Source organism: Macaca thibetana, chromosome 20 (assembly GCF_024542745.1).
Source record: "Macaca thibetana thibetana isolate TM-01 chromosome 20, ASM2454274v1, whole genome shotgun sequence".
In the NCBI taxonomy this organism is placed as follows: domain Eukaryota; kingdom Metazoa; phylum Chordata; class Mammalia; order Primates; family Cercopithecidae; genus Macaca; species Macaca thibetana.
Genome location: NC_065597.1, coordinates 59,514,772 through 59,658,950, shown reverse-complemented (window position 1 = coordinate 59,658,950; position 144,179 = coordinate 59,514,772).

The window sequence follows — 144,179 nt, the reverse complement described above, 5'->3', positions numbered from 1 at the left end:
CTGCCTCAGCCTCCTGAGTAGCTGGGACTACAGGTGCCCGCCACCATGCCCAGCTAATTTTTTTGTATTTTTTAGTAGAGATGAGGTTCCACCGTGTTAGCCAAGATGGTCTTGATCTCCTGACCTCGTGATCCACCCGCCTCGGCCTCCCAAAGTGCTGGGATTACAGGCGTGAGACACCACACCCGACCGCACCTACTGTTTACACTGAAAAAAAATACTAGGCTCTCGTGTTGCAACAGGCCCTGCTTTATGGAGCTTTCAGAGAGGGAAGACAAGTCAACACATGAATAAATGTTAAGAGGTAGTGAGCATTAAGGAGATAAAGTAAAGTATAGAGAATGGAGAGAGGTGGGAGGGGTGACCCTGTTTTGATAGGGTGGTGAGTGAAGGCCTCTCTGAAAAGGTGGCTTTGAGCAAACCCTCAATTAAATGGAGGGGCTGAGCCGTGCAGATATCTGGAAGCAAATGGGGCAGGGGAAGGAGCTGTTTCAAAGGATCCAAGATGGGCAAATACCTGCAGGGCTTAGAAATGGTGGCTATAATCAGAAAATATGTAGCAATAGAAGTCTTGTGGCTAAATACAAAGGTCATGCATTTGAGGCAGCAATGACTTCTTTGTAGGGGATTTATGTGAGGAGGAATTTTTCTTTTTGGGAAAAACCCTGAGGTACATGTACTCAAAGGAAATATTTGTTGACTTGGATGGAAAGGGCCTGTCTTCAGCTTTCGTTCTGCTCTGCCCGGATGCCTCTCAGTGTTAGGCTCAATGCTTGAGGCTTTGCCAAGTTGATTTCCCTGTGAGAGCAGACGCCTAATAGAAGGGCACGGTGCCAGTCTTGTTGATAATGAAATCTTTGCATCCCTGTTGACTCTTCTATAAAGGACAGAAGAGGAACTGCAAGTTCCCATTCTGATCTTTTATTTCTGTTTTGTCACCCTCAAGAAGATCTGTCAGAAAGCTTTTGGGATCTGGACTCAGGTGGACCTGAATTTGAAGCCCACTGTGAATTTTACTGCGGTAGGATTTTGGTGAGAGCTGCTCAAACCTGAACTTGAGGCCAGGCATGGTTGTTCATGACTGTAATCTCAGCACTTTGGGAGGCCGAGACAGAAGGATCATTTGAGCTTAGGAGTTCAAGGCTAGGCTGGGCAATATAGCGAGACCCTGTCTCTAATACAGAATAAACAACTAAAACCCTGAATTTGAGAGGAACACATGGTGACGGTGCTCAGCTTTGGGTTATACATGCCCAGTATTGTGGCTCTTTCTTTTTTTGTTTTCAAATTTTGTGTTATATTTGTCTTTACAGAACATTTACATTGTTCCAAACTAAGGACTAAATTAAAAAGCTATCCTCAGAGAAGGTACAGAGTGAGTAGTTGCCCTGGTTGGAGTAGTGGGAGAGTTGTATCACTAATATTGTTTAGAATTGCCAGTAATAATAAAAATGGATGACCTTTAATTGCTTTTTGTTCATGTCCTAATAGTTACTTATGCATATAAAATTCATATATTTTTAGAAATAACCATGTTGTTTTGGAATAAGTTTAGATTTGCAGAAAAGTTGCAAAAATAGCACAGATAATTCTTGTTGTTACCCTTCATCCAGTTCCCCCTAACGTTAGCATCTTACATCACCATGGTACATTTGTCAAAATAAATTAGTATTATTATAATGCTGTTAACTATAGACTTTACTCAAATTTCATCAGTTTTTCCACCAATGTCCTTTTTTTCCTGGATCCAAAATTTGATTTAGATAACAAATTGCATTTAATAGTTGATTGTATTACTGCTTTTTAAATTCTTTACAGACAAGGCACCTATTGACTGTACCTGGCAGAACAAAGCACTCCCGCACTTCCTCTTTCTTGGTTCTCCCCTCTTCTCGGCCTTAGAGAAGTCCCATTTTCATTCCTATTACCCTTATTCTTCTCTCTCCACCCAAGGAAACTATTTTTTTGTGTGTGTGATTTTAGCTTTCTATTATTTTATTTTGCTAGTATAAGCAAATATATGCTCTAATCCCTTTCGCTTCCTTATAAAAAACAGCATACTCTTTTCTGAAACTTTGCTAATTTCATTTGAATGAACTGGAAACTCCTCCATACTAGGGATGTAGAGCTCCTTCTCCTTCTAGTATGTTTCATAGTACTCTGCTGGGCAGCTATATCATGCTTTATTCAACCATTCCCCTATTGATGGACATTTGGGTTATTTCTACTCATTGGGTGTTATAATACTGTAGCAAATCAGTCGTGGTTTTCTTAGGGAGGAAGATGAGGGTGGGAGGGAGAAAAGTGACATTAATCTGTAAATTATGAATAGTTCTATAAATAATAGAATGGAACTGGAGTGCCTTTTCTCCCTCCCTCCCTCCCTCCCTCCCTCCCTCCCTCCCTCCCTCCCTCCCTTCCTCCCTTCCTCCCTTCCTCCCTTCCTCCCTTCCTCCCTTCCTCCCTTCCTCCCTTCCTCCCTTCCTCCCTTCCTCCCTTCCTTCCTTCCTTCCTTCCTTCCTTCCTTCCTTCCTTCCTTCCTTCCTTCCTTCCTTCCTTCCTTCCTTCCTTCGATAGGGTCTCACTCTGCTCAGGCTGGAGTGCCATGGTGTGATCTCAGTTCACTGCAGCCTCAACTTTCTTGGCTCAAGTTATCCTCCTACCTCAGTCTCCGGAATGCTGGGATTACAGGTGTGTGCCACTATGCTTACAAATTTTCTTTTGTATTATTTGTGGAGATGGGATCTCACCATATTGCCCAGGCTGGTCTTGAACTCCTGGGCTCAAACCGTCCTCCTGCCTCAGCCTCCCAAAGTGCTGGGACTATAAGTGTGAGCCATGGCACCTGGCCTGGAGTGCCTTTTCTATGGAAACTGGGACATCTTTCTTTCTGCCTGAGGGATTATCCCTTTGTGATGACCTTGACTTTGAAGGTAGGTAGGCTTGGAAGCCCCTATTCTTGATGATAATCAAGGGATTCTACAGTTGAGGCTTCAAGACTTGCACTTGCACTTGCTTTATAACAACTGCTGGAGAAAAAATTATGCCAACTCAGGAAATGGACTCCAGTCAATAAGGCCTTCAGTGCAAATATTCTCTTGGAATAATTTATTAACTCCCTGCAGACCTTGTGGTCAGGCACAATTAGCGTCTTCTCCCACAGAGGCTGCGTGCCATTTAGCAGCCTGGGGCTACAGCCTGCAACATGGTATTGAGGAGGCCCAGGGGACATCTGAGAATTGGGGCAGGTGAAGATGAAACTGAACAGACAGCTCAATAAAGTGAACGAGCAAGGGATGTGCAGGTGGACAGGACTGGGTTCAAATCCCTACTGTGCTGAATTTTTTAGCAGGGGTTCTTTGGGGGAGTTTCTTTACCTCTTTAAGTCTCCATTTCTACCTCTGTTAGATGAGGATAAGGATTGTTGTGAGGTTTAAATGAGCTACATTTCTGCCTTTAGAGGGAATACAAGTTGGAAAAGCCTCAAGCATTGAACTTAACACTGACAGGCAGCAGGACAGGGCAAAACAAAAGCTGAGGGCAGGCCTTTTCCATCCAAGTCAACAAATATTTCCCCTGAGCCCGTGTATCTCAGAGTTTTCCCCAAAAGGAAAATATGTAAAGCACTCAGCACCAAGTATCTATTAAACGACAGTAATTAGTTTGGGGAGAAGTTTCAACTCCGTAGGGTACAAGCATGAACCAGTTTTTTTTTTTTTTTTTTTTTTTTTTTCAGTCTTGTTATCAGTTGTGTGTTCAGTCTCTCTACCCCAGTGGGTACCAGGTCCCTTAGCTTTCTGACCACTTTCAGCTGTTAAAAAATTTAGTTTAGTCTGACTTAAATCTCCAATTTCAGATCCAATTAACAGTTCTCTTCCGGCCAGGTGCAGTGGCTCATGCTTGTAATCCCAGCATTTTAGGAGGCTGAGGCAGGTAGATCATCTGAGGTCAGGAGTTTGAGACCAGCCTGGCCAACATAGTGAAACCCTGTCTCTACTAAAAATACAAAATTAGCTGGGCGTGGTGGCAGGCACCTGTAATCCCAGCTACTTGGGAGGCCAAGGCAGGAGAATCACTTGAACCCGGGAGGTGGAGGTTGCAGTGAGCCAAGATCAGGCCATTGCACTCCAGCCTGGGCAAAAAGAACGAAACTCTGTCTCAAAAACAAACAATCAATCAAACAAACAAACAAACGTTATGTCCCTTCCCCATGGCAGGGACCTGAAGAGGCACATGAGAGGGCCATGTTTAGCTCTTTATGCATCTCCCATCCCTCTCTTTGTGTGTAGAGAAGGGAAGGAAAGTGGGCCGGGGAGTTTAGGCTTATTTCTACTTAACTTGGCAAGGTCATAGCTATGGGTGGCATTTCTGACCTTGCTCTGTGTAACACTGGTTTTGCTGCTCAAAACCTTTGCAAATGAGATGGTTCTGGTGTAGGTGGCATGCTTGGTTTCAGTGTCATCTATGCCCCATCTGTCATTTGAGACCCTTAGGGGAAGGCCAGCCCTGCCTCCCTTTGGCCCCTTTCAATCATCTGTGGCCCTAAACCCCTCACTTAGTGGCTCCATTCTACCATGAAATCACAGGCACCTGTGACACACTCTTAGGGCACAGGGAATGAGAGGGGGTTGCCTGCTCCCATCCTTTCCCTACATTAAGCTTTGCTTAGAGTCAACTTTTCCAAGAATGTTCTCGCTCCACCTGAATCAGATGATAGCACTAGAGGGGCTCACGGTTCTGCAGCTCAGGGATAGAGACACTAGCCCTTCCTCCTTGCAATCAGTCCCCATGGTTCCATGGCAGGTGACTATATAATTGACTGGTGACCATGACAGGTGACCATGTAATTTGTTGCTCAAATTTGGACTATTCTGAGTATGAAAGGGAATGGGAAGTTATTAATAGATATGTTAAGACAACAAGTATAAATTGGGATCATGCAGGGCAAAGTGGGGATGTGTGATCACCTCTTTTGGAGCAATTTCTCTTGGGGATCTCTCACCCTAAGCTAGGTACCAACTGTCTGCTGAAGTCATTGATCCAGAACAACGGAAAATTCCTATTTGATGTCCTGTTATAGGAGCAATGGTGACAAAGTAGGTGGTGGTGAGGATTAAATGAGAAAGTATAGTTAAAGTGCTTAGCACATCTGCTAGCACACAGTAGGCGCTCATAGTACAGTAGGTGCTCCTAGGGTCCTGTTACCTCCGTTACCTCCCCTTTCCACCCCACTGAAGCTCTGCTGTGACGGGTCTACTCTCTGAATTCAAAATCAAACGATAAGAGAATTAATTAAGCACCAACTATGTGCCAGGAGCCGTGCTAAGTACTTTATAGGCCTTACCTTTCTCAGTCCTAACAACAATCTTAAAGTAAGTAAATATTATTATGTCCATTGCATAGTTAGAACAACCGAGGCTCAGAGAGGCTAAGCGCTTTCCCAAGGTCACACAGCATATACGTGGCAGAGCTGTGATAGAAACCAGGACTGCTTGACTCCATGGTTCACACCTGACGTGGTTTGGATTTGTGTCCTCGCCTAAATCTCATGTCAAATTGTAATTCCCAATGTTGAAAGAGGGGTCAGGTGGGAGGTGACTGGATCATAGGGGCAGATTTCTCCCTTGCTGTTCTTTGTGATAGTGAGTGAGTTCTCATGAGATCTGGTTGTTTAAAAGTGTGTAGCACTTTCCCCTTCTCTCTCTTCCTCCTGCTCTGGTGATGTGAGACATGCCTGCTTCTCCTTTGCCTTCTGCCATGATTGTGAGTTTCCTGAGGCCTCCCCAGCCATGCTTCCTGTACAGGCTGCAGAATCGTGAGCCAATTAAACCTCTTTTCTTTGTAAATTTTCCAGCTTCAGATATTTCTTCATAGCAGTGCAAGAACTAATACAACCCCTTTAGCAACTCAGCCACATGAGGAGTTGAGAGTATGCAACTCTCACCTCTAACATGAGTGTAGATGGGGCTGAGTCTTTTTTATTTCTGAGCAGACCAGGTAGGGATCCCAGGCTTGTAATTTCACAGAAGGAAGTATGGGAAGGGTCTCTTCAAATTGGAAGTTGAGCCTTGTGCAAGCATGAGACATAAAAAAATCCATTCTGAAGGGGTCTAAGATGACCAGAAAGAACTCAACCATCTCAGGGAGAGTGGATGCCGTGTGGGAGATAAGACCAGGAAATCTGCCACTGCATCATCGGTTTTTGGACCTCTGGCGGATCTGACATAAAGGAAGGCATTTAGAACATCTGAATCTATCAGCTGTCCAATTCAATCGATTGATTGTTCAGTGTTGCCAACATTTTGACTTTAGTTCACAGCATTTCTCTTGAAATGGGTTGGCTATATTCCCAATCAAATATTGATTGACACATTGGCGTGAAGCATCTTTGTGTGCCCAGCTCAGTGGTAGTCACTTGGTGGAAGAATATGATCTGTCATCAAGGAGTTACTACTTAGTTAGGGAGGAATCTTAAGTAACATGGAATAATTTGGTCTATCTTAGCCCCCCAAAAGATTGCTTTCATTTATTTATTTAGCCATGCTTTGGTGTAATTCTTTAATTTCGTTTTGGGAGATGTTTTGGTTACCCATTGTCAATAATGGGGCATAGCAAATCTTCCCCAAACTCTGTGGCATGCAACAATGAACATATATTTAGCTCATGCATCTGCGATTAGGGGGTGGCTGAACCCAGCTGGGCTTGCTTATGCAACTGCAGGTCAGCGGGGGATGTGCTGAGCTAGATTGGGCTCAGCCGTGTGGTTCTGCTGTAGGCTACAGGTCTGTGGGTTAAGTTGAATGAGCTTGACTCCAGATATTTTTTTTTACCCTCTTTGAACCAGAGGGCTAGCCAGGGCATGCTCTTTTCATGGTGATGGGAGAGATTCAGGAATTCACATCCAGCTGCACAAACACATGTAAAGCTCCTACTTGTATCATGCCTATCATCATTTCATTCACCAAAACAAGTCATGTGGCCAAGCTCAAACTTAAGAGGTAGAGAGAAACCATCAAGTTACATGGGAAAGAGAGAGAGAATGAGTTACGGGAGGGGAAAAGAACTCAGAGGAAGTAATAACAACTAGTTGTGAAAGACTGCTGGTGTATTGATGCTGTTGAAAGGGTTGTCCGGCCGGGTGCGGTGGTTCACGCCTATAATCCCGTCACTTTGGGAAGCCGAGGCGGGTGGATCATTTGAGGTCAGGAGTTCAAGACCAGCCTGACCAACATGGTGAAAACCCATCTCTACTAAAAATATAAAAATTAGCCAGGTGTGGTGGCACATGCCTGTGGTCCCAGGTACTTGGGAGGCTGAAGCAGGAGAATTACTTGAACCAGGGAGGCGGAGGTGGCAGTGAGTCGAGATTGCACCACTGCACTCCAGCCTGGGCAACAGAGTAAGACTCTATCTCAAAAAAAAAAGGAAGAAAGGGTTGTCCCCTTCACTCTCACCATGGCCCAGTACCCCACACCTCTCAACTTTAGAGTAGAGAAAGCTGTGCTTCTCTTAAGCAACTGGGACATTTTTTTTATTGCATGGATACCACAAGTCTCATGTTTTTCTCCTTGCTATGGCCAATCAGAAGCCCAGAATCAAATTTCAGCTTATGTCTACCTTATGGCTATAAAAATCATCCTAATAGCTGCTCTCAACCCACCTATAGCTTCATCGTAGCTGCTTCTTCTATGATACCTTCACTGATTTTATCCTGTTGCATTGCATACGTTTTTTTTAGTATCTACACATCTTTTCTGGAATAAAATAGGGTAGAAATGAACACACTTAAATGTCAGATGCAAGCTACAGATAATTCATTCCACTAATATTTACCAAATACTGTGTGTCAGGCTCTGTATGTGGTATCTGGGGTTATGCAGGTGAGTCTTACACATTCCCTGCCTTCGAGGAACTCACATGATAATAGACTATAGCAGAGATTTTCAAGTTCAGCTACATTGATATTTTGGGCCAGATAATTCTTGTTGGGGGCGGTGGGGGCTGTCCTGCGCATTGTAGGATGTTTAGCAGCATTCCTAGCCTCCACCCAGTAGGTGGCAGTAGTGACCCCTCAATGTCATAAAATCTCCAGAATTGCCACATGTCCCCTGAAAAGCACAATCATCCCTGGTTAAATGCAACTGTAGGAGGCTTGGGAGCTCAGAATAGATACGGAACCCAGAAAAGCTTGCCACTTTGATACCTGAGTAGAGGCTGGGAGGTGCGTTGCAGGAGCCAAGAGAAGGAATAGGGAAAGGCCATTTCCGTTACGTGGAGTAGCCAGGGTTGGTGGACCTGCACAGGGTGGGGGCATGAATGTTGAGAGATGAAGCCAGAGATGCAGGCAGAGCCAGGCCTTGTGCCACAGACCTTGCATAAATCTGACTCTGTAGATCAGTATTTCCCTACCTTCAGCATGTCTGAGAAAGGACATTTGTTCAACACGTGAATTCTTGGGAGTCCTTCCAGGGGATTAAATCTAGGAATCTGAATTTAATTTCCTGGAGGGAGTCCCGAGAATTTGCATGTGGAATGAACCTGAATTCATTAATTCCCTGGAAGGGGTCTGCAAGAATCTGAATGTCTCCAACGGGGTCCAGGAATCTGATTTGTTGAGGCCTCTTTGATGATTCTGATACAGAAAGTCCCAGCCTCACCTGAGTCCCTCATCTGGGTTATTTAACTTGAATTTAGAATGTCTCTAGAGGTAATGGCGAGCTACTGAAGCTTCATCTGCAGGGATGACACGGGGTTAGGTTTATAGATGACACCCACCGTGGGTCAGGGCTCTCAGTCTTGGTTTGTACAATGGCATCACCTGAGGAGTCTTGAGCCATGACCTATGTCAGGCTCTCCCTCAGATCAACTGCATCTGAATCTCTGGGGATGGGGCCCTGGAAACAGTATTTTATTTTTGCTGATTCTTACAGGTACTCATATATTCACACACTGGCAGCTTATTCAGTAGCATTTTGTGCCAGGCTCAAAGCACTGGGGAGATAGAAGTGAATGAGCCACAGACTCTGCTCTCATTGAAATTACCTTTACTGTTGTGGTAGACAATAAGCGAATATACATGTATTAAATCAATATATTTATTTATGAAGAAATATATGAAGCCATATTGAACAGTGATGAAGTGATACGAATGGGAGGTTTATTTTTTTAAAAAGGTAACAGTTTTATTCAGATACATAATTCACATTCCATACAATTCACCCATTTGAAGTACACTTTTTTTATGTGTTTAGCGACAGGGTCTCACATTGTCACCCAGGCTGGAGTGCAGTGATGAGATCATGGCTCACTGCCACCTTGAATTCCTAGGCTCAAAGGATCCTCCTCCCTCAGCCTCCCAAGTACCTGATTAAATTTTTTTTTTTTTTAAGAGATGGGATCTAGCTACATTGCCCAGGCTGGTCTTGAACTCCTGGGCTCAAGTGATCCTTCCACCTAAGCCTCCCAAAGTGCTGGGATTACAGGCATGAGCCACCTTACTCAGCCTACAGTCTGAACATTTTCATCACCTCAAAAAGAAACCCCGTAGTCACTACCAGAAACTTCCCATTTCCTCCCATTTCCCCTCCCCCAACCCCTGGCAACCATGAATCTACTTTATGTGTCTATGGATTTGCCTAGTCTTGACATTTCATATAAATGGAATGAAATAACACATGGTTCTTTGTGACTGGCTTCTTCACTTACATGGTTTTAAAGACCCGTCTGTGTATCAACACGTCATTCCTAGACCACATTCTGTTCATCCATTCATCAGTTGATGGACACTTGGGTGGTTTCCACTTTTTGGATATCTGTGAATACTGTTATTATGAACATTTGTATATAAGTTTTTTTTGTGTGGATACAGAAACTGTCAATTCTTTTACATATATTTACCTAGGAGTGGAGTTGCTGGGTCATATGATAACTATGTTTAACCCTTTGAGGAACTAACTGCCAGCCTTGTTTCCCAAGTGGCTGCACCATTTTACATTTCTATGAGCAGTATTATAAGGGTTCCAATTTCTCCATATTTTCATCAACACTTGTTGTTGTTCATCTTTTTAATTATAGCTATCCTTGTGGGTGTGAAGTAGTCTCTCATTGTGGATTGAATTTGCATTTCCCTGATGGCTAATGACATCGAGCATCTTTTTGTGTGCTTGTTGGTGAAAAGTGTGGTATGAAGCTTCTTCAGGTTATTCTAACATGTAGGCAGAGTTGCGAATTCTACTTGTGTTTGGGGAAAGCAGAGATTCTTGTGGGTCAGTAGTTGTTGGGAGAAGCTTCTCGAAGGAAGGTATGTCACCTAGAGGGGTTATACTTGTAGGTGGACCTGCTGAAAGGGTGAGATCCCTCAGGGGCTTATGCAGGGTGGATTGGAGGGAGCAGAGCTGGACAGTTAGAAGGCTTCTTCAGGCATCCAGCTGTGTGAAGTGGAGGGGTCATAAGTGGAGAGAGGAGAGTGGAATTGAAGAGGGCTGGATGGGGCAGACATGAAATTGGGATCAAGCCAACTTCAGGAGGATGAAGTACTGGGGGAAGGGGTGGGCAGAGGGGAGACAGGGAAAGGAAAAATCAGATTTTGAATTTGTTTGACTTCAGTGGCAGAAATGAGAAAGCCACTTTGGGGGAAAAAAAAAAAAAGATGAGGATGGGTCTCCTCATGAGACCTCAAGATGAGGATGAAATGAGGACTAGGATCCGAGAAGAAGCAGGGTCACAAACAGCGTGAGCCCAAGGCACATTCCCTGCTGTTTCTGAACCCGCCTTGGCTGGCCCATAAATTGGGCAGGGGTGACAATCCTGTGTTGTAAAGGGTGTAGAGGGCTTACGCGAGGTAATTAATATAGCCTGGAAGCTATACGATTTGAACTTTGTTCATACATCTAATTAATTATCTGATATTATTATTTACATTTGGCTCTCTTGTCTTACTTATCTTTATAACTGTCTCTCTATTTGCTTAACCTCAGTCCTATAACAGAGCCAGATTTACAGTTTCTTTTCCTTCCCTTTATTAACAGCTGAGCACTCACACTGTGTGCCAGTTGTCGTGTATATGGGTTATGCGATGTTAGATTCCAGCAGCCATGTTTTACAGATGAGCCAAACAAGGTCCCCTCCCCGAGGTTACTCGTCTGTAAACTGAGTCAACTTACGGCGCTGTGGGGGAAGGGGATACATTTACTGACTGCATGCTATAAGCCCGTTTACGTCATTTTCCTTTTTTAATCTTCCAGTCTCCCAGTAAGGTGGGTGTGATTGTCCTCATGTTGCAGAAAGGAAATGAATTGCCCAAGACCCCACAGCTAGTGAAGTGTCAGGGTCCGGTTGCATAACCCATAACTCCCCATTATAGCACATCCCCTCTTCTGAGACCTTCGGGCAACAGGAGAAGAGATGGATCGTGAAGGGAAAGTCTGCAAGGACCTGGAGGCGAATCTCCAGGGCGGGAGTCTGCAGTGCCGCCCTCTGCTCCCAGATGGCGCTCGAGGCTCGGCTTCCAGGACACACCTAGGGCTCCAGGCTGCCTTTGGTAAACAGGCTACTGGTTTTCCGCAAAATGTATTTTAAGGAAAGGAAGAGGTGTTTTGTTTTATTTTGTTGGTTTTGCGGGGTTTGTTTGGTCATTGTTTTGCTTTTGTTTCTGCTTGCAAAGCCAGTCATTACCTCTAAGCTTGCAGTTCGTCCCTGTAGCTTACATCAGTCTAACATCCTAGCAAAACCCTACGGAGGAAAGGGGTAGGTAAGGGGTGAGGGAGGGGACCAGTCGGGTAAGCATTTCAAGAAAAAAAATAAAGTGAAATGGCCCCATTATGGACACCCCGTCTTTCTTGACTGTTTAAGCAAAGTTGGCATGGTTTGTAGATATCAGCAAAATCCCCTACCCTGGGGAGTGGGACCTCCGTCGATGAAAAGAAAGAACATTGTCAGAGGTGCAAAGAATAGTCATTCAATGTCTGACCCCTCATTTGGTGGATTCAGAAAATGGACGGCCAGGTCATGGGTCCAAATTCAGGTCTTTTGGTGCCATTTTACTCACCTCATTCATGTTTTCTCTCCGTTAAAAAAAAAAAAAAAAACAACTGAAAAGTTAGGCCAGGGGTGGTGGCTCACGCCTGTCATCCCAGCACTTTTGGAAGCCGAGGTGGGAGGAGGCCTTGAGGCGAGGAGTTCGAGATCAGCCTGGCTAACATGGCGAAACCCCGTTTCTACTAAAATAAAATAAAGTAAAATAAAATAAAATAAAATAAAAATGTTTCAGTATTTGTTGCCTAGCTGGGGTTTGCATGGGCATGAGTCAGGAAAGCGGGCTGGGTGCACCAAATGGGAGGTACTTTTCCCGCTCCAAGGAGGCCCCAGCACCAGTTGTGGGGAGATGTTATGTGGGGTATTTTTCTTTTCCATCTGTTTTTTTTTAAAAGTGAGAGATCAGGATTTTTCATGTGCAATTTCCTAATGTTTAACAGTTGCCAACTAAGTTTTTATGTTTTTGTATTTTTTTAAAGAACTAAACAGAAAGAAGGTCACTAGGAGCTGTAGAGAGTCCTGTGGGAGCCTCTTGGCGCCTGCTTTTTGTCTGGTTTGGGCAGCACCCTGAGGAGGGGGAAGGGGGTAGGGTGCCAAGATTGGGTATGGCGGGGTGTCAGGTCAGTTTGCAAGGGTCTTAGCCTGCTGGTTGGAGAGGGGGCCTGGCTGGATATTATACTGTTCAAATGAGAAACAGACCTATTCTGAGAAATTGAAAGTGGTGCCATCTTTATTTCCTATCTTCCACTCTGTGATTTTTTTTTTTTTTAAGACAGAGTCTCACTCTGTTGCCCAGGCTGGAGTGCAGTGGCACAATCTCAGCTCATTGCAACCTCTGCTTCCCAGGTTCAAGCGATTCTCCTGCCATAGCCTCCCAAGTAGCTGGAATTACAGGCATGCATGCACCACCACGCCTGGCTAATTTTTTTTTTTTTTTTTTTTTTTTTGAGACGGAGTCTCGCTCTGTCACCCAGGCTGGAGTGCAGTGGCCCGATCTCAGCTCACTGCAAGCTCCGCCTCCTGGGTTTACGCCATTCTCCTGCCTCAGCCTCCCGAGTAGCTGGGACTACTGGCGCCTGCCATGTCGCCCGGCTAGTTTTTTGTATTTTTTTAGTAGAGACGGGGTTTCACCGTGTTAGCCAGGATGGTCTTGATCTCCTGACCTTGTGATCCGCCCGTCTCGGCCTCCCAAAGTGCTGGGATTACAGGCTTGAGCCACTGCGCCCGGCATGGTTTTTTTTTTTTTTTTTTTTTTTTTTTTTTTTAAGTAGAGACAGAGTTTCATCATATTGGTCAGGCTGGTCTCGAACTCTCGAACTCCTGACCTCAGGTGATCTACCCGCCTCGGCCTCCCAAAGCGTTGGGATTACAGGCATGAGCCACCACGCCCAGGCTCTGTGATTATTCTTAAAGTCAAAATGTGGGAATTCTTTTCATGCACATTGTAGATGTGGACACTAAATGTAGTTCCACCTCCCTAAGCTTCTACCCCGCCTTTGTTGTTGTTGTTTGGTTTTGACCACAGAGAGCTTAGGACCCAGTTGGAGTCCAAATGCCTAAAAATTGTGCAGAACTTAACGCCTCACACAGGTTTCTTTCTCCTCGGTCTTTCTTCTTCTTCTTCTTTTTTTAACTTTTATTTCTAGTTCAGGGGTATATGTGCAGGTTTGTTGCACAGGTAAACTTGTGTCATGGGGGTTTGTTGTACAGATTATTTCATCACCCAGGTATTAAACCTAGTACCCATTAGTTATTTTTCCTGATCCTCTTCCTCCTCCCACCCTCCACCCTCTGATAGGTCCCAGTGTGTGTTGTTCCCCTATATATATTCTCATCATGTAGCTTCCACTTCTAAGTGAGAGTATGCAGTATTTGCTTTTCTGTTCCTGTGTTAGTTTGCTAAGGATAATGGTCTCCAGCTCCATCTATGTCCCTGCAAAGGATGTGAGCTTGTTCTTTCTTATGACTGCACAGTATTCCATGGTGTATATATAACACTTTTTTTTTTTTTTTTTAATCCAGTCTATTATTGGTGGGCATTTAGGTTGGGTCTTTATATCTTGTCTCATATATATTTTTCATTTTTCTGACTTTGTCTGTTAATTACACTTTCCAATTTTATTGTGTCGTGTACATTTTTGGAAGCTGCCTCAAGAACATCCAGGAATGAATAAAAATGCTTATGTAGCAGGACATTCTGGCTGACTGATCTGGGGTGGAGATGCTTTGACTATGGACAATACTTCCCTCTCCTCTGCCTGCTTCCATGCTCTGAGGCTTTTATTTTTAACGGAAACAGGGAGATAAAGGAAATGGAAGAGCATCTGCTTTCTATTTGGCTGTCTGTGCCGCGTTTGAGGTCCTATGATTCGAGGGACAGACTGCCAGCTGTTTTTCATGGGACGCTTGGTGACATCCTAAGCAAGGCATGATGACCAGGAGTTCACATTGCCCTAGAGACCAGCACAGTGGCTTCAGGATCTGGGTAGCAATTGATGACCAAACTCTGACTCCAGGACTCTGCAGGGGAAGTTGCTGTTTGCCATTCTCAGGTAGCTCAACAGACTGGAAGCTTTGCGGAGATCTGGAATAATCTGCCTTTTGGAAACAGCAGTGAAGCTTCCCTCAGCTTCTTTGTGAGCAAACGTGTGCCAAGCAGGCTGGAAAGAGCTCTGTGAACTCTGATTGCTAAATGCAGATGGGCACATCACAGAGACCCGTCGTGTTGACCAGAGACCACTTTGAGGGAGCTCATTTCTGCAGACCATCCAGATAAATGGGGGCACACATCACCATCATTTTTGTATGAGAGAAAGTATGAATAGTTTGTCAAGATCTGCCAACATTTAAAACACACAACAATTCCACTTCTTGGAATCTATCCTGTGGAAATATTCACATATGTGCAGAATAATATATGTTCGAGGTGTTCATTGCAGCATGTTTTGTGATAGAGAAAATGTGGGATAATCTAAATGTTCATCAGTTAGAGCGTGGCTAAATTACGATATATCCATACTACTGGGCGCCATGCAGCTGTTAAAAAGATCAGATAAATTTGTACGTGGTAACGTGGAAACATCTCCCAAACACACCAAGTTTACATAAACTATGTGTGTGCATCTATATACGTGTGTGTGTGTCTATCTATCTATCTATCTATCTGTCTCTGACTCTTGAACAATACAGGTTTGAACTGCTTCAAAACCCCTGTGTATACGAAGGGTGACTTTTCCTATCCTCGAGTTCTGCAAGGTTGACTGCAGGTCTCGGGTAGGCACAGATTTTGGTACACTTGGGGGCCCTGGAACCAGTACCCTATGTATACCAAGGGATGATCGTGTATAGTTTATATATATATTGCTATAGCTTATATTCTATATATACTCTATATAACTACATGTATAGTATGTACTATATGCAACTATATATTTACATATTTAATATATATATTTATATATTTAGATGTATTTACACATAGTACATGTTCATTTATATATTTACTAAATATATAAATATAGTATATATTTAGTACTAAATAGGTACTATATGTAACTTTAAATATTTATATATACCAAATATACTAAATTTACTAAATATATATTTGTTACTAATATTTATATTTAGTAAATTTAGTATATACTAAATATAGTATATATAGTATTATATATAGTATATATTATATATACACATATCTATACATATATAGTATATTTCGTGCTAAATATATGTAACTATATATTTATATATATAACATATAATATTGTATATAATATATAATATTTATATAATATATATAATATAATTTATATATAATATATAATATATAATATAATTTTTATTATATAATATATAATATATATTATATATATATAATATATAATAATATATAATATATATTATATATATAATAATATATAATATTATATAATAATATTATATATATATATACTTTTATATATTATATAATATATAATATATTTATATATTATATAATATATGCTATTTATATATAATATTTATATATAATAAAATATATAATATATATTATATATTTTAGTACCTATAAATACTATATATGCCATATATAGTATACATGGTATATTTGGTATATATAGTACCATATATACTATATATACCAAATATACCATGTATAGTTAATGGAATATATATGGTATATATACCAAATATATCATGTATATATAGTTAATATATAGTTAATGGAATGTAATATAAAATATAAATATTTCCGTATTCTATATGGTCATATATAACTACATACACATACATGCAGTTGTGTATTTATACAGCGTGTGTATATGTGTGTGACATTGTGTATGTGAAATAAACATCCCCCTCCCCACAGGAAGGCATCTGCGTTTGTAGACTGGCTGGTGACTAACGGATTATGGAAAGTTACCGCCTGTCGTCAGGGTCGTACTGAAAATGTTTGAGCACTGGGAGGGCATGAACACAGACTCACCAGAGTGGATGCCGGAGCGAGCCCCGCATGCCCTTGCTCAGCCAGGTGTGAAGCCTGGATGATGAGAGGGAGGGGCATGGGAAGTAGCGGGGAAGGTTGCTGTGCTGCTGGCGTGGAAGAGTGTCCCTGTTTTGAACAACGGGTGTGGCCGTACTGAAAGCCCTAGTGAAATATCCATCTTGCCGTTGGCAGTCATATTTCAAAATTCCAGTAAAAATGTGGTGGGCTTTCTATACCCTGATTTGCAAGTGGCAAACTGGGAAGTGGGCTCTACAAATAAAAGGTCTTTGGGAGTTTATCCTGAACCTCGGACTTCCTGCTCTGGGGGGTTGGATCCCAGAACTGGGTCCGACAATGCCAAGCAGTTCTGCTGTTTCGTAATCTTTAAGGGAACTAACCCAATTCGGCAGAAAACGTGGTATAATTAGCCGTTAATAAGCAGGGCCCAGGTTCCCCACGGCCCAAATTGTTTCTGTATTGATCTCTGCCTGTGCACTGTCAGCACTCTGGAAGGATTGAACTTTAAGTGCTTAATTCAGCCCCATTCAACCGATAATTTTGGTTTTGTCCTTCAGACAAAAGCACCCTTGTTTATTCTTCTTTTTTTTCCACCCACAAATAATAAAGTCAATCCATTTCTCCCCATTCTCCTGCCCAAAGCTAGTCTGCCCCTGTAATCAATACATCTGGAAATCTCAATGTATTCCTGAGTGAGGAGCTGGGGGTGCCAGAGGACGGGAAAGGGGGGCTTAATGGAGAAGGTGCCTCCAGAATCTGCCAGCAAACAGATGGCTGCTTCAATCCTATCACGGCCAATTCCCACCTACGTCAAGTCTCTGAGCTTCCGCACCTGGGCAGGTGGTGTTGCACATGGCCTTTCAGGTGTGGTTGACAGAAATACACGTCGAACACTTTCACATTTGCGTTACAGCCTCAAAACCAAACTGCTAAGCTTTCAGCTTTTTAAAGGTTATCAAGCAAACTGCATGGCAGTCATGCTCATTGTAACCTCGTCGCAGGTCACACTCCCTGAGCCTCACCTTATTCATGAGGCTAGAGTTGTGTGAGTGGGAGACATGGATGGAGAGAGACTCAGAGCTGGTCTATTAGGTAAGCTGGTACTAAGTGATATTGACATGCCCGAATCTCAGCCAATCTGCGGACTAGTTACCCGGTTGAAGACGTTAATACTATTCCTGAAGCATACAGATCTGGGTAAGTGTTTGGAGAAAGAGACAATATCATTGAGTACCTACTAGGCGTCAATTTAATTTTATTTTTTAAAATTTTATTTTTTATGAGACAGTGTCATTATGTTGCTCAGGCAGGATTCAAACTGCTGGGCTCAGGCGATCCTCATGCTTTAGCCTCCAGAGTGGCTGGGACTACAAGTACATGCCACAGATCCTGGTTCAATACTTTTTGTAAATAGTCTTTTAAAATTACCACAAGTCTTTTCTTATTCCAGAGATGAGGGAACAAATGGAGATTAAGTGAATTGCCTTCAGGTCACACAGATGATAAATGACAGAGCCACTTTAGGAACTGTGCCTTTCTGAATCCCAAACCCACTGTGTGTGTGTGTGTGTGTGTGTGTGTGTGTGTGTGTGTGTGTGAGAGAGAGAGAGAGAGAGAGAGAGAGAGAGAGAGAGAGAGATCTGTGCTTCATTTATCCCATCCAAAAAACAAGAGAGCAAAAATAATACTTCTTCCTAGGGTGGTTAAAAGGATTAAATGAGCTATGCCTATAAAATGTTTAGTCATATTTAGCACTTAAAATAGTTGATATTGTTATCGTTGTAATTATCCCCGTGGTATGCATTAAACAGTCGTTTTCAGAAATTTCTGGCTTTAGCACAGTTGCCATAACTTTATTTTTTCTTGATTTTTATCCTTAAAACCTGCATGGCATTGAAAATAAATAAGACAGGATCTCTCTGTCCTCAAAGGAATGACCATCTGGTTATGTGGAGGAGGGACAGAGAAAGAGAGAAAGAACAAGTTACAATAGACTGTGTCATATTTATTATAGTGGGAATATATTGGAACAGAGAGGAAAGTAGTAGCCTTATACAGCCTGGGAAGGGAGCTCAGTAATGGCCCATGGGGGGATTTGAACCTATGAAAGATGAGGATAAAGTGTAGCTCGGCAGTCAAGGAAGGGAGAGGGGATTGGAGCAGAAGTAACAGCACCTGCAAAGGTGGGGAGGTTTGAAAGCACCTGGCCCATTTGGGGATGTTGCAAGTAGGTTGATTAAAGTGAAGGGGGCTTGTTGAGAAACCCCTGGGCAGGGGCGGGGGCTCACAGTGGGATTTCCCAGCTGAGGAGCAGAGACTCTATCCTGGAGGTTTTGTGAGTTCTTGAAGGTTTTTAAGCAGAAAAGGGGCAGATTCAGAATTGTGTTTCAGAAGATGGTTTTTGGGCAGGGACTCTACTGGGGAAGAGTGAAAGTAATAAGACCACCTTGAAGGCTGCTGGAGGATTTGGAGGAGACGCCATGAGCCCTGAGGATGAGTAGAAATCAGCTATGAATGGAGAAAAAGGTCTGTTTATAAAGATGGAAGAGCTTTTTTTTTTTTTTTTTCCCCCAAATCTAGAACCCACGATTAAGAATCGGGGACTGATTGGATATGAGAGTAAGGGAGGAAAAAATCTCAGATGATTTCAATTTGGGTTGGTCAGTGGAGCCGGTCGCCAAGACAGGAGACAGGGGAGAAGCATGTTTTAAGAGAAAGTTGGAAACCAAGTGTTTTAGTTCTGGCTGCTTTAACAAAATACTGTGGATCAAATGGCTTAAACAGCAAGCATTTATTTCTCACAGTTCTAGAGACTGGGAAGTCTGAGATCATGGTGCCAGCTGATTTGGTTCTTGGGGAGGGCGCTCTTCCTGAATTGCAGATGATGGTTTTCTCCTGTGTCCTCATGTGGTGAAGAGAGTGTGAGCAAGCTGTCTAGTGCTTTCTTATAAGGGCACTAATCCCATCACAAGGATCCCATCCTCATGGCCTCATCTAAACCTCCTTACCTCCCAAAAGCCCCATCTCCAAATACCATCACATTCTCAAATGTGTTAGTGCTTCAACATATGAATTTTTAGAGATACGGTTTAACCCACGGCATCAAGCTTTGGACATTTTGAGTTTCCAGGATCTTGGCCACCAAAGTGGGGCAGGAGAGCTGGGTATGCAGTGCCCAGCGCTGTGTATAGAGCACGGTAATTGGTGATCAATACATGATTAATGCATATTGATTGAGGGAATGATTTGATGGCTAAAACCATGATGTGGATGAGCTGTTCCAGGCTCATCCCAGTTATGTTTCTAGAAGGAACATGAGCAGGATGCAATGCAGATAGTTTTGGGGGAACATTAACTATCCCAAGGGACCCCCAAATAAGGACTTAAGAGAAGCTTAAAATTCAGAAATTGTAAGCACACAGATCAAGAGAAGATTCAGAGTATGGTGAAGTGTCATTTACTGATGTTGACCTATAAAATTTATAGGCTAGCTAACCTTTCTCCTTTTTAGGATACATAGCCAACATTCATTTAGTACTTGCTGTGTGCTGAGTCCTATGTCAAAGGCTTTACCTGTATTTCTTCACTTCACAGCTGCAACCTAAGGAAAGGGAGACACTATGTTTTTATTCCCTTTCTAGAGATGAAGAAACCGAGGCTTAGAGATATCACTAATTGCTCAAGGTTTTGCCGCTGTTGTGCTGTGGCTCTGGGACTCAAACCCGGGTCCAGCTGACTTTTGAGCTAAGACTATCGCTTTTCTGCCTCCTGAATTTCTAGTCATTTGAAAATCAAGGCTGAGGGTATCAAGCTGCGCGAAAGCTGTTTTGGCTTATAAGACAATCAGGTTGGGAGACTGAGACTACTTGGGAGGAAAAGTAGGGAATACAACTTGCAAGTGTGCAAGCTGCTCCACTGGCCCCGTGTATCTTTGAGTTTTTACAGGTACTCTGTTCGCCATCTGCCTCTCCCCATCTCTTGTGAAATTGAGTTGGTGGCCTTTAAAAAGCTGCCAGCTTTGAGAGAGGGGGGCTCAGTCTCCCCAGTCTTGGCCCAGAGGACTTCTCTCCATCTGGATGAGCATTCAGATCAAGGGTGAGCTAGTCCTAAGGTTAATTGGATGAACCGATCTTTTCTTTTGTTGGCTTGTGGAGGCCAATTAGTAACGTGGATGATTGGATTCAATTAAGTGCCTTCAGTGAACTAGGTTTATAGGGGACAGTGATTGGTTCCCAAATGGGGTGAGGGACCCATCTGGACTAAACATATCATCTTGCCCTGGCTTTGACGGCTCCAAAACCAAATAAATAGCTCCTTTAAGCCATTAAGCAGTCGCAAAGAAGCAGGTCTACCAGCACTCCTGTTCATTGGTTTGTTTTTATTTATATATTCATTTGAGCAGTTTATTTTCCCCAATTTCATCCCTTGTAGTGGAAAAACCACAGTCCGGAGTCAGGCAGACATAGCTGTGACTTCTAACTCTGTGTTTTGCTATATGCATAGAGTTAGGCAATGATCTTAGCGCTTCTGAGCCTTAATTTCCTTGTCTGAAAAATGGGGCCTCTGGGCACAGTGACTCACGCCTGTAATCTTAGCACTTTGGGAGGCTGAGGCGGGAGGACTGCTTGAGCCCAGGAGTTCGAGAGCAGACTGGGCAACATGGTGAAACCCTGTCTCTACAAAAAATAAAAAGATTAACCGGGTGTGGTGGCATGGACCTGTCATCCCAGCTACTTGGGAGGCTGAGAGGCGGGAGGATTGCTTGAGCCTGGGAGGTTGAGGCTGCAGTGAGTTGTGATTGCACTACTGCATTCCAGTCTGGGCAATTAAAAATAAAATGGAGCCAATAGAATTTATCTTGCCATAATGCTTATTGTGGATATGAAATGGAATAACATTAATATTTAAGGTGTTTATTGCTGGGCCTGGTACTGTGAATGTGAATCTCTTTTCCTGTAGAGAATGGAGGCTGTACCCTCTAGATAATTTGTAGCTGGTTTATAGCTGGTTATTTATTTCATTGCCCTAGTGATCTTGGTATTTTCTGACAGATAAGATCTGATATTGAAATGATGCCTATATTGTGTCTCTGTGTTGTAAAAGTAATCGGAAGTTGTCCCAGGAATTCAGGCATCATAACTACTTGCACACCATTGCATGTTAACTGAGTCCAAGCAAATTTTGCTGGAGCCCCATGCATGTACTTCCATATTCTTTATGATACGGAATCACATGAGCTGGATCCTGGTTTTGATCTCAACCTCATTTCCCTGAAGAAAAAAAAAATCATAAGCAGTACAAAATGAGTATTAACGATGAGAGTGACATTCACAGCCACATCTTGATCCTGCAGTTGAGGAAATAACAATCATTGCCGGAGCTTATGCTGCCTATTCTGTGAGTCTCAGATATTTTGGATGCTGGTGACTTCTCACAGGTTGGTGTCCAGGCCACTGCAAGGCTCAATAAGTGTGATGTGATGGGCAGCTCCAAGACTGAAGTAAGAACAAGTTTCAGTAAGATAGTATGAGAAGAGTAGGTTTGAGCATGAATTCTTCAGGATATTTTGCTAGGAACTTGCAATGCCAGAGTAAAAGGTGTAGAAGGAGTATATAGAAATAAGGAATGCCTTGGGCCTGGCACGGTGGCTCAAGCCTGTAATGCCAGCACTTTGGGAGGCCAAGGCAGGCAGATCATGAGGTCAGGAGATCGAGACCATCCTGGCTAACACAGTGAAACTCCATCTCTACTAAAAATACAAAAAATTAGCCAGGAGTGGTGGTGGGCACCTGTAGTCCCAGCTACTCGGGAGGCTGAGGCAGGAGAATGGCTGAACCCGGGAGGCGGAGCTTGCAATGAGCTGAGATTGTGCCACTGCACTCCAGCCTGGGTGACAGAGCGAGACTCCGTCTCAAAAAACAAACAAAGCAAAACAACAAAACCACAAAGAAATAAGGCATTCTCTGTTGCTGAAATATAAAATTAAAATGTAATGGATCAGAGTAGAGAAATGCAGAGTTGCTGTAATAACAGCAGCAAAAGCAACTTATAATGATAAATGTATGCTATGTGTCAGGTGTTTTTCTTGGCTGGAGAATTCGTCTAAGTTTCTGAATATATTCTAATGAAGGGGGGTTAGACAATAAAAAAGTGTATATTATTTTGCATATTAGGAAATGATAGTTGCCAGTGTGAAAATATAGGAAGGAAAGAGGATAGAGAGTGTGGGGAGCGGGGTGGATGTTATAATTTCAAGTAGGTAATTATGGAAGGTTTCAATGAGTTAATATAATAGCACTGGAACAAGACATGCTCTCCTGTTCTGAGAAGTGTTCTAGGAAGAGAGAACCCCAAAGTGACTAGGCACGAAGGCATGAGCATTCCTGGAATGATCAAATAAGAACAAAAAAGGTCAATGCAGCAAATTCAGGTAAGAATAGGGTTGTGAGAAATGAAGCCAGAGAGTTACAAGACAGATGGTTCCTGGGACAACCAGCTTGAATTTATCCAGTTGGAGGGTTTCTTATCATGTTCATCCTTCTCATTCTTATGACTGTTTTCCTTGCTCTAACATTTTCCTGGGCACTTTGACAAGTATAGTAACTGCAGGATCTTCTCAATCCTCACAACTACCTTTTGAGGCAAATGGTATATTATTCCCATTGCACATAGAAGCCATCCAAGGCTCAGAGAGGTTAAGTAACTTTATAAGGCCACACAGCATAGGGGCAAAGATCCAGTGCCTTTTCTGTCAGGCTATCTTGCTTCCATTTTCAAAGCAGTTTTTATTTGTGTCGCACCTTCTATCCTTTGCTCACAGCCTTGTCAATAAGGGCCTCCAGACAGCTCTTATTAGTCCTATTAATTGCTTCTTCCTAATTCCTGGGAATGGAATTGAATGGTAAAAATTGAATGGGTAGACACAATTTCTGAGCCTCTTTTCTGTGGAGCCATGTTTGTGTCCCCCACATAAATTCATATGTTGAAACCCTAACCTCCAATGGGATGATATCTCCTTGGGATGATATTAGGTGGGGCCTTTGGGAGATAATTAAATCACGAGGGTGGAGCCTTTATGAATGGGATTAGTGTTCCTATAAGAAGAGAAAGAGGCTGGTGCTGTCTCCCTCTCTGCCAAGTGAGGACACAGCAAGAAAGTCGCTGTCTACAAACCATAAAATGAACCCTCACTGGAACCTTCCATGTTGGCACCCTGATCTTGGACTTCCAGCTTCCAAAACTCCGAGAAAGAAACTTGTGTTGTTTAAGCCCCAGGCTATGGTATTTTGTTGTAGGAGCCTGAACTGATGAAGGCAGTTGTGCACTTTCTTTTGCACAGTATTTCCTTCTTGGGTTGTGTCCAGGGACCTTGTTCATGACACTGACCTTCCACATGTGCTTGGTGATTCTTGTGAAATCCTTTTCCATAACCCAGTTCTCCCATCAATATCACTCCCTCCCTCTCTCTCTTTTTGATCATTGCCATCTAGTTATTAATTTTTGTTTTCATGTTTCTCCTCTCTCCCCTGGTAGTATACAGAGACCAGGCTTGGCAAGTCTTTATTGCTGCATATGGAAGGTTTTTTCTCATCTTTAAAAAAGCTACTGTGGTTGGAATTTTCATTGCACAACCGTTTCTGGCTTGTTCTCCTTCTGGGTGGAGAATTGCACTTTTCTGCCCCTTTGCCTTGGGTTGTGCCATGCGAGCGGAAGTGGCACATGTGACTTCTGGGTGGCAGCATTTAGTTACTGGGGTGAGATCCTCTAGGGCTTTTTTTTCCCCCCACGAATGAGGCAAGGTCTGAAACATCTGTTGAGATGGAGGCTCATGAGCTGGAAGCAGACTGGAGAACTGAGCCAGCACACAAAGGAGGGTAGCTGCCTGTCCAGAAAGCTGCCAAGGCTGGAAGAAATAGCTTGATCATGTCACATGACCATGATTTTGATTTCTCTCTCTGTGTGTGTGTGTGTGTGTGTGTGTGTGTGTGTGTGTTTTGTTACTGTAGCATTACCTAGCCTATACAGACTGATGCTGCTTTATTCATCAACTCTAGGTTTGAAGTCGGGCAATGCCTTGCTTTTTTACTCAGCAGCCTAATGTGAAGTTAGAACTGGGGGTTTGCAGGCAGATAGACTTACCTTTTATGACCTTGGGCAAGTTACTTTCTCCATTTTCTGGCTTTGTTTTCTGTCATGGAAGTAACTGAAACCCACCTCCCAGGGTTGTTGTGACCATTAAATGTAGTAACACATGTAAAGTAGGCGGCACACTGTAGGTTTTTAATGGGTGCTTTTTTTCTTTCTTCCTTTCTTGCACCGTCATTAACTCTCGGATTATGTGCCCATTTTTTTTTTTTTCTTCTAAGGATTCCACTTTTCTCATTAAATAGTGTTTCCTCGTTGCCAGGATTTAGTGGCAAGTAACCATTTCCTCTTTCGCTCCCTCTGTCTTCTGAAAGATGAAATCGTCAGCAAGGCAAGGCGAGGATTTATCAGAAGAGACGCGCAACAGATGTCCAGAGAGCATAAATCCCCGCTGCTGCTCCGTGTCGCCTCTGTGCCAGCTTTGTAATCTGCATTAGGGAAACATGGTCTGGTTGATTGCTCTGTAATAGACTCTTACAACATTAACACTTGTTTCCCTATCTTCTAGTTCTCTAAGATATTTGTTTTCATTTTCAATTTTGATTCAATTCAGTTAGATGCTTGTTTTGACTTGGGCACAGGGCTGGGCATAGAGGATACAAAGGTGGATTCAGGTATAACCCCTGCCTGCAGGAAAGCCACTCGAGTGAGGGAGACTGATATATCAGCCAAACTAAACAACTAACCCAGAGATCCAAATCCCAGACATTGCAATAATTATAAAAATGTAAGCATGTACATGCTATGGACTAAGAGGAACATGTGAATTCCATTGGGTCCAGAAGTGGGAGAGGGATGAAGAAGACTTCTATTTAAAAGGTCGTATTTCATCAGGGTTTTGATGGATGAACAGGAGTTCACTCAGTGGTTTGTGGGGGAACAACATTTGGGAAAAAGGCACAGCATTGCAAAGGCATAGTTACATGGAACCAGAGACATAGTTCTGGGCAACAGAAGCGATTTGATGTTTAACAGCAGAAAATGCAAAGTGGGAAGCAGCAAGAGATAAAGAAGAAGGTTTTGTCCAGGCAGGCAAGGGGGAAAGGACATATTCTATTTTTTAAAAAATAATAGAGACGAGACCTCACTGTGCTGCCCAGGCTGGTCTTGAACTCCTGGGTTCAAGTGATCTTCCTGCCTTGGCCTCCCAAAGTGCTGGGATTACAGGCATGAGGCACTGCTCCCAGCCAGAAAAGGACATATTCTTGAGGTTGTGGGTATTTCTTAGACCTACTTCTCTTTGAGATTTACTCTATGTTGCTTTACACTGGCCACAAACTCCAGTTGACACGGGTATGTTTGTTGTCTTGCCTGATAATGTTGAGTATTCAGCACTCCTAGATCCGGATGGGGCGAAGAACTCCATGGAAAGAGCATGGAGTCAGGATAAAGACACTCAGGCTTCAATCCTGGCTTTCTGCTTTATTAACCCCATGTTTTTAAGCAAGTACCTGAGGGTCTCCATTACCTCCTCTACAGAATGAGGAATATCATTCCTGCCTCATTGAGCACTTATGAAGATTAATAATTAAATAAATATTTAAAATACTCAGCCCGGAACTTGGCATCCATTGGGTACGCTTCACATCTTCCAGTTGGAGAAATCAGTTATCAGTGTTTGGGGATTGCATTAAGCTCATAAAGTAATGGCTGGAAATTATTAAGATTGATTTTTGAAAATACAATCATGCTTTTATTTTCTTTTTGAAAACAGACCTTTACTGCTTCTCACAGCAAAACTTTCAGTGCCCTCCAAGGAGAAAAATAAACTTACAAAAGAAAAAAAAAAAAGAAACTTAAAAGCAATATGTCACTTCTGGGGTATCAAGCCTCAAAGGTCTTACCTCAAGATTATTTTGATAAATCCATTTACATTTTTTAGTCCCCCCTCCCCTCCAAATGTCACGTGTAAGAACACACAGATATTTTGACATCTCCACTGTGATATTTATTTTAAGCCATCAGTGGAGTTTTAAATATCTTGGAAGTGAACTCTGGCCTCTGTGGAAGGCAAGCTAATTATTTCCCAAACTGTTTCATAAAGCCAGAACCTGGCATTTATTTCCTGGCAGCTTAGAAAGGAAACATGAAGCTGCTGGCTTTTTAAGGAAGGGGATGTGCAGTGAAACAAGAGCCCAGAAATTTGGGAACCCAAAGCCATCTTGGCTGCTATATTTTAAAAGGAAGCCCTGGTGTCCCTGGAGAGCAACTGGGACCATAGTTTCACACAAGTGGTTTTGCAGATGACCCTAGCGAAACAAAAGCAGTGGCGATGAGTGGAACAAAGGTTTATTGTCACAGATGTCAAGGACGGACAAAGGTCTTGTGTGATTATGTCACCGTACAACATGTCTACAAAGTAGAGATTTTTTTTAGTCCCCTTTTATTAGGTGTGGAAAGTGAGTCTTGGAGACGTTAAGTCTCTTGTCCAAGGTCATACGGCCTGGTGGTTGAGAGCTGTTGTTTGCCTGACACCAGAGGGTCTGATCTTAACCACTTTGCTGCCTTAGTATCTTCATGCTGTGTGTCCTTGGGCAGCTCACCTAACCTCTCTGAACGTCTCAGTTTCTCCTTCCACTAAATGGGAATGACAATACCTACTACTGACCTCAAGTTATTTTGATCAGAAATTCTTCCAGAGGTGGAAGCACTTAGAAAAAATAAGTGAAAGCAGAACATCGTAATTAACTTGGTTTTGAGTAATGGTGTCTTCTATTTCTTACTGTGACAACCTCCCTAGCTCTATACAATCCCTTACCTGGCTGTCAGTTTTCTGTTGTAGATGGTACCACCTTGGGCCACATACGCATTCTTTCCTCTCTTTTGTCTTTAGCCATTTCCCCATCTCAGGCTTTTGTTTTCTCCCCAGTCATCTCACTTACAGAGTTGCCTAACTTCTGAAGCTCTCGCTGATTTTTCTCCAGAGAGTTTTATGGTGGAGAGGAGCACCAGGGTGTATGGAATTCATAGAAGAAAGTCCACTGAGTAGCGTGGGTTTAGAGGGGCTTTCTGGAGGATCTAACTCTTGCAAGATGAAGACGATGTAGGTTGAAGCAGAGAGGAGAGAGGAAAGGGCATTGCAGACTTGTGCAAAGGCTTGGTACGTTTTGGGATACATGAGTATTTGTGCAAGATAGGGTGAATGTGGGTGGAGGGTTGGTATGGTTTGTTAAATATTGAATGAATGCTTTTCCCCTTGTTTCCTTAGCTAACTTAGTCTCAGGAGAACAAAGACTGTACCTTAATTTCATACCCCTCACAGTGCCCAATCTAGGGATGGACACAGAGCCAGCCCCAGGAAGTACTCAGGTTATTGATTTATTAACACTCATGCTGATGAGTTGGATTTTATTGGGCGAAATAGGCAACACAACAATGCAGAAAGGCTATAGAATTTGGAGACAGATCTTATGCAAGCCACTTAGTCTCTCTGAGCCTCAGTTTCTTCATCTGTGAGATGGGGCTAATACATACATACCTCATAGAATTGTTGTGAAAATGAAACGAGACATGATATTTGTGAAGGGATGCATCAAGCAGACTCAATACGTGCTAGTTCTTGTTTTTGCCGACTGCCTGCTATCATCTGAATATTTGTCCCCCTAAAGCTCATGTTGAAGTTTGATCCCAATGTTGGAGGTGGGGGACTCATGGGAGGGGTTTGGGTCATGGAGGCAGATCCCTCATGAATGGCTTGGTGCCATCCTCATGTTTATAAGTGAGTTACTGCTGTATTACTTCCTATAAGAGCTGATGGTTAAAAAGGCTTGATACCTCCCCCTCTTTCTCTTGCTTTCCCTCTTGCCATGTGATCTTTGCACGTGCTGGCTCCCCTTCACCTTCCACCCTGAGTGGAAGCAGCCTGAGGCCTTCACCAGACGCAGATATTGGCACCATGTTTCATGGACAGCCTGAAGAACCGGGAGCTAAATAAACCTTTGTTTGTTTATAAATTACCCAACCTCAGGTATTTGTTTATAGTGATGCAAGACAGACTAAGACACTGCCCTCTGTGTTAATCCCAACTGCTTCTTGGAGGTTCCAACTTTGTTGATGGCAGCCAGGAATAGGTGAATAGGTGAGTTATCTAAGTAGACAATTGCCCAAATTGGCTTCAGCTCAAGCTAACTCACTACAGCTACCACACCAGAAGTTGCTCTACCCTCTCCTGTCCTGGAGATCGAAATTTGCTCCCATAACAAATGAAATAGAGGAGGACATAGGGGTGCAGGAAACATTTTGTTTATTTACACTCACCTCTGCCAAAGGCAGGAGGAGGCTTGTAGAACATGGGAAATGTCCAGGCTCAATGCAATCCGTTTCATCTGTAGTCATTGACCTTCCTCTGATATGTCACCCTTCACCAGTTACAGTGTATACCCCACAGCTGCAGGGATCTTTGTTTTGTTTGTATTCCAAGCCTAGAACAGTACCAGACAAAGAGTAAGGGTTCTGTAATTTTGTGGAAAGAACAAATGCACAAATCCCACCAAGCCTCTGTCCTTTATTTGCTTCTAGATGGAATTGGCTAGATCATGTGTCATCCTATCCTGTCACCACTTTCTTCCTTTGCATTTGCTTGTTTTTCTGATAAAATTATCAGTGTGGAGGGTGGAATGTAGCCTAGGCAACAAGAGTGGGGTTCCTACAGGGAGGTCTTATTTACTCTCTGCTTTGGTCAAACTTGAAGTGGGTTCTTGGCTCATCTTGGTCTTGTGGGCTCAAGACTGTTCATGCTGGTTGACGTTTGGTCAGCTTGTTCCCAATGTGCCTTTGATTCACTGACTTGGCACACTTTGAAGCTACTGTAAATAGATTTTACAGTGGTAAAATAAATAAATTTCTTTTTAAAATAGATTTAAAAAAGATTTTAGTAAATAGATTTCTCTCCCTCTAATAAAGGATCAATATAGCTTTACTGTTAATATTATTGATAGTCCCTTCCTCCTTTCCATGCCAAAAAACTGGGCCGAACTGAAACTGGCCCAATTGTCCCATAGAACTGATGTTTGTGATTTCTTTTGAATAAACATAGAAATTAGCCATCCCAGTCCTGAAACTTGCAAAAGCTACATTTCTCTTATCTGAGTTCCTTTCTCAGGTCTGCAACCATCAGGCTTCCCAGATAAAATCAAGGAACTGAAACTCACCAGATCCTGAATCTGGACAAAGAAAGCACCAGATCCTTCACCCATCATGACTGCCTAAGCAACCACCTGCTTCCTGTTGACCAACTCCTCTTCCTTTCCTTTCCCTAATTCCTGTTTTCCTACAAATGGTTACATTTCTTCCCTGATATAAAAATACCTAATTTTAGTCAGCTAGGGGAATGGATTTGAGACTGATCTCCCATCTTCTTGGCCGCAGGACCCAATTAAAGCCATCTTCCCTGGCAATACTCATTGTCTCAGTGATTGGCTTTCTGTGCAGCGAGCAGTAGAACCTACACTGAGCCTCTGGTGTTTCAGTAACAAGATCACCAGGTGTTATGAAGCACCTGTATGCATTGGGAAGTCATTGCCCATTTCCTTCCCTCTTAGGCATCATGGATGTCTTCAGATACCCAAGTGCAATCTACTGAACAGATCCACATATCTAACTGTGCCTGGGTCTTGAAAGTTCACCTGGCTGATGTTTCAAAAGGCATTTGAAAAGATGGTAGCTAGACTCCTCTTGAAGCTTCATTTCCATTTTGATTTTCTTATTCAACAAAATGTGACATTTTCTTGAAAGAGAGACTCCAATTTAGGGGCCAAGAGGTGGGTCAGCTTCACCAAGATAAGAGTAATTACTGGCAGAAAAAAAAGAAAAGAATTTCAGATAGAATTAGTAGATGCAGCCTGTCTGCTTGAGCTTTGCTACTAATTACCAGACTGCTATCCTTCATTCGGAGGGAAGAACTCTACTCCAGCTGATCTTCAATTTAAAATATGAGGTTGGTGGTCAAACACAAGCTTCACCCAAAACAATGACGTCAGAAGAAATGGCTCCGATGAACGAAGGTAGCTGTGATGGAGCTTAATAAAATGAGAGTTTCAAGGATGTGGTATTTCTGTTTTCATTTCACAATCAATAAAGTCATGAATGAGAGACAAATATGCTGGTTACATTACTTTAAAATACCTTGGCAAAAATATAATTTCTTATCGATTAGTTTCCCATCCAAGGCAGGGCCTGTAGATAAAAGAAAATTGACTGCTGAAAATTCTAAAATAAAGAAAGTAATTGAGGGAAGATGTTTAAATTTTTAAGAGGAAGAAAAAGTATAATCAATGTACCCAAATATGTCACTTGTACAAATACTGCTGGAACTGAGAGCTAAGCTATTCTTGATCTGATTGACTTACTTTCATTGACACTAATATTTAAAAAATGTAAAATCAACAGACTGGCTTTAGAAAGTAAAGCCCGTAGAAAGATGTTCCAGGTACCACGGAAAGTAAAAGCATGTAGGAGTGAGAATTATTCCTGGAAATTGGGTAGGGAATTATTTGAGAGGTTACTGTATGCTGGTGACTTTTGGTTGTAGGCAATAGAAACCTGAAAACTGGTTTAAACCAGTGGTTTTCAATAGGAGGCAATTTTGCCCCTTGGGACAGTTGGCAATGATTACAGCTGTGTTTGGTGGCCATGACTTGGGGGTGAGAATGGCTCTAGAGGCCAGGAACATTGCTAAACATCCTGCAATGCACAAGCCAGCCCCCGTCCAGTCAAACGCTATCAATAGTGCTGAGGTTCAGGAACTCTTGCTTAAACAGAAAAAGTGGAATTTATTGACTCACAACTGAAAAATCCAGGATGAATCCAGGTGTTCAAAGTGACAGCAGAAGTGGCTTTTTCTCTCAGACCTCCTCCTTTCCTTGTAAGCTTTATTTTTGGGGAGATTTTTTCCCCTTGTAGTCCCAACACAGGCTTCAGCAGCTCAAGGCTGCTGCCAGGTTAGGGGCTGTAGTGAAAGAAGAGCTTATCTTTCTCCTTGCTTCTCCCCAGGAATTCTGAGATATACTCTCATCTTTTTTTTCACCTTTTAAGTTCAGGGGTACACGTGCAGGATGTGCAGGTTTGTTACATAGGTGGTTTGCTGTACAGATCATCCCATCACCTAGGTATTAAGCCCAACATCCCTTAGCTATTCTTCTTGATTCTCTCTGTTCCCCACCACTCTGACTGACAGGCCCCAGTGGGCGTTGTTCCCCCCAGGTATCCATGTGTTCTCATTGTTCAGCTCCTGCTTATAAGTGAGAAAATGCAGTGTCTGGTATTCTGTTCCTACATTAGTTTGCTGAGGATGGTGGCTTTCAGCTCCATTCATGTCCCTGCAAAGAATGTGATCTCATCCCTTTTTATGGCTGCCTAGTATTTCATGGTGTATATGTACCACATTTTCTTTATCCAGTCTATCATTGATGGGCATTTAGGTGGATTCCATGTCTTTGCTATTGTGAATAGTGCTGCAGTGAACATACGAGTGCATGTATCTTTATAATATAATGATTTATATTCCTTTGGGTATATACCCAGTAATGGGATTGCTGGGTCTAATGGTATTTCTGCCTCTAGGTCTTTGAGGAATCACCACACTGTCTTCCACACTGGTGGAACTAATTTACACTCCCAGATTGAGTCTCACTTAACTAAATTGTCACATGATCGTCCCTGAACCACTCCTTGTGAGGATGGAATATTCTGATTGACTAGGCTTGGGACACACATCCATCCTTGACTCTGGGGGCAGAGGTGTTGAGTTGGTACCATTTACACCAGTGTGCTGGTGGACTGAGCGGGCAGGAAGGTGTTTCTCCAAAGGGAAAAATGAGGTGCTGTATTCAGAATTAGAGTAGATGCTGAGCAGTCAAAAATCAGATGTTCACTACATTTGTTTTCTGCAAAAATTCTGAGGAGTGGTGGTATGGGGGCCACTAGGACCCCTCTACTCCATCTCTCTCTCTTCCCCTGTCATCCAAGAAACCTTCAAAAATACACCTATTATAGTTTCTCTCTCTCCTAACACTCATGTTGTTACATTGTAATAAACATACTTATCTGCCTATCCACCTGTTCCCTTAGGCTTTTCAAGACCTAAACACAAGGATTATGTCTAATTCATCTTTGTGTTTCCAACGCCTTGCATAGAGTAGAGCACCTAGTAGATTAAAGTGAAACTCTTCTTTTTCAGTAGAATGCCAATTTGATCCCTTTAGACTATTGATCATGCATTAATCAAATGTTTATTGTGCAGCTACTAAGTGTCCCCCACTCAAACCCTGGGGGAATAAGCAAGAAACAGGGAGGCAAGTGTGGAGTGTCGTGTCACATATGGTGACATAGAAGTGATCCAAAGTGAGTTACACAATGCAAAGGGAAGTCCTGAGAGCTATGGAAATCACAGCAAGGATCCACCTTGGAGTGGGAGTCTTTAGAAGTGATGCTCAAAGGGAGCAGCCTGAAAGATAAGTGAGATTTAGTTTTACAAAAAGACTGGGTGGAAGAGCTTTCTATGCAAAGGGAACAGCCTGTGTGAAGGCCTTGAGATGGTGGTGGGGCCCTCGATCCTGGTGTTATGACCTGTTAGCTTGATAGGGTTACATTTTAGGTCTGATTTAAGGAAGGGTGGCCTCAGCTCTCCACTTCGATGGACCTCTGAGACAGTGATAATTCAATTGCAAGGAACAGAAACCCATTCAAAGAAATTAAAGTGAATAGGAAGTTTTACTGTCTGGACACAGAAGGCTCTCTAGAAATCCAATGTATGCAGCTGGACCTCATGGGACCTGGAATGTTTTTAATCAGCTGCTTTCTCCATTTCACTCTCTGGAGCTTACCTCTGCTCATCTGCTCCATTCTCCTCTCTGCAGCCTGGCGCCTGCCATTGTAATCTCAGGGTTTGCTGTTTCCCAGTTTCTACTTGCCCAGGGCCCTGGGACTTCTTCTTGACCTTACAGCTCCAACTTCTAATGCGCTCTGATCAATTGCGCCTCTATCTGAATGTAAGAGTTTCCCAAGTGTAGGAATATGATAGATCCAGGTAGTAGGAGGTGTACACTCTGGTCCAATCAGATGTGGCCAGGTGACGGTGTCCTGTGGGTGCTTCTGCTGTGTATGGGCTAGAGAGCATCTCAGAGAAGTTATGCAGGCAGGGAAGCGCCTCTCTTGTTCTTGGTGGAGCTCTCTGGAGTGGTATGGCTAAACACCGAAGAAGATGATGAGGATGTTGCTGCTGTGTTCAGAAGGGTCCAGCCTTCTTGTAATACTTGTATACTTGTTATCCTGTTTAGCACTCATGATCATCCAGTGAAGGGTTAACACTATTCTCTTCTACAGAGGAGACAACTGAGATACAGAAAGGCGGACAAACTTTGCTTCAACTGTTATTTTTATGAAATGTTAATTGTCTCACATATCTGGATTCCAACCTGAGGGAAAATGTCACCCCAGATAATAGCCTGGAGCTTCATAGCCAAGGTAATTATCACTCCTGTCTCCTTCTCACTTAACATACTCCAGCCACACAGGTATTCTTCTGGTTTCCTAAATACATAGCCTTTGCATGTGTTGTTTTCTCTGCCAGAAATGCTCTTCCCTCCCATTCTTTACTAGGTTAACTTTTCCTCATCCTTCAGGTTTTAGTGTAGACATGATTTCCTCAGGAAGATTTTTTCTGACTCCCTGAATAGAATCAGTTTCACCCTCTTTACTCTGGCTTATGGGACTCTGATCTTTTCTCTTAACAGTTTATCAGAATTTGTAATCTTACAAGTTTTGCACAATTATCCTGCCTAGACAGTTAACTCCTTGAAGGAGAGCAATCACATCTGCCAGGCAACTAGTATGTGCTCAATAAATAGTGATTAGATTGGCCAGGTGTGGTGGCTTACACCTGTAATTGCAGCATTTTGGGAGGCGGAGGTGCATGGATTGTTTGAGGTCAGGAGTTCAAGACCAACCTGGGCAGATGGACAAACCCTGTCTCTTCCAAAAATACAAAAAATTAACTGAACGTGGTGTTGTGTGCCTGTGGTCCCAGCTACTCAGGAGGCTGAGGCAGGAGGATTGCTTGAGCCAGGGAGGTGGAGGCTGCAGTGAGCTGATATCACACCACTTCACTCCAGCCTGGGCAATAGAACGAGACCCCATTTCAAAAAAAAAAAAAAATAGTGGTTAGATAAATACTGTAAATATAATTATCCAGGGAGAGGATCCTTTGCCAATTTTGTTTGGATACAGTAAAAGCTTAAACTACTGCTTAAAATGATTCATTCTTTCTGTGGAGGTAGGGGAATGCCTTAAATAGAGATAACTGATGTTTAATAAGGTTGCTAAATGAAAGATGCCCAAAAAGCCCTCACATTTAAGTTAGGAAGGTCATTTGGCTGCTTCCAGGTTTTTTCTTCTGTTCTTTTAGGATGATTCAGAGGGCCAATCTATAGCAAAATTTTAGGAAAGTGAAGGAAAACTAGTGTTTATTGAGAAGCTACTAATGATCAGGCAGCATATCAGGTGCTTTGTAAACACCATCTCATTTAATTCTCTTGACAGCCCTGCATCATGTGGGTGATGCCCTTTGTGCATGGGCTCCTTCAGTTTCCATTCCAGCCTCTGTCAACTGTGTCATTCTGTACTGCAGAGGCTGGGCTGCTAAAAGGTCAATGTACCGGACTCTCTTGCAGCTAGGATTCTGGCTATGACTCAGGTTCTGCAAATCAGATGCTCTTCTGTGAGTCTTGAATTTATAACTGAGTTAGGAGGGGAAAATGGCATAATGCCATTCACTTTGCTCCTGTGGATCTCTGCAGAGTCTGGGTAGTTCTGCAGCCATTAACTTCCTGATTTGGTGACTTCTCACTGTGCTGGTAGCAGTTTTTCCCCATCATAGCAGAGGCAGAGTGATTTGGGGGACCAGGGAATTGTTCTTGGAAGCTCCAACTCTTTGGGCCCTACCAGTGGTTTTCTAAGTCAGCTTACGTCTGGTAATCACTTCCCTTCTCTGTAAAGTAGCTGGAGTGGTTTCCATTGTCTGCAACTGAACACTCATTTAAAAAGTAGGCTTTCAGGTGTATTTTCCCCTCACTTTGAGAATCTGAGGTCAGAGGATCAGAGAGTTCAAATCAACTTGACACAGGCTTCACAGCAGGGAAGTGATAGAGAATTTGAAACCAGACTGACTTTTTCCATTTGTCTATCTTCAGCACTGCCACCAAGTTCTCTTTTCTGTGGCCCTTTTCTCTCTTTCTTTCCTTCAATATCCTTCCTCCATGACACATTTTGTTTCAAACAGATAGGATCTGACAGTCAAATTAATTCAAAGGGCTTAGGCTCTTGGTGTAACCCTACCTGGGCACATGTCTTTAAGAGGACTGTGGTGAAGGGAAGATGGTAAGCTCTAAGGCATGAGTTCCAGGCACCGTGACACCTGCTTGAAGAGGAGGTTAAGAGGTTCATGGAGAAAGCTGAGATGGGATAGAGTGGAAGGAAGGTCAGGAAAAATCACTTGGGTTCTCAATTTGTAATTGTCCTGGCCTGATTTCTTGTGCTAATCTTGCCAATTTGCTGAGAGAGGCTTGCTGCAGGTGGAAAGCTTCCTAAAGCCTTGGATCCAGGTTTTTAAGCTGGTTGGAGCTCACTCCTCTTCTGACCCATCCCCAAGAGCTCTCCTGTCAGATTTTAGACATGCCAGCTAATTCCTTTCTATAGATTCGCCTGGCTTTATTAGGAGTAATGGTATCAAGGGTATTTTTCTTTACGGACATTATAATTAGTAATTGTTTTGAAGGGCAATTGCTGTTAAACTACTTATTTTTTCTTTTCCTGGAGGACAGGACAATTTCCAAGACTGATTATTTCACAATTGAAATTCCATGTCTCCCAGAGGTACATTTTTATAGCAATTGGTGGAAGTCAAATCCTCTCTTTTTATTTTTTTCCCCATTGCACATTCATATGCAGACACACAAAAAAACATTTCTGGGAAAGGAAGCAGAAAGATGAAGCCTCCACTGAGTGTTCGACAGCTTTTATAGACGGTTCCCTGGCTCTCTGGCTAATGCGATAGATGATAAATGCTCCCGAGATACCATTTCAGTCAATTAATTAGTTAATGTTTAAAGATGGAAAGTGTCATGTAGATAGAGAACATTATGACTCTCTTAATAAAAATGACTTAAAGTAAGAAAAAATAGGGATGAAGAGAGAGTACAAGTTTTGCCTTTGAAGTATAATTTCTCTCTTTGATTCTTGTAGCCACCCATGGGGTTGTAAGCACCTCCATATTGTTGGGTCACCTCTATAAAGCTTTTTCTTCTGGTTGGACATTTTCAGCACAGTACATGTGGTGAGCTAATAGATTATTTTCTTTTAAATAGAACGGGGGTAGTGTCTTAGCCCATTTGGACTGCTACAACAAAATACCATAAACTGGGTAGCTTATAAACAACAGGAATTTATTTCTCATGTTTTGAGGTCTGGGAAGTTCAAGATCAAGGTGTCTGCAGATTCAGTGTCTGCTGAGGACCTGCTTCCTAGTTCATACATGGCTGACTTTTCACTATAATCTCACTTGATAGGAAGGATGAAGATCTCTCTGGGATCTCTTTTATAAAGTCACTAATCCCATTCATGAGGGCTCCTGTCTTATGACCAAATCACCTCCTAAAGGCCTCACCTCCTAATATCATCACCTTGGGGATTAGGATTTTAAAAGATGAATTTTGGGAAGGGACACAAACACTCAAACCATAGCAGGTAGGCATGTCCAGAGCTAGCTTGTTGTTTGGGGCTTTGAAATTGTGTTGAGCAATTCCCTAAATCAGCCATGCTCAGAGATGACTGGAAGGTGGGGAGTGGATATAGTAGATACAGACTTTTATAGGGGGTATCGCCAAGGATCAAGATCCAAAAAGTAAAACCCAGTACTTTATTGCGAGGCTTTTGAGCTTTGAACTGAAGACAAGAATTACAGCAACGAATGAGATGCCCAACGGAAATGAAGATGGGAGTACACGCAAAGGTATCAGTAAAAGAAGAGGGTTCTAGAAAAATGGCCACCAGCACAGTTGTAGGGCCCACTTCTCACAATGTTGCAACACTGGCTTCCATGCTGGCGGGAAGGTCACCTTGGTGAGAAGGTTTGGGGTGAGGACAGACATCCCTCACCAAATATAGGGCTTATCAAATTCCTGCATTCCAACCATCCTAGATAGACAGATGCCTGTCTCACCCATTCTATTGCTGGGACCTTCTCTGCCCATTGAGAGGATCCCAAAGAAACAGGTGCATCAGAAATAGTGGCTTCCTAAAGTTCCATTCTATTCTGATATTTGACAAACTGGCAAGGTTTGATGCAGAAGATGCATCCCTGCTATGTCATACGCACAACTGTGGGCTGACAAAAGACTTTTTTTCCTTGTCACAGCTGCCCAGACATTTTTCATTAACAGAAGTTAGAAAACAATTGATTAAGGTGTAATCTCCCGTCTTCCCACACAGTGTCTAGGAGTGATGGAGAATGCACGCACTGGAGTTAGACAGTTCCATGGTTGTAAGCTTTGCTCTAGCACCTTCTAGCTGTGCTAACTTGTGAAATTTCCTAATCTGCTTGGAACCTCAACTTCCTTATCTGCTAACGGGGATAATAACAATATTTATCTTGGCAGGATTCAGAGAGAAAGTTATTTATTCATCCACTCCAGAAATGTTTTGAGCTTCTATTACACAGCAGGCATGTGCATGCTGGCATGTTGGTTTCACAATAGTGAGTAAGACAGGAACACCCTTTGCTTTCCTGAAGCTTATATATTCATGGAGAGGCAGGCAATAACCGAGTTAATTTAAAATGGTGATATGTTATGGAGAAAATACAATAAAGGAACAAGATAAAAAAATTGCTCAGCATGGGAGGTGGACAGCTTAGTTTGGGATTACCTTTTGGAGGTGACCTTGAATTAAAGAATGAGGAATGACAAGGAGTGAGCCATGCACATATCTGGGGAACAGCATTCTCAGTAGAGAGACCAGCAAGTGCAAAGGCCCTGGGGTAGGAAGAGCTTGGCATGCTCTAGAAAATAAAAAGGGCCAGTGTGGGTATAGCATATTAAGTGATGTGGGGGCATGGTCAGAGGTGTAATGAAAAAGGCAGGCAGGGTCCAGATCATGCAGGGCCTCAGGCTATGATTAGGTGTAAAAAATGCATTCTCAATTTAGTGCCTGGCATAGTCAGTGCTCAATAATTGAATATTTCCTGTCTTTGCAATTCCTTTCCCTTCAAACAGAGTTGAAACTTGGCTAGGTTATTGAGTTACCATTCTGGCGGCTCCTTCCTCCCCTGGAACTGAAAGGATCTGTTAGTTGCATAACAAGGAAGGTTTTTCTTTTTGCACAATGCCATAGACCTTGAAAAGCTTCCAAGTAGGAGTTTCATGTCTCAGAGGGAGAAAAGGATGAGCTGCCTAGGAGACTATGAGTACTCATTGAGTAGACAGGAGACTTCAGTTTAATAAGCTTGAGCTTAGATGTCTGTGAGAGTCTCTGTCATATAAATAAGAATATGCTACAATTTATATGAGCTGGACTTTAGGATCTGGAACACTTGAAAAACCAGAACACACATTTTTTATACTTTGCTTCTGGGAGAAGGGCAAAGACAGGAATACAAGTGATAGCAGATAGTGTTTTAAATAAAAATTCCACATGCCAAAGATCTCTGCTGATTCAGTCTAATTTCTAACACTCTCTTTAGTCCCAGAATATACAATTCTTAGGTCTGCAAGAATGCTTATCTTTCCAAGAGAGACTCAATTTCTTTGGGGGAATTTATTGACAGTGGGTAGCAATGTGGGCTAACCTATTGATTCTTTTTTTCAGTTAACAAGGGAGGAAATAAATGGGATTTTCAGTCTCATTCCTCTGCTAACCAGGGGGAAAAGAACCTTCCGCCCATGTGCACTGAGTCCTGGTTAATCAAGTTTTTGCTGTGGTTGGCAGACAAAAGCTGAGCAGATTTTTTTCCAAGTGTGGTGCAAAGTAGGGCTGGATTTTGCTGTAATTTTGTCATTAGGCCCCAAAGAAGAAATGACATTAATCAGAGATAATTTTCCTGGGCCTCCCAGAGGGGTATGAAAGGCAGAGTGAACTCTCTGTTGCTCTGAAGTGGCAGAGAGTGACCGTCCGACAGATGAATTGAACAGATGGGAGGAAGTGTCAATGTACAATTGATAAGCACCCTGGTGATGGAAAAGAAGAAACTGCTTAGAAAATGATGTGGGGGATGCATGAAGTAGAGATTTTGCTGAATATTGAAGTCCTCCCTTACCCTTGATTTGGCATCTGGAGAATAATGGTGTATAGGGAGGCACTTGGCCAAAATCTTATGTGGAAAACAATTAACAAATCAATTACTTTAATAGACATTTATTAAGCATCTACTATATGATACTATGCTTAGATGATGAATAAAGAAATATATCAGATCTTTTCTCTCTGAAAACTCTGCCTTCAAGGTGATCAGTAGGGGAGAAAAAGACAGGGAGGCTGGGTTTATTAATTATTAAATTCAAGGTGATAAAGACCATGACAGAGGTGACAAACACGCTCTGGTCTGGGAGCTCAGGAATAGCTTTCAGGAGGAGATATCTAGGATGTAATATTTTCTAATTATAGAAATAGTACACATTGTCTTATGTTGGGATCTCGTATTAGTTATATATTGCTACATACCAGGTGACCCCATCACTTAGCAGGTTGACCCACATTTATTATCTTACAGTTGTGGGCCAGGAATCTGGATGTGAGTTAGCTAGGTCCTCTGCTTCATGGTTTTGCACAAGGCTGTAATCAAATGTTGGTGCAAGGTTGTGGTCTCACATGAAAGTCTGACTGGAGAAGTATCCATTTCCAAGCTCACTCAGTAGTTATTGGCAGCATTGAGCTCTTCATTGGCTGTTGACTAGAAATGACCTTCATTTCTTTGCCATGTAGGTCTCTTCAATGTGGCAGCTTGCATTATCAAAGCATGCAAGGAGAGAAGACAATCTGGAGAGTCTGGTAGCAAGATGGAAGTCAGTCTCTTCTATCCCAATCATGGAAGTGACACTCATCACCTTTGAATTTAGAAACATGTCACACTCATGGTGAGGGGATTGTATAAGGACATTAATACAAGGTGCTGGAGATCATTGGAGACCACACCAAAAGCTGTCTATCAAAGGTCCTAGAAGCAGATCCTGAAATGAGGGGTCATTTTAAACCAATTTAATAGGAAGTGTTTCCAAGAAAAACCCAAGCAAGTATGTGATAGCAAACAAAGTCTAGCAGAAGGTAACGTTGGCTCAATCTGCATGGGAGATCTGGAGGCAGCATATTTTGAAATAATTCCCATTAAGAAGCAAGGGAGGTGAAGTATTTAAGCTAGTCCACCTGTCAATCATTGGCTAAGGGCTGCTCTTAGGCAACATAAATTCCCAGTGCATTCAGAGAAAGTGGATTCCAATATTTTGAGGCTGTGGGGAGTGAAAGCACATGGGAAACTGGTGTGCACAAAATCATCAAGGGATCTGAGGGGATGTGGGAGGGCACTGATAGCATCTGCTGCTCAGGTTCATTGTGAAACATTGTGATGATATGGACAAGTATAAAGAAATAGGTAATTCTGCAGGAATGACTGCAACTAGAAGCTAGTCTTAAAGGTTGGGCAGGAATACATCCAGGAAAGGAGATGGAGAGTAACCTAGACAGAGGAGAACATCAGGGAGGGATATTTGAAGGGGTGTGAGCATAGCACCTTTCAGTAAATCTAAGTAATTAAAAATAGAGTCTAAGTAAAGCATAGAGATCTATGAGCCACAGATGAGCATTTTTCACACAGTGTTTAAGCATTTTTAAGCTAACATTGAAAAATGGCAAGTTCTACAAAAAAAAAATTTGAATTTCGTGATTCTTTTGAAAACTCAGAAGAACTTGCAATGCTGAGTCTGCATTTCTGCTGGGAAGAGGGGCTGGACCTGTGAAGTTGCTCATTTGTTGAGTTGGGTCATGTCCTTGTGGTTTTGTCCTGGCCCAGCACACTCCACTGAGTCCCTATATGGCTTTGAGATTGAAACCTTGGGTCTGAGTGTGTCTGGGGTTCTGTAAGTTGCAGCTGGCAAGAGCTATATTATTAAAGACCTCAAACATCAAGCTGAGGACTAGGAATGTGTTGTAGGGAGATGGGGAGCCATTGAAGGTTTTAAGTATCTGTATGACATCATGAGATTTGTTCTCTAGAAAGTCCATGTCATTTGGCCCCACTGATGCCCCAAATCAGATCTGGGGATCAGCTATTGTTTAAATCAAACTTTATAAATAATTCTCAGCCAGACACCGTGGCTCACACATGTAATCCCAGCACTTCGGGAATCTGAGACAGGAGGATGGCCTGAGCCCAGGAGTTTGAGACCAGCATGGGCAACATGGTGAGACCCCCATCTCTACAAAAAAAAAGAAAAAAAAATCCTGGAATGTTTAGAATTAGGTTAGTTATAATCCTTGCTCATGACATACTGTCATTTTTTCTCTGAGAATGGATCTTTTAGTTTAATTGATTAAAAATTTAATAATATAATAAATACCCCGATCTCTTCATTCAGCCAGGAGCAATCACATTGACAATGACACACATCTATTCCTATCTCACTGTGTAGCGGGTTTCTGCTGTCTTAGCTTACTCATCAACCATTCTCCCTTGTAGTAACCTAGTGAAAATTAGAGGAGCTTAGATATCATCTAGGACAGCCATTTTAAAAAGACTCTCCCTTTTAAAGAATTTCTCTAACCAGTGATGGGAAATTCACAACTCCAGCAAGCAGCCAGTTCGATGATAGCTGTTAGAAAGTTGGGCCTGCCTGTGACGCCTGCCCACTGTTTCCAGCTGGGCTGTCTGTTAATTTCCTTCCATTTACCTGGAACCTGGTAAACATAATCTTCATTCAACCTGTATCAAGCACCTGCCTTGTATAAGGCACTGCAGGGAATACAAAGGTGGTTAAGACAAGTTTTTTCTGCCCCTGTGGAGTTCATAGTTTAGCAAGGAGATAAGACAAATACACAAATAATTATAATACAATGTCAAGAGTGCTGTGTACTATAAGAGAGGAACAAGCAAAGTGTTATTGAAATTTAGAGAGAGAGAGAAAGAGGCAGAGATTAATTCCAGGTAGAGGAAGTTGGAAAAGCTGCGTACAAGAGGTAGCATTTGAGCTGTGCCTTGCTGGGAGGTGAAGGTGATGGTTTTACAGACTGGGGAGAGGGAACAGGAGAGTGCCATCCGGACAGAAGAAAAAACATGGACAAAGACGTGGAGGTGGGAGAGTTCAGGGCTGGTGACCCCCAGGGATTGTGACCATAGATCCTCATTGACCAGGAGTCTCACTTTGGAAGTCAAAGGCTAAAGCAGATGCCAGGGTCCTGGGGCCACAGCCTCTCACAGTATGAATTGTTTACCTGCCAGTATTCAGCGTTGCTAATTCTTCCTCATCCTCCTCCTCCGGGAAGCCTTTGATACTTCCCCAGGTTGGTTTAGGCGCCTCCCTGTATACTCTTTAATTTCCCTGGGCTTACGTTTGTCATAGGCTTTAGCTCTGTCCTGTCTTGGTCATGGCTCTAATATGATTGTGCATTGGCCTCCCCCCCAAGACATGAGCAACTGAGGGCTGGGATCCCGACTTCTACACCACTGCCTCCCCAGTGCTTAGCGTGGTGCCCAGCATATGGTAGGTCTTCAGTATACAGTTACTAAGTGGATTGAATGCTATTTTGGTCCTATTGCTACCTACCTCTGTCCCTCATTATCCTGCCCATTAAACTTAAAATATGTATTTAGCTCTCTCTACTTTTTTCTCAGCTATCATTCAAGGTCTTGACTTTGCCTTTTTGTAGTATATATTTTCATTTTATGTATTACCTATGGAATCAGATTCAAGCTCTCATTCTGGCCCAACCTGCAAAGATACAATCTGGATAAAGCCCATTTCTTCAGCCAACCTGGTCTGCTTTGAGCCCCGATATACCACCCCTTAGGCATTTTTCAATTCGACAGTTATTTATGGAGTGCCTACCCCGTTCCAGGAACACACAATGAGGGCAGTGTTAGGATGCCCCTGGGTTAACTCACAATTGGCTGTATCCCTGAGTCTCACTAGAAAAACTCAGAGGCTGGAGAAAATGGCAAGTTCCCACGGAGGAGAGAGGTCTGATGTGTCAGCCAGATTAATTCCTCCAGTGCCACTATTAGATGAGTGCTTGGGTCCATCAAGCAAGTCCTATGGCGGCTACCTCTTCCGATACTCATCGGGAATCTATCTGGGCTCTTTCAGGGGGAACGGGAGATTGTAATTCTGAAGTGGAACAGAAAGAAATGTAATTGGATCAATGGGCTGTTAATGATGCTATTGAAGAGTGCTCTGCCAGAGCTGTGTTGTGAATGAGGCCGGCCATAGAGAGCCCGGCCACGGCCACGTGCGAGCTTGACTTTGACACAAAGCCTTCTGCAGACTGTGTTTTTTTTTTTTTTTTTTTTGTATGTGTGATCTCATATAATTCATTATAATTTTCCCTGGCTGGAGACAGTGTTTTAGTGGGGTCAGGTAAGGCCTGCCAGGCGTTTGGCTATGTGTCTGGGGATGGGAAGAAAGATTTGCATATATATTTGTGCTTTATAGGGTGGTTGCAAGCATCAGATGACCTCCCTGTTCGTAGCTGAGTTGTTTCTGATGGGCAGAAATGGGAAGCAAAGTGAGTGCTCATCCACAGGCGGATGGCTGACTAAGCAATGGCGTTTCCACCCATGGACTGGTATGTGCCCATTAAGGACAGTGAAGGCGAGTGATATCAGGTGAATTGGGGGCTTTCTTTCCTTTTACTTTTTTCTTTTAGTTTAATGGGATATACGTGCAGGTTTGTTACATGATGCTGAGGTTCGGGCTTCTGATGATCTCGTTGCCCAAGTAGCAAACTTGATACTCAATAGGTAATATTTCAGCCCTTGCCTCTTCCTTCACTTCCCCCTTTTGGAATCCTCAGTGTCTCTCATTCCCATCCTTCTGTCTGTGTGTACCTATAGCTCCCGCGTATCAGTGAGAACGTGCAGTATTTGGTTTTCTCTGTCTGCATTAATTTGCTTAGTATAACAGCCTCCAGCTGCATCCATAGTGCTGTAAAGAACATCATTTTATTCTTTTTTTTTGTGGCTGTCTAGGATTCTGTGGTATATATGTACCATATTTTCTTTATCCAGCGCACCACTGGTGGACAGCTGGGTTGATTCCGGGTCTTGGCTACTGTGAATAGCACTGCTATAAAGATATGAGTGCAGGTGTCTTTTTGGTAGAATGGCTTATTTTCCTTTGGGTACATGTCAGTGATGGGCTTGCTGGGTCCAGTGGAAGTTCCATTTTTAGTTCTTTGAGAAATCAACTTGGAGGGCTTGCAACAAGGAATTGTTGAATGAGGAAAGCTACATGGGAAGAGTGGGTAGAATAGGATCCGATGTCTATAAAACAATGACTGCCCACACTTATGTGTGTCTATATGTCGGTCTAGAATTAAACGAGGATGGACACTATATAGAAGACCACTGACTGGACAGTCAGTACAGGTTTTTCTGGTGGGGCGGGTGGTGGAGCAGGTGGGGAGACGGCAATGAGGGTGAGAATAGAGGGGGCGGGGCAACTGAGCCAAAATTGGTAGCAAAAAAAGTTGGCTCTCTCTCTCTCCCTGTCTCCTCCTCTCTCTCTGTTTCTGCCTCTTTCTCTCCCTGCTTGTCTGTCTCTTTTTCTCATACATACACACACACACACACAAAGGAATGCTCACTTTTTATGCATTTATGTAAAATTTATATATACATGGATATATATGTAAGGCTAAATAACTGGAAAAAGGAATAAACAAAAGAATCAAGGGACATCTTAACATTTCACTTATAATTGACATACATAATTGTATGTGTTTATAAGTATAGTGTAATATTTTGATATGTATAAACATTGTATAATGATCAAATAGAGTAGTCAGCATGTCCATCATTTCAAACCTTTACCGTTTCTTTGTGGTGATAATTGTCAAGCTCCTCTTCTCTGTCTTGAAATAAGCAATGTATGGTCATCAGCTCCAGTCACCCTACAGTGTAATAGAACACAGGAACTTATTCTTCCTGACTCATTTTGTACCCCTTGGCCGACCTCTCCCCATTGCTCCTTCTCTCTCCCTTCTCCTGCCTCTAGTAACCATCAAGTGACATTACTTATTTTTACTCACAAAACATGTATCAATGGCATACTCTGTGCCAGGCATTTTGCTTGGTGTGGGCAATACAGAGATAAGATCCAGGACCTATCCCTTAGAAAGTATTTTGTAATCTATATAAAAAAAAACTAGTGGGGTGCAGTGGCTCACGCCTCTAATCCCAGCACTTTGCGAGGCCGAGGTGGGTGGATCACTTGAGGCCAGGAGTTCGAGACCATCCTGGCCAACATGGCTAAACCCCATCTCTACTAAAAATGCAAAAAAATTAGCCAAGTATGGTGGCACGTGCCTGTAATCCTAGCTACTGGGGAGGCTGAGGCATGAGCATCACTTGAATCTGGGAGGCGGAGGCTGCAGTGAGCCAAGATCATGCCACTGTACTCTACCCTGGGTGAGAGAGTGAGACCCTGTTTCAAAAAACCAAAAAAAAAAAAAAAAAAGAAAGAAAACTACAAACTAGAGTTGTTTCCAATCCTGGCTGCACATCAGTCACCACTGAAGACTGGAGCTTTTAAAACAATGCTAATGGCCAGGGCCCTACCCTAGACTAATTAAATCAGAATCTGGAGTGTAGGGACCTGAAGTTTCAAAGATCTTACCGTAATGTAAAGATTGACAATGGTTGAGAGTGATTGTCTTAGAACCTGAATTCTAATAGTGTAAGAATACTAATTCTATTACTGTATTATCTCAGACTCAAATATCTGTTAACAACTTTAGGCTAGCCTTTGGCACAGATGGCTTTCTATTTAATAAAATGCAAAAGCAGTTTTGGCCATGTGGAAGCAGTACCTAAATGCCTGTGTGGTCCCGTCATTCCCAGGGTGCTGAGCTACAAGGGCGACCAGGGAGAATGCTAAAGGTTGATGGTTCAGGGTGGTTTGATCTCATGGCCCCTCCCTGTGTTCTCTCAAGGCTGCTCCCTGCCATCTGCTGAAGGTTGGCCGTTTGGTTTGGTGGCATTCAGGTAAAAGCAGCACCTCCCTGGACTGCTCTCTTATGTGGTTGAAGCAGTGTGGTTCTGAAATTAACTGGAGGATTTACCTCCTCTGAGATGTTGGCACTTCCTAATGAATTGTTTTCCCACTTTAAAATACACACTCATGTCATTTAAGGAAACTCAACAGGTGAAGCCCAGTAATTAAGGATCTCTGCAGGAAGGGGAAACGGAAAGCAGCAGCTGGATCTCTTCTTAACAGCACCATTAATCAGCACCACCTGTGCAAGGAAAGCCAGACACCAATTGCTATGCAAGCCCAGAGGGCCAGGCTAATGTCCCAGTCAGGATGGTCACTGTCCCGCTTTTCAGGGTTGTGGAAGAGAAGGTTCAGGTCCCCAGCTGTGGTCAGGCAATTGGTATCTGGCTTTCCCTGTGCAGGTGGTGAGGCAAGCGAGGTGCTTAGGACGCAAATTAAAGCTGCATTCACTCTGCACTTGCCTGAACTTGCATTCTAGGTACCCTGCTCTTAAGGAAGCACCCATTCTCAGGGTCATGCTTGTGCCGAGTCAGCCCCTGAGAGTGAGTGCCACCTTAAGTGTTGCACTTTCTTGCCTGGTCATAGTTCAAGCATGGGCAAGGCATGTTGGTTTGGGGACAGACTGTTTGAATCTTCACTTTCCCACTTTCTAGTTCAGTGATTTAAAGCTAGTGATAATGTTTCTCTCTGAGCCTCAATTTCTTCATCTGGAAGATGAAGAAATGAATGTAGCATATCATATGCTGAGGGGCAGGTTTAATAGTTGACATTACTATTATTTAATAGAAAAATTCTATTTTAAAAGTTGGCTGCTATTTGAATTAGTTGACCTAGGAGGATCATGAGGAATCCTTCTGAGACAACTGCATATTTTCTTTTCCCAGAAAAAAATACTTTAATTGGTGTGGTTTGCTTATTTGCAGGGAGATTTCCCCTGGGGTACAGTAGAGATGAGAAAAGCTTAGATTAAGAAAAGTTGCATTGGGAAGCATGACAGAAAATATAGTAATTTGAGGTCTTCTCCCAGCTCAGGGAAAGAGGGTCTTGGGTGTATTAACCATTGCAAAAAATTAAAAGGAAATAGAGAAGAGACTTGGTAGAGGACCCCCCACCCCTCCAAGAATGACAGCAGTTGGGCTTTAAGAAAAGGCTAGGGAATATAGGATTAAAGAGACTTAGCAGAGGATCCTCCCCAACATGACAGCAGTTGGGCTTTGAGGAAAGGATAGGGAATGCGGAATTCCCTACGACAGGGGTGAGTGAAGAACTTCAAGGCAGAGATGACTAAACTTTGTGGAAGTCATTGCTTATTGCATGCTGTAATCCCTGTCCATTTCTTGAGACCTTCGGTAAAGTCAGCTGCATGAAACAGCTCTGTCTTAGAGATCCTTGGGAGAAAGGAAGGAAGAGACAGGTTCCATCATGAGTTACAGCAGGATGGATAGGGGCCTTCGACAGAGCTTACTACAGAGAGGTAAGAAATTCTTCAGGAGTGGGAATTCAGGCTGAGGTGTGAGTTTGAGCAGGAAACCCTTGAAAACTGGGCCAAACCAAGTTGGAATGAGCAATTTCATATGTGTATCCCAAGCACTTAGGATAACGTCTGGTGTATAGTAGGTGCTTTGTAATTATCGGTGGAATTATTGATGTTAACAGTTGGCCAAGAGGGATTAGTGAGCAGGAATTTCAGGCAGGCAATTTTCAGCCTAATGTAATGTAAGCTGCTTGGAGAAGTAATGACCTCCCTGTCACTAAATAGGTGGAGTGCATGAAAGGCTAGACTAGCTGAATTCAAGCTTGTCTGGGCTAGACAGCTTCTAAACTCATCTGTCAGGTGGATGTACACTGGTTCAGTCCATGTTTTTAAGACTGGATGGGCCTGAGTTAAAAGACTGTCTCCTGCAACTAGCTGTGTGACATTGAGCAAGTCACCTAATTCCTCTGAGCGTCAGACTCCCATTTGTAAAATCAGGATGGTGGGAGTGCCTACCCCGTGGAGATGCCTGATGCCTGGAGGGTTAAAAGAGAAGATGTATGTAATGTATATAAATGGCTTAGAGCAGTTCCTGCCTGCCAGTAAGTGTACCCTTAAGAACACATAACAACTCTGAGATTGTACAGCTCTGTTACTCTCATTTCTAAGGCTGGGGCTGGTGAAGTATCTTCCCACAAGTCTGAGAATACATAAATGGAGCATAAGTTTTCTGACTCCCATCCTACTCCTCATCTGCTTAGCTGGAGTGAGTCTGCTACACACAGAGGAGTGGATTGGCCTGCTAGGGCTGGGTGAGGGGCAGGCATTTCTCAGAAGACCCAACCTCCTGAAGGCCTGATGACAACAGAGGTACTGTCCAGTGAAGTCATAAACAATCAATAGTCTAGATTTTGTGAGTTATTGGAAGGTCATCAGAGGAGAAACAGTGGTCACAAGGAGTTGGGTTTGTCCTCACTGGAAGGAGAATCTTTAGTGAGGGGACATTAGTTTGTTTCTTAAACAAGGATGGATACACAAGGGCAGACCATCACCTTATGCTATGGTGGAGGAATACTTTTGTCTGGAGATATTTCATCAAGCAGTGGCTGAAAAGCTTGCTTATTGTGAGCCACTAGGCTGTGTGTGCATATAGTAGAAGCTCCATAAGTACTTGTTTAATGAATGGATAATTTCCACTACTAATTGCTTCACCTATCTTCTTGACAACCATAAGGCGTAGGAAAAGACTTGTAGCTACCATCTGTATTAGTTATTTATTCCTGCATAACAAATTATCGAAAGTTTAGTGGCTTAACACAACCACATTGTTGGTTTACTTAACAATTCTGTGAGTCAACAATTTGGGCTGAGCTCAGGTGAGTGGTTCTTCTGTTAGTCTTTCCTGGGGCTATTCCTGTTCTGCACTCATCTGGGGACTCCATTAGAGACAGATTGTCTACGATGACTTCACTCCCAATTCTGGCATTTGGGGCTCTCTGTTGGCTAGAACTTACTCCACGTGGTTTCTCACCCTTGAGGAGCCTAGCCCAGACTCCCCATATGTCAGTCTCAGGGTAACATTTCAAGAGGGATAAGGTAGACGTTTCTGGCCTGTTGCAGTGTAGGCTATGAGTTACCATAACATCACTTCTTTGAGATTTTCTTGGTCAAGGCAAATCACATGACAAGGTAAGACTCAAGAGGGTAGAGAAATTGGTTCTACTTACTATTTAGTGGAAAGGACAGCAAAGTGACATCACAAAGAGGTATGCATATAGGGATGGAAGGAATATGTGACCAACTTTAGTAATCACTGTAATTCTGAATTGACTCACAAACACTATCAAGACAGATCATTGTCATACCCTAGTTCAAAAAGCAGTCCTTGCAGCAATACAGTACAGATAGAAGTACAGAGAATGTGATTCTACCAAAAATGACGTATTTACATGACCAGTGATGGGTGAGACCTATGAAAAATCCCCAGAGATTCTCAAGAACTCATAATTTACATTTCCATATTTAGGTAGAATACCAATCTCCTGCTGTCTTTGACTTCACCTATTATATTCCCAGGTATGTGTATCTAAACCCAAGTTGGTCTCACATTTTTGCCTACTTCAGAGTCAATATGCAACATGCCCTCCTACCTTTTTGTGTTACCACATTATTATAACATAAGGGGTAGTTTTGTCTCCTGGTTATCTTGAGCCCAAGCAGGTCCTTCTTGGTGGTAGCCTATTGGTTTCTTCCAAGTGTGCCCATGACATGCTATTTTTCTCCAATCTAAATCTTGCAAGGATCTAAGTATTCATATGTCATCATCTCCTTTACATACTTCTTGGTGTTAAATCAACTTTTATAATTTTCCCTTGTCCTAGTATTTTTGGGATATGCCTGTCTTTTCTCAAGTAGTTAGGTCTGTCTATTTAAAAAGTAGTATTGAACCCGAACACTCTCATCTCCTTTAGGTCTTCATTCAAAAGTCCCTTTTCTGGTGAGTCCTTTCCTGACCCTATTCTTTAAGAATTGGAACTTTTGCCAGCTGGTCCCAAGCCCCTTTACTTGATGTTTCTCTCCCCATAGCACTTAACACCATCTATAATTCTATATATTATTTTTATTTTTTATAGTCTCTGTCTCTCTCTCCCTCCCTCGCTCTCTGGAATGTAAGCTCTGGGAAGGTAGTGGATGTTTGTTTGTTTTGGTTACTGTTATACTCTCAACAGCTAGAATAGTGCCTGACCTAAAGTAGATAATAAATACTTGTAGCAAAAATAGATAATTACCTCTCTCTCTCTGATGATGTCTCTATTTGTCTGTATCTAGTTCTGTCTATATCTGTCTATCTCCATCAACACATCTATCCATCTGTTTTTCCATCCATCCATCCATCTGTCCATCCATCCATCCATCCGTCCATCTATCCATCCATCCATCCATCCATCCATCCATCCATCCATCTGTCCATCCATTAATCCATCGACCTACCCACCACTCACTCAACCATCCATCATGCTAGTGAACCTACCTGGTTAACACTGTTGCATGTTTTAAATAATAGAAGAACTGAAAACTAGGAGCATATCAATTAATATCAGAGAGTTTCTATGGATCCTCAGGCTCCTTGCTGTGACTGAGCATCCGTCTTTGAGGCAAGGGAAGTCTGTGGTGAAAATGAAGGCAATTCTTCAGTGAAACAGAGACCAGGTCTTGCTACATCTGAGGGACATCTTTAGGGAGCAAAAGCTCTTTCATGCCTGAAACTTTAAAAAATTGAAATTGCACATATTAAAGAATTTCTCTTTTTAATCTCAGAAGCTTTGGTGGCAGTGGGCTGGGAGGACCTTTGCAGTAGGGTGAGAATCATTCCATCTTTATTTTATTCTTGAGACTTGTGAGTTTTTCTCTGCCCCTGTGTACTTTGGGGGTCTTCTCTGTTTTTAAGCATTTGCTGAGAAATTTTTTTTTTTTTTTTTTTTTTTTGGGTGACTTTTGGTTGTTAAGTCAGGCCAAAGGTGAGAGAAAATATACATTCATGTCAGTTTTCTGGGACTAGTTTTGTTTTAATAACAAGGAAATTTGAGGAATCCACTTTGTCTCCCTGTCACTGGTGGCCAGTATCTGCCTCATGGGGTAGAGGTGAGAGCAAAGTTTCCCTGTGTCTGCATTCCTGAGAGAATCATTAGAAACAGAATGCTCAAACCATTGTTTTGTTCGGCTCATATAGTATTGATTTTATTTTGCTTCCATCCATCCACCTGTCCTTTCATCCATCCATACATTCGTCTATCCATCCATTCGTCCATCGGCCTACCCACCCACTCATTTATCCATCCATCTTGCTAGTGAGCCTGCTTGGTTAACGCTGTTGCATGACTTAAACAATAGAAGAATGGAAAACCAGAAGCAGATCCTGGTTTTTAAAAATGTACTTTATTTTATTTTTTTGAATCACAGACTCATGACACATCCACCTGGGTCTGTGCAAGGCCCCAGAGCAAGGGAGAATTAACATAGCTGGCATGAGATTGCCATCTTTAGAAAGGCTTGTTTTCAGGCTTGGCTCTTCACTGGCATCTGGGAACTCGGCTTTTGCATTGTTCTTTAACTATGTAAAACACTGTTTTGCCTGCTTAGTGCACGGAATACCTGCTTCCTTTCTGGGAGCCTGGAATTTCAATAGTTGTATCTAGTTTTTGTGCTTATGTGACTAGCTCTCAATAAAACAGCCAAACTTTGAGCCTAAATGTGGACTTCTCTAGGCAGAAACACTGCAAAGGTGTTGCTAAAAGAACATATTCACTGTGATCCCTAGGGCTAGAGAGAGGTGAGGAGAACACCGGGAGTCTGTGCATGGATTCTTCCAGACTCCACCTGCTGTGTGTCCCTTGCTGATCGTGTAATAAACCATAGCTGTGAGTACCATGGCTTCTCAGTCCTGTAAGTCTTCCTAGTTGCATTATCAAATGTGTCTCTCACTGATTTGTCTCTAGGTTCATTTCCTTTCATCCCCATCACCTCACTCCAGTTACTTACGTTTCCTACCCTTCATAGGCCACCGTGTGTACTTAATGTATATCTTTTGTTTGTGTGTATTTTTGAAGAATATATATTTTGTGTGCATATGTGTTTATTCCTAATATAGTTCTTTATTAATTGTGGAATATGACTCCAAATCAATATCTCATTTATTTTATACTTTAAATACATATAGTAAAGTTGACTCTTTTTTTGATGCATAGTTCTATGAATTTTAATACATATATAGATTCATGTAAGCACTATGACGACAATCAAGATACTGAACACTTTCATCATCCGAAAGAAGTCCTTCATATTATTCCTTATAGTTGCACGCTTCCCCCACCCATAGCCCCTGGCAAACACTGATCTGTCTCCATCATTATGCTTTTGTCTTTTCAAGAAAGTCATGTCGTGGACTGAATGTCCGTGTCCTCCTGCAAATTTCCATGCTGAAATATAATCCCCAATATGATGCTATTTAGAAGTGAGGCTTTTGGGAGATAATTAGATCATGAGGGTGAAGCCCTCATGAGTGGGATTAGTGCCCTTAGAAAAGGGACCCCAGAGAGGTCTCTCATGCTCTTTCTACCACTTGAAGATATAATGGGAAGTTGGCCCTTGGAGGAGGTCCCTCAATCTAGAGGAAGGCCCTCACCATACTGGCCCTGACCATGCTGGCACCCTGATCTTGAACTTCTAGCCTCCACAACTGTGTGAAATAAATTTCTGTTGCTTATAAGCCACCAAGTTTATGGTATTTTATTATATAGCAACCTGAATGGACTAAGATAATAACCTTTTGAGGCCGACTTATTTCACTCTGGATAATGCCTGTGAGATTCATTCTGGTTATTATGTATCCGGAGTTTGTTTGTTGTTTAATTGCCGAATAGTATTCTATGGTGTGGATGTTTGCTTATGTACTTCCTCTTTGGGGAATATTTGGATTTTCTCCAGTTTTTGGTAATTCTGAATAGAGCTTCTATACATTTGTATATCTGTATATAGGTTGATATACAGATATAAGTTTATAGGTTTGTTTCCTTCCTTCCTTCCTTCCTTCCTTCCTTCCTTCCTTCCTTCCTTCCTTCCTTCCTTCCCTCCCTCCCTCCCTCCCTCCCTCCCTCCCTCCCTCCCTCCTTCCTTCCTTCCTTCCTTCCTTCCTTCCTTCCTTCCTTCCTTCCTTCCTTCCTTCCTTCCTTCCTTATTTCCTTACCTCCCTCCCTCCCTCCCTCTTTTTGCTTTCCTTTCCCCTTTCCTTTCCTTTCCTTTCCTTTCCTTTCCTTTCCTTTCCTTTCCTTTCCTTTCCTTTCCCTTCCTTTCCTTTCCTTTCCTTTCCCCTTTCCTTTCCCCTTTCTTTTCCCTTTTCCTTTCCCCTTTCCTTTCCTTTCCTTTTCCTCCCTTCCTCCCTTCTCCTTTTCTTTTCTTTTTGATGGATTCAGCTCTGTCACCCAGGCTGGAGTGCAGTGGCACCATCTTGGCTCACTGCAACCTCCACCTCCCAAGTTCAAGCGATTCTCCTGCCTCAGGATCCTGAGTAGCTGGGATTACAGACACCCACCACCACGCTCGGCTAATTTTTGTAATTTTAGTAGAGACAAGGTTTCACCATGTTGGCCAGGCTGGTCTTGAGCTCCTGACCTCAGGTGATCTGGCTGCCTTAGCCTCCCAAAGTTCTAGGATTACAGGCATGAGCCACCCGCACCCGGCCCTGCATATGGGTTTTTGTACAAACATGTTTTTATTTCTTTAGGGTACTCAGGGGTGGGATTACAGGGTCACATTATAAGTGTATATTTAACTTTATAAAAAAACTGCCAAACTATTTTCTAGAGGGACTTTGTCATTTTGCTTTCCTACTGGCAGTATATGAAAATTCCTAATTACTCTGCATGCTTGCCAGTGCTTGGTATTGTCAATTGAATCCATATCTTTTGAAAGTCCTCCATCCTAAGTTTTATTCGCAGTTAAGGTATAATTAACATAAAGAACACAGACCTTACGTGGACTGCTTGATATTTTCTTACATACGTATAGATCCTGTGTAATCACCACCTAGATGAACATATAGAATGTTTCTAGCACTGCAGGAATCTCCCTGTCAGTCCTTAAAATCTATCCTTTTCAAAGGAAACCAGTGTAATGACCTCTAATGCTGTTGATTAGTTTTGCCTGGTTTCGAACTTCATGAAAGGAAGCATTCTGTGTCTATTCTTTGTGCCTGGCTTCTTTTGCCTAATGGAATGTCTATGAAATGCATCCATATTTTCATTGTTGTATTGTATTCCGTTGTATGGATATACCTTAATTTCTTTTTAACAACTGGCTGTTTCTGGTTTGGGGCTATTATGGATTAAATGTGTGCATGTCTTTTGGTGAACACAAACACTCATATCTCTTGAGTATAATTCCAGAAGTGGAATTGCTGGTTCAAAGTATTTGTATTGCCGGGCGTGGTGGCTCACGCCTGTAATCCCAGCAGTTTGGAAGGTGGAGGTGGGTGGATCATGAGGTCAGGAGATTGAGACCATCTTGGGTAACATGGTGAAACCCCGTCTCTACTAAAAAAAATACAAAAAATTAGCCGGGTGTGGTGGCGGGCGCCTGTAGTCCCAGCTACATGGGAGGCTGAGGCAGGAGAATGGTGTGAACCTGGGAGGCGGAGCTTGCAGTGAACCGAGATTGCGCCACTGCACTCCAGCCTGGGCGACAGAGTGAGACTCCATCTCAAAAAACAAAACAAAACAAAACAAAAAAACCAAAGTATTTATATTGAGCTTTAGTAAATACTATCAAATAAATTTCCAAAGTACATGTGCCAATTTATTCTCCCAACGTATACATTTTGGAAAAGACTGATGCATGTGGAATTGTACTAATCGTCTCATGCTGTTTTTTTTTTTTTTTTTTTTTTTTTTTTTTTTTTACTTCCCCTCCTAACTCTCATTAAAGCTATAATGTCCGTCTCTATTGCTATTTGTACATCTAAAACGTCACTTCTGGCCAGGCGCGGTGGCTTACTCCTGTAATCCCAGCACTTTGGGAGGTAGAGGTGGATGGATCACCTGAGGTCAGGAGTTCAAGACCAGCCTGGCCAACATGGTGAAACCCCCTCTCTACTAAAAATACAAAAAATTAGCTGGGCGTGGTGGCGGGCACCTATAATTCCAGCTATTCAGGAGACTGAGGCAGGAGAATCACTTGAACTCGGGAGGTAGAGGTTGCAGTGGGCTGAAATCATGCCACTGCACTCTAGCCTGGGCAACAAAAGTGAAACTCCGTCTCAAAAAAGAAAAAAAAAAAAGTCACTTCTAATGCCCCATGGTATTTGCTCATCCACTTTTATCTGCCTACTTTCCTGATGATAGAAAACCTCATTACCTCCACCTTCCACAAATAACCTTGCAATGATTATTTCTGTATGTGTCTTTCTAAGGAGCTTTGTAAGAGTTCCTTATAGAACTGCTGGTCCTCGCATCTGTGAATCTTCCTTTGACTAAATAGTAACAGGTCACACCAGCATACCCTCCACCAGCTGTGCCTGAGGGTTCCTATGTCCCCACTTTTTTTGCCAATATTTGTTCTTTTTGAACTTTGTCTGCGTGAGAGGTGTGAAATATCTCATTAATGTTTTAATTTGCATTTATCTGCATACAAATACATTTTAACATCTTTTATATATATGTTTAATGTTTATGCAGGGTGAGCTGCGTTTCTTAAAAGCAGCATTTTTCAACCTTGGCACTGTTGGCATTTTGGGCAGGAAAATTTGTTGTTGGGGGCAGGGGCAGGCTGTCCTGTGCACTGCAGTATGTTTAGCAGCATTCCTGGCCTCTACCCACTAAATGCCAGTAGCACCCTCCACCCCTAATTGTGGCAACCAAAAGTGTCTCCTGATATTGCCAAATGTTCTTAGGGAACAAAATTGCCCCTGCTTGAGAATCAGTACTGTAAAGGGACCAGATGAAGCAGACACTGATTGAGAATAAAATAGCATTGGTATAAGCCATTGAATTTAGCACTGGAGAGTGGAGTTAGAGGAGGATGGAAATTTGCGTTCCTAGGATGTCAAATTATTATCTTCTCTGACCTAACTAATACCAGTAGCATCAAGATCTGGAGTTCTAGTCTTTCACATTTTCTTATTCTCATTACCCATTGGCTTCTGTCTTAGAGATTTGCAGCTTGAAAGCCAGGCAAACCTGGCTGACAGTGTCACTTAAGGGGATAGTAGGGCACAGAAGTGGGGGATTGAGAAGGTCAGGCTAGGGGACAAACACAAGGGAGCCAATCAGAGAAAGATTCCAATTGCAGTTGAAGCAAAATGAGGCAGATGTGGCTGCAGAAGCTGTGCTGTTTTTCAGAGCTAGAGGTGGACCTTGGGGTCTGGAGTTGGGTAGATCAGGAACCGATTAGGTGCAGGGAAAGTGGCCCTGTGTACCTTCATGGTGTTGGGAGGCTTGCTTTTGGGGATGCCAGAGGCACCACTGGCCTTCTTTGTTTTTTTTCTTTTTTTTTTTTTTTTTTAACAGAGTTTTGCTCTTGTCCAGGCTGAAGTGCAATGGCACGATCTCAGCTCATCGCAATCTCTGCCTACTGGGTTCAAGCTATTCTCCTGCCTCAGCCTCCCAAGCAGCTGGGATTATAAGCATGTGCCACCACGCCCGGCTAATTTTGTATTTTTTAAAATATAGACAGTTTTTCTTTATATTCATCAGGCTGGTCTTGAACTCCCAACATCAGGCGATCTGCCTTCCTCAGCGTCCCAAAGTGCTGGGATTACAGGTGTGAGCCACCATGCCCAGCGACCTGGCCGCCTTTTATCTTTCCTGAACACTATGAGGTTGTTCCTGCCTCAGCACCTTCGGGCATGATATTCCCTCTGACTTGAAGGTTCTTCCTTTTAGGCTCAAGGTGGTGAAATCCTTCTCACCATTTGGGTTTTGGCTCGAATATCACTTTGGGCCAACCGATTGTTTACTGCCGTATTCCCGGCCCTGAGAACGGTGTTGAATGAATTATAAATTTACCATGCTCATCATTTTATAAATGAGAAAAAGATTTAGAGAGCTGAAATAACTTGTTTAAGGTCACATAGCCATTAAGTAGAAGAGTTGGGATTTGAACTCATGGTCTTCAAAGCTGTGGTCTTACCACTATAATATATTTAACCTCTGTGATAAAGGAAGAAGTATATATTTAGTCTTTGTCCTAGTTCCTGACACAGAACTTCTAAAACCCTTGGAATTTCCTGAATGATGGGTTTAGGAGAGCATCTTTTGTTATTCATAACAAGTCCCTTTCAACCATTCCTGAGTTTCTGCAAATGAGGGAACTCTTGCTGAGCTCTAGATAGCTGCAGGATGGGGCTGGCTATAGAGAAACCAACCCCATGATTAAAAGGTTAGAGCTTTTAGGCTCACAGCCCACCCCAACTCTTACTTCCCACCACAAGGAGAGGAGAGAGGCTGAAGTCAACAACTATTGGCCTAATCACTAAATAGCCAATGGTTTAATCACACCTATGTGGTAGAACCTCCATAATACTAAAGGATGGGGTTCAGAGAGCTTCTGAGTTGGTGAGTACATGGAGCTGGGAGGCTGTCGTGCTCGGGGCCCTTCTCCCATACCTTTCTCTGTGCTTCCCTTCCATTGGGCTGTTACTGACTTTCATCCTTATAATAAACTACTAGTAGTAATTAAAAGTTTTCTGAGTTCTGTGAGTCATTTTAACAAATTATCAAACCTGAGAGTGGGTTGCAGGAACCCCCGATTTATAGCTGGTTGCTCAGAAGTACAGGTAGCAACCTGGGATTTACAACTGGTCTCAGAAGTGGGGGGCAGTCTTGTGGGATGGAGCCCTTCACTCATGGGGTCTGATGCTAACTCCGGGTAGATAGTGCCAAATTTTAATTTAATTATAGAATACCCAGTTGGTATCCACAGAGAACTGGAGGATTGCTTAGTGTGAAAAATCCCATACATTAGGTGTGTAAAAAGTTCATAACTTCCATCTGTGAAATAATAACTCCTATCCAAATTAGTAAATATTCAAGCATGAGTCTGGCAATGCCCTAGACACTGGGATACCATGGGGAAGAAGAAGGCAGGGGCTCTGGCTTCGTGGAACCCACAGTCTCGTGATTGACTTGCAAGAAGAATGTGGTGAGTGCAGACAGGGGACACCTGGGGAGTAGGCGCTGGCCAGGGTTGAAGACTAAGGCATGATGGAAAGGACTGTTCTAGGAAGAGGCATCATATGTGACAAGAACCTGGTGACTTTGAGGAGCTGACAAAAGTTCTAGTTCACTGGAGGGTAGATGAGCAGTTCAGGGGTGGAAGATGGAGTTCCTCTAGATAAGAACCAAAGGGACAGAGAACTTGAACTTTATCCCAAGGGCACCAACCTATAACAGAGATTCAGGTCTCAGAATATTGAAGACATCTGGAGTTAGGGCATTTCTAGGTAGCTCTTACTTGCCTTTGTAACCGAAATACCCAGCCCCAGGTTTGATGCTGTTTCTTAGCTGGGTGGCCATACAGGGGGCCAGCCTCAGGAGGTGAATTAATTAACCATTTAATTAACCACCCAATCAATCAATCAATCAATCAGATAACTAGCCAGCAAATTAACTCAGCAATTAGGCACTGAATGCCTGATATACGCTACATACTGTTCTAGGTGATTGATGAGGAAACATTGAATGAAAAAGCACAAGTCCTGCTTTCATGGGGTTTCTCAGGGGAAGAAAGAGTAAATGGATAAGTACAACACGCAGTGTGTCAGGTGGGATAAGAGTGATGGGAAGGGATAAAGCAGGGAAGGGAATAGCAGGTGACAAGGAGGAGAGAGGCTTACAGAAATAGAGAGAGAGAGGTGACATTTGAGCAAAGTCCAAAGGGAGCTTGGGGAGAGAGCAGGTGTAAATGACCTTGAAGTGGAAGTGTTCTTGACGTGTTTGAGAAGCAGCAAGGAGGTTGGTGGGGCTGGAGTGCAGGGAGTCTGGGGGTCAGTAGATGACATCAGATGGAAAGAAGCAAAGCCCACTATCTCTGCAACTTGAGATCAAGCATCCCCAAAGCCCTCCTGAAAATTGTAACAAGGTTGTCCAGGCTGTGAACCTGTCAGCTGGAACAGTTGGTGCTGACTGGCGGGTGTTAATTACATGTCTGCAGCTCTAGTTCCTCATCCAGGGTGGCTTAACTTGGATTAAGTCTTTGATTTAATGCAAGGTTTGTGTCCTATGTGCTTAAGAATATGGTTTGATTTAACTGTGGAATCTATAAATTGACCTTCCTGCTGGGGATCTTCTTTTTAATCTTTCAATTACATCTCAAGATGCTCACTCTATTTGCAGAGGGTTAGATACCACTGCACATCAAGGACTTTCACATCTGTATAGAAGTCCCAAGGGTGATTCAGTTGACTTGGGCTAAGGAGAAGTCTTAGTTGTTCTGGGGATAGCCTTCTCCCTTGCAATATACCCTACATACCTATAGGGAGGCAAAATAAGAAACCCCCAAGTAAGAACTTTAGAGGAAGAAAAACACAAACACAGAGCCTCAGTTTTCTGGACATGAAACAATATCCTATAGTTTTTTACTTAAGAAAATAAGAGGAAGAGGAGGTTGGGAAGAGATACCCCCAGGTTTGGCCATTCACTCCTTCAGACTATTTATTGAATAACTTCCATGTGGCAGTCACTCTCCTGGATGTTGAGGATATAACAGAGAGCAAAACAGACAAAAGTTCTTGACCTCATAGATCTACATTCTAGTGGGATGGCGGGAAGGGAGAGACATTTTAGAAATAGGAATAATGCTACATGTTAGAGGGCAGAAAATGCTATAAAGGAAAAGCAGAGCCAGGGCCCAGGGCATGTTGAGAGGGGTGGAGTCCCAATTGTAAATAGGGTGGTGATATGGTTTGACTCTGTGTCCCCACGCAAATCTCATCTCTAACTGTAATCCCCACATGTCAAGGGAGGGACCGGGTAGAAGATGACTGGGTCATGGAGGCGCTTTCCTCCATGCTGTTCTTGTGATAGTGAGTTTTCATGAAAGCTGATGGTGTTATAAGCAGCTGTTTCCCCTGCTCTATTCTCTCGCCTGCCGCCATGTAAGACATACCTGTTTCCCCTTCTGCCGTGATTGTAAATTCCCTGAGACCTTCCCAGCCATGCAGAACTGTGGGCCAATTAAATCTCTTTTCTTTATAAATCACCCAGTCTCAGGCAGTTCTTTATAGCAGTGTGAAAATGGACTAATTCAAGTGGTCAACATTTTCTTTTTGTTACTATAAAATAAATTATTGGGAAAATTGGTGACATAGAAATAATGTTTGTGGATTAGATAATGGTATTAAGTCAATGTCAATTTCCTGACTTTATATAGTAGTTACCTAAGAAAATGACCATGGTCTTAGCAAATACACACTGAAGTGTTTAGGGGTAAGAGAATATCATGACCCCAACTCACTCTCAAATAATTCATAAAAAAATACAAATGCAATATGTATGTATCAAGAAAAGATGATAAAGCAAGTGTGGTAAAATATTGAATATTTTGGGAAGACTAGGTAAAATGGGTTTATGAGAATTTTTTTTTAAGACGGTGTCTCACTCTGTTGCCCAGATTGGAGTGCAGTGGCATAGTCACAGCTCACTGCAGCCTCGACCTCCTGGACTCAAGCCATCCTCCCACTTCAGCCTCCCAAGTTAGTGGGACTACAGATGAGCAACACCATGCTTGGGTAATTTTTAAATTATTATTATTATCTTTGTAGAGATGGGGTCTTGATATGTCGCCCAGGCTGGTTTCGATCTCCTGGCCTCAAGCAATGCTCTCACCTCAGCCTCCCAAAATGCTGGGACTACAGGCGTGAGCCACCACACCCAGCCTGTATATTAGAGCTCTTTATACCAAGCTTACAACTTTCCTGTTAGGATCAAATTATTTCAAAATCTTAAAAGAAATTACAAAAATTAGCAAGGTGGTCAGGGAACCATTGCAACTTCATATGCTCATCTCCCATCCCTCTGCTGTCCCATGTTCAACACCACCACTTTACTGAATTATGTGTCACCTGCTTCTTCCCTCTTTGCCGCTCCTGTCAAATATTCACTTTCAGAATTTTCTGTCTTCATTTGCCTCTGCAAATGACCTTTCCTCCTTTTCTCCCTGGAAAACTCCTATTCATCCTTTAAAGCCCTTCTTTGTAGAAATGTATCTTTGTTGTTTCCTACTCTCTCCAAAGAGAAGAAATAACCCCTTCCTCTGTGTCTTGCTTATTCTTATATTATTGAATGTAAAACATTATTATTTTTGGTTTGGTATAAGCCATCTGCTCTCTCCTCCTCACTGTGAGTATTCTCTGTCTCAAAAGGCATGGGTCTCATTTATCTTTCTGTCCCTAGCCTAGCCTGGTACCCAACCCAGAGTGGAAGCTCAGTAGAACATTGCTGAAATGAACAGAAAGGTCTGATTGGAGCTCAGGAGCTTGGGGGAGAGTTTGCATAGTGAAAGAATGGGTTCTGATAGAACAAGCTAGCATCAGTTCAGTCTGCAGAAAGACCTTTCTATGGTGGCAGACATTGACATATCTGTAGTCAATGTAAAACTGTCTGGGGAATCTTGCAGGGCAGAGACATCTGCAGAATGTTTGCATCGTAGGGCTGAGGACAGTAACTGGGTGTAGGGCAGAGGAGTCATAGGGGTGAGATCATGGATAGAAGTATGACTTAGCTTGGTCTAAAAATAAATTGCTGGTGGTACGTTGACGAGTTACCCTTTGTCATTAAATGACCGAGACTTCTTTTGACCAGGATTCTTGTTAAGTTTTCTTGCCCGGCTGAACTCTAAAAACGACATGAGTTCAGGACTGAACAGAGGCTCACAGATCATTAATCCAGACTCTGTGGAATGCTCACACTCCCTCATTACTTTGATACCCCTGGTTTTTAAGGCTCAAAAGAAGGGTGACCCCGAACGTTAACCCTCCAAGTAGAATGTAAAACACATGATTGTTAACGGACCTATTTCAGTCCCTCTGGGTACCTTGGGAACAGAAATTTTATGTGATATGTGATACAATTTTCAGTCATTGTAGCTATCAATATAGTTCAAGCGAAGCTTTTGTCCAAAGTGGGGAGACTCAGGCACAAATAAATTGGGGCATGAACAGTAGAGTCATGTGGGTTCTATAGGAATCTGCTAAAGAGGGAGCAAAAGAGAATACCATGAAATGGTGGTTTAAAGAAAAAGAGTCTTGGAGACAAACAGCTGTTGGCCCGAGTCACAGCCCATTCATTCACCAGCCGTGAGACCTCAGGCAAGGCACTTGTCTTCTTTGAGCTTTAGTGTCTGCATCTATGAGGTGGGAATAATCATAGTTACCTCAAACGGTCCTTACAAGGGTGAAATTACTTAATGTTTGTAAAGTGCTTAGTATAGTGGATGACATCTAGGAAGGGCTCAATACATTTTGTTAATAACAACAACATAATAAAAATTATTATTTTTTAATTTATCATCATTATCACTTAGAGACAGGGTCTCGCTCTGTCGCTCAGGCTGGAGTGCAGTGGCACAATCATAGGTTGCTGCAGCCTCAAACTCCTGGGCTCAAGTGATCCTCCTGTCTCAGCCCCGAGTAGCTGGGGCTACAGGTGTGCATCACTGTACCTGGCTATTTTTAAATTTAATTTTTTTTCTTAAATTTAACTTGCTGTGTTGCCCAGGCTGGCTTGAACTTCTGCCCTCATGCGGTCCTTCTGCCTTAGCTTACCAAAGTACTTAGGGATTACAGTGCAAAGGGATTAAAGATGTGAGTGAGCCATTGCACTTGGCCTGATTTTATTTTATTATTTATTTATTTATTTATAAAATTATACTTTAAATTCTGGGGTACATGTGCAGAATGTGCAGGTTTGTTACATAGGTATACACATGCCATGGTGGTTTGCTGCACCCATCAACCCGTCATCTACATTAGGTATTTCTCCTAATGCTATTCCTTCCTTAGCCCCCCAACTCCCGACAGGCCCTGGTGTATGATGTTCACGTCCCTGTGTCCATGTGTTCTCACTTCAACTCCCACTTATGAGTGACAACGTGCAGTGTCTAGTTTTCTGTCCTTGTGATAGTTTGCTGAGAATGATGGTTTCCAGCTTCATCTGTGTCCCTGCAAAGGACATGAACTCATCCTTTTTTATGGCTACATAGTATTCCATCATGTATGTGTGCCACATTTTCTTTATCCAGTCTGTCATTGATGGGTATTTGGGTTGGTTCCAAGTCTTTGCTATTGTGAACAATGCGCCTGGCCTAATTTTAAAACACAAATAATGGACCTCATTTTCTAGCCTATCTCTTCTATTATTCCATAAGCATTTCAGAGCAGTGTTGTATCTGATATATCTGTGACGTCTCCTCATCCCCTACAAAAGCTGGCACAGAGAAGGTGCTTGGTGAGTGCGTTTCTTGAAGTGAGTTAAAGCCACCATTCTTGCAGCCTAGATTTTGTTTCTAGGAAGAGCACCACATCCACCTGGTTCACAGCTGTGTTCTGAGCACGAAGCATGGCACCTGGCACATGGTGGGCAGTTAAACATCTGTGGACCAGTAGAGAAATAGATGATAGGAGCAGCAAACAAAGTTTCTGAGAGCCATGTGCAGTCATGCCACATGCGTGCCACATGTATGCACCAGAGACTATAGCCAAGGCTGCTGGGTTCTTAGGTGTACATTTCAGCACTTCTATATGACATGTAACATTGTATTAAGTCTGGTTTACTGATGTGTGCACAGTAAACATTGTGGAAGGATAGGTACCAAACTGTCCCCAGCAGTTTCCTGGAGATTGAACCTCTTGCTTTTTACTATACACTTGCCTATTGCTTGACGCTTTTATACTAAGCATGAATGACTTTGGCAATTAAAACACCAAATAAGATAAAGCAATAAAATACTGAAAAAGGAGAGAGGGAAGATGAAGAAGAAAGAAGAACAGAAATGGGCAGAGTTTTTTGAAAGAAAAATGTCAGGTACAGGTGAGAGGGAGTAACCCTTGGTCGTGAATTTTGTCCCTCCTAGACCTCAGATATTACCCTCCAGCCCTGCAGGGAGCGCTGTCTCCTCTGGGTGTGCCTTTAAATGTCAGGGTCCCACTGCAGAGAAGGGGTGAACTGAGGACACTTTCACACTTTTAGGGCAGTGTTTTGTTTGGAATAATGCTAACAACTCATGAGAGGAAAGATTTTTGCAGCTGGACAGATCTGGGTCAGGATGCCAGCTCCAGTATCTGCTAGCTGGACAAGTTATTTCACCTCTTGAGATCAGTGTTTTAATCTCTAAAAGGGGACTAATAAATATCTATCTTCTAGCACTGGAGCCTTAGAGGACTAAGTAAGGTAGTAAAAACCTTCAGATACCAATGATAGTGGTGATGATGATGATGATGGTAATGGCATTTAGTTGATATGGATAGCCAATCGGCTACTAATTCACACCCATGTTTCTTCTACCTGTCTTTATCCTGAGAACACAAACATGGATGTTTTCAAATTTTAAAATGTTTTTCAGAAAATAGCATGTGTTTTTGTATCTTGTTTTTTTTTTTTTTTTTTGAGACGGAGTCTGGCTCTGTCGCCCAGGCTGGAGTGCAGTGGCCGGATCTCAGCTCACTGCAAGCTCCGCCTCCCAGGTTCACGCCATTCTCCTGCCTCAGCCTCCCGAGTAGCTGGGACTACAGGCGCCCACCACCTCGCCCAGCTAGTTTTTTGTATTTTTTAGTAGAGACGGGGTTTCACTGTGTTAGCCAGGATGGTCCCGATCTCCTGACCTCGTGATCCACCCGTCTTGGCCTCCCAAGTGTCTTGTTTTTTTTTTAAGTGATAAACTCTCACTCTGTTGCTCAGGCTGGAGTGCAGTGGTGGGATCATGGCTCACTGCAGCCTTGACCTCCTGGGCTGAAATGATCCTCCTGCTTCAGCCTCCCAGGTAGCTGGGACTACAGGTATACACCACTGTATCTGGCTAATTTTTGTAGTTTTTGTAGAGACAGGGTCTCACTATATTGCCCAGGCTGGTATTGAATTCCTGGTCTCCAGCGATCTTTCCACCTCAGCCTTCCAAAGTGCTGAGATTATAGGCATGAGCCATTTCACCTTGCCGACAGATTGTTTAAGTATTTTTTTCCTTAAAAATATTTTTAGATTCAGGGGGTATTTGTGCAGATTTCTTACCTAGGTATATTCTCTGATGTTGAGGTTTGGGGCTCTACTGATTCCATCACCCAGACACTAAGCTTAGTACCCAATAGTTAGTTAGTTTTTGTGCTATTTTAAAATTGGGTTTTATTGGGCTTCCCTAGAGCTCCCAATCTGGTAATCCTATGGAGTGTGTTTTGGTACCATACAATCTTGGTAAGTTTACAGTAAGTTTTATTGATTGATCTTCTCTAAGCCTTCATATATCTGCTATTTTAGAATTTGTTTAGTAATTTCCTCAGATAATATGTTCAAGAGATCTATAGTTCAACGTGGTGACTACAGTTAACAATAATGTATTGTATTCTTGAAATTTGCTAAGAAAGTAATATGTGAGGTCATGCATGTTAATTAGCTAGATCTGCCATTTTACAATGTGTATGTATTTTCAAATACGTTGCACACAATGAATATACACAATTTTTATTTGTCAATTATAAAACTGATTAATAAAGAAGTTTCCTCAGAAGTCAATGCCTGTGTCTGGTTCTTGGACGTCAACTTCCAACCCATCCCCTTTGTGAAAAGGGAGACCCCAGTGGCCTCTATCGAGTTTGTCTGGTTTCTCTGAAAGGCGTCACAGTTCAGGTATTTGGAGGTAGCTCCATGGATGTGAACATGGGTTCTGAGACTTGTGCATGTGGCCTGGAAATTTGAACTCATTTAAAGCAATGTTCTCTTACTTGCTGTCCATCTATTTCAGATTTAAAGTTCTTCTTCATGGTCTATGTATATATATTTTTTCATTTTGCTTATTTATTCATTTTACTTGTAGAGATTGGCACACATGAATTTGCAATTTTCTCTGCTGCCTGTTGTTTTGCTCCCGAATGCTCAGTCTCTTTTCCTGGTACCTGCTTTCCTTTAGAATAGTGTGCTTCTGATGGTGGTGGTTCCACCCTGCCAGTCAGGGCATTGCATTCTCAGGTCTCTAGGGATTGTTTCAGAAATGAGCATGTGACTCAGTTGGTATGCAATGGATACTGTTGCCTCTGCTGGGGAAGAGGCACAGATTCTTTTCTTCTAGAACTGCATTGAAAAAAAATGCTACAGTGGACATGGCCTTCTAGGAGCCACTACCTAGGGTGTGATATTTAGAATGCCCCAGTATGGTGCCCCAGGTGGAGAGCTGAGTCAAGAGGGAAAAAGTCAAGATGTAAGCTACGATCATGTCTCTGAACTCTAGTCTGAGTGACAGAGCAAGACCCCACCTCTAAGAAAAAAAAAAAAAAGAAAAAATATGAGTGAACAGGACCAAGTTATGCTAAAGTCAGTCTTTTCTTTCCCCTGGCAATTTTTCAATTGCCAATAAATTCCTTCTTTTGCTTAACCCAGTTTGATTTGGGGTTCTTGTTAATTGCAGCAAAGTCCTAACCAATATACTTAAAATAGCAAATCTCTGAATGATGCTTTAAGACTCGATTTTGAAAGCCCATTGGCTTTTTGGGTTTTGGGAAATTATTCTAGGATTTATGCCTTCCTGACCACATCTTTGGTATTTTTGTCATTCTTTGATGTCCTCTTGTGATCACGAGTCCCTTTTTATATGTGTTCTGGGATTTTAAATATCTAAGCAAGCCCCTAGCCTGGATCCAGGATTTCTTTCATTTTAAATTGCCTTTTTTTAATGATAAAAGTATTTCATTGTACCACACATCTAAATTTAGAAATATAGAAAAATGTGAGGAAAGAATTACCCAGTGATCTTCTATCCAAACAAAACTAGTGAACATTTCCCAGAAATTCTTTCCCAAACTTTCTTATTCCCACATAGATCATTGGGTTCCACTCTATAAATAGTTTGACATACTGCTTTTAAAATTTTAAAAAGTTAATACATCCATATGCCATAAAATTTAAAAGATAGAACACATTCTTCTGTATCTTACATTTAAAAACATTTTCAATTGACAAATAATAAGTATATATATTTATGGGGTATAATGGGATGTTATGTTATGTGCATATATTGTGGAATAATCAAATCAGGTCAATTAACATACCCATCCCCTCACATACTTAACATTTCTTTGTGGTGAGAACATTTAAAATCTACTTTTAGCAGTGGTGGTGATCAGAGGGTGAGGACGTGGTAGATGGGGAAAGGGAGATGTTAGCCAAAGGGATAAGTTTTAGTGATCTATTGCACACAATGGTGACTATAGTTAATAATAATGTATATTTCAAGATTGTAGCTTGCTTTAGTCACTTAACGGTTAATCTTGGAAATGGTTCTATATCAGTAGAGAGTCTCCTCATTCTTCTTTTATATGTATGTACCAGAGATCATTTAAGCCAACTCGTACTATTGGAAACATAGTTTGCTTCCGGATTTAGGTCATTATAACCAATGCTTCACATCTTTTTGCATGAAGCCTTGGTGCTAGTTCCAAAGGATGGACTCTCTGAAAACAAAGAATATAGTCAAATGGCAGGGATGTTTTGGAGCCCATTGATACCGTTCTGAAATTATCTCTCCCTAGGGCTGCTGTTTTTACTATTTCCTCCAGGAGAAAATGAAAGGGCTCTTTTTGTTGGTTTATTCTTATTCAGCACTGAAATCAGGGCTCGGCACATCGTAAGTGTTGAATGTGTTAGATTTTACAACTGCCGCCATTATTATTTTTTCCTTTCGACTCTCCTCACTCTTTTCTATCTCAGTATCACTGGAGAGCATACCAAACTGTATCTCAGTTACGCAGACCCCTCTTCCAAGCCCCGGGACTGGAATCGTGGATGCATAATCTTCTGTGAACTTTCTTTCTTTCTTTTTTTTTTTTTTTGAGTCGGAGTCTCGCTCTGTCGCCCAGGCTGGAGTGCAGTGGCCGGATCTCAGCTCACTGAAAGCTCCGCCTCCCAGGTTCACGCCATTCTCCTGCCTCAGCCTCCCGAGTAGCTGAGACTACAGGCTCCTGCCACCTCGCCCGGCTAGTTTTTTTGTATTTTTAGTAGAGACGGAGTTTCACTGTGTTAGCCAGGATGGTCTCGATTTCCTGACCTCCTGATCCACCCGCCTCGGCCTCCCAAAATGCTGGGATTACAGGCGTGAGCCACCACACCCGGCCTTCTGTGAACTTTAGGGAACACCCTGTCTCCCATCAGGGAGTGATACAAGATGTAAGTCTGAAAAAGAAAAAAGAAGAAGGAAACCGGGATATCTCCCTTGGCAAGGCTGAAATCTAAGATAAGACCTTCTCCCTTTTCTTGTTGCTTCCCATTTCTAAAGGTCTAATCAGAATCCCATTTCCATGGCACAGAGCCTGGCATATAGGAGGCATTTAAGTTTTGAATGAATGAATGATTGGTTGTTGCACTCTTTGACTGATCTCTCGAGTAGCTAACTGGAAGCTTGATGAGGAACATGACCATCTTTTCTTCTTATTTCTTGCTCACCAAAAATGTCATAAACACATAACAGATACTTGTTAAACAAATGAATACATGTATCCAGGTATCTGAATTGCTACAAAACTCATTATAAAATAATCTTCAAACAGTCCAAAACTTGGCTGCTTCTTCAGCAACATCATCTAACATTTAAAAAAAATAATAATAAGGCTGGGCACGGTGGCTCACGCCTGTAATCCCAGCACTTTGGCAGGCCAAGGCAGGCGGATCACAAGTTCAGGAGATTGAGACCATCCTGGCTAACACGGTGAAACCCCTTCTCTACTAAAAATGCAAAAAATTAGTTGGGTGAGGTGACAGGTGCCTGTAGTCCCAGCTACTTGAGAAGCTGAGGCAGGAGAATGGCGTGAACCCGGAAGGTGGAGCTTATAGTGAGCCAAGATCGCGCCACTGCACTCCAACCTGGGCGACAGAGCGAGACTCCGTCTCAAATAACAATAATAATAATAATAAAGCTTATGGGCTGGATGTGGTGGTTCATGCCAGTGATCCCAGCATTTTGGGAGGCCAAGGTGAGAGGATTGCTTGAGCCCAGGAGTTTGAGACCAGTCTGGACCACATAGCAAGACCTTATCTTTACTTTGAAAAAAAATTAGCCAGTCGTGGTGGCATGCCTGTAGTCCCAGCTACATGGGGGACTAAAGCAGGAGGTTGGCTTGAGCCCGGGAGGTCAAGGCTGCAGTGAGCTGTGATTGTACCATTGCACTGTAGCCTGGGCGACAGAGCAAGATGCTGTCTTAAAAAAAAAATTGCTGATGGATTCCCAGGCACCACCTTAGACTTACTGGACTATAAACTCCAGGGATGGGTTCCAGATTCTCTATTTTAACCCCCAATCCTTCACCCCTGGCCAGTGATTCTGGTGTAACCACCCTTACAGATGATTATGGTACAGAACTTGAGGACCACCGGTTTTCCTATCCTATCTCAGGATCCCATTGTAACTTTTTTTTTTTTTTTTTTTTTTTTTTTTTTTTTTTTTAATTTCTGAAGTGGCCTCTTGGCTGCTCTGTGGGTGATCTTATCTGTGAGTGCACACTATTTCACACTGATAAGCCACCCTGACTCTCCAGCAGCTCCCCTGGCTTTAATCCTATTAATAAACCTGTCCCCTGTCCTCCGAAGATGTGCCCTTTATCTTGCCCATTAAGGCTGCAGCAAGCAACTTTTCCTTGCTTTCCACCACAACTCAGTTTTATTACAAAGTTCTGCTCTCTTTTAGAGAAATAGACTTGCTGCTCATACTTTCAATCACCAGGTCCTTGCTGGCCAAATGGCTCATCCCGTGTTTTTATGGGGCTCTAGAGAGTCCACCATACACCATATTGTAGAAGTAGCAGCTGGAGAAGGAATTAGCATTGGATCACCCCCTTTTATGGAAGACTCTTGTGGTAGGCATGCTACAGGCATTTAATTTTTATGCAAATGAGTGGGTATTGTTATCCTACTTTTCAGGTGAAAAAACTGAGGTCAGAGAGATTAAGCAAACACCCTGAATATCAGGATTTAAAGCCAGGTTTGTAAAATTCCAGAGTCCCAGTGTGGAGCCTGAGAGAGCTTGGGATGTAGAGGTGTTTGCACCCAGACCATGGGAGACTGGGGAGCATCAGGATCAGGATTCTAGGCAGGCCCAGTCAGTAGGGTGGGCTGACCAGCAGCTATCAAATGCCAAAGAAAGAAAAATTCAGTTTCAGAAGGTAGAAGCAGGCATTGTAGGAATGGCTCAAAGCATCAAGTTCAAAGGGAGCTGGACAAGATGCTAGAACTAGATCTGACGTGGGAGGATGGACTCTTGGCCAGGAGGGACTGAGCTGATGAGCTGGGAGGGTCTGGCTGAGGATTGAAAGAAACTTATAAAAGGGTTCCTGAGGCCGGACGGGGTGGCTCACTCCTATAATCCCAGCACTTTGGGAGGCCGAGGCAGGCGGATCATGAGGTCAGGAGATCAAGACCATCCTGACTAACGCTATGAAACCCCGTCTCTACTAAAAATACAAAAACGAAGTTAGCCGGGCGCGGTGGCGGGCGCCTATAGTCCCAGCTACTCAGGAGGCTGAGGCAGGGGAATGGTGTGAACCCGGGAGGTGGAGCTGGCAGTGAGCAGAGATCGCACCACTGCACTCCAGCCTGGGTGACAGAGCGAGACTCTTTCTCAAAGAAAAAAAAAAAAAAAAAAAAAAAAAAAGGCTCCTGAACCTCTGCCTGTGGGAAGGAAAGAGCAGCCTACGTCACTTGGGCAGCGGGTCTGCAAGCTGATCCGGGTCATAATTTGTCACCAGCTAAGCTTGCCATTTAATGCAATCATTCAACAAGCATTGATTGAGTCCCTCCTGTGTGCTGGAGATGCCGGGTGCTGAGAAAACAAGGCAGCAAAAGTCCCTGCTATTTTGGAGCATATGTAATACTCTATTAATAATCATTATCATAGCAACCAACAGTCATTCAGCACTTAAGTGCTAGGCACTGTTTTAATTACTTTACATATATTAATACATTCAATCTTAACAACTACCCTATGAGGCGAGTACTGTTATCATCTCTACTTCACAATAGAGAATGCTTTTGTTTGGAGAAGTTGTGCCTCATGCACGTTGGAGAGAGGCTGGGTGTAGGGGCTGGTGGCTGTTGGCTTCTGATCCCACTGGGCTCTGTAGCCTCCCATATGGAGGTCACTTGCCATTTCTCTCAAGTTCCTTCAATAGCTTTTGATAACTTCCAGTTTCATTTTCCACGTTTTGTACTCTTAATTGTTCTCACAGGCATTTCTCAAACAGTCTGTTTTTTAAAATGTAGAGCACTTAATTGGCCTCTGTGGTGAAAAGGCAGGCACCTGCATTTTCTAGAATGTCATCCGTATGCAAATTTCCAAATAGCCGAGTAGTCATTCTGCTGCATGGAAATCAGGGGTCCAGGGAGACCCACTCCTAGCTTCATCACTGACCCGCCCCTGCTCCTGTGACCTGAGATATTGATTTGGCATCTGTTCAATGGTTCGATTCAATATGACATGCTTTTCTTTTCTTTCTTCCTAAGTGCCCAACACAGTGTGGTTGCCGAAAGAATAAGGAGCAAGGAATCTGCCTTCGAGAAGTCTGCAGTCTAGCCATGGAGACAAGACGTACCCAGGTGAAATACTGGTGAAATACAGCAATGCATAATTAAGTACTAAATCTATAGCGAGCTATGGGATTGCCAGACGCTGTGCAGGTTCAAAGAGGGGAAATGACAGCATGGATTTCTGGAAGGAGAGAGGTGAGCTAGGTTTTGAAAGATGGATAGGTGGAAGTAAAAAGGGAGGACATTTCAGGCAAGAGTCCTGCAAAGGCAAAAGCACAGTGGTCAGGGAATGGCTTGACTTCTAAAAATCAAGAAGGAGATTGGATTTCCTGGAGTGAAGGCTTTTAGTGGTGTATAGATGGTAAAAAGCCTTCAGGACTACTCCGACAATAACAGTAGCTCATATTCAAGGGCTTGAAATGTGCAAAGCACCATTTCAACTCTTTATTTTGATCCTCAAGACACCTAATAAAGTTTGTGGTATCTTCATTGTACTTTGTGAAAACCGAGTCTTAGAAAGCCGATGTAACTTGCCTCAAGCAGCAGTGTAATGACAGAGGTGGAATTTGAACCTGGGAAGTCCAATGTCATCCTCCAAGCTCTGTTATATTCCTAATATTGCCTCACATTTTCCAGATGAGAAAAAAAAGCACAGGGATGAAGTTAGCTCTTCTTGATTGCAGACCACAGAACCCACTCAAGCTAGTTGAAACAGAAAGAAATGTATTCAATGCTACAAGGGAACACACAGACTCTCTCAAAGGGCTGAACGTTGGCCTTGCCAGAAACCCCACTGCAGGACTGGTTCTTTGCAGATCCCACTCTTGCCACCTCTGGGCATGGGCACCAAGCTCTTCTTACTGACTCTAAGCACAGTTCTGATGCCCTGAGAGCCACCTGCCTCCATTGCCAGCATTGTCAGACAGATGGGCACTACCTGGTGCCATCTTCCTCACATGTTGGGCTTCTGAATTGATATTTCACATAAGCACACCTGATTCTCAGAGAATTAGACAAGCAAGTTTTGGGTCTGCCCTAGTGGGGAGGCAGGACTCGTCAGTGGGAAACGCCCCTGACATAGGAAACTTATTGTCTAAGATGTGCCATGCAACTGGGAAACATGACATTTTTTCCATAATGTTAATAAATACTCGAGCTGGCCTCCAGGCCTGAGCCAGTCTGGTTCCAGGGACCATGCTTATAATGACTATACCATGGCTTGCAAATGATAGTCCCTGGTCTGAGGTTGGGCTGGCTGAAAGAGAATCACCGGGGAAGTTTATTAAAAACACAGGGTCCCAGGCCTCTCCTCCAGAGATTCTGATTCAGTGAGTCCAGTCAAGGTCTGGGGATTTGCATTTCCCAAAACCCTTCCAACCATTTTAATGTGTAGCCAGGCTTAGGAGTCAAGACATTGCATGATATTCTCAATGATACTTTTCTTAATTCCAAAATATGCTTTATATACTAAGGCCGTAGTTCTCAGCTGGGGACAGTTTTCACCCCCCTCCTTAGGGGGACACTTGCTGGAGTACAGTGGCACGATCTCGGCTCACTGCAACCTCTGCCTTCTGGGTTCAAGTGATTCTCCTGCCTCAGCCTCCCGAGCAGTTGGGACTACAGGCGCGCACCACCACACCCAGCTAATTTTTGTATTTTTAGTAGAGACAGGGTTTCGCCATATTGGCCAGGCTGGTCTCGAACTCCTGACCTCGTGATCCACCCACCTTGGCCTCACAGAGTGCTTGGGTTATAGGCATGAGCCACCGCGCCCAGCCCAGAGATACTCTTAAACATCCTACAGTGCACAGGGACATACTGCCAAACCACAGAATTATTCAGAAACCCTGTATTACAGGGTGCTTGATTTTGCTGAGACCTCATAGTATCATTCTCTCCAGAGGTGTCATGCTCCCGTTAAGACAGAATGGCTTGTAAGAGCTTAGGAGATGCCAGTCCCTTTAAATCTTGACCATTTGAAACATAACCCCAGTGTTCCTGTGTCATTTCGTAGAGAGAAAAGTTTTCAGAGCAATGTCACTGTGACCACTTGGTGTCCTCTGTTCTCTGGCTCTTAAATTCCACCTGCTCTCACTATGACTCAGTATCTGATAAAAGCCCTGGAAAAGTGTCTCTGCTGTTGCAGTCCGCAGCCCTCTTGATAATAAAGCTTCAGGGAGGTGGCATAGGGTAGTGGTTTTAAGCACGGGCTTTAAAGGAAGATCTGAGTTAGAAACCCAGCTGTGCCACTCACCACTCTTGGGCAAGTTATTTAACCCCCCCCAAGACTGTTTCCTCCTCTATAAAATGGAAACAGTGACAATGCTTACTTACCTGGACTGTGGTGTGGATGCAAGGAGAGAATCACATGTCTCAGTCAGCTCTTGCTGCAATAACACCATGTAACAAACATCCTCAGAACTTCAGTGGCATACCACAATAACTATCTACTTCCTGTGCATGTATCTGCAGGTTGGCTATAATTTGGCTGACCTAGGCTGGGCTTCCCTCTAACCCTGTGGATTGGTGAAGGTCTGTTCTACATATCTCTCACACTTCTTGGACCAGCCACTACCCAACACTTACTCTTTATAGAGCAAAAGGAAGAAGCTCAAGAGGGCAAGCCCAAGCAAACAAGCACATGTCAAACTTTCTTTCACAACAACATTTGCTTTTATCCCACTGGCCAAAGCAAGTCACACATTATCCCAATGACCAAAACTCAGATTGATGGGACTAGGAAGTATACCTTGCCTACAGTAAGAAGGAGAGAGGAACAATACTCTAAATTACTCATGTATAACGAGGGTTCTAGAAATATTTTCTGTTGTCGTTAATGCTGGGAGTCATTACTTTGAGCTAGCTTAGTCTTTGTTCTTCCCTAACCTGGTGCTCTAACCTCTGTCTTGATCCATGTATGCGTCAGCTTCAACCTTTTTCCTGTGAACCAGTCTCAAATCTATTCCTCTAGTCCTTCCAGGGGTCTCAGTTTCCTCTTCTGCACCTTCTTATTGAGTTGTGTAAATAAGCAGCTCATCCTCTGCTGCTACCTGGTACCCTATCAACAGTGGGTACAGTTGATTTGAATTCACTCTGGACTTGGTTTATTGAAACTTCTCCACAGTCACTTACTCTGTATTTTACTTATCTTAAGTTCTTCCTGTCTTTCTAGGAACTGGTCAACCAGAAAACCTCTCTATTTATTTTCTTAAATTTTTAAAATTTTTAATTATTGTGAACCCATAGTAGGTGTGTATATATTTATGGAGTACTTGAGATGTTTTGATGCAGGCATGCAATGTGAAATAAGCACATTGTGGAGAATGGGGTATGTAGTCCCTCAAGCACTTTTCCTTTGAGTTACAAACAATCCAATTATACTCTTTAAGTTATTTTATAATGTACAATTAAGTTATTGTTGACTATAATCACCCTATTGTGCTATCAAATAGTAGGTCTTATTCATTCTTTCTAGTTATTTCTTTTTGTACCCATTAACCATCCCCACTTCCCCCCTAGACCCTCAATACCCTTACCAGCCTCTGGTGACTATGCCTCTACTCTCTATGTCCATGAGTTCAATTGTTTTAATTTTTAGATCCCACAAATAAATGAGAACGTGTGATGTTTGTCTTTCTGTGTCTGGCTTATTTCACTTAACATAATGATCTTCGGTTCCATCCATGTTGTTGCAAATGACTGGATCTCATTCTTTTTTATGGCAATATAGTACTCCATTGCATATATTTACCACATTTTCTATATCCAGTGATCTGCTGATAGACCCTTAGGTTGCTTCCAAATCTGGCTATTGTAAACAGTGCTGCAACAAACACAGGAGTGCAGATATCTCTTTGATATACTGATTTCCTTTCTTTTGGGTATATACCCAGCAGAGGGATTGCTGGATCATATGGTAGCTCAATTTTTAGTTTTTTGAGGGACCTCCAAACTGTTCTCCATAGTGCTTGTACAAATTTACATTCCCACCAACAGTGTACAATGGTTCTCTTTTCTCCACACCCACACCGGCATTTGTTATTGCCTGTCTTGTGGCTATAAGTCATTTTGATTGGGATAAGATAATATGTCATTGTAATTTTGATTTTCATTTCTCTGATGATCAATGAGATCGAGTACGTTTTCATATGCCTGTTTGCCATTTGCAGGTATTCTTTCGAGAAATGACTATTCAAATCTTTTGCTCATTTTTTTGGATCAGATTACTAGATTTTTTCCTGTAGAACTGTTTGAGCTCCTTATATATTCTGGTTATTAATCTCTTGTCAGATGGGTAGTTTGCAAATACTTTTTCCCATTCTGTGAGTTGTCTTTCACTTTGTTGATTGTATCCTTTGCTGTGCAGAAGCTTTTTAACTTGATGTGGTTCCATTTGTGTGTTTTTACTTTGGTTGCCTGTGCCTGTCGGGTATTTCTCGAGAAAATTTTTCCCAGACCAATGTCCTGAAGATTTTCCCCAATGTTTTCTTGTAGTAGTTTCATAGTTTGAGGTCTTAGGTTTAAATCTTTAATCCATTTTGATTTGATTTTTGTATGTGGCAAGAGATAGGGATCTAGTTTCATTTCCCTGCATATGGATATCCAGTTTTCCCAGCGCCATTTATTGAAGAGACTGTCTTTTTACTGTGTACGTTATTGTCACCTTTGTAAAAAATCAGTTCTCTGTAGGTATGAATTTGTTTCTGGGTTCTCTATTCTGTTCCATTGGTCTATGTGTCTGTTTTTGTGCCAGTACCATACTATTTTGGTTACTGTAGCTCTGTAGTAAAATTTGAAGTCAGATAATGTGATTTCCCTAGTTTTTGTTGTTGTTGTTGTTGTTGGTTGTTTGTTTCTTTTTCTTTAGGATAACTTTGGCTATTCTGGGTCTTTTGTGGTTCCATACAAATTTTAGCATAGCTTTTTCTATTTTTGTGAATAATATTGTTGGTACTCTGATAATGATTGCGTTGAATCTGTAGATTGCTTTTGGTAGTATAAATATGTTAACAACATTAATTCTTCCAATCCATGAACATGGGATATGTTTTCATTTTTTGGTGTACTCTACAATTTCTTTCATCAGTGTTTTATAGTTTTTATTATAGATATCTTTCACTTCTTTGGTTTAGTCAATTCCTGGTATTTAATTTTATGTGTATCTATTGTAAATGGGATTATTTTTTAAAATTTATTTTTTACATTGTTCACTATTGGCATATAGAAATGCTATGATTTTTGTTTGTTGATTTTGTGTCCTGCAATGTTACTGAATTTGTTGATCAGTTCTGATAGTTTTTTTTGTAGAGTCTTGAGTTTTTTTCAAGTATAAGATCATATCATCTGCAAACAAGGATAGTTTGACTTCTTCCTTTCCACTTTGAATGTCCTTTATATCCTTTCCTTGTCTGATTGCTCTAGCTAGGACTTCCAGTACTGTATTAAATAACAGTGGTGGAAGTAGGCATCCTTGTCATGCTCCAGATCTTATAGAAAAGGTTTTATGTTTTTCCACATTCATTTTGATACTAGCTGTGGGTCTGTCATATATGACTTTTATTATGTTGAGGTATATTTCTTCTATACCCAGTTTTTTGAGGGTTTTTAATTATGACGTGATGTTAAGTTTTATCAAAAGCTTTTTTCAGCATCAGTTGAAATGATCATATGGTTTTTATCTTTCATTCTTTTGATATGATGTATCACATTGATTGATTTGCATTTGTTGAACCATCCTTGCATCCCAGGGGTAAATCCCACTTGGTCATGATGCATGATCTTTCTAAGATATTGTTTAATTTAGTTTGATAGTATTTTGTTGAGGATTTTTGCATCAATATTTATCAGAGATATTGGCCTGTAGTTTTCTTTTTGGATGTGTCTTTGTCTGTTTTTGGGATCAGGATTGGTGTTAGTTCTTTAAATGTCTGATAGAATTCAGCAGTTAAGCCATCAGACCCAGGCTTTTCTTTAGCGGGGAACTTTTTATTAAGGCTTTGATCTTGTTACTTGTTATTGGTCTGCTCAGATTTTGGATTTCTCAGGAAACCTTTCTGAGTGGGTTCAGTCTTCAGAAATCAGTTCTTGTCATCATTATTCTTTTCCTTGCTCTGATTGCTGAACTATTCTTCTGTAGGGTGGCTACCCTCTTTCCATGAATTGATCTGGGCCTGTGGACCAGACTCGGAAATCAACAGGGTTCTTAGGCAATATTTGATGGTATTAAGAGTTTTCAATAATAATTATCTGTATTCCCAACAAATGATAAAGAATAGATTTCTGTATATAGAGAAGCAATATAGCACTGTGTTTGAGCACATAGGCTTGTGAGCATTAGTTCTCAATCTTGGCTACACCTTATAATTGCTGAGAACATTTAAGAAATATTGGATGCCTGAGTCCCACACTCAAGGATTCAAATTTAATTGGTTTGGGGCATGGCCTGGACATCAGGATTTTGAAGAACTTCTCATGATTCTAACATGCAAAGTTGGAAAGTGCTCCTTTAGAGTAGGTCAAAATTTATTTTTAAACCTTGGCTTTGCACTTAGGAGCTACAGCTTGGTCAAGCTATTCAGTCTGTTTGAACCTAATGTCCTCGCCTGTAAAATAAGGCTGATGCACTATCCCAGGTTATATAAAATAGAATGAAATGGCCATATAACAAGCATGTACTGAACATCATTATATTCCTTTAAAATGGATTTTTTTTTATTGATGAGTGGTAGTTTCATTAATGAAAATTAGGGCAATATAGAGAATGAGAGAGAGAAAGAAAAAAAACACTCTGAGTTCTACTCCTGAAACTTTTCACGTATTGCCTTTACTTTTGGGGCTTTTTCATACTGCATATATTTTTATTTTGCTTTTAACCAAGGTGGAAATCATCATGAAATGCAATTTATACACTGCTTTTCTTCACTCAGCTGTTACGTTGATGAGGTAATAATCATAATTTCAGATTTGCTAAGGTTTCAGAATCCTGAATGTCTTACAAAGTTAAGTTAGAGCTCCTGGATTGAGAGTCACAGAGAATTGTTGGCCTCTCTTCTTGTGACTTTCCTGGTGACAGTTTGGTCCCTAAGAGGCCGTCTTTGCATGCTCTGGAGCTCTGTGTTCAGGGATCAGCCCGGAGGGCAAGTGTGCACCAGTCTAAGCTGACTTTTCATGTGGAAAATCCTGCTGCTCTTTGCATTACAGGATGGATGCAATCTACCAATATGGTGCTATTTTTATGAGGGATTAAACTTTACAGGGATAAGAGCATCTCCTCTCTGTTGCCACTGTGCAGGGATGTCCGCATTCACCCCATTCTGTCACTAGCCCAATTTTCCTTCGACATCCCCAGGCTCCCACCCTTCATTTCCAATCATACAAACAGTGTCTTGACTCAGGGCAGAAAGAAACAGTCCTATTTTCTGTCCAGTCGCACTCATCTACACACCTACCCCTTCTGGAGTTTAAGGGTTGTTGAAGAGACACTGTGATGGATGGAGAAGAGAGTGATCTTTAGGATGTAGCAGCCCAGATTTTGAATCTAAGATCTGCAACTTGATGTTTGACCTTCAGAGAGTTGCTAAACATGCCAAGCCTCCATTTTCTCACCTTTAAAAAGGGGAACCAAGCGGCAGTCTACCTCACAGAATTGTGTGAAGGTTAAAGATGAACTCATTCATTCATTCCAAAATATTTATTGAGCACCTATTGTGTGCCACGCACTGGGTTAGGTGCTGGGAATATGGATAAGCAGAAGCCAGAAGGTTCATACCTGCATGGAATTTGCAGCTTGGCGGAGTGCGGGTTGGGGGTGCAGCTAGGAAATGCTTAAAGCACAGATTACAATCCTGTGTGGTCCAGGTTTTGATGGGAGGCACAAGATACTCTGGAAATGCATCGCAATGATACCTAACTTGGTTTGGGAGGCAGGATTTAAAAAATCAATACAGTGAAGTGCGCTGATGTGGCAAATTAATTCTCACTGCCTCTCTTTAATTACAAAGAGGTGCTGGGTAAAATATAACAAGTGAAAGAAGTGTAGCTGAGCTCGGAAAAAAGAAGGGAGAGCTTCAAGCTGCAGAAAAAAAGAGGAAATGAAAAGCTCCCGTGACCAACAGGAGCTGCAGCTCAGCAGTCCCAGGTGTGTCCTGTGTGTGCACAGCTCCCGGCTTCACGCGGAACTTACCCACCAGGGAAATAGGAACTCAAAACCCTCCACCCGCCGGCTGAAAAGTGCAGCACGGAAGCTGAACTGCTGTCTGGGCCTTAGGTGGGAAGAGTGTCCTCTTTGAGCAGCTGAAATCACGTGGGGCCCTGTAGGTGGAGGTTCTGACTTTGCCAGTTACAAGGTGAGGGAGCTGGAAGTGGAGGGATTCACGCAGAAACTGGGGGCACACCTGAGATCACCCGCAGAGCCCCTCCCCGCCCCAGGGCACCTGCCTGTGCTGCGCTGGGAGCCTTTGTGTAGGCTGCTTCCTTTGCTAGAGGGCTCGCTCTCTCCCCATCACGGTCATTACCTCCCCCCAGCCCCCGACTGGCTTCACTGGCCAGTATCTTGACTCCAGTGTCATTTCCCCTGAGAGGGTTTTCCAAGATTCGATCAGGGGCTCCCATTCTGCTTTCCAGATTCATGCCTTTTCCCATTCATAGTACTTGCTACAAACACAGTTTAATAATTGTGTCACTTTTGTTACATGACTGCCCCCGCCCCTCACTGAACTGTTAGATGACAAAAGTAGGAACCACACACATCTGTGTCCTTTTAACTACATTTTAGTATTCCTAGGGTAGTGCCTGGTGTATAGTCCCCAAGAAATAAATATCGAATGAATGAATGAATGAATGAATGAATGAATGAATGAATGAATGAACTTGTTAACCCTCAATGAACATGGCCACTGCTCCTATTTCCTACCAACCCCACCTGGAAATAAAACAGTAACAATTTATTATTCATTTATTTTATTTACAGTTTCCTTCACAACCTGTAGTTACCGGAGAGTGAAAATATGTACCCTGCTATGGCAGTGGTGCTCAAACTATAGTGTCCATCAGTGTCACCAGGAAGGCTTGGCGAGACACAGATCGCTGGGCTCCACTCCTAGAGTTTCTGACTCAGTAGGCCTGGGCTGGCACCCAGGATTTGCATTTCTCACACCTTCCCAGGTACTGTTGATGCTAAGGTCCGTGGACCACGCTTTGAGAACCACTGCTATACAGCGTCATGATTTTGATTTATGGGATTTTCAAGCCAGAGCTATCAAATACACTACCAATGACACTATAGCTTTATATCCTTAAAAGACATCACACATGGCTGATGAACATGACCCATGCCTGATGACACAGAAGTGCTCCTCCTGGGAAAAATGGGCTTTCTGTTTCCCTTGTAAATAGGGGAGGAATTGGAAGGGCTCAGAGGTCGGGCTCTGGAGTCAGATCTGCCCGGGTTGCAACTTTTGCCACTCCCTGCGAGTACTAGATCTTGCGAATGTTATGGAACCTCTCTCAGTTTCCTAATCTCTAAAATGGGATGAATTGTAGGATCTGCTTCCCAGAGTGATTGAACAGTAAAGATGTTTTGACGGCACCTGTGTGTAGTGAGTACTCTCCAAATGTTAGTTATGCTGGGGAAAGTAAGGCGTATCTAACAGCATCTGCCCGAGGGTGTTTATAAACACTGTCTCATGTAAGTCTCCCAGCAATGCTTTGAAATAGGTATTATTAGCCCTATTTTATAAGGGAGGAAACCGAGGCACCGAGAGGGTAAGTGATGTAAGAATGCATATGCAGGAAAAACATGTAGGGTTGCACCACGCTCTGTTTTTCTGACAATGCCTGCCCTCCTGGGACTGCCAGGAAGCAGGTGTCTTGGTGGGACCGACAGCCCCCACAGCATGGAGGGGGTGTTCCTGTCCATCCCATCAGACCAAGGGTCACTCATCTCCTAGTCAATTTCCTTTTTCTTTCCGCGTGTGTGCACACTATTCTGACATCCTCTTCCCAGACCTGCCGAGGCTCCAGCTCTGTCCTTTTTCATCCACACTGAAGGATGAGCCTGACACAGAAAAATTTCAAAGGACCCCCGGCCAGCTGGGCTGCACTGTCTGTCTATCACGCTTAGAGACTGACGATCTCGGCAGGCTTCACCCGCGTGACAGGGACAGTGCTCCCCAGGAGAGCCGTGCCAGACAGGATCGGACGCTTACAACTGCCCAGATCCCCTCCTTTCAAGTAGACCTGTGAGCAGCTGCCTGACTTGCAAAAGAAGCAGGCCTCTGGCTCCTGTCCCAGGGAGGGACGTGGCTTTGGTTCTCATTTTCCCAGTGGAGGCTAAGTGAAAGTGACAGTGTCCTCTTGAAACGACAGTTGTGACTGAGAGGGTTTGAGTTGGCCCAGGGTCCTGATCTTAACTGGTTTGGATAAAATGCCTTTGAAGGTTTTACTGCAGAAGCATCCTGGCGAGAATGGGGCTGAGATGCAGGTGTGCAGGTGGCTGGGACTGCACTCTGGGCTTGATGGTTCCTTAGCTTTGTGGCCTCAGATGAGTCACCTGAATGCTCTGGAATCTCAAGGACCTGCTGGAGGGTAGGACCACCTTGGCCTGGCAGGTGGGCAAATACCCTTCCTTGACTGGTGGGCTTTTGCCCATGGACAATATAGGCACCCTTTTCCAAGGCATGAAGTGTGGATGATAGAAAGTTGCTGGAACCTTGTTTTATTCATTTAATTTTTTAAAACAATGGATTTTGGGATGCCCCTGTCAATAACCCTCATGGCTGCCCACTGCCCTCAGAGTGAAGTCCAGGATGGCTTACAAGGCTGTCTCAGCTTGGGTTGGCCTAGAGGTAGACCAATGAGGTAATGGATGTGAGACCAGGTCTTTCTTTTGAGGAAGGGCTCAGGAAACACCCAGATAGGGGTGTGAAAGTGAAACAAGGAAGGAAAAGAACCAATAAAGGGTCACTACCAAGCAAGGGACCACTGTGTGCATCTAGAGCTAAATCCTGCCAGGCAAGGCTGAAGAGTAGCACAGAACACACATGTCAGCATTATCTCCCCCGAGGGGTGAGGGAGCTGGGGTATTTATCCACGCATCCCTGCTCAGTCATTGATTGGAGGATTCTGGGGTTGGGAAGCGTGAATTCGCTGGCACTGCTGAGAGTGGGGACAAGGTGGGACCCAGACCCAGGAAAAGCCCCCAGGCAAAGCAGAGCAGGTTCTGGCATTTGGAAGTCAGGCATCTTTCATTGAAGAGGGGGAACCAAGAGTGTCTGCTATATCATCTGGAGTCTGACTCAGCCTACCCCTTGAGCCTTATCACCCCCCACCCCACACACCATACCTCTCACACCCCACAACCCACATACACAACTTGCAAACCCCATAATCCACACTGATGCACAACAAATAACACACAACCCCTCACACCCTATAGCCCCACCACATAACCCAAAATACACACCCAATGAGTGCCACTAACAACATACAATCTGCCACAGGCTTACATACATAAAACATATAGCACACACAACCCACAACACACACATCCATACAGCCCACAGCCCATACACACACAGAGCCCCTCCCACATAACCTAAAACTCATACTCACATACATCAACCCACAGCATACACACATACAACCTGCAACATAAGCATAACACACCACCCCCACATAACCACACTCCATACACAACTCCCCACAACCTAAAACCCACCCACGTAACCCAGAATATGAAGCCATACACCCACATGTATGTGACCTACAAGGCATATAACCCACACCACATACAACTCACAACACACAAACACAACCACAGCATACACAAACACAACTCACAACCACTCCCACTTACCCTCAAACACACATGCAACCTATTAACAGATACATAAACCTACAACCTGCACACACTCACAGCACACACAGCTACAACACTCTATGTGTCTCTCACACACACACACACACACACACACACACACACACACATACAGGACTTTTGAAAGTTCATTTAACATGCATAGCTCTCTCTTAATTCCTAATCCTTAATACCCTCTTCCTTTTACTGGACAAACCCCTCTTCCCCCTCCAGGTTTCAGGTAAACTCAAGTCTCCTTAGACGGGACATCTTGACCAGTTTCAGTGGGGTTGGTTCCTGTCCCTGTAAGTACCCTCAGCACCTTGCACTTCTTTGCTCCTGACAATTATCCCATTTGAATCCTGAGATAGTTTGGACTTGCCTCTGCTCAAATCTCAAATTGAATTGTAGTCCCCAGTGTTGGAGGTGGGGCCTGGTGGGAGTTGATTGGCTCATGGGCATGGATCCCTCAAGAATGGCTTGTGTCATCACCTTGGTGATAAGTGAGCCGTCTCTTACTCTGAGTTCACACAAGATTTAGTGGTTTAGACCAGGCTCTGTGGTTTACACTTGTAATCCCAGCATTTTGGGAGGCCGAGGTGGGCATATCACGGGGTCAGGAGAGACCATCTCAGCTAACACAGTGAAACCCCGTCTCTACTAAAAAAACAAAAAATTAGCCGGGCCTGGTGGCACACGCCCAGCTACTCAGGAGGCTGAGGCAGGAGAATTGCTTGAACCTGGGAGGCGGAGGTTGCAGTGAGCCGAGATTATGCCACTGCACTCCAGCCTGGGCAACAGAGCAAGACTCTGTCTCAAAAAATAAAAAATAAAAAAGCATGTGGCATCTCCCCCTCTGCATGTCCCAGTCTCTCTCTCTTGCTCCTGTTCTCGCCATGTGATGTGCTTGCTCTCTCTTCATCTTCTGCCATGATTGGAAGCTTCCTGATGCCTCTCCGGAAACGGATGCTGCTATGCTTCCTGTACAGCTTACAGAACCATGAGCCAATTACACTTCTTCTCTTTATTAACTACCCAGCCTCAGGCATTTCTTTATAGCAGTGCAAGAAGGGCCTAATACAAATCCCCACTTTAAGGGTGGCTGTGCCTGCCAGATTGCAAACTCTAGAGGAGCAGCCCTCCCAACTCTCCCATCTAGGGCTTTTCCCCTAGCATCTAGAACAGTGCCTGGCATATCATAGGTGCCCCATACGTATTTGCTGAATTTATTTGAAAAAGAATCTTTAACAATATATAGCAGCAACCTACCTACATAGCATTTCCTTATGTGTCCAGAAATTTCATTTATTCTTCAGAAGGCGGCTAACATTAGTACCTGACTTTATGGGTGTGGAAAGTGAGGCTCATGGGGCTTGTGAGTTATTCGAGGATTTACGTTCAGTCTGTGGTCTATGAGGACCACATTTTGGGTTGTATGTTTCCTGATCGGCACTTTTCCCATCTTACCCCACGACACTGGACCTGAACCCCCTTAAAGTGTTCGCCTTGGGACGCGCTGTGTTTACTCAGATCATGCCACTGTTTCTCAAAGCATTTTTCTTTTTCAAAATCAAAATATCTGTTTTTTAAGTAGAAAGCAATATGTGCTTTTCTACTTGATTTTTTTTTTGTGGGGGGGAAGGCCTTTAAAATGAGGAAAAAAATGTTTTGTTTTAGTTTTTAGGAAAAGCAGATTTTTTTTTTTTTTGGCTCTAGCTTTCTTATCTGTAAAACAGGGATAATAAAACAGGTCAGATTTCTTCTTTGTGGGTCTGTGACACTCCCGCTAGATCCAGGAGTCTTCTGAAACTAATGAAAAAAAATTTACATGTATGTACATTTTTCTGGGAAGACAATGTGGCTGTCAGAGAAAGTGTGGCTTCTCTGGCTGTCAGAGAAGGCTGTGCTCGATCTGATGTTTAAAGTAAGAGTGAATGAGGATTTGACAGGTGAATAAGGGAGGGAAGGACATTCCTAGAAAAGGGGTGTTATGGACTGAATTGTTTTTCTCCCCTTCAAATTCCTGTGTTGATAAGGTCAAGAAATCGGACCATCCTGGCCAACATGGTGAAACCCCGTCTCTACTAAAACTACAAAAAATTAGCTGGGCATGATGGTGCACTCCTGTAGTCCCAGCCACTCGGGAGGCTGAGGCAGAAGGATCGCTTAAACCTGGGAGGTGGAGGTTGCAGTGAGCCGAGATTGCAACATTGCACTCCAGCCTGGTGACAGAGTGATACTCTGTCTCAAAAAAAAAACGAACAACAGCAAAACAAAACAAAACAAAACAACAAAACTCAACAAATTCCTGTGTTGAAGTCCTAACCCCTAATATCTAAGAATCTGTCTTCAGGGTCCTTACAGACCTCTGAAAGGTTAAATGAGGTCATTGCAGTGGGCCCTAATCCAGTAGCTTTTTCAGAATATTAGAGCTATGTGACCCCAACATGTTTCTAGAGATTCCATTAGAGCTCTTCCGGAGGAACTGTGTTAAAATCTTTATGAAATGTCAGCAGATAACATAAACGTGAGAACCAACAATTACTTTTTAAGGAGTGCAGTAAGAGGATAGGAAAGAGGCAGTATACCTTGTGTATTTTGTATCTAACATTCAATAGTCTTATAAATTAAGAGAGATTTTAGTTGTAAAAACACATTGCTAGTGAGAGTTCAGTATAACAGGCATTTTCATCCACTGCTGGGGGTGAGGTGTCAATCGACCTAATCTTTTGGGGATGCAGTTTAACAAAACACATACAGACTTTCAAATGTGCATATCTTCGATCAAATAACTCCACCATTCGTCCTGTAACATGTTGGAAAATAAAGGATTATGAAAATCTGTAGCTTAGAAGAAAGGATTATATAAATCTTAAGATCATCTCAGTAGGCTGTGAAAAATATTTGATAAAATCTGACATCTCTCACTGATAATAAAGGCTTGAATCTGAAAATGCATTTTTAAAAACATAACCAAAATAAAATCAACCAAGGCCAACCAATGTTATACCTGTTAATACAGGGGGACTCTAAAGGCTTTTCTTTTCTTTTCTTTTTCTTCTCTTCTCTTTTCTTCTCTTCTCTTCTCTTCTCCTTTCTTCTCCTCTGTCTCTCTCTCTCCCTCCCTCCCTCTCTCTCCTTTTCTTTTCTTTCTTCAGAGTTTCTTTTGAGACAGCGTTTCAAGCGATTCTCCTGCCTCAGCATCCTGAGTAGCTGGGTCTACAGGCCTGCGCCACTACACTTGGCTATTTTTGTCTTTTTAGTAGAGACAGCATTTCACCATGTTGGTCAGGCTGGTCTCAAACTCCTGGCCTCAGATGATCCACCCACCTCTACCTCCCAAAGCGCTGGGATTACAGGCATGAGCCCCCACGCCTGGCCCCACTAAAGACATTTCTACCAAATGTGGGAACAAACTGCTCTCTCAGTCATTGTTTATTTACAATTGCTCACCAAGGCAATTATCAAAGAAAATGAACTAGGAATAAATCTTGGAATCAACATGGAAAAATAGTCATTACTTAAAATGATGAGAATATCTACGTAGAAAATCTCATAGAATCAACTAAAAACTTATAGAATTAATAAAAGAGTTCAGTCATTTGGCTGAATTTTACCTTTTTTTAAAACCAACCATAATCAGGTAGAAAATATTATTTAAAAAGATTTCATTGAGTGTAGTTACTAAGTAATAGAAACCACCTAGCAGTAGATAATTGATATGCAGGACATAATGGAATATATTTATACAGTGTACTCAGTGTTTTAAAAGGTGTATTTTAGAATGATATGCTTGGGATTCCTAAGCCACCTCCCACTAGATTAATCTATAAATTTAACATTAAGTTACAAATTTCATGTAAAATTTTAATGTGACAAAAATGATTCTAAATTTTGCATGAATAAATATGTGAGGACCCCGAGTTCCATGGATGAATTTTGTTTCTACATTTTAATCCATGCAATACTTTCTGTAAAATGAAATTTATACATTGTTACCCAAAAAGCACTTATTTAAAAAAAAAAATTGTGGACAACGGATAGGAAGGGAATGGACATGATTGTGGCCATGCTGAGCTAACACAGGCTTTGTGCTTTTAGCAGAGCATGAGTCCCAGTATGGCTGATACCATGCCTCATTACCAGAGAATTTCTAGAAATTGTCCTTCTCTTCCTTAAAGGCTGATATGGGCTCTGATGCACCTGAAATGGGCATCATTTACACAGTGCGAGTCCCCTTAGGCCTAGTCACCTGCCCTTACACCATTCCCCACTCCCCCATGCATTTATCCAAAAATTGAATGCAGGAAAATACACCTCATCTCTAGGCCTGGCCACTGGCAAACAGATCCTTGGCTCTGGGAATTTTGAGACCGTGAGATGGGAGACATTTGGTGGGCTTTGTCTTGGTTGTCACACCTCTTCTTAGGGATGCTGTGAGGTCTCATGATTTCAGGACAGGTGAAGGGATGTAGCGACCCAGGGTTCTGCATCGTTAAGTGACATGAGTTTTCAGGACAAGGGGAGCCTTCTTTGACCTTCTACATAATAACTCCCTCAGCAACTCACAGTAAAAAAAAAATCACGAGATTTCAGGTTTGAAAATGTTCTCAGGGTTTTAGACCCCTCATCTCCCATCCTTCCCAGATGAATGCATTCTCCCCATGGCATTCAGTTCAAAGGTTTTTGAACACCTACAATGGACTAAGCATAGTGTTTGCTATTTATCACTATTGCTTTTTGACTTATTTACTGTTCCTTTCCCTTACTAGAGTGTGAGCCCCATATAGACAGGGACCTTGCCTGTCTTGTTCATTGCTGAATCTTCAGTGACTTTAGCAGTGCCTGGCACATGGTAGGCCCCCAGTGGATGAAAAAATATATAGTTACTACTACATAGAAGCTCACTAGTGGAAGTGAAGAAACTTCCTTTATTGGGAGAAAGGGGGACTATAAATCATTAAAGGGCAAGATGATAGTTCCCTAGTAAAGGTGTACGTAAGTTGCAAAGAAACATAGGATAGGAAACCAACCCTGCAGGGGCTGTTGGAGAAGGTTGTGCATGGTCTGGTTCTTAGAGTAAGAGTGTGTATTTTTTAGGTAAATACAGTAGGGAAAGGCACTCATGGAAAGGGGATGTTATGAGCTGAATTGTGCTCCCCACCAAATATTAAAGTTCTAACTCTAACCTCTAGTATTTAAGATTGTGACTGTCTTCAGAGACAGGTCCTTGAAGAGTTTATTAGAGTTGAATGAGATCATTGGGGTGGACCCTAATTGCATAGGATTAGTGTCCTTGTAAGAAGGGGAGATTAGACGTACGCATACATACACATACACATACACACACACACACACAAACATACACAGAGGGAAGGGCACAAGAAGACACAAGGAGAAGACGGCCATCTACAAACCCAGGAGAGAGGCCTCAGAAGAGACAACCCTACTGTCACCTTAATCTTGGACTTCCAGCCTCCAGAACTGTGAGAAAATACATTACTGTTGCCGAGGCTTTGGTGCTTGTGATAGCAGCCCCAGCAAACTGATACAAGAAGGGTAGCACGCATGAAAATGTGGAGGTGGGATGGAGTGTGGCTTCTTTGGGGACTCTGTCTTGCAGTATAACTATAGGAAAACAGTTCTAGGAAGAGGGCCGATTGGCAGAGAAAGAAGGAAGAGCAGGGCTTTTCAAACTCATACGCTTGTATGACTGAATCAGGACAGGTGTCGGACAATAGGGAGAGGTAGAGTCTGTGGCTTTACCTAAAGAGGGTGGATGTGTATTGATTCCAGCTGCTTATTGTCAATGAAGGCCAGGTGTTGCTAGAATTTCCTATTCCTTGAGATAAGTCATAAATATGAATTTTGATATATAGTCTTATCATTCTGTAAAAAGTTGGCCACTAATTTAATATTTCAAATTTGATTTAGGCCATAGTAGATATATACAAAGTAGACAAAGTCTGTTGCCTGCTAAGTTGTAATTCCTGAACTAGCTAAGAACCCATTCATAAAGAATGAGGCATGTGTGGCAAGGAATTTCAAATTTTATTAGTTGGCAGGAGGAATGGTTGATGAATTTTGAAGGAGAGAAAAAGACATGAACTTAACTGGTGGTGGTTTAGAGCAGGAGACAGTGAACATTTTCTTAAAGGGCCAGAGAGTAGACATATTTTTTGACTTCACGGGCTCCATGAGCTTCATCTCTTTTGTAGCTACTCAGTTCTGCTGTTGTGGCACAGACAATATGTAACCAAATGGCATGGTTGCATTCCCATAAACTTTATTTAGAAGACAAGCAGATGATGCACTAGATTTGGTCTCATCCTTCCATGGGCTGTACTTGCTGGTCCCTGGTTTAGAGGGCTGGAGGCTCAAACTGGAAAGAGGTGTTCAGAAAATAGGTAAGAGATGGACTGAAGCTGTGGTCATGGGAATGAGGAGAGAGGGTGCGACAGATTCAAGAGCTACTTAGCGGGTGACATTGTCAGGACTTGCTGATTGATGGGTGTGTGGGAGAGAAAGAGAACTATGGATAATGCCCAGGTTTCTGACTTGACAGATGATGAGTTTGAATCCCGCTAATTTGCACGACCTCCCAAGCCAGCCCATTCCACATGGGGGGTAACCTTGTTGAATCCCTTCTCCTTATGGGCCCTGATTTATCAGAAGAAACTTCTTAGATCCTAGGTATCCCTAGAATTGTCCTGCCCTGCCACTATGGCTGAAATTGAAAACTTCATTATACTCAGAGCAGAGGCAATGAAACAGTTTAATATCTGTTGCCTTCAGGTTATTGCAGAGTCTCTAGCCCCTGGTCTTGGGTTAGGAAAATGGATCTCTAAGCAATTAGAGCAACAAGGTGCTGCAGAGATCAGAGCATGCTAGGACTTAGGATGCCAATTAAAAAATCTCTATAGGTCCCCACTTCCCAGAGCAGTATGGAAAAAATCTGTTAAATTGTACTCTGAGCAGAGGTGGCACGGCCAGGCCTCAAACGCATCTGCCAGGCTCTCTAGTTCGTGCCTGCAAAATCAGGAGCCCACTTTGATGTGCTCCAGGTGGCCACTGGAGCCATGGCTGGGTATCAGGGGATGCTGGACTCCTTCTCTCTTTACTCGGCCAGAGCCCACAGATGTGTCTTAGAAACAAGAGTGCTGAGAAGGGTGAGCACCAGGACCTGTGGCAGAGCTAATGAATTCTGCATACAGGTTTATAGTCTCTGCCGCAGCCGCTGCTGAAAAGCGTGTGCAAAATGGTCCTGGGGCACTTAACACGAAGAGGAGGAAAGGATCTATAGCCTCGGATGCAGGAGGCTGGGCGGGGCTGCTTCTGACTTTGGGGAAAAAAATGGTTAGGACTGGACTTTGAGAGATTGGCCCTGGAGGATGGGAAGGAACCCCCATAGGTTCTGACTGTTTATTTGGTGACCCGCCAGGCCTGGTCCTGTAGCCAGAGGTCAGTGAGACCTTGAAAATCCAAGAGGCTAAGGGAGATGCAGAAGGGTGTAGAAAGAAGGCTCATCCATTGAGCACTATGGCAGAAAATTTGTCCATTGACATGTATTTTATTATTGACTTCTAATAACCCTAAAGGCAGCTGTAATATGTGTCAACTTAATACATGGACCTATAAATCAATTTATGGGATTGATTTATTACATCCCTGGGCTAAGGGGTACCCAGATAACTGATAAAACATTATTTCTGGCTGTGTCTGTAAGGGCATTCGCAAAGAGATTAGCATGAGAATCTGATGACTGAGTAAAGAAAATCACCCACAAGCACTCCCTATGGCCTCTGCACCTGCCCATCTGCATGCTCCCCCTAGGGGTTTGAGCAGCGGGTCAACCAAAGGAGCGAGCCACACCCCTGTCACATGCCTTGTGAGAGGGATAAGGGAACTCTCCTCTTTCACTGTGATATCTGCTTTGCTGCCCTAGTACATGGGCTAGGTGTGGGCTCTACGAAGAATCAAGGGTCTTTGTACAAGCTGAAGGGGGCATGTGAGAATTTTTTTTTTTTTTTTTTTTTTTTTGAGACGGAGTCTCGCTCTGTCACCCAGGCTGGAGTACACTGGTGTGATCTTGGCTCACTGCAACCTCCACCTCCTGGGTTCAAGCCACTCTCCTGCCTCAGCCTCCCGAGCAGTTGGGATTACAGGCATGTGCCACCACGCCTGGCTAATTTTTGTATTTTTAGTAGAGATGGGGTTTCACCATGTTGGCCAGGCTGGTCTCGAACTCCTGACCTCGTGATCCACCCACCTCAGCCTCCCAAAGTGCTGGGATTACAGGCATGAGCTACCGCACCCGGCTGGCATGTGAGATTTGAATACAAGTAGGGCTGCCCTGGGGCCAACATGACAAAGTGTAGCACCCTTAGCAGTGAACAAAAGGGGGTGGTTCTGACTCAGTGAACCCAGAAGGGAAAATGCCATCATTCTGCTCCCCAAGGTTTTTACCTAGGCAGGGCAGTTACAGAAGAGATAGTCAGCGTTTCCCCTCCTTCTTAGGAAACCTAATTGCCAATGCCACACCCCCTTCACAGACAGCCTAACCCACCAGTGAGCACCACTTAATGAGACATATTACATATGGTCTTCTACGAGTCAGCTGCTAGTTGGCCAGAGAGAGAGGAGACACCTACCCAAAAGCCAGAGGATTGGAACAGTTCAAGTGGCCAACTCTGGGGTCTAGAGAAGCTTTCACAGTGGAGGGGACTGTTGGCCTGGGTCTTGTGGAATAAACAGAGTTTAGATAGGTGGATGCGGGAGTGATTCCAGGTGAGGAATTGGAGGCACAACATAAGAAAAACATAGTGCAGATCAGTGAGAAAACTCCCAATGGAGACCCATGTTTCCTGTTAAAGAGGGCAGGTGGATTAATTCATTGGCTCTGTGCATGCCCCATCCTACATGACTTTATAGGTCCTTGTGCCAAAATACTGGAGTATAATATATTTCCCCAACCATTCCCTTTGGGCTTGGCCGTGTGTACTGCTTTGACCAGTAGAATAAGGTGAGAGTTACAGCATTCCAGTTCTGAGCTAAGCCTTAAGGGGCCTCACACATTTCTGCCTGTTCTGTGTCACTGTGTTTGTCATTATCACGTGATGCATCTACCTGGGACTGTCTTTTAGAGCTGGAAGAGAATGAGACACATATGAAGCAGGGCCAGCCACTCCAGCCAAGCCTAGACGAATCAGCCAGGCCCGCTGAGCCTGCATCAGCGCAACTGCAGATGCATGAGCTACATAAATTCTTATTGTTGCACCCATTGGAATTTTACGGTTGTTACACAGCAGTAAGCATGAAACCTGTAGCCACAGTAAACCGAGAGAGGAGCAAAGGAATTCATGGGCATCAGCAAATTCTGAAAGGGTACATTTGCTTCTAAAGTCTGTATGTACAAGTTCTGGGCTATTTATACTAGCCTCTTTTTCCTTTTTGTAAAAGCTTCCCAGAGAGAGTAGCTGATTTCCTCAAGGCCACACAAGTTGGCAGCAGAATCAAGGCTAAGATAGAACATCCCTTAGCTCCAGGAACAGAGTTCATCACATCACATGACTTTCCTGTTCCAGATATCCATGTACAGCATGGTCTGGAGACCAGGAAAACTTTCCTCTCTGGTTGGTGAGGTCTTAGGGTTTCAGCCAACACCAATGCTCAACCATTAACCAGATTGATACGGCCATTTGCCGTAACATTTAGCAACCTCTCCATCAAATAAATGGCCAGAGAGGCTCCTGACACTTCTAGTATCAAAGAGAGAGAAACCATATTCTGTAGCTTTACAAGGTTGTCTGAACAAGACCTATTAAAGGGATTGGAGTGAATTGAGGCTCTGTGGCGAAATCCGTGGTGCTTCTCTGCCTCACAGTCCTTCAGAGTGTCCCATGGATGGTAGAGTCGGATACAAAGGCAGGGACGGCCAAACACAGTCATCTGGCTGTGTTACTCACCCACTCGGGTCCTTCATTTCTTCATCTGCCAGATGAGCCACTTTGCTACTCTGTGATTTTATCATCCAAAGGACTTCCATCATGAGTGACGGAAGGAGTAGGTGGGAAGATCTGGGGAGAATAGCAGGCTTGGTGTTAAGGTCAGGGATTCCCTCATTTTCCTTCTTCCCTTCTCACTATTATTCTGCTCTTCATTCTGGTTTTCTCTCCTGCTGGCAAGTCTCCTTCAAGGACCACATCAACTGGTGCTTCTTCCACTTCTGAAACATATGCCCAAATGGGTCCCTCCTAACTTCTCCACTGCCCTCTCTCTGCAAAGCCTGCTAGGAGACAATGGGCCAGTTATATAACCTTTCTATGCCTCAGTTTTCTCATCTGTGACATGGGGTTATTATATGAGAGTGTTATATATGGGGCTATATATTATACATGTATATTACATATATACATATACTACATATATTACACACACATATACACATATATGTAATGCTCATACATATGTATATATGTAGACATGTACATGTACATGTAGGCATATACATGTCTACATATATAAATATAAATATGTGCATGCATACATACATATGTACATGTATACAGGCACATTTATACATATGTATTCATACATACACATGTATACATGTGCACATACGTGCACATACACACGTGTGCACTGTACATGTGTATACACAATGCATATACATGTGTGCACACATATACATAAATACATATGTGTATATGTACACATGTGTATGTATGTATATGGATGGATATACATATGTACATATATTACATACATATATTACATATACTATATGGGATCATGTTACACATGTGGGTTATTATATGAGAATGATGTATTCTCCTATAACTGGTGAGAATTAGATGACTGATACAGACAAGCAGTGCTTAGTGAAGTGTTGGGTACATAATGAGTACTGAATAAACATGACCTATGATTAACATCCTCACTGTAATCTTCTGGCAAAGAGGGTTATTATTTTTATTCTACCCAGGGGTTGATGTACTAGAGAGAGTAGGATATGAAGGAATATGAAGTCAACATCTTGGAGGGGTGAGCAGAGCCCTTGAGTGTATCTTGACCACAAAACCTTCTCTATGGAAGGAAACTCTGGGTTTGGAGACAGATCTCCAGGGAATTACAGATGCGAGAAGAGAGCCCAGGAAGAGGGAAGAACATGGTCCGAGGCCCTGAGAAGGAATGATCCTGGGGATCAAAGATCTGAAAGTCCAGCACAACTGGGAAAGCAGGGCATTGTGGGAAAGAATCAGGAGATGAGGTTGGACAGGAAAGAACCACAGCTTAAAACTGTGGGCTGGCAAGAGAGAGCGCTTTATGAAGAACCTTTTAAATACTTCACTAGGTTTAAATTTGAGAGCGGAAAGGGACTATTTTACGAAAGATTTAACCACGTACAACCAAATGTCATCAGGCTCATTATCATTACTTAAAGCATTATTCAGTTGTAAATTGCTGGTATTGCTGCATTTAGCCTTATGGTAGAATTCTTCTTTGGAGTTAAATATCCTTAGTCACAGTTTGAATTTTCTTTTGACATCGGAGTGATTTAATATGAAATGTGCACAACCACCACATGTCAAAAAGACATAAAAATTCAAGACAGGTCGAGGGGGTACCTGTGTGTGTATGTGTGTGTGTGTGATGGTGATATTGGTGGTGAGGATGGTATTGGTGGGGAAAGGGGTGCTTTGGAAAATGTGACTCCATAGAGCTGAAGAAGGTGGAACTAATTTCCACTCTCAGTCACCAACCTCAGAAGCCTCTTGAGTCTTAAGTGGCAAAGAGTGAGAAAACATGGAAAGGGCTGAAGGACTCTCTAACATCCTCGCTATTCAAAGTGTTGTCTACCTGGGTGCTTCTTAGAAATCCTGAATCTTAGCTCCCTCCCAGACCTGCTGAATGAGGACCTGCATTTAACAAGATGCCCCGATGATCTGTGTGCACAGCAAACTTTAAGAAGCTCTGACTTATATGACCATGGTGAAAGTGGGGAGGCAGAAATGGTCTGTTTGATTTAGATGATATAAGCATCGAGGGTTTGTCTAGGTTGCCAGTGTGGTGTGAACTTGGAAGTTGGAGAGACTTGGACTTTAATCCTGGCTCTCCTATTTGCCTTGGGGGAGTCCTTGGCCTTCTAGTGTCTCAGTTTCCCATCCAGGCGATGGGAGTAATAGGATCATCATGCAGTTTTGCTGTGAGGATTAAATAAGAACACACAAGTAAAGCATTTGGCACACGTCTGATATTCAGAAAATGATCATTCTGTAATTCTTTCCCAAGACACTGACAATTGTTCCTTCTGAATAGGTGAGCAATTACAAGGCAACTCAATGACAAAAGAAAAAAAAAACCTTAAAATTTATTGACCACCTTCTATGTGCCAGGCACTCTCTGCTCCTAGTGTGGTCACTAAGCAGTTTTAGTTTGGAGCCAGATAGCCTGGTGCAAAGCCTGCTATGAGACAATGGGGCAGTTATAGAAACTCTCGGTGCCTCCGTTTCCTCATCTGTGACTTGGAAATAACCATCTTGCCTATTTCTGTATGAGAATTACATAAGTAATCCATACATGTTCAGTGCTTAGTGAAGTGTTTGATACATAATGAGGACTGAGTAAATATTAGCTATTATTAACATGCTTATTTTGTCCTCACTGTAACCTTCTGGAGGAGAGGGTTATTATTTCTATTCTATAGTTGAAAAAGTAGAGGCTAAAGAACTTTCTGAAGGCCATGTGGTTAGTAAATTGTAGAGCCAGGATTTCAACCCATATTTATTAGCCTCAGATACCATGTGCCTCATCAACTCATGGTTCTGTTCTAATATTCAGAGGCCAGGGGAGTAACCCTGCAGCCAGACCAGCTGCCCTAGGAGTTGCTCTCAGCTTCCTTCCTTCTGGTAGGAAGGGGAAAACCAAATGGAATTGGAAGAAATCAAAGTGCCAGCCCCAGGATGTAGAAAGGCAGACTCTCAAAGCACTTGTGCTGTATTTAATGCATCTCTTTGAAATGCTCTGCTCATAACCTGTCAAGGGCAATTTGGAAACATGTGCTCAAGGAGGTGAATGTTGGCTGCTCCCTGACACTGTCTCTTGTATTATATATACAGTGACAGCCACACAGATCAACCTAGGCATGACTTATTTATGGGGCAGCCCGGCCCCTGCTGAACAAGTCCTCAGTGTGTGCAATAGATTTCACCAGAAAAAAGGGAATGTGCAATTTGGGAAGGTAATTATTTTTTTGTAAGTTCATTTACAAAAGAGAATTTTCCAGTTACCAGCGGAAGGAAAGAAATATTTTATGTTAAAATTTCAGGTTGAAATATACAAAGGGACCTTGTACTAGATTGGAAACCAGGAGTCTTGGGTTCAGTGTAGCTCAGTGTATTCCTCTGGTTCCAAGTCTGTCTCTGCATCTCACCAGTTGAGTGACCTTGTACAAACGGCTTCACCCTTTTGAGTTTCAGCTTTCCAATCAGTAAGGCCAGCATTCTGATTGTCCTGGGAAGATTAAATAAGATATCACACTTAGACAGCTTAGTCCAAAACCTGGTGCAAATAGGTGCCTAATGCCTATCAGCTGTTAGTAATAACAGTAGCAGTACTGGCTTTGTGACCTGGGGTAAGTTAATCCCCTTTTCGGCGCTTTACCTTTTAAAAATGAGAAGGTGGGGTAAGATGAGTTTTTGGTTTCCTTCAGCCATATTGCCTATTTTTCGTAGGTCTCTTTGTTCTACATGCCCTCATGGACAGGAGAAATAGTCCATCTGAATTTAATTCACCTGTGTATTCATCTCTACATCTGAATTTATCTCTGCATCTATCTATTGATAGCTATTGTCTATCTATCTATCTATCTTTTTTTCGTTGAGACAGAGTCTCACTTTGTCACCCAGGCTGGAATGCAGTGGCACAATCTTGGTTCACTGTAACCTCCGCAACCTTTGCCTCCCAGGTTCAAGTGATTCTCCTGCCTCAGCCTCCACCACACCCAGCTAATTTTTGTATTTTAGTAGAGATGGGGTTTTCCCATGTTTGCCAGGCTGGTCTCAAACTCCTGACCTTATGTGATCCACCCACCTGGACCACCAAAGTACTTGGATTACCAGTGTGAGCCTGTCTGTCTGTCTGTCTATCTATCTGTCTGTCTGTCTATCTATCTATCCATCCATCCATTCATCCTATCTATACCTATCTATCTATCTAATCTATCTGTATAATCATCCATCTATCTATTCATCCATCCATCCATCCATCCATCCCTCCATCCCTCCCTCCCTCCCTCCCTCCCTCCATCCATCCATCCATCCATAGGCTCCTTCCCTAAAGACTCAAGGAATAATATGAAAAAGTTTTAAAACATTTCCATACCTAGAGACTAAGCAGAGTATAAACTTGCCATTTGGGTGGATACTGAATTCCAGGCAAAACATTCCCTTCCCAACTCATTACCACCTTTATAAACAAATTAGAGATTTGGATTAATTGCTAGGTATTTGCTGATTGTCTGGCTTTCTTTCTCTATCTTTCTGTTTGGTGACAGTTTGAAAGGAGTCGTCTAGCAAAATCCACCTTAGTACCAAATGTCTAAAGTCCATCCCCCTTTTTTTCCCTTAGACTAACATCTCAAAATAAAATAGTGATTAACAACACTTTCAAGGTAGACATGTTGTCTAAAATATTTTAATGGATTTCAATGAAATTTATTCTGTAAAGAGAACTAATGGAGACATGTAATTTTCATGAGTAATAGTTATCACAGATATTATTAGGCTCCCCAGGAGAGAGAGAGACAAGGAAAAAGAGAAGAAAGAATGAGAGGATAACTCAAGGCTGAGAGTGTGTTGTTATAAATGACAGTAATTATTCCTTGCATTTGAGTATTGTGCTATGGTATTCAAAGCATTCATACATACCCTTTCTTATTTCACTCTCACAGCCACTTTGTAAAGATAAAGTGATTTTCTCACTATGCAGATTGGGAGCTGAGGTTCTGAGAGACTTGCACAAATAGTCTTCCCTCTGGTAAACCAAAGAGCTAGGGTTTCCATGCAGTTTTCTAGACTCAAAGATCAGTATTCTTTAAGTTACAACACAGCCTTCCTAGCATAAGTCCATCATGATGGTTTCCATCTTGTTTTTCCCATCTCCTTGGCCCACATGCCCTGGAATGGTTGAGAAGTGGGTTATTTGGTGAATAGAATATCCAACTTAACTGGGAACTGCCCCAGAAAACATATCGTTTCAGCTCATTTTTAGAAAGTTGGAACACACTATATTGTAAAACTCCATAGGGGGAAGAAAGTCTCCTTTTGATTCAGAGAGTACTTCAAAATCTCATAAGGGCTGAGTAGGTTATGGTTAAGAGCATCAACTGTTCTTTTCAAATTTTGAGAAACCTTTCTGGTTACTTTGAGTTCCCTGGTCGCTCGTATTCTGAATAAACAGATGTTTGCTGAACTGATGCTGCACTCAAAGTAAATACTCCAGTATTGCAGAGGAAGCCTCTTCACTCTCCTCATTTCCCTTGTGTCTTTCCAGTCTCTTGCCGCGTTGGCATATGTATGCGTCTGGAGCAGTGTGACTTACTAATTAATTGATTAATGAATTCAGTTAACTATATTAAACGGAGGAACTTAGGGCTAAATGCTCTGAAAGAGCATATTGTAAAACTATGGAGTTTTACAATATAGTGTGTTCCACTTCTGTGGTCTGCCCACTTCTTGGGTACAAGATCAGAGATGTGGAGAGCATCTCCTTCAGTTTAGGAAAACGAGCATGGCAGCTCTTGTTCCAATACAGCGTCTTTGTTGATGGAATCCAGAATTCTCCAGGCCATGAATTCTGTCCACCTGCTCACTCATCTCCTCCAGAAGAAGTAGCAAGAAGACGAGGATGGAGAAGGGGGAGAGAAAGGGAGAAGAAGGAGGAGAAGGAGGAAGAAAAGGAGAGGTAGGAGGAAGAGAAAGAGGAAAAGAAGAGCAGGGAAGAGGGGAGAGGAGGACGAGTCAGGGGAGAAAGAGAAGAAGATGATGAGAGAGCAAATCTGTGTACGGGGCAGAGAAGACTAACATCTCCTTCTCAGGTTCCTCCAAAAGCCTTTCTCCTTCCAGCTGGGTTTCTTGCTTTGCATTCACAGCAGGTCTGTTTACAGGATTTTCTGTGCAAAGAGAAAGTAGTTTTAAAGAAGCATTTATGTCCTTGCAGGGCAAAGGTGGTCCTAGGTGGATCTATGTTGTGTAAATAGATGTGCTCATTGCTTTAACTGGAAAGAAAAGAGTCTATTCCTGAACAGAATTGCCTCTTTCCCCCACTTCCCCTTGCTCCTCGCCTCCTTTTTTTTGAAGGCTCATGTTTGATTGTGTGTTTATTTGGTTAGCGTGTCAGTTTGTTGGGTCTGGGATAAAGGCAGTACACAGAAAGTGCAAGAGAAACCAGACTTTGATTTCTGTTTCTTAGAAGGAAATAAACGTTAATCCCAAAGAGCATTTTGGGTAGTGCAGAGGACACGTGTGTCTGCGATGCAAGGGCGTGCTGTGCTATGTTACATGTTCGTTGCTCGAGGGCTGGCACCGAGTGGACCAAGAAACAAAAGAACCATGGGGCTTGATGAAGGCCAAACAAGGAAGAAGAGAGAATGCTAAGGTAGATTTCCCAGAGGTCCCTGATTCTGAATTCTGGCAGTAAAGATGGAGCCTCCCCTGGTCTCTCTGGGCATTGCTATCCATCTCACATCACTGCAACCTCATGGAAAACTGCAAGGGTGGTTATTTATATTAGAGCAGCGTCTCTGGAGCAGAGGATGCTTTTAGACCGTTCCTGAATAAACTTAAAAAACATTCAGAGTTTTATGTTTATTTTAATGACTATCAGAAGACAAAATATAGCTAGCATGCTAACCCCATGTTCTCAGCAGTAATATAAAGTTTTCTTTTAAAATGAATCAAGTAAAATGTAGAGTCTGTTTGAAGAGAAATATTAAGCAAATAATAGAGCAGTGATGCACCAATATGACAGAAAATTGTGAAAGCAGCACTTGAATGATCGGAGATGGAAAATAACCTCTTAAGGAAAAAAATTGCCAAAAGATACTTTCTGTTAAGTGTTAAAGATACCCAGATGAGGAGCCTGGACTTTGATTATGCTTACTTGGCTAGAAGCAATGCCTTGTAACCTGGAAAGAAAAACGCGCTATTAATGACAACATTTATAAGGATGTAGGTAAGGGCAGTGGGTAGTGGATGTTGATAATTTTTTGGCTGCTCAACGTCTAGCCCATTTACTATGTTTAGGGAATCATTTACAGCCGATCTTGAAGATATCCTTGGTGGTTGCTTCTGCTGTAGAACCTAAAAGGCCAAAATTTGCTTTCCATGATCTCTGGACGATAGAGTACTGGCTTTTTAGATCTAAGTTCAGCTAATAATATGTTTCTTCCTAGGTCCTTGAATCCAGAGCTACTGACATAAAGAAGTGAGCTGAGAGGAGGTGGAGACACTCTTTTTTTTTTTTTTTTTTTTTGAGATGGAGTCTTACTCTGTTGCCCAGGCTGGAGTACAGTAGTGCGATCTCAGCTCACTGCAAGATCCACCTCCTGGGTTCACGTCATTCTCCTGCCTCAGCCTCCCGAGTAGCTGGGACTACAGGAGCCCACCACCACGCCAAGCTAATATTTTTGGTATTTTTAGTAGAGATAGGGTTTCACTGTGTTAGCCAGGATGATCTTGATCTCCTGACCTCGTGATCTGCCCGCCTCGGCCTCCCAAAGCGCTGGGATTATAGGCGTGAGCCACTGCGCCCAACCGAGACACTCTTAATGGGCCCTTCTTGCGGGGAGAGTTTAGATGATTTCGGTCACTTAGTTTCCCTTGATTTTTTGATTTTTTCCCCACTTTCAAAGTCTAATTTTCTCTTTGATTCTGTGATCTATTGGGGAAACTTCTAATAATCCCTTTGCTGTTTAAGTTAAATAGAGTTCATTCCTGTTGTTTATAAATTGGAACCTAGTATGAGGAGGTCATCTAGCTGGTGGTTACAGGACAGATTCCAAAATCAGGCTCCTTGAATTCAAATCCAGGATCTGCCACTTACGAGATGTGGACTTCTAAACAGACTGCTTCAAAATGGGGATTGTAATGGGATCTACCTCATAGGATTTCAAGCAGATGAAGTGAGACAAACCTCTAATATGGACTTTGTCACAGAGCGAGAGCTTAGTAAGTACTAGCTATTACCATCACCAGAATTTGGAATTATAGAGGGGTAAGAAAGACTTATTGCTTGCTCTTTGTGGCTACATCAAGCTTCTCCGAGAAGCCGCAGAACAAGTGTTGTCTAGTGATATGGAAGTTACTCAGAGGTATTTACAAAGGAATGCTTCCTTTGCCTGTGAAAGGAACAAGTAATCTGAACACCAAGAAGTTTAGCACCAGGGACAGCACCAACCCCTCAGAACCAGTGAATGAAGACTCCAGTCTAGAGTGGTGTGCTATTCAATATAATGGCCACTAGCCCTGAACTAAAAATTAAGTTCCTCGGTCACACTGGTCATATTTCAAATACTTAATAGCTATAGGTAGCTAATGGCTATCATATTGGACAGCACAGAAGAATGTTTCCATTGTTGCCACGAGTTCTATTGGACAGCCCTGATGTAGATGATCTGGTTTGTCATAGCTACCATTAATAATGGAGTCTTGCATGTGCCAAGTGCTATGTTAAGCCCTTTGTATGTGTTATCTCATTGAATCCTTGCAACAAGACCGTAAGGCCTGGGCTACCATTAACCCCACTTTACAGATGAGAATATTGAGTCTCAGGGCCAGGCATGGTGGCTCACGCCTGTAATCCCAGCACTTTGGGAGGCCGAGCCAGGTAGATCATCCAAGGTCAGGAGTTCGAGACCAGCCTGGCCAACATGGTGAAACACCGTACCTACTAAAAATACAAACAATATTAGCCAGGCATTGGGGCGGGCACCTGTAATTCTAGCTACTTGGGAGGCTGAGGCAGGAGAATTGCTTGAACCTGGGAGGCAGAGGTTGCAGTGAGCTGAGATCGTGCCATTGTACTCCCGCCTGGGCAACAACAGTGAAATTCTGTCTCAGAAAAAAAAAAAAAAAAAAAAAAAAAAAGAGAAAGAAAGAAAGAATATAGAGTCTTAGACCTCCTTTGTAACCTGCCCAAGGTCAAACACAGGTAGTTAAATGAATGAAGTGGTATTGAAACCAGGTGTTACTCTGTTATATGACATGAATTTTTCCATGTTCTAAAGTATGTTTTATGGCCCTGCAGTAGCCCCTACATTGTTGGCTTATAGTTTTTCTCAGCAAAGAGACCACACCAACCAAGAGCACTCCCATGGTTATCTGTATTTCTCAAAGCTGAGATCAAGACTGACGGGAACCCTGAGGCCACTCTTCCCATTTTATTTTTCTCATTTTTGGAGGTGGAGGGGGCTAGGCATTGTGCTAATTTTTGAATATACAATAGTAAATAAAATACTCTTTTGCTTTAATGAGAGTTACAGGGGCGAGGTTGAGGAGAGCATGGATCACATACATAAACTGTGATGACAATGCAATGAAAAAGAAACATAAAGGCTAATGAGACATATTACAGAAAGACCTGCTGGAGTCTGGGGTTCATGAAGGGGTGTTCAAGGAAAAGTCTTCTGAGGAGGTGATGTTTGAGTTGAGATGTGGAAGGTGACTAGGAATTAACTAAAAGCAAAGGAAATAACACATACAAAGGCCCCGAGGTGGCCAGGAGCAAGGTGAATTCAAAAGGAGGCAGTGGTTGAAGAATGGTAAGAGATCAAATGACAAAGAGATGAAGTCAGTGAGGTAGCAGAGGTGAGATCACAGAGAACTTTATCGGTTATGTTCAGGAGTTTAAATCTCTCGTGATGCATAGTTTTTAAAGTATGTGTTGTGGGTAATGATGCAGTCTCATATGTGTCTTAAAGATCATTTTGGCTACAGACTGAAAAATAGAGAGTCAGGGGAAATGGCAAGGGAGAACTGACTGCACAGAGCTAATTGGGAGGCCCCATCTTCCCTGAATGAATGACACCAGGAAGGAGCCCCAACAGTGAAAGAAAAGTTGAATGAAGAAGACCCAGTTCACATCTTTACCAAAGTTTCTCAACAAACATCATGGGAAATTCCATCTACAACCTGGAACAGACCTTTATCCTAGCCTCCTCTCCCTGTTTCCCTCAAGACATTGGTCCTCAAGATAGTTTCTCCACTACTTTCTCAAATCCAGAACGTTTAACTCTCAACTCAGCCACTGTGTTCATGGTGATCTTGCTAACCTACTTGCTTTCAGTTTATATTTTTAGATTAACATTGCCCCTCTGACTTCTGTAATCTGCCTCTCCTTTCACTCACTACTTAGACCCAGAAAATGTACACTCTTAGCCAACAGGAGAAAAAGGGAAGGCAGCAAATATGCATGGTATGAGTCCATTTCGTGTTGCTGTAAAGGAATACCTGAGGCTGGGCAATTTACAAAGAAAGTTATTTGGCTTACAGTTCTGCAGACTGCATGAAAACTATAGTGCTGACATCTCCTTCTGGTGAGGGCCTCAGGAAGGTCACAATCAAGGTGGAAGGCGAAAGGGGGTGTGGATGTGGCACAGGTGAGAAAGGGAGCAAGTGAGAAGGGAGGAGGTGCCAGCCTCCTTTTAACAACCAGCTCTGATGTGAACAAATAGAGTGAGAACTCATTCAGTACCACGAGGAGGACATGAAGCCATTCATGAGGGCTCCACTGCCATGACCCAAGCACCTCCAACCAGGTCCGCTTTCAGCAGTGGGGACTGTATTTCAACATGAGATTTGGAGGAGACAAACATCCAAGCTATATCATGTATCTAATATTACAGTTTTTTCTTTTATTGGTAGCTCTTTGGTTTGGCCAACTACTCTGTCTCTGTTTTCTGGCTTACCAGATGGTGTATCTCCATTCCCATCAATACTGTCCTGATTCCAGTTTGGAACCTGGATGTTATACAGTTAAATATGGCTTTTGCCACTTATTTTCTATGAGACAAAGATAAGTAACTCAGAAGCCTCAATGTCTTCATCTGTAAAATGGGGATAATAGTAATATTTTTCTCATTGGTTTGTCATGTAAGCTGATTGTTCAATGTTCATAAAATGCTTGGCCCAGGACAGGATACATAGTAATAGTTGTTGTTGTCATCATTATCAGTCTGTTTACCACCATCATCATCATCACCATCACCATTAGTATCATCTTCATCATCATCCTCATCACCATCACCGTCATTATCTTCGTCATCATCATCACCATCATCATTACCATCTTCATCTTTATCTTCATCTGCATTATCATCACCATCATCATAATCATCACAAAACCATCTTCATCATCATCATCACCATCATCGTATCATCATAATCACTATCACCATCATCGTCATTTTCATTACCATCACTATCTTTATCATCACCACCACCATCATCTTAGCATCATCATCATCATCCTCATCCTCATCCATGGTTTTGGATGAAGAGACACTTTTTAGCCCCAGCCCATGGGATCCTGCTGGCTAGGCTAACTCTCTCCGAGCCAGTGAAGATACATGTGGGTAGAAGGAAGCATGGGTCCCTCTTTCCATCTGTCTTTATAACCACCTTGATGTTGAGGTCTATACCCCCATGGGCTGGCTTCCTCAGGTTGGGTTTGTCTCCTCCCCTTCCATCCAGGGATATCTGGGGATAAGTCACAAAAAAGAAACTACAGAGTCCTCTTCTTGGTTAGATTCAGCAGTCCTGCCACACATCATGGTCTCCCTTGGCCCCAGCCTCGAGAACGAGGTGATGTCATTGTCCTCCTGCACCTGATGCCAGGGCCAAGGAAACCTCGAAAGGGAATGTGTTTGAGGTAATACTTGCCCAAGAACAACCTGAGGGGAATGATCCCAAAAGGGGCAGTTTGAACACCACATGAGGACACCACCTCACCTTTTTAATGAGGACATTTTACTCCTGCCACTATGCTTCCTCTTCCTGTTACAATACTCTTGATGTCCCTTATTAATCAACTTTTCAAAAAATTCTATTGAACATTTTAGACTTTATTTAGTTTCTTGATTATTGCCTAGCTTCTTCAGTAGGATGTAAACTTTACATAGGAAGGGATCTTTATTTCATCCAGTGATCTATCCCAACTGCCTAGACCAGTGCCTGGCATGGAGAAGGGGTCCATAAATTAATGTTAGAGAATAAATGAATGAGGAAGGACTAATCTTATTTTGAAATATCTCTCTTTAATTCTGCATTTCAATTTTTAGATGGGAGAAGCTAATGTTTAGATGAAAAAGCAACTGCAGGTAACTAGCTTAATTAAAATGCATACGCTTTTGGAAGGAGGATGACCCCTTTCCCCTTTCTTTCATTCCTATTCTTTTTTCCTCTCATTGGATCTGCATTCTTTACAGTTTGTCCATCTTCCCTTTCCCCTCAGTGTTCCCAGTCACTATACTCTGCAGGTCTGTCATCAGGGCCTGGAATTGGCTGAATGAAGGGACAACTCAATGTGATGATCTCCTCATATTTAAGGAAGGGTCATTTCTCTAAGCTGGCCAAAGATGCCTGTTCTTTCCTCTGGGACAGAATTTGTGCAAACAAGGCTGTTATAATGGTTAGAAACATAAATTCTGGCAACAGACAAACCTGATTTTTAATCCATTCATTATGCATTAGTAGAATGACTGTTGGGAATTCACTTCTTTAATGCCTTGACTTTTTAATCTGCAAAATAGGGATAATGGTAGTAGCTATCCTCTTGGGGAAGTTGTGAGAGTTAAACAAGGTAGTGTAGCTCTGTGTAGTCCTAGCTAGCTACTGTGGGTTGATTGAGGTGTTCAGAAGAAAGTATTATCACTGTCTTTCTTTTTTTTTTTTTCTAATCCCTTTCCAAAGACTAGGACAAAGTGTATTTATTTATTTATGTATTTATGTATTTATTTTTGAGATGGAGTCTCGCTCTGTCACCAGGCTGGAGTGCAGTGGTGCTATCTCGGCTCACTGCAACCTCCGCCTGTCAGGTTCAAGTGATTCTCCTGGCTCAGCCTCCAGAGTAGTTGAGATTACAGGCATGTGCCACTATGCCCGGCTAATTTTTATATTTTTAGTAGAGATGGAGTTTCACCATGTTGGCCAAGCTGGTCTCGAATTCCTGACCTCAGGTGATCTGCATGTCTTGCCCTCCCAAAGTGCTGGGATTTAAGGCGTGAGCCACCACGTCCAGCCTAATTTTTGTATTTTTAGTAGAGATGGGGTTTCACCATGTTGGCTAGGATGGTCTCAATCTTTTGACCCTGTGATCCGCCCACCTTGGCCTCCCAATTGGGATTACAGGCATGAGCCACCGTGCCTGGCCACGTGTTTATATTTCTAATAGCCAAATGCATTTTGGGAAGATTATTTTTTGTTTTTATTGTTGGACAATTTTAGGGGAATAACGATGTTGATGTCTTCCCACTCTAAGCACTTTATTTTGTTAGTTTAATTTGTGTTGCCTTTTTTCATGATTTTGTTTTCTGTTTTTGATATAAGGGAATCTTCTTAGCCAATTAAAGTGTTTCTGACCTAAGGCTTTGGTGGCAGCAAAATGGCATGCTTATCTGTATTGTTCAATAGGAATCCTCACCTTCTAGGGGAAATCTGATGCTTCCATTATTCATGCTCAGGAATGAGGGTGAGCAAACCTTTAAGGATCATAGGCTTAACCCTTTCTAGTTAAGGACAGACACAATATTCTACAAGATCCTGCCGGTTTGGGACCCTGGCTTTGCTCCTGTCTGGAACTTCATCTTTCACCCCATTATTTTTGCTCTCTTCTCTCTGCTTTTTATTGGCCTTTTAAAGGCTGTTTTTGGTGTTTTTGTAAAATCTTATTATACTTCTTCTACTCCAGGGCATTTGTATACTCTCTTTTCATTGCCTTGCCTTGAACGATCTACTCTTGTCTTTTCCCTTAAATTGTTAACTTCTATGCATTCTTGAGATGTCTTTCCAAAAACCACTTATGCCCAGCTTCCTTTTGGTATTGGGATGGGGGCATAAGATGATACTAAACAAATTAAGAAAAAGTCAAGGAGTGATTCAGATGGAGATCAAAATATATCTTTGTTAAATCAGAAAAACTGATGTTGGAAAATATGGCTCGTTTCTGTGGGTAAGATTTTTATACTGAATCCAGAATTAACTAAACTTACCACTTAGTCACAGGCATCACCAGACCCCATGGGATGCCCCATGGTGGGCCTGCCTTTGTAAAACTTCAGCGTGATGTGACATCAAAAGTATAGGCAACAAAAGAAAAAATAGATCAATTGCAGTAGATCAAAATTTAAAACTTTTGTGCATCAAAGCACACTATCAACACAGTTAAAAGGCAACCCATGGAATTGGAGAACATATTTGCAGATTATATTCCTGATAAGAGATAGATATCCACAATATATTAAGGACTCCTACAACTCAACAACAAGCAAACAAAAAACATGATTTAAAAATGGATGAAGGACTTGCATAGACATTTCTCCAAAGAAGGTATGCAATTGGCTGATAAGCGTATGAAAAGATGCTCAACATCAATAATCACTAAGGAAATACAAATCAAAACCATAATGAGTTACCGCTTGACACCCCTTGGAATAGAAAGGCTTTTTTGTTTTGTTTTGTTTTTTTGTAAAGGAAAATAACAGGTGTCCGTGAGCATGTAGAAACATTGGAACCCTGTGCATGGCCAGTGAGGAGGTAAAATGGTGCGATCCCAGTGGAAAACAGTATGGTGGTTTCTTAAAAAATTAAAAATGAAATTTTCATGTGGTCCAGCAATTCCATTTCTGGGTATATACCTAAAACAATTGAAAGCAGGGCCTTGAACAGATATTTTTGCATCCATGTGTATAGCAGTATTTTTCAGAATGGCCAAAGGAGGAAGTAATTCCAATGTCCATCGATAATGAATATCATTAAATGAAAGAAAATGTCATATATCCACATAATGAAATATTATTCAGTCTTAAAAAGAAAGGAAATTCTGGCACATTCTACAATATGGATGAGCCTGGAGGACATTACGCTAAGTGAAATAAGCCAGTCACAAAAATACAATTGCTGTTTGATTTCACTCATATGAGATATCTAAAGGTTAAACTTATGGAGACAGAGAGTAGAATGGTAGTTGCCAGGGGTTGGAGAGAGGGAGAATGGGGAGTTGTTAGTGGGAGCAGAGTTTCAGTGTGGGGAAGATGGTAAAAGTTCTGCAGATGGACGGTAGTAAAGATTGCACAGCAATGCGAATGTACTTAATGGCACTGAGCTGTACATTAAAAATAGTTAAATTGGTAAGTTGTGTGTTGTATATATTTACCACAATAAAAACAAAACGAAACAAAACCAAAAACCCAGCATACAGGAACAGAGCAAAGCAGGTTTTCTGTAGTGGTTAGCTCCTAAGAGGAAGGAGAAGGAAGGGGCCCAGCAGCAGTTCTCTCCCTAATTTACCGGTGGAGGAGGATGGAGGGAGGTTAGGACTGATTGATTAATGGCATTATCTGCACTTGGAAAGCAATATGGGGTAGAAAAGAAGAATCTCCAATGCTATTCCGAAACTAGCCTTTTGTCTCTTTCCTGATTTATGTAGAACCTTACATTTTTCCTACATGGCTGCTATCTCACATTATAATTGTACTTCCATTTGTGTCATCATCTGATGTATTTCCCTATTATAAGGTTGCATCATAGGAAATTGCCATTCTTATAAGTGAAAAATGATTGAATGTTTGCCATCTCCTATGGTTCAATACTCAATAGAGAGTAAACACCTGAAGTTTAAAGAATGGGTCTGGTCTAGATAACCCATTCCAGACCAAGGCTTTAGCATGGAGCCTGGCTTAATGTAGAAACGTAACAAATATTTTCCTTGTAAATGCATGATATAGGGTGGCTATGTCCCCACTCAAATCTCAACTTGAATTGTATCTCCCAGAATTCCCACATGTTGTGGGAGGGACCCAGGGGGAGTTAATCAAATCATGGGGGCCAGTGTTTCCTGTGCTATTCTCATGATAGTGAATAAGTCTCACGAGATCTGATGGGTTTATCTGGGGTTTCCAATTTTGCTTCCTCCTCATTTTTTCTCTTGCCACTGCCATGTAAGAAGTGCCTTTCGCCTCCCATCATGATTCTGAGGCCTCCCCAGTCATGTGGAACTGTAGGTCCCATTAAACCTCTTTCTCTTCCCAGTCTTGGGTATGTCTGTATCAGTAGTGTGAAAATGGGCTAATACAATGTAGGTAACTATTTGCTGAGTAAATGGACTGGATTCTCCCACCATATATTACCAAAAAAATACATAAAAAGTTTTAATTGTTTTAAAAAAGAAATGAAGTGAAATTTCCCATGTTGAGTACTAATACTATAACTGTTTTTTGAGACAGAGTCTCGCTCTGTCACCCAGGCTGGAGTGCAGTGGTGCGATCATGGCTTACTGCAGCCACAACTTCCACAGTTCAAGCAATGCTCCTGTTTCAGCCTTCCAAGTAGCTGGGTGCTTGCCACCATACCAAGCTAATTTTTTGTATTTTTTCTGTAGAGATGGGCTTTCACCATGTTGCTCAGGCCGATGTTAAACTCTTGAGCTCAAGTGATCTGGTTGTCTTGGCCTCTCAAAGTGCTGGGATTACAGGTGTGAGCCACCACGCCTGGTGCTGATATCATAATAGTTAATGATTAAATATTATTTATAATTTTGTATATCTTGATTTTGTTGCCTTGAAAAAAATATAAAGTAATGGAAGTAAAATAAAATACATAACATCCCTTTCTAGAATACATATAACTAAAAACAAAATAAAATAAATAACATCGCTATCTAGAATATACATCTTAGACATAGCACCATGTTCTAATTAATGGATAAGAATCCATTTGTAATTTACTAGCTCCATTTTAGGAACAGACATTTATTTTCTTAAATGAAATTGGGCATAAACTTCTTGTCCCCCAATATTCAAGTGGATATTAAGTCTTAGACTAGAATTTGACCCTAGTTTTGGCGAATCCATACCCTCTCCCATCGCGGCTGTTTTAACTTGGATTCAGTGTCACTTTTTCTCACGTTGTACTTCAGCTGGGATGATTTGGTAAAAGCAATATTTAGAGCACTGAGGCGTCAGAGATAGAGCCCAACCTATTGACCTGACACTTACTCGCATTTCATAGGGATGAAGAGTTAAAATTTTCCCTTTTTCTCTCTGTATTACCCTACTACCCTGCCCTGTCATTTGGATTCAAAGTATATTTCTGGACATGGGATTCTGTTTTCACTAACATTTTTCTCATAGTCGATTTCTGGATATGGAATCCTGTTTCCACTAACATTTTTCTCATAGTCTATGTGAAGAGGCAAAATTACATAGTGGTTAAAAGTGCAGACTTTGGAATTACACAGCTTGAGCATGAATTTCAGCTGTCACTTTTGAGTCATGTGACCTTTGGCAAGTTACTTAATTTCTCTATGGTTCGGTTTCCTGATATCCAACATGAGGGTTAAATAGGTTAAAATGTATGAAGATCTTACAGCAGACCCTGTGATATAGGAAGAGCTCTAGCAGTATTAGTTGTTATTAATATCATAATTATTAATAGTATTATTATTACTAATTATATAGTGACGATCATGTGAATCTTTTAGTTTGAAGGAAATCTTGCTAAAAGAACTTCTAGGAGATCAGAGGCAAAAAAAGAAAAAAAAGGAAAAAAAAACAGTCAACTAAGTTTCCAGGTTTTTGAGGGGAATCACTTAGAAGGGAAGCAGGGAGCAATTTGAATCTAAATGGCAGGATAAGGCAGATAAGGTAGTAGGAAAAAAAAAAAAATATATATATATATATAAAATATGGAGAGAGAAGAGAGAGAAGAAACTTCAGTTTTCTGCATTTCCTTTTTTTTTTTTTTTTTTTTTTTTTTTTTGAGATGGAGTCTCACTCTGTCACCCAGGTCGGAGCAGAGTGACGTGATCTTGGCTCACTGCAACTTCCACCTCCCAGGTTCAAGCAATTCTCCCACCTCAGCCTACTGAGTAGCTGGGACTACAGGCAAGCGCCACCACGCCCAGCTAATTTTTGTATTTTTAGTGGAGATGGGGGTTCACTATATTGGCCAGGATGGGTCTCGAACTCTTGACCTCGTGATCCCCCCACCTTGGCTTTCCAAAGTGCTAGGATTATAGGCATGAGCCACCGCACCAGGCCAGTTCTCTGCCATTCTATACAGTAAGAGAACAGATCAATAAGATACACTATTTCTCTAACAGCACAAAGCTATTATTATTTAAGAGCTATTGCTCTTAAAACACGAACCTAATCTTAACTAGAATGGGAAAAAGCGACAGAGAATCCAAATTAAAAGAGGCAAAATGAGAAACAAATTCTGGGGTTATGGATTGGTGCAGACCTACTGAGAAGGAGAAAGCCTAGCACTTGATATGTAGTGGGCATGCAATAAAAGATTGTAAAATGAATTTGTTGAATGAAAGAAAATTAGGATTTGGGAGATCAGAGGTCATGGGCAAAAGTTGACATCTCCCATCTCTCATGGAAACATTTCCACCTAGAAAATGAGATGGTACAAAGCTGCTAGGTCCAGCGTGAGAAGTTCAAGATGTCAGAGGTAATGTGGACTCAGTAGGTGATACACAGACATCCCTGGTAGTAGAGAAGGGAAGTTACTCTCTGCACAGGAGTATCCCAGTATCCCAAATCACCTTGAAGAGGTTGAATGATGCTCTGAGCTGGGTGAGACACGGCTGGAACCTTCCTAATAATGATAGTGGCAGATGGTAAGGAAAACAAAATTAGTTCTTCCTGGCCAGGCATAGTGGCTCACGCCTGTAATCCCAGCACTTTGGGAGGTCGAGGTGGGCAGATCACTTGCAGCCGGGAGTTTGAGACCTGCCTGGCCAACATGGCAAAACCCCCTCTCTACTAAAAATACAAAAATTAGCCCGAATGTAGTGACCTGCACCTGCACCTGTAGTCCCGCTACTTGGGAGGCTGAGACAGGAGAATCACTTGAACCTTGGAAGTGGAGGTTGCAGTGAACTGGGATCGCGCCACAGCACTCCAGCCTGGGTGGCAGAGCAAGACTTTGTCTCAAAAAAAAAAAAAAAAAAAAAAAAAAAAAAGATTCTTCCTGTGTGCTGGGCTCTGTTCTAAGCTCTTTAAATGTAGGACAACCCTTTGACCCAGGCAGCATTATTAGTCCTATGTTTCAGATGACATATTTTATGGCAGGCAGGATTCCAAGACAACCGCACTGACCTCTGCTTTCTAGTGTTATGTCTTGGTGATCCCCTCTCATTCCATGTGGTAGGACCTGTGACTTCCTCTTGCCAACAGAATACAGCAAAGGTGATGGAGAGGGTGTCACTGCCTTGATTGAATTATATTGTATGGCAAAGGTGATGGGATGTCATGGCCCTCACTATCTTACTACATATAGGACACTGAGAACACTCATGTTCATTATCCTGTTGGCCTCGAAGAAGCAAGCCACTGTGAGTTCTACAGCCACGAGCAAATGATTTCTGCCAGCAATCCGAATGAACCTGGAGGCTGATTTTTCTCCATTCAAACCTCTACATGAGAACACAGCCCAACTGATGCCTCGTTGACAGCCTCATAGGGCTCTGAGCAGAGGAGCCAGCTAAGCTGTGTCCAGACTCCTGATCCATGAAAACTTGAGATAATAAATATATGTCATTTTAAGCTGCTAAGTGTATGATAACGTGTAACATGGCAATGAAAACAAAGGCATCTTTTGTCAAAGAATGATAGCAGTGTACTAGGTTCTGTGATTCACATAACTCAGTGCTCTCCCAAGAGGATCAGACTGGGCAGGATCAGAGTAGGGCAGGAGAGGTGAAAGTATGATTTGAGGTCCTCCTCCTGACATGGAACTGCCTATGTCCAAAAAGTCTCTTTAGTTTCTAATTTCCCCATGATGCCTTTGACAGGTTCAGAGCTCCTCACCCTATTTGGTTGTCCTGAAAGTAAGGTACTTGCTTACTTATCTGTTACTTCCTCTGAAATGTAAGCCCAGGGAGGGCAGGGACTAAATCTAGCACCTCCAGTAACTAGCCCAGTACATGGGTTCAATAAATATTTGTTAAATGAATATATGAATGTATGAAGAGCTGACTGCATACCATCAAAGTAAAAGATTAAGTGACTAAAAGCAAGCACACTGAGAAGTTAAATGACTTGCTCATGATATCACAACTACAAAATGGTAGGAAAAGGCAGGATCTAAATCTTGGAAGGGTCAATGCTTTAGATCGGGGTCTGCAAACTATACCCTGCAGGCAAAATCTATCCCATCACCCATTTTTGTATGGACCATGTGATAATGATAGTTTTCACATTTTCAAATACTTGAAAAAACAACAACCTAAAGTAATATTTTAAGACCTGTGAAAATTACATGAAATTCAAATTTTGGTGCCTGTAAATAGAGTTTTATTGACACACAGACGCAGCCACACTTACTTGTTTACCTGCTGTCTATGGTTGCTTTCATGCCACGGTGGTAGAGTTGAGTCCTTTCTACAAAGACCGTGTGACTCACAAAGCCTAAAACATTTACTTAGGTGGCCTTTTACCGAAAAAGTTGTCTGTGGAGTGAGACCATCTGGATTCAAATCCTATCTCCCGCACTTCTCTGCTCTATAATCTTGGCAGGTCACTTAAGTGTTTTGTTTTCTCATCTGTAAAATGAAGATTAAAAAGTTCACCTAACTCATACATGGTAGTAAGGATCACTCACCACACACGTAAAAGTCCCAACAAATGTTGGTCACCACAATCGTCACATCAGTGTGACATATCACATCCAAGTCACGTTGTGAAAATGTACTTTGTAGGAGAAATGTTATCGATGAATATCTGATGTTTATTAACGCTTTTTGATTATTACAGTTAAGATGCTGGTAACCAGAATAGGCTGGGTGCCGTGGCTCACCCCATAATCCCAACACTTTGGGAGGCTGAGACAGACGGATCACTTGAGGTCAGGAGTTCAAGACCAGCCTGGCCAACATAATGAAACCCTCTCTCTACTAAAAATACAAAAATTAGCTAGGCATAGTGGTGCGCGCCTGTAGTCCCAGCTACTCAGGAGGCTGAGGCAGGAGAATCACTTGAACTTGGGAGGCGGAGGTTGCAGTGAGCTGAGATCATACCAGTGCACTCCAGCCTGGAAAATAGAGTGAGACTCCATCTCAAAGAAAAAAAAAGAAAGAAGAGAGAGAGAGACAGAGAGAGAGAGGGATGGAGGGAGGGAGGGAGGGAGGGAGGAAGGAAGGAAGGAAGGAAGGAAGGAAGGAAGGAAGGAAAGAAGAGGAAGGGGGAAGGGAAGAGAAGGAAGGAAGGAAAAGAAAAGAAAAAAGGAAAGAAAATAAAAAGAGAAAGAAAGAAAGAGAGAGAGAGAGAGAGAGAGATAGATTCTGGTGACTACAATATATACACTTTGTGTTCACTGAACCACTATTCTCTGCCAGTTCCTGCCAAACAGAATAGTACCTTTCCCAGGCTTCTTTGTGTATACATGTGTATTCATGCTTGCACGTAGCACATATTGCATTTGGTGGTCAGTTCACCCCGTGGCAAAATGCCACACTCTGAAATTCTCATTACTGAATAACTTTGGAAATTTGGACTCACATATGGGACGAATTTCCAGTCCCTAATACATGTCCTGGGAGCCAAACTTCATATGACTCTCCTTTGAGGCAGAGTCAGAGAAAGGATAGATAGTTCTGCCTATAAATAGAGTAAAGTTATTTTTCTTCCACCAACCTCATGATACCTGAAATGCTTCTATTGTATATTCATTACTTGAGTTCTTAAGTTATTTTCATTTCTAAAAATATTCTAACAACCAGAAGAGTGCCAAGTATTTTGTAGATACATATTTCACCTCAAAGTTGAGCATGATTGTATAGAAATGTTATGCTAATGGGTGGTCCAGCAAAAGGTAAATATCTCAGAGAGATGAACTCTCCGCAGGAATTTCATCTTCCTTTCTCTCCATGGGGCCCTGATGATGGGTTACATTTTCAGAAGAAAATAACGAAAGGCAGAGAGATGCTTACTGGTGGCACCTGAGGTCTCCACCTGGAGTAGGTAACATGTCCTTCCAGGTTGTGTTGCATGCATTGCAACAAAGCTTGGTCAGAGTTTCCCAACATCTATAGCACATAAGAACAATCTATAGAGCACGTAAAGAATGTAGACACCGACTCGGGATGGTGGCTCATGCCTGTAATCCCAGCACTTTGGGAGGCCAAGGCAGGAAGATTGCTTGAGTCCAGGAGTTTGAGACCAGCCTGGTCTACATAGCAAGACCCCACCTCTACAAATAATGTTTTTAAAAAGAATGGAGTTTTCTAACTCCAAATTCCAGAGATTCTGATTCTCTAGGTTTGGTGTAGGGGGTTTTTCTTCCCTTGAAAGCACCCCAGGTGATTCTGATGGTCTCTGATCCGTACTTTGGGAAAATGTGACCTGGAAGTGATTGGCTCTCAAACTTGACCAGTTCAGCCCTACATAGATAATGTTTGGCTCATGTTTCTTTGCTGGTACTGGTGGTCACAAAGGTGACCCAGCTGCACCAGAGGTGAGAATCCAACTCTAGAACCATGGTTCCAATTAGTCCTAGAGTTATTTCACTTCAGACTATCAGAAATCTTGTCCTTGGGCTTTTTGGTCAGATGAATATGTAATGCAGGGTCTGTACATCCAGCAACTTGTTGAAGTAGTAGGTGCCTATCTTTGGAAGTGGCAGTCATGGCCTTCCGGTCACCTTACTGTTCTCCAAAAAGATGGTCAGAAGGAAAGGTTTGCTGAACTGATGAATACTGGCTTCCAAAAAGAATCCCATCCAAATGCCAGACTCTCACATCTGGAGCTAAAACAGTAAGTGATAGAGGCTATAAACTTCAAAATAAAAGATTCCTTGCCCTCAGGCAGGAAGGCATTATAAATCTCACTGAGAAGTTGAGAAGCTGGTTAAACTCATTATTTGCTGTTCAAGACTCTCTTCTTGCAGTTTTCATCCTTTGTTAAATTTATAATCTCTAAATCCTTAGCCAAGATCCAAGCCTTTCGGGAGGTAGCAGCCGGAAGATTTAGAAGTTATCCAGTCCCCAGGGGTGTTAATGGTGAAATAGACTTTAGTAATACGTTCTTAATTGTCACCATAAATCAACATTGTACAATATGTTAAGTCGGCCCATGTAACTTGCTGATTGGAGAGGCTTTTCTATGGTTTGGAGACAGCTGTAACTTTGATGAGACAAGTGGTTTGTCTCGGGGAATGTGACCCAATAAACATACTAATTCATTTTTGGAATATCTGCCATGCTCTCTACCCTCAAAGGAGGTACCTGATTGGTTGAGGGAAGAAGCTCCTAAGTGTTCAGGGTTGAAGTTTTAACACAGAGAGTGAAGGACATTTTTTGCCCCTGGACTGTAGTTTTTTACTGAAATCTTTTGTACCTTAGGGATTTTTTTTTTCTTTAAATGTGTCCTCTGGAATCTGTCAGCCAGCTTATGCAGTCTTTTGGAGTTTCTCCAAGGATACCCCAATTATGTTTTCTTTGCATACATTGCATGCATTTTCTTTCCAATCCATTCATTAAACATGTACTGCACACCTACTAGGTGCAAGGCACCATTCTCAGCACTGAGGCTGTAGCAGATGAAAACTCTATACTCATAGAGGTTATATTCCAGAGGAGAACAGCAGACAACTTATAAGTAAGAATGTCGGGTTATTTAATGAAAATAATAAATGCTCTTTGATCTGAAAGATGCTTCCTCGGATTGGGAGGTTAAATAAATTGCATGCAAAGAGGTCAGATTTAAGGTGAGACTTTCATGAAATGGAGAAACCAGCCATGATCTAGGGGAAGAGTGGTTCAGGCTGAGGGGACAGTGAAGGCAGGGGCACTAGAGTAGGAGGTAGTTTGGCATATTTGATAAACAGTATAAAAGCAAATGTGCCTGAAAGCCTATGTGAAAGGGACGTTGAAAAGAGGATCAGAGAGATGAGGAAGGGTCAAATCATAGCAGTCCAGGCAACGAGTGGTACGTGAAGCATGAAAGGAAGAAGGGGAGGGCTTTAGTGGCATGACGCAATTTTAATTAAAAAACACCAGCTCATTCTGCAGAAAATGGCCCATAGCAGGGCAAGTGTGGAAGCCGGGATGTCAAAGACAAGGCTCTTGCAGTTTTCCAGGTAGAAGATGGGGACCAGGATGAGAGGGATAAAGATGGAGAGACGATGATGGATTGGATGGGGGTGGATGAGCTGGCAGTGGGGAGGAGAGGGAATGGAGGAATCAAGAGTGATATTCAGTTTTTGGCTTGAGCACCTGGATGAATGTTGGTGTCATTTACTGACATGGGAAAGAAAAATTGCTTTAAATTGGAGTTTTGTTTTTTTTTTGTACTGCTCATATATATATATATATATATATATATATATAAAATTATATTTTAAGTTCTAGGGTGCATGTGCACAATGTACAGGTTTGTTACATATGTATATATGTGCCATGTTGGTGTGTTGCACCCATTAACTCGTCATTTACATTAGGTATATCTCCTAATGCTATCCCTCCCTCTTACCCCCTCCCCACAATAGGACCCAGTGTGTGATGCTCCCCTTCCTGTGTCCAAGTGATCTCATTGTTCAATTCCCACCTATGAGTAAGAACATGTGGTATGTGTTTTTCTGTTCTTGCGATAGTTTGCTGAGAATGATGGTTTCCAGCTGCATCCATGTCCCTACAAACGACATGAACTCATCCTTTTTTATGGCTACATAGTATTCCATGGTGTATATGTGCCAAATTTTCTTAATCCAGTCTGTCACTGATGGACATTTGGGTTGATTCCAAGTCTTTGCTATTGTGAATAATGCTGCAATAAACATACGTGTGCATGTGTCTTTATAACAGCATAACTTATAATCCTTTGGGTATATCCCCAGTAATGGGATGGCTGGGTCAAATGGTATTTCTAGTTCTAGATCCTTGAGGAATCACCACACTGTTTTCCACAGTGGTTGAACTAGTTTACGGTCCCACCAACAGTGTAAAAGTGTTCCTATTTCTCCACATCCTCTCCAGCACCTGTTGTTTCCTGACTTTTTAATGATTGCCATTCTAACTGGTGTGAGATGGTATCTCATTGTGGTTTTCATTTGCATTTCTTTGATGGCGAGTGATGATGAGCATTTTTTCATGTGTCTGTTGGCTGCATAAATGTCTTCTTTTGAGAAGTGTCTGTTCATATCCTTTGCCCACTTTTTGATGGGGTTGTTTGTTTTTTTCTTGTAAATTTGATTGAGTTCTTTGTAGGTTCTGGATATTAGCCCTTTGTCAGATGAGTAGATTGCAAAAATTTTCTCCCATTCTGTAGGTTGCCTGTTCATTCTGATGGTAGTTTCTTTTACTGTGCAGAAGCTCTTTAGTTTAATTAGATCCCATTTGTCGATTTTGGCTTTTGTTGCCGTTGCTTTTGATGTTTTAGACATGAAGTCCTTGCCCATGCCTATGTCCTGAATGGTATTGCCTAGGTTTTCTTCTAGGGTTTTTATGGTTTTAGGTCTAACATTCAAGTCTCTAATCCATCTTGAATTAATTTTCATATAAGGAGTAAGGAAAGGATTCAGTTTCAGCTTTCTACTTATGGCTAGCCAATTTTCCCAGCACCATTTATTAAATAGGGAATCCTTTCCCCATTTCTTGTTTTTGTCAGGTTTATCGAAGATCAAATGGCTGTAGATGTGTGGTATTATTTCTGAGGACTCTGTTCTGTTCCATTGGTCTATATCTCTGTTTTGGTACCAGTACCATGCTGTTTTGGTTACTGTAGCCTTGTAGTATAGTTTGAAGTCAGGTAGCGTGATGCCACTAGCTTTGTTCTTTTGGCTTAGAATTGTCTTGGTAATGCGGGGTCTTTTTTGGTTCCATATGAACTTTAAAGCAGTTTTTTCCAATTCTGTGAAGAAAGTCATTGGTAGCTTAATGGGGATGGCATTGAATCTGTAAATTACCTTGAGCAGTATGGCCATTTTCGCAATATTGATTCTTCCTATCCATGAGCATGGTATGTTCTTCCATTTGTTTGTGTCCTCTTTGATTTCACTGAGCAGTGGTTTGTAGTTCTCCTTGAAGAGGTCCCTTACATCCCTTGTAAGTTGGATTCCTAGGTATTTTATTCTCTTTGAAGCTATTGTGAATGGAAGTTCATTCATGATTTGGCTCTCTGTTTGTCTGTTACTGGTGTATAAGAATGCTTGCAATTTTTGCACGTTGATTTTGTATCCTGAGACTTTGCTGAAGTTGTTTATCAGCTTTAGGAGATTTTGGGCTGAGACAATGGGGTTTTCTAAATATACAATCATATCATCTGCAAACAGGGACAATTTGACTTCATCTTTTCCTAACTGAATACCCTTGATTTCTTTCTCTTGCCTGATTGCCCTAGCCAGAACTTCCAACACTATGTTGAATAGGAGTGGTGAGAGAGGGTATCCCTGTCTTGTGCCAGTTTTCAAAGGGAATGCTTCCAGTTTTTGCCCATTCAGTATGATATTGGCTGTGGGTTTGTCATGAATAGCTTTTATTATTTTGAGATATGTTCCATCAATACCGAATTTATTGAGAGTTTTTAGCATGAAGCGCTGTTGAATTTTGTCGAAGGCCTTTTCTGCATCTATTGAGATAATCATGTGGATTTTGTCTTTGGTTCTGTTTATATGCTGGATTACGTTTATTGATTTGCATATGTTGAACCAGCCTTGCATCCCAGGGATGAAGCCCACTTGATCATGGTGGATAAGCTTTTTGATGTGCTGCTGGATTCGGTTTGCCAGTATTTTATTGAGGATTTTTGCATTGATATTCATCAGGGATATTGATCTAAAATTCTCTTTTTTTGTTGTATCTCTGTCAGGCTTTGGTATCAGGATGATGTTGGCGTCATAAAATGAGTTAGGGAGGATTCCCTCTTTTTGTATTGATTGGAATATTTTCAGAAGGAATGGTACCAACTCCTCTGTGTACCTCTGGTAGAATTCGGCTGTGAATCCGTCTGGTCCTGGACTTTTTTTGGTTGGTAGACTATTAATTATTGCCTCAATTTCAGAGCCTGCTGTTGGTCTATTCAGGGATTCAACTTCTTCCTGGTTTAGTCTTGGAAGAGTGTAAGTGTCCAGGAAATTATCCATTTCTTCTAGGTTTTCTAGTTTATTTGTGTGAAGGTATTTACAGTATTCTCTGATGGTAGTTTGTATTTCTGTGGGGTTGGTGGTGATATCCCCTTTATAATTTTTTATTGCATCTATTTGATTCTTCTCTCTTTTCTTCTTCATTAGTCTTGCTAGTGGTCTATCAATTTTGTTGATCTTTTCGAAAAACCAGCTCCTGGATTCATTGATTTTTTGAAGGGTTTTTTGTGTTTCTATCTCCTTCAATTCTCCTCTGATCTTAGTTATTTCTTGCCTTCTGCTAGCTTTTGAATGTGTTTGCTCTTGCTTCTCTAGTTCTTTTAATCGTGGTGTTAGGGTGTCAATTTTAGATCTTTCCTGCTTTCTCTTGTGGGCATTTAGTAAATTGAAGTTTTTGGTTTCAAGTTTTATGTAGGGGGCAGGAACTCAATAGTTCTGTTTAGGCCATGTTGAGTTTGAGGTGAGTAGTAGACATTGACATGGGGCTATTGAGCCAGGGGCTCAAGGGAAAGGTCAGGTGAAAACCGTGACCAGCTGAGGCCAGGCGCAGTGGTTCATGTCTGTGATCCCAGCACTTTGGGAGGCTGAGGTGGGCAGATCACGAGGTCAAGAGATTGTGACCATCCTGGCTAACATGGTGAAACCCCATCTCTATTAGAAATACAAAAAATTAGCCAGGCGTGGTGGCAGGCACTTGTAATCCCAGCTACTAGGGAGGCTGAGGCAGGAGAATCACTTCAACCCAGGAGGCGGAGGTTGCAGTGAGTTGAGATTGCACCTTTTCACTCCAGCCTGGGTGACAGAGCAAGACTCTATCTCAAAAAAAAAAAAAAAAAAAAAAAAAAAAGGAAAGTCTTCCAGCTAACGGACAGAAAAATGAGCTTCCATTGGCACTGACTTTATATTAGCATAGGTGATTAGTCAAACTCCCAGCTGGCAGGGACATTGAGCAATTAAGCAAATAGAGTATTAGAGGCCAAAAATTCAAGCTATTCCTGTAGAACTTTCCAGACACTATGCTAAGCATCTGGAAGAGGAATATATATATGTAATGTATGTATGTATGTGTGTGTGTATGTGTGTGTGTGTATATATGTATAATATGTATATGTACATATCAGTATCCTTGCCATCTTGAAACATGTTGTCAACCGAGTTATAGTTGCTTTTAGGGAGTTGTCTTATAGGGCTCAAGTGACCAAGATTTGAATGCCAACCCTCAAATTTGCTAGTTCTGCATTTTAAGTTAATTTTATTTTTTGAACATTATCATACAGTAAAACTGATTTTTTTCATGTACAGTTCTATGACTGTGTAGGCATATATTTATATAATCACCATAATCAGAATACACGACAGTTCCATCACTCCAGAAAACTCCCTCCTGCTATGCTAGTATAGTCATGCTGTAATCCCCATGCCAACCCCTGTGGTCTGTTCCCTGTCACCATGGTCTTGTCTTTTCAAGAATGTCATATAAATGAAATCACACAGTAGGTAACATTTTGAGACTGGTTTCTTTCACTTAGAATGATGTCTTTGAGATTCGTCTACACTGTTGTATGTATCAGTAGTTCATTCCTTTTCATTACCGAATAGCATTTCATTGTATGGGTGTGCCACAGTTAGATAAAGCTTTTTACCCATTGAAGGGCATTTAGGGGCAATTTGGGGCAATTGTGAATAAAGATTCCATTTTGGGGAAGGTGCAAGTAAAGCTGCTATCAACACGTGTGTACAGGCGTTTGTATGAACATAAGTTTGTATTTCATTTTTTTTTCTTTTGAGACAGTCTCACTCTGTCACCCAGGCTGGAGTGCAGTGGCACGATCTCAGCTCACTGCAACCTTCGCCTCCCGGGTTCAAGCAATTCTCCTGCCTCAGCCTCCCGAGTACCTGAGATTATAGGCACGTGTCACCACGCCTGGCTAATTTTTGTATTTTTAGTAGAGATGGGATTTCACCATGTTGCCCAGGCTGGTCTAGAACTCCTGACCTCAAGTGATCCACCCGCCTCGGCCTCCCAAAGTGCTGGGATTACAGCCGTGAGCCACTGTGCCCAGACTAGTTTGCATTTCTTGAGGGGAAATAACTGTGGCATTAGTGGGTCATATGGTATGCACACATTTTTCAGTTCATTTTCAACTTTCTGAACCCCCGTTTCTATTTCATAGGGCTGTTCTGTTGACTAGCTGAAGTAACGTGTTAAATGTCTGACACATAATTTTTGGGGGTCAGGATATTTCTCCCCATATCCCAAATACTAAGGTGTATTGGGACAGTGAAATTAGCACAAATATATTACCCCATTATTGAGTTTTTGGAGTTTATTAAAACATAGAATTCCCCATGGGAATCAGGTAATGCTCTAGTCTAAAAGTACCTCATAAAAATAGGCTTTTATAAATATGTTACATTCTCTAAAATCTAAGTCTTTTCTAATTCCTCCTCTCTCAAAACAAACCTTAACCCATTCTGTAAGTGGTACGATTTCAGGCGATGGATAAATTAGCCTGTGGAGGCCACCTCTATTTCTTCTCAGGGAGATCCCTGATTAGATGTACAGTGGTCTTGTTTCATCTCTTCGTAATCCAAATAAGCTCTTACCAGACACTGCCAGACAGACTACTAAATTACCTATGTTTTATATGCCAAATAGGGAAAATGGGTATTATTTAAAGGGTAGCCAGATTTAGAAACAAAACAAAGCAAAACCAAGTATCAACAATAACAGATGCTCATACAGTATTTGAGACATACTAAAATAATTCTGTTATCTGTTTGAAATTCGCATTTAGTTGTGCTTCCTTTATTTCGTCTGGCAACCTAATTCTTCACTTTCTGACTTTCATTTTTTGTTTGTAGAGGGCTGTAGTTACTCCAGGCAAACACATCTTCAGGCCTTAACAGAGGTATACCAAATCCTTTAGGCTGGAAAGGAGAAGAATAAAGAAGAACAGTTACTACAGAGGTTTGACCATCCACAGAGGAAATTTGTCTGGTCTGTAAGCCCTCTTTGTAGTTATTTCTGTCACTGTTAATAGTATATTGAAACTCAAAGTTGATTATAACATTTTGCAGACTTGTTTTTAGTTATACCCCCATGTTACTTTCATTCATTCATTGAGTATTTCATATTTTGATGTTTATTTATGGCCTAGCGTTTTCCCAGCAGGAAAGAAAAGCTAACAAGGGCATCATTTCCCACCACACAGAGGAAGGAAGGACTATTTTGCCAATTACCCTTTACATAAATATCTGGTAATGAATGACTGGAAGAATTCTTCCAGCGGTACTGCTGTTTTACAGAATGATTCAAGCATCAAAGTATAGCAGAGGTCTCCAAACAATAAGTGATATGATGATGATGATGATGATGATGATGATGATTTAATGATAACTAACATCCATCGAGCACTTACTCTATATCAAAAACTATACTGGCCGGGCGCGGTGGCTCACGCCTGTAATCCCAGCACTTTGGGAGGCCTAGACCAGTGGATCACGAGGTCAGGAGATCGAGACCATTCTGGCTAATACGGTGAAACCCCATCCTACTAAAAATACAATAAATAAATAAATAAATAGTCGGGCGTGGTGGCGGGCACCTGTAGTCTCAGCTACTTGGGAGGCTGAGGCAGGGGAATGGCGTGAACCCGGGAGACGGAGCTTGCAGTGAGCCGAGATCGCACCACTGCACTCCAGCCTGGGAGACATAGTGAGACTCCATCTCAAAAACAAAAACAAACAAACAAACAAACAAAGAACTGTACTAAGTTCTTTAGCTTTATTATATCGCTTAATCCTTGTAAGAATACTGTTATTTTCTTCATTTTACAGATGAGAACATTGAGGCAGGGAACAGCCACCTGTCCAAAGACAGTGGTTATGTTAATTACGCATGCCTCTGAAGAATTTCAGGTTTTCCATCAGAGAAAAAGCTGCGTTTGAACAGAAAACCCCATCCTCTATGCAGCTCAGACATGTCACAGTTGACCCGCTCCACCTCTCTACCTCAGATCTTAGGAAAATGGGAACTATTTATTCCTTGTGAGGGGGGATTAGTCAGCTGCTGGGATGCCCTGGCATCTAGTCCCAATTCCGGCCCAAACATGTCCCTGAACCTCAGTTTCTTTACCTGTGGGTGTTTCTTTACCAGCTGAGAGTTCTATTAAGTTATCTCAGAGTTCTCTACCATGTTTTCAGCTCTCTTACCTGTAATCTCTGGTGTTTGATTCATGTGGAAAAGGTCACAAAGGATGCATAACTGGAATGAGAGGAGAAATACAAGGAGAAGCTAAATGTAGACAGAAAAATATATTGAATGAGACACTGCCAGCAATAGAAACAGCCCCAGCAAGAAGAGGAAAAAGAAGATGATTGAATCCAGACGCTGCTCACCTAGAATACATGCTTGCTCTGATAGGAAGGTTGCATTTTATTCCTGTACCCTCACCCAGAAAGACAAGCACTGGAAACAGGTTGATGAATGCGTGGAGAGTTGAAACCAAGTATTCTTAGAGGCAACCGCAGCGGGAGGGGTCCTCAAAGTGATTGAGAGCAAGCTCCTATCTTCCATTTAAAATAAAATCTGGTAATAAAGTGCATTTGGTTTTAGAAAAATTATTGTATTTCTTTTTTCTTTCTTTTTATTTGAGACAGAGTCTTGCTCTGTCATCAGGCTGGAGTGCAATGGCACGATCTCGGCTCACTGCACCCTCTGCCTCCTGGATTCAAGTGATTCTCCTGCCTCAGCCTCCCAAGTTGCTGGGATTACAGGTGTGCACCACCATGCCTGGCTAATTTTTGTGTTTTTAGTAGAGATGGGGTTTCATCATGTTGGCCAGGCTGGTCTCGAACTCCTGACCTCGTGATCTGCCCGCCTCAGCCTCCCAAAGTGCTGGGATTACAGGAGTGAGCCACCATGCTCAGCCAATAATTGCATCTCTTGCCCATTCTTTTTGGACTCTGATTTTTTTTTACCTGAGGTGAAGAATAACTGCAGAGAAAACAGCACTTCTTGTTGATTACAAATGTGCTGAGGCCGGAGGTGGAAATATACATCGTTGCTAGGTTGTAAAATAAACTTTTGAGGAAAATTGCTGCACAGTGTTTCCAGAAGCATCTTTCCACCAATATTTGACACACAGAAGGGGGAAAGAACACAAAATATCATCACCAGGATTGCTTGGGGATGCCAGGCAGGTCGCACCGATAACTTGAGTCCTAAAAGCATGTTGTCTTTTTCCTTCCCAGTCTCCTTTCCCTGAATTGTATGGCACATTAAACGCTTAAACAATAACGGCTTTCCAGACCCAGAGGTGTCATTAAATAAGTTAAGGATCTAATTAAAGAGCTGTGTGTGTGTGTGTGTGTCGGGGGGTGGGGGGGTACCATCTCCCTGCTTGCTTTGTACTAAATCACTGGTGTCCCATTTCAGCGTTTCCAAGCCAGGAATTTGCCTGTAAAATGGTCTCGTGCTACCATCGTGTATTGGATTTCATTTCCTCTTATGCAATTATCTATTAGTAATTGGAGAAGGCAAAACAGCAGAATAAATAATTAAATATAAAATAAACAATTTTGGAGTTACACTTTGGCTGAAGACCGGAGCATGTGTCATGAATTTAAACTTTCCAAGAGTGCAAAGAAAGCGTCCCCACCCTGTTTGTTCTATCCTGGTGGTATGGAATTCCAATTGTTGCTTATCCTCTTTTTATGGAAGAGGAAACAGAGACTCTGAAAAGGTCAGACCATCTGTTAGAATGTAAAAGAAGTTGGCAGTAAAGTCAGGGAGGAATCAGCAGAGTTTTAACTGTCTAACAAGAAACCCCACACAGTGGCCTTTACTTGAATGGATTTATCAAGGTCCAGGCTCTTACAGGTCAAGAAACCTTCTACATCAACACAGAAATGCAGAACATCTTCTGAGGCATTGATTAGGGAGACAGCTTGATCCAATCAAGCTTGCAGAATGCCGTTATAATCACTGAAAATGAGGAAATATGGCACGCTGGAGGCAGGGTCTCTGCATTAACCTGCATTGGTAGTGCCCTACATAACCCCAGCAGTTACCATTCATATAGAAGTTCCTGCAAAGGACGCCCTTTTGTCTCCTGGATGAAGTCTTCCAACTTAGAAGGCAAGCTATCAATCTTAGAGATGAAGGAATGAAGGTCAAGATAAAGTTGATGACATATCCAAGAAATATATTCATTTTGTGGGAGAACGTGGACTCAAATCCAAGTTTTCTGGCACCCAATCTAGTCTTACCTCTTATGACATTTCAAAAAAATTGTGGCTGCATAGTATTCCATGGTGTATATGTGCCACATTTTCTTTATCCAGCCTGTCATTGATGGGCATTTGGGTTGGTTTCAAGTCTTTCGTATTATGAATTGTGCTGCAGCAAACATATGTGTGCATGTGTCTTTATAGTAGAACGATTTATAATCCTTTGGGTATATTCCCAGGATGAGTTCATGTCCTTTGCAGGGGCATGGAAGAAGCTGGAAACCATCATTCTTAGCAAACTAACACAAGAACAGAAAACCAAACACCACACGCTCTCACTCATAAGTGGGAGTTGAACAATAAGAACACGTGGACACAGGGAGGGGAACATCACACACCAGGGCCTATCTGGGGGTGGGAGGCTAGGGGAGGGATAGCATTAGGAGAAATACCTAATGTAGGTGACAGGTTGATGGGTGCAGCAAACCACCATGGCAAATGTATACCTATGTAACAAACCAGCACGTTCTGCACACATATTCTGCACAGAACTTAAAGTATAATAGAAGAAAAGAAATAGACAAATTTGTATAAATTTAAAGGGTACAAATGCTGTTTTATCTCATGGATATATTGCAAAGTGATGAAGTCTGGGCTTTTAGTGTAACTGTCACCCAAAGGATATACATTGTACTCATGAAGTAACTTCTCTTCCTTCATCTACCTCCCACCCTTCCTCCCTTCCAAGTCTCCGGTGTTTATTATTTCACTCTCTACATTCATGTGTACATATTATTTAGCTTCCACTGAGAAGTGAGAATACACTTATAATTTGCCTTTCTGTTTCTAAGTTGTTTCACTTAAGATAAAGGCCTCCAGTTCTATCCATGTTGCTGCAAAAGACATGACTTTAGTCTTTTTAATGGCATAGTAGTATTCTATGATGTATATATACCATATATAGTATATATACTGTACGTATGTGTGCATATATATGTGTGTGTGTGTGTGTGTGTACAACGCAAAAATATGGGACTAAGTTGACTGCAAGAACTGGTTGTAGTAGGAGAGCTGAAGCAAGAAGGCAGAATGTTGCTTTAACCTCTACTGGGAATGTGTATGTTGAGTGCCTCAAACTTTTTATTCTTCTTCATTTTTCTGCAAATGACCTCAAAGGCATTTAAAGGTCATAAATAAATTATAGTAAGTAGGTGATGCTATGATTTGAATATTTACCCCCTTCCCCATCTCCTATCAAAATTGAATTACCATTGTAACAGTATTAAGAGGTGAGACCTTCAAGAGATTGTTAGGCCATGTGGGCTCTGCCCGCATAAATGGATTAATGCTCTTATCACAGGAGTAGGTTTGTTATTTTGGGAGCTGGTTCTTTATAAAAGGATGAGTTTGGTTCCCTTTTGTCTCTCTCTCCTCCTCTCTTCACCCTTCCATTGTGGGATGAAGCAGTAAGTAGTCCCTTGCTGATGCCAGCTGCTTCAATCTTGAACTTCCCAGCCTCCAGAGCCATGAGGCAATACATTTCTGTTCATTGTAAATTGCCTAGTCTGTGGTATTCTATTATAGCAGCACAAAATAGATCAAGAAAGGTGATCCCATCAATTTGGAATCTGTGAGTAGTGAGGACTGACTGTACTTAACAGTGTTTGAGAAATAAATGATTGAACAAGCAAGTGAGTGAATGGCCTGTGAACAAATTTGAGGGAGGGAGTCTGAGTTGGTCCATCTGCCCACACCAAGTTCACCTCCATTGCCATCTTCCTAACTCTCTACCCAAGGAAGGAGGATGTGCTATTCCTTGGTTGGCACCTATAATATTAATTGAGTGCTGTTTTCCTAGGTGCAGTGGATTTTGTATACCTTAGGCAGAATCCTATTCTCTACTCTGTTCTCTTGTGATGTTACAGACCTAATGTCAGGCCACCCTTTATCTCAATCTTTTATTTTTAATACCTCTTCTGAGCTTAAAGTTGGTTAGTCAAGTTAGACCAGAATTTGCCCTTCAGGCCAGTCTTCTTTCTCCTTTACTCTCTTCTGCTTGCCTCTAAGTTGTTCCAAGATTTAGATTATGGAAGGGGAGGAGAAGCCCTTGCTTGGGTAAAATGCTTACGCTACATGATTTAAACTTTTCTAAACACAGATAATTATTACACTGGGAATTATTGGGTGTTTGCTTTGATCTTAATACAGTGGTATTCTTATTTTTATTCTTCTGTTGTCCTTTGTATAAGGTCGCTGGTGCTGATTGGCAGGAAAGGGTTTGGGCATTCCTGGGTTTCTGTGTAGAATACTGACAAACAGCACTGAGAACCACATTTCTGACATATAACGTGAATATCTGATGCACATCTTGGAGTTGTTATAAATGTACAAAGATAATAGGTCAGAGGGCCAAGTTCAAGCTTAGCAGGTGCTCTTTAGACAGTCTTTGCATGCTGGGATGAGGACATAAAGTACAACCCTTTTCAGATGTTTTCTAAGAATTGATTTTTCTCTGCTTAGGATGTTTTCTGTCTTGTGGGAGGACTCAATATTATCTTTATGCAAATTTACCCCCCCCCACGCCCAATAATAAATTTTATCCACCAAAATCCAAACAGTGATTTTGGTGGTGTTTGGTAAACCAATTCTGAAAACCATACAGAGGAATAATGGGCAAAGAGAAGGGAAGAAAATTTAGAAATAGAACAGAAGTGGGGCTCTTTCTACCTGATATCAAAACCTCTTCAAAACATATATTCATTAAAACACTTTTACACTGTTGGTGGGATTGTAAACTAGTTCAACCATTATGGAAAACAGTATGGCGATTCCTCAGGGATCTAGAACTAGATGTACCATATGACCCAGCCATCCCATTACTGGGTATATACCCAAAGGATTATAAATTATGCTGCTATAAAGACACATGCACACGTATGTTTATTGCAGCACTATTCACAATAGCAAAGACTTGGAATCAACCCAAATGTTCATCAGTGACAGATTGGATTAAGAAAATGTGGCACATGTACACCATGGAATACTATGCAGCCATCAAAAAGGATGAGTTTGCGTCCTTTGTAGGGACATGGATGCAGCTGGAAACCATCATTCTTAGCAAACTATCACAAGAACAGAAAACCAAACACCGCATGTTCTCACTCATAGGTGGGAACTGAACAATAAGATCACTTGGACTCAGGAAGGGGAACATCACACACAGGGGCCTATCATGGGGAGGGGGGAGAGGGGAGGGATTGCATTGGGAGTTATACCTGATGTAAATGATGAGTTGATGGGTGCAGCACACCAACATGGCACAAGTATACATATGTAACAAACCTGCATGTTATGCACATGTACCCTACAACTTAAAGTATAATAATAATAAATAAATTAAAAAAAAAAACAAAAAAAAAACAAAAAAAGAAAACCACTGAGGTATCGGCACAGGCATAGACAATAAACTAGTGAACCGAACAGAGTCTAGAACCCCTAACACACACACATTCTCTCTCTCTCACACAGAGTCTAGAACCCTAACACACCACAGAACAGAGTCTAGAACCCTAACACACACACATTCTCTCTCTCTTTCTCTCTCTCTCTCTCTCTCTCTCTCACACACACACACAGAGAGAGAGAGAGAGAGAGAGAGAGAGAGAGAAACTGGTTGTATGGCAAAGTTGGCGTTTAAGATCAGCAGGAAAAGAGTAAAATCAGTGGGAAAAAGTATTAAATGAATAGCATTATTGATTGTCAAATGAGAAAACTCTACATAATACATCCTTAGGTCACATCATATTCTAAACTCCAGGTGGATCAGAGATCTAAATGTAAAAAAAGCAAAGCCTTACAGCTTCTAGAAGGAACTGAAGTGGAATATCTTTACATCTTTGGAAAATACATGTTTCTTAATTAAGATGAAGAAAGTAGAACCTTGAAGTGTAGCAACTGATAAATTTGGCTACACTAAATTTAAAACTTCTGTATGTTGAATACAATATAAGCAAAGTGTAACAACAAACCAGTGACTGGCAGAATACATTTGCAACATAGAGAATTAGTTTCCTAAAGACATAAGGAACTCCTACAAGTCAATTCCAAAAACTACAAACAACTGTTAAAAACTTTCAACAAAAATAAATCTAGCAGAGTTTTTTTTTGGGCAAAGAATGATAGGAATCACATGGCACGCAGAACCAGGAGAAGTTTGGAGAGCTCATCTCTGAGTGGGCAGTGAGTATTTATAGACAGAAAATGGAAGTAAAATGCAGAAATAGCTTGATAGGTTACAGTTGGGTTTTGCCTTATTTGGACATGGTCTGATCAGTTGGCTGCCTATGATTGGTGAGGCTTGGCTGTTTGTGATTGGTGGAGACCTGGCTCTCTGTTACAAAAAATAGACTCCTAAATTATATTTTGGTTTGTTTACATGCTAAATTAGTTCATTACATAGGAACTCAAAGTACAGAGACAGCCTCAGGCCAATGGTTTCCTGCTTATTTAATTTAACAATTTAACACAACCAAAGGGAAAAGGGGTAAATGACGAGAACAGGCAATCTGCAGAAGAAGAAACCCCAAAGACCGATACATGTGAACCAATGTTTTTTTATTAATTAGGGCAATTAAATTTGAAAATTAAGTGGCCAGGCATGGTGGCTCCTATCTGTAAGCCCAGCTCTTTTCCAAGCTGAGGCAGGAGGATCTCTTGAGCCCACAGGTTTGAGAGCAGCCTAGGCAACATAGCAAAACCCTTGTCTCCCTAAAAAAACCAAAAAAAACAAAAAACAAAAAAACAAAAACAAGAACAAGTGAAATTAGCCAGGCATGGTACTGAGCACCTTTCAGCCCAGCTACTTGAAAGGATGAGGTGGGAGAATCTCTTGAGTCTCGAAGTTTTGAGGCTGCAGTGAGCAATGATTGTGCCACTGCATTCCTGCCTGGACAACAGAGCAAGACCCTAACTCAAAAATTTTTTTTGAGAAATAAGATGCCATTCCACACCCATCAATATGGCAGTACCAAAAGTTGAGTAGAATGTGGCGAAACAGGGATAGTTTTTGTTGGGAATGTTTCAACTCCTGTGGATAACGGTTTGGTAAAATCTAGTAAAATTTTGCATTTGATATTCCATAGTGAATACATTTCCCTGCCAGGCATACACCCCAAGAAACTATTCCATATGTGCTCAAGTACATCTCTACAACAATCCTCATTGCTTCACTATTTATAATAATAAAAAATGGAAACATCTCAAATGGCCATAAATAGGACATATTGTGTGTATTAGCTGCATAACAAATTATACCGACACTTAGAAGCTTAAAATTAGAAAATCTATCTTCTTACTGTTTCCTTGGGATGGGAACTGGCTGGGTACCCCTGGTTCAGTCCTTCTCACAGGCTGTGATCATGGTGTTGGCTGGGCTACAGCCATCATCTCAAGGCTTGACTGGGTAGGATCCACTTCCAAGCCCATTCACCTGGTTATTGGCAGCCTCAGACCCTCACTGGCTATTGGCTGGAGACATCAGTTCCTTATCCCATGGGCTTGTCCATTGAGCAGCTCACAACTTGGCAGCTGTGTTCTCTTAGAGTGAACCAGCGAGAGAGTGAGAGAGGATGAGCAAGACTGATGGCACAGTTTTTGTTTTTTTAACAGCCTAACTTCAATCATCTCATCACGTTGGTGATATTCCATTTGTCAGAAGGAAGTCACTTGGTCTGGCCCACACATTGTGGTAGAGTCACATAGTGGATTACTATAGAACAGTAAAGAATCCATGAGCTTAAACTAGATCTCATCAAAACTAAAAAAACTTTTGCTCTGAGAAAGCTCGTGTGAAGACACATGATAGGCTGGGAAATAATATTTACAAACCACATATCTGACAAGGTGTTAGGATCTAAAGATACAAGGAGCTCCCAGGATTCAACAGAAAAAGCAAAACAAACAGAATCCAATTAGGAAATGGGAAAGCATGAACAGGCATTTCACAGAGCAGGATATACAGATGGCAGATAAGCACAGGAAAAGATGCTCAGGATCTTTAGCCATCAGGGGAAGGCAAATTAAGACAATGAGAAGTCACTACATGTCTATCAGAAGGCTAAAATAAAAAGTAGTCACAACAGTAAATGCTGACAGGGTTGTGGAAAACCTGGATGCCTGGCACAGCGCTGGTGGGGAATGTAAAATGATACAGCCATCTTGGAAAACAGTTTGGCAGTTTTTAAAAATAAAACGAAACCTACAGTTAACATATGACCCAGCAATTATACTCCTGAATGTTTCTGCCAGAGAAATGAAAATGTATGCTCAAACCTGTATACAAATATTTATACCAGCTTTATTTGTAATAGCCCACAAACTAGAGTCAGCCCAGACATCCTTCAACAGGTGAATGTTTAGCAAACTGTGATATGGAGATTTCACGGAACAGGATTCAACGAGAGAAAGGGCTACACTTTTGATGCATGCAATAACTCGAATAAATCTCCAGGGAATTATGCCAAGTAAGAAAAGCCGATCACTAAAGGCTACATGCTGTATGATTCCATTTATAGAACATTTTTCAAATGACAAAATTTTAAAAGTAAGGGAACCAGAGTTTAGAGATGGGGAGGGGTGAAGAAGGGGAGATGGGCATGGTTTTAAAAAGACAGCATGAGGGATCCTTGGAGCGATGGAACTTTTCAGTATCGTGACATGCGCTTACATGTATGATAAAATTGTATACAATTCACTATGCACGTAGATACCAATGAGTACAAGTAAAACAAGGGAATTTGGAAGAAGATTATGTTGGATCAAGTCAATATGCTGGTCGTGATATTATACTCTACTTTTGCAAAATATTACCACTGGGTAAAGTATACATGGAAACTATTATTTCTCACAACTGTATGTGAATCTATAATTATCCCAATAAAATTTTCAATAAAAAATAAATGAACTAGGGTTCATTACAACAACATAAGTAAATCCCAATTGTGCTGTCTACTTTTTTGATGTTTGAAAAAATATATTCTAAAAATTCCTTAAAACCATTATAAAGTTTTTATTATGAAACTTTTCAAACACATAAAAAGTACAGAAAACAGTATAATGAATATAGCTACCATATAGCATTTGTTAGCTTTTTACCACATTTTACTCAATTATTTTAAATTAAATGCAGACATAACATTTCACCGCTACATATATGAACTTGCAGCTCCAAAATAATGAGATTGGCTGGGTGTGTTGGCCCATGCCTGCAATCCCAGAACTTTGGGGGGCTGAGGCGGGCAGATCACCTGAGGTCAGGAGTTTCAGACCATCCTGGCCAACATGGCGAAACCCCGTCTCTACTAAAAATACAAAAATCAGCCAGGCGTGGTGGTGTGTGCCTGTAGTCCTAGCTACTCAGGAGCCTGAGGCAGGAGAATCACTTAAACCCAGGAGGTGCAGGTTGCAGTGAGCCGAGATTGTGCCATTGTACTCCAGCCTGGGTGACAGAGTGAGGCTACATTAAAAAAAAAAAAAATCGCTTTCCTACAAAACCATAGTACCATATTGCACCTAACAAAATAAATACCAATTCCTTAACATCGTCTAATATGTTGCTCCATATTCAAATTTCTCCATGTTTCAAATATATATTTATAACTGTTTTTATTTTAAAGCTGGGATCCAAACAAAGATCATGGGTTACATTTGATGTTTGTGTTTCTTACAACCCCTGAAATCTCACATCCATTTTCATACATTGGTTACACTATCTTTAGTAACCCAGGATAGCCTGGGTTACTTTGGGCTGTATTTTTGGCATCCCATGTGGAGTTCTTATCAACGCTACCTTATCTTTTATAGGATGCTGTCTTTGTCAGCTAGAACCGCTGTAACAAAATGCCAGAGACTGAGTGACTTCAACAACAGATTTTATTTTTCATGATTCTGGTGGCTGAGAAGTCCAAGATCAAGTCGTCTGCAGATTCAGTGTCTTCTGAGGGTCCTCTTCCTGGCTTCTAGACAGTTTCCTTCTTGGTGCGTCCTTCCATGGCCTTTCCATGGTGTGTGTGCTTGGAGAGAGTTACTCTGTCTCTTCGTCTTCTTAGAAGGATGCTAATCCCATTGTGAGAGCACCACCCTCATGACCTCATGTAAAACTAATTACATGCTAAAGGCCCCACCTCCAAATACCATCACATGGAAGATTGGAATTTCAACCTACAAATTCTGGGGAACCACGAACATTCAGTTCATAACAGAGCCTGATGAGTACGTTATCTCGTTTGACTCAGCAACAGGGAACACCATAGCTTTCTTAATTATAGATGAGATAATATTATCTTTCATTCAGGGTAAGTGCTAATGAGATCACATCTTAGATAGTTTTATCTCTCTATCTATCTATCAATCATCTATATCTGTCTATCTATATCAATCACAGATAGAAGAAACTGAGTTTCAGAGAGGTCAAGTGACTTTTCTAAGGTAATCACTAGTGGCAGAACCAGTCCTACCGGCTCATCATCTGTCTACCATGTCATTTCCTAGGACCACACAAAGAGAGGCAGCACGCCGACTTCCAGCCAGTAGGTTCCTGGAGCTGGACTAACCCACCACACTTTTGAAATCATGCCAGGTGTCTGTTCTCACTCATAGGTGGGAATTGAACAATGAGAACACTTGGACACAGAAAAGGGAACATCACACACGGGGGCCTGTTGTGAGGTCAGGGGAGTAGGGAGGAATAGCATTAGGAGATATACCTAATGCAAATGATGAGTTAATGGATGCAGCACACCAACATGGCACATGTATACATATGTAACAAACCTGCACGTTGTGCACATGTACCCTAGAACATAAAGTATAATTAAAAAAAAAAATCATGCCAGGTGTCTATGGCCATACAACCCTGAACGTGTCCGATCTTGTCTGAAATCATGCCAGGTGTTCTCTTGATGTTAAAGGCAGAAGCGTGATTTATCCAACATGGCCAGAGGGCTGGAGGGCTGGGCTACATCCCCATCTCTGTCCTGGTCCACTGATTTGCAGGTACTGCTGGTGGCCAGTCATCTCCTATCAGCTCACTATTTCCCTGGAAGTTGGCCTAACTTGCAACTGCTGGTGTCTGTGTCTCTTTCCTTGAAGGCTGTCTTTGATCACTGGAGTCCACTCTGCCCATGGACAGGGGCTAGAAGGGGAAGCCAGGAGGGTTGGGAAATTAACACCCTCCAGGAGTAGCTGCCAACCTGTGACAATTGAAAGATGGGGAATGAAGTCCCCGCTCTCAATCTACCTGGTGGATGACTCTAAGGTGTGCATTCTGTATTGGATCCAGAGTATGCCAGTGTAGGTAAGCCCAGTTACCCATAATAATAACTACCCCCTTTATATGATAACTTATCTGATTATGCCCCCTTTATATGAATTATCTGATAACACCCCCTTTATAGGAATTTCCATCGCTTCCCTGTCTTACTTCTCTTCTCCCTGCTCATGTGGCCTTGGATCGCTTCCTAATAAGTTACTTGCAGCTTGAATCCTTATTTCAGGGTTTACTTCTGGAAGAACCCAAAGAAAGACATTTCCCTAAATCTTTGGCCAGAATGGCCAGGAAACGTGGCATTGGTTTTCTTGTGCACACAATTCATGTTGACTTACCAGGAAAAGGGTTTGGGATGAAAGTTTGAGAATCTAAGATGAAAAGGTCTCCCACACATGAAAGCTAGATGACCTGAGCTGTAGAGAGTTATCTGTGGTCAGATCTTGCATGGAAGGAGAATGAAGTCCCTAAGGGTAGGATACCCTTAAAAGATATTTCATGATATCCATTAAAAAAGGCCCATAAATCCAGAGACTACTATTCTGTTAAGAATCTGTGAAGTACAATATTCCTTTTCTTTTTTTAGGGGAAAAAGATTCTGCATAAAATTCCACTTTTAATTAACAGCATGTAGTTAGACTAATATTGGTTCATTAGGTAGAGCGGAAACTTCTACCGAGGACAACTTTCAAAGGAATAAAGTACCAAACTGATCTATGTTGACTGTAAAACATTTCTCAAGCAGCTTAGCAGAGGCAAGACAGAGCCGATTTATTTAGATCGTTAACCTCGGGAAATAAAACTACAGAGCGGGGTGCAGGGTTTGTAAAATGGCAACCTCACCCACTCTGGGGTGCTTCACTGTCCAGTGAAAAAGAGAAAATGCTGGAAAAGCCAGGGCATTAGAGGCCGTAATGCTACCCAAAGAACTTTGGAGGGTTTGTGCCCCTCCCCCCGCTTCCTCTTCCTCTTCCGGGAGCTAGCTGGAATTGAATGTGAACACTTCTCTGCTTTGTTCAAATGAGTGTCTCTCTCTCCTTGGTTTGGGGCAATTTATCACCCAACCTGTGGGAAAGGCCACGGGAAGGATTTCTGGTTATATTAACAATGCAGTGATTTAACAATCGCAAGTCCCAGGAAGATCTGGACAAAGCAAAGAAAAAACCGGAAGTGCAAATAGATGAGGGGTCATCCACCTTTCTTGGAAAATGCCAGTATAGGGGCAGCAGAGCAAGCTTAGACTCCGTGGCCATAGCTCAGGGTTATTGCTTTATTGGCCATCACGGGCTGAGAATGTTACAGCTTGACATTTTTTAAATTAATTTTTTATTTTGGAATAATTTTAATGTTTGCAGAAAAGTTGCAAAAATAGTACAGACAGTTCCCTTACCTAGTTTCCTCTTTTGTAACATCTTATATCAGCATAGAAGGTACATCTGTCAAAACTAAGAAACCAACACTGGTATATTACTCTCCGCCAAACTCTAGACTTTATGCAGATTTACCAGTTTTTCCACTGATGTCATTTTTTGTTGTTGTTGGTCTAAGACCCCATTTAGGATATTGCTTTACACTTCGTGGTCATGTCTCCTTACTCTCCTTTGGTCTGTGACAGTTTCTCAGTCTTTCCTGTTTTTTCTTGACCTTGACAGGTTTCAAGGGTACTGGCCAGGAGTTATGTCACCTGTCTGTCAATTTGGGTTTCTCATGATTAATCAGTCTGGTGTTGCAGTCTTGGTGAAGAATACTATGGATAAAAGTGACCTTCTTGTGACATCGTGTCAGGGAATGCATACCGTCCCCATGACTTTTCGTTGGTTGATGTTAATCTGATTACCAAAGTCTGATTTTTAAATATCTGTTTTCTATTTTCAGGGCAGCGGCACACCGGTAGAAATGCTTCTCTGGGACAGGAGGGTCTTAGGATTGAGTCAAACAGCACATCCTGGAATAGGATGAGGACAGCAGGTCTGGGTGGGGCAGAGAGGCCAATTTGTTGACAATAACTAAACATTATCTTGCCGCTGGCCAAGTACCACCATGAGACGTTAGCCAACTGGGCAAGATCTATGAAAGAACTATTTTTTGCACACTGAACAAAGGCAGTGCAGGACTTTGAATGTTTTTATAGCTACTTCATTTGTACCACTGAAAAACTGGAAAAACCCAAATATCTTTCAACATATGGATGGATACATGAATGTGTGTATTCATACAAAGAAATACTTTTCAGCTACAAAAAGAATAAACGAGGGCTGGGCACGGTGACTCACAGCTGTAATCCCAGCACTTTGGGAGGCTGAGGCGGGTGGATAGAGGCTGAGGTCAGTAGTTCGAGACCAGCCTGGCCAACATGGTGAAACTCCATCTCTACGAAAAATACAAAAATTAGCCAGGCGTGGTGGCGGGCACCTGTAATCCCAGCTACTCGAGAGGCTGAGGCAGGAGAATCGCTTGAACTCGGGAGGCAGAGGTTGCAGTAAGCTGAGATGGTACCACTGCACTCTAGCTTGGGTGACAGAGCGAGACTCCGTCTCAAAAAAATTAAAAAATTAAAAAAGGATAAATGACTGGCATGTACAACAATGTGGATGAATTTCAGAGACATCACACTGAATAAGAGCAGTCAGACACAAAACACAAAAGAGCACAAGCCGTATGATTCCATTCATAATGAATTCTAGAACAGGAACATCAATCTATAGTCCCAGAAAGGCCTGACTACAGAGGGGAATGAGGGCACCAATTTGGGTTTTGTATTTTGATTGGGATGCTGGTTATGTGAATAACCATTTGTTGAAACTCATCAAACTGTGCTCTTAAGATGGATACATTTTGTTATCCAGAAATTATACCTCCAGGATGCTGATGTAAAATGTAAAAAGAGAAAAATATCAGTAGGGATCGAGTCAGGGAAGTAGTTTTAAGCCTAAGGTTTCAAGAGAGAAGAGGGTAGGATAATAGGAGAGCACAGAGCGAGGTTGATACCTGGGAGTGTCAAAGACAGGGTGGGAAAAATGTAAAGCTATATGAAAGATATATCAGCCCCCCAAAGTGCTGGAATTACAGGCATGAGCCACCATGGCTGGCCTAAAATTTACATTTTTAAATTCTAACCCCCATTGTGATGATATTAGCATGTAGAGCCTTTGGGAGGGGAAGTTCAGACCAGAAATCAGAACAGCTCTGAGAGTGCTGAGTGCCCCTGGTAGATAGTGCCTGAGGATGGGACAGCGGCTTGAAGACCTGACTTCCTCAATACACCTTCCTACCCCTAATCAGGATTTTCTTTGATCCTCTCTCACAGCACTCAATATTAAATTCTTCTGAAGCTGATAACTCTCATTTTCTTAATGAGATGGTTAAATGCTTTTCTAAAAACCCAGGCTGAATATATAAACTTCTAGAGATACAGATGAGAAAATCAAAGCCTAGTTACATATATTTGTTTATAGACCCATGTTAAGTATGTATATACATTATTTTAGAACATAGCTGTCTTTTAGAACATAGCTGTCTTTTTTTAATGCTTCCATTCCATGAAACAATTTCAATTGGACTTTGTGTTGAATTAAATGTTTGTGTCTCCCCAAAATTTATATTTATATATATAGTTTGTTTGAGACAGGGTCTTCCTCTGTTGCCCAGGCTGGATGGAGTGCAGTGGCATGATCTTGGCTCACTGCAACCTCCACCTCCCAGGTTCAAGGGATCCTCCTGCCTCAGCCTCCCGAGTAGCTGGGATTACAGGTTCACGCCATTGTGCCTGGCTAAGTTTTGTATTTTTCTAGAGATAGGGTTTCACCATATTGGCCACGCTGGTCTCCTGACCAACACCTAACCTCAAGTGTTCTGCCTGCCTCAGCCCCCTAAAATGCTGGGATTACAGGTATGAGCCACCATGGCTGGCCTAAAATTTATATTTTTAAATTCTAACCCCCAGTGTGATGGTTTTAGGATGTGGAGCCTTTGGGAGCTAATTAATGAGGTTGTGAGGGTGGAACATCTTGAATGGGATTAGTGCCCTTTGTTAAGGGACCCTGCAGGGCTCTCCCATCCTCTTTCTGCCAAGTGAGGATACAACAAGTAGTCAGCTGTCCATAACCTGGAAGAGAGCTCTCACCAGAATCTGATCATCCCAACCCCCTAATCTCAGACTTCCAGCCTCCAGAGCTGTGAAAAAGGAATTTCTGGTGTTAAAGCCACCCAGTTTATGGTGATTTGTTGTAGTTGCCTGGACTGATGAAGATGGCCTCTTTATATGTGTTGTGGCACCTGTGTCTTCATCAGGCCCTCGGTCACCCAGAAGAGGGCTTCTATAAGTGAACATTGCTGTATGCTTGCCTTTGTGGGGGAGCACAGTTGTTTCAAGGTTAGCTGCTTCTAGGACAGCTGATGTGTGGACGTGGCTCAAATGGTTCGTTAGCCAATTGGCTACGCTGTGGATTCAGCAAGGGGGAGCTGGAAAGAATATCCACCCCCGTAGAAGGTACTCAGGATGTACCCACTCCTCTGAATTGTATGTAGTCTATTTTAAAAGGATCCTTTAAGGATGTTGTCTTTGGCCGGTACCTTTGGCCAGATTTCTCTCTGTTTTTGTTACTCAGAGGAAGTTCACTCACATGGTCTGTGAACCTCAAAGCTCTTGACAGCTGCCCCTAAATTAGCTTCTGAATGTCCGCTAAAAAGACAAATGACAAGGGAAGAGCCCAGGGCTGTGCCCTAAACAATTTTGTTATGAGCTGGAGTGGATATGACTGTCTCATATTCACTGGTATCACCACTTATTTATAAATGAGTTTCAAGATCTCAGGTTACATCAGAGTAGTTCATGCTATTGTACCTTTGAACCCACTGCCCCTCACACTTCTGCTGGAATATTCCCCTTCACATTTCCTCATCTATCAGCCTCCTAGCCATCCCTCAAAGGCCCAGCTGGACCAGGCACAGTGGCTCACACCTGCAATCCCAGCACTTTGGGAGGCTGAGGCAGGTAGATAACTTGAAGTCAGGAGTTCGAGACCAGCCTGGCCAACATAGTGAAACCTGTCTCTACTAAAAATACGAAAATTAGCCGGACCTTGTGGCGTGTGCCTATAGTCCCAGCTACTCAGGAGGCTGAGGCAGAAGAATTGCTTGAACCTGGGAGGCAGTGGTTGCAGTGAACCGAGATCACACCACTGCACTTCAGCCTGGGCAACAGAGCAACAGAGCAAGGCTCTGCTTCAAACAAACAAACAAACAAACAAACAATCAAACAAACAAAACCCCAAAGCCCAGCTGAAGCAGCCTCGTTTTTCTGTGGTTTTCCCTACCATCTCCAGTTGCTCTTCTCCTGCCCAGCCACTGATAGAATTAACACCTCCTTGCTCTGTGCTGTGCTGTACTTTGTAAGTGCGTCTGCTGTTTACTATGTCAAGTTGCAATAGTTTTGTTTGTGTTTCTCTTTCTCTCAATAGACTGGAAGCATCTTTGGGAAAAAACCTCTAATATTTTTTCTACATCAGTATCACAATGCCTGACACATAGTAGAGGTACAGAAACTGCTGGAGCGTGGCATTCTAAACAAATCCAACCTCTAGTTGCTTATCTTGAAGGCTTTTTCTAAGAGCTGAAGGATCACCTGGGTGACTAGAACTCCACCTGTTTTTCAACTTCCTGTATCCACTATGGAGTCTTTAGAGGTCTCTTAAGCCATTGTTCTTTGCAACCCTTGATCAAGGTATTGGTCAAACCAATCACCTCTTCTCTCCATTTACTTACCCTTTGCACATTTCTTGAGAATCTGCTGCTTTGCCAACTCCTTATGGATGCAGAGTTGTCTCATTTTATTTCTCCTGGAAATCCAGTGACCTAGACAGGGATTGTCATCCCCATCTGGGACTCAGAGAAGTTGAGCCACTTGCCCAAATTGCATACTTAGCAAGTAGAAAGCAGGAATTGAAAACAAGTCTTCTGATCCCAAATCAAAATCTCATGTTCTTCTCACAATGTTAGAGTTCCATCGCCTATGTGCTTAGCACTGTGCCATGTATTATAAAGGACGTTGAAAAGATGAAGTTCATCACCTCATGGAAGAAGCAGACATATTTTAAGAGCAAAGAGACAATATGGAGTTAACGTGGAGAACAGAGGATGAGATGGGGGAGAGAAAAAAGCAGCCGCTGACAGGTGGAAGCTGGCGTGGCATGTCCACCTCATCTCTCCCGCTGTCCTCCTGGAAAGGAACAATTTCACAAATGACGGACGTCAGACAAGGACCACTCTGCGGCTAATGATGGAGCAAGACAAACAGAAGATTGGCCCGTAATTGTGTCTGAGCACAAACAAAAGCAAGAACATTGTCCAGAGCACGAGAATCATCAAATATCTTTATTTCCTGCCTATGCCTGTTTCTTTATCAATAGTAATAATAACAATAATAATAATAATAAATACAGTAGAACTTAAGGCTGACTTCATTCCTCTTGACCCCTAGATAAGCCCTAGTCATGGGATTGGCCTCCCTTCCTGACATATCCACTCCCTGCTTCCTGGAAACCTCCTCCACAGTGTACAGCACAAGCCCAAATCCTGCAAGAAGCTGCTGCTCAGTCTCTTACAGAGACGCCTCATGGTTCTCCATGGTGCACCATTTCTCCAGTGCATTGGATCAATAAAGTCAACTTTGTTTGATGAAAGTGTGTTTCTAGTGGTCGTTGACTAATGGACATCCACAAGTGGAAAAAGACATGGTGGGACTTTTACGAGA